At 38.3% G+C, this 121,896-nt stretch overlaps 2 protein-coding genes and 2 long non-coding RNA genes across 7 annotated transcripts; 1 reads left to right on the top strand and 3 right to left on the bottom strand.

Annotated features, from left to right (window-relative positions):
• Window positions 1-1,000: 1,000 nt before the first annotated feature.
• Window positions 1,001-23,609, bottom strand: MFAP3L (microfibril associated protein 3 like). 3 transcript variants are annotated; one of them, XM_083861824.1, is made up of 4 exons: window positions 23,474-23,609; window positions 22,570-22,759; window positions 11,811-12,200; window positions 1,001-8,189 (listed from the first exon to the last, which is right to left on the bottom strand). In XM_083861824.1, the coding sequence occupies exons 3-4, from the start codon at window positions 12,091-12,093 to the stop codon at window positions 7,327-7,329; spliced, it is 1,146 nt and encodes a 381-aa protein (XP_083717950.1). In that variant the 5' UTR covers window positions 12,094-12,200; window positions 22,570-22,759; window positions 23,474-23,609; the 3' UTR covers window positions 1,001-7,326. The 3 variants fall into 3 exon arrangements, with proteins under 3 accessions (XP_083717950.1, XP_083717951.1, XP_083717952.1); XM_083861825.1 differs by lacking the exon at window positions 22,570-22,759; XM_083861826.1 differs by lacking the exons at window positions 22,570-22,759; window positions 23,474-23,609 and adding an exon at window positions 16,082-16,104.
• Window positions 23,610-26,186: 2,577 nt separating this feature from the next.
• Window positions 26,187-47,787, bottom strand: LOC310909718. Its single transcript, XR_014590164.1, has 4 exons — window positions 47,734-47,787; window positions 38,449-38,546; window positions 32,802-32,885; window positions 26,187-28,035 (listed from the first exon to the last, which is right to left on the bottom strand). It is a non-coding gene; the product is annotated as an uncharacterized lncRNA (long non-coding RNA).
• On the top strand, window positions 35,762-70,983 carry LOC310909717. Of its 2 annotated transcripts, XR_014590162.1 has the most exons (5): window positions 35,762-35,883; window positions 37,264-37,449; window positions 38,316-38,394; window positions 68,979-69,025; window positions 70,714-70,983. It is a non-coding gene; the product is annotated as an uncharacterized lncRNA (long non-coding RNA). The 2 variants fall into 2 exon arrangements; XR_014590163.1 differs by lacking the exons at window positions 68,979-69,025; window positions 70,714-70,983 and adding an exon at window positions 38,608-39,564.
• Window positions 55,924-70,305, bottom strand: AADAT (aminoadipate aminotransferase). The gene is made up of 13 exons (XM_083861823.1): window positions 70,217-70,305; window positions 68,413-68,581; window positions 67,279-67,411; window positions 66,515-66,589; window positions 65,007-65,216; window positions 64,394-64,459; window positions 63,179-63,261; window positions 61,815-61,911; window positions 60,929-60,990; window positions 58,714-58,778; window positions 58,128-58,234; window positions 57,402-57,503; window positions 55,924-56,248 (listed from the first exon to the last, which is right to left on the bottom strand). The coding sequence occupies exons 1-13, from the start codon at window positions 70,281-70,283 to the stop codon at window positions 56,207-56,209; spliced, it is 1,278 nt and encodes a 425-aa protein (XP_083717949.1). The 5' UTR covers window positions 70,284-70,305; the 3' UTR covers window positions 55,924-56,206.
• Window positions 70,984-121,896: the final 50,913 nt, after the last annotated feature.

Raw genomic sequence — 121,896 nt, 5'->3', positions numbered from 1 at the left:
CAGTGACCTCTTCTCTTGGGTGACTGGGTGGTATTTTAGCTCCTGCATCAATTTTACAAGGTCTCCAGTAATTTTCTACAGTTTTGGGGGGGGGGGGTTTCTTCACTGAAAAACATGTGAAATGTTAAGTCCTTCAGAGGCTTTCATTCCCTGCTTCCCTACTGAGAAGAGATGGATTTTTCTGAAGGTGTTTTTCTGGAATTGGTGTAGAGTAGAACATAGTTCTCAGTGGTGGTGTATCATGTGACATTTAGCTAATTCTCTGGGGCTATTTCCGGTAACGGCAACAGGAGTTACAGTGTCAGGGTAGGTCTATTATATATTCTGACAAAATAACTAGTAGTCTGATGCAGTCCAGATGAATAACAGAGATTTGGATCCTTTCACCTCATTTAGGACACATATATGAAAGAATGAGCTCTGTGCTTAAGAGAGATTACATGGGGATTATGAAATGTAGAAACTGTAGTTGCAAAAAGCAGTTTTATTCAGCAGCAGATTACTGTCATTTTACTGCATGCTTATGAAAAATGGAGTTTCTAGTTAAACCCAGACTCTAACCTATGTAGAAATACAACATTTCAATTTTAAAAAAAAAGTGGAAAAGCATTTACCAATTCATTTGAAATTCATATAATTTACATAGTGTCCTGAAGCTGTCTGCAGTCTCTTCAGAAATACCAACTTTGAGCGGCCCTTGCACTTGGCCAGCTCTCTGATGAATAAGATAAACCAATCAAGATAGTGGATAACTGATGTATGGAGGATGCAAATGTGCTATTCCATCCATAATGGGAAAAGAAATGTCTTAAGGCAGAGGTATATTAACATTACTTTTTTCAAATAAAGACACAGAAGAACAACACGGCAACAGACTCACAAATGAATGATGACATTTATTCCACTCATCTCTTGGGAATTATGGATTTACGTGTTCTCTTGATGCTGTTCAGCAAAAAATCTGATGGATTCTATTCATCCTGCACCAACTTGAGAGTAGTTAATTGTATGTCTGCATAATTAAAATTGAATGATACAGATAGGTGTGAGCAATCCTGCCCCAAAACAGGCAACTGAAAAAAAAAAAAAAATCACTAGAATCCTCTGATTTATTTTAAAATGTGAAGAATTTTAGGGCAAACAAACAAACAAACAAATAAATCCAAGCAGTAAAACAAAACACAAAATAAGATTTTGGACTGGGAAAATGAATCAAGAAGATAAATCTTCAATGGAATATTGATTTATTTTTTGATCTCACAAAAGGAGATTACACAGGGTAGGGAATATTTAACCAAGAAGACAACAGAAAAGAAATGCACATCCACTAAATTTGTAAAGAAGCCACATTGACCTAGGCAGAATCATAAAAATGACTGAAAATATCTTCCCTGATAAAAGGCATTCTAAGAGATGGACTGGGAAATATGTTTCATGGTTTTGTGATAATTTATTTTGATATTTGGAGTGAAAATGTCATTGTTTTTAGGAATCTCCTTTTTCTTCACCTGAATATGTTTACAGTAAAACAAGTTAAAATTTAATATATTTTGAAGATAAATCACCTCTGGGTCTTTTCAGGGAGTAAAAAAAATTTCCACCTTAATCTTCTTAAATTTCTCTCTATTTTTTCCTGCCTTTTCCTGAGGCTGTTTACTCCACACATATTAGAGAGAAGGATAACAAAGAATTTTATATAGGCAAAATCTATGCATGTTTCCTTAGAAGGCAGCTTCTTTTTTTGGCTTTTTTTTACTTTTTTTTATTCTCTTTTCTGACTATGGCAGTGTTCACCAGCAGAAAGGAGTTAAACAATCCCCAAACAACTCAGGAGCTGTCTGTCAGTCAGGGCTAATCTTGAGGCAGAAACAATAAGATGCTTCAGAATGAGGGAAGTCTTTCTGGCATTTATTTTGCTTCTCTGTATTTATCAATTGAGAATGACTGGGCCTGAATTATTAATAAATATGAATGGTTTATTGTGTGGTAAAATCAAAACCTATACAAAAGAAGGCAAATATATTTCAGAAGGTCCAGCTTCTGCATCTTCAACATGAGATCTCAAATGCTGTGGCTCCACAACAGGACAGGATGGTAGTCTGTGAGTGGCATTTGATACAAAGCTAAAAAATCCTGAAAATAATTTTTTAAATGGCAGATAAAGGAAAAGGAAAAGGAGTTTTGATAACTCTGGTACTATTGTCATGCCTAAGGTCCTTAGCCACATAGGAAAGGTTCTGGTTAGAGTAGATGTAACAGGAATCTGTTCTCAAAATAGAAACTGGCTATAGAATGGCAAAATGATTTGATAGTGATGCTGAATTTCTACTCAATCACAAGCAAAGTTTTACATGTATTCTTTCTGCTATACAAGTCTGGCTTTTCTTTTCTCATTTTTGCCTTGTCTTGTGGTATGAAATATCTTCTCGTAACATAACCCGAGTGTCCTAAGTCTGCCAGGTTTATCATTTGCTGACGTACATTCTGATTTTGACTAAGAAATTGGTAACTTAGCTTCAGTTTACATTACTGTTTTTTGCCCAATTTACCGACTTACACATGATATCATAGACTCAAAAGTCAGCCTTTACTGGAAGACTAAAATGACTCCGTTTGGGCCTGGGAGCCAGAGAGCTAAATATAGTACACAGCATTAGAGCCTGGTACAGCTGGGGAAAAAAAATCCATTTGGCGACTTATAAAAGGTCAGTTTGGAACAGAGGTGCCTGGGGTGCAGAAACACTTGCACTGACAACTAACTTAATTCTGTTCTTATTTGAGAAGTGGTGCAGCAGAGCTGCTGGAGACAGAGGAAAGTATAGGAAGGTAAGACAAGGAGAGAAAACAATAGACACAGAGAAGGTTTGAACTGGTTATTCCAAAAATGAGTGCAGGATGTAGGCTATCAAGTATCCATTTCTGTGGGAAAGTGGTGTTGTGGCACTGGAAATATCTTGTTGAATGTGTACAAACGCAGCATACTCTGTGCAAATTCTTTATTGAAACAATGATCAATGTACAAGCTACATCACATTTCATTTTGCCACTTCAGCATGAACTTTTCTCTTTGTGGTTTACGGCCGTGAGCTATAAAATCATAACAGTTATTTAAATCAAAATACAGCAACTGCTTCTCAAAAGAAAACATTCATATTTGTCTTACATTTCTTGTAAAATCAAAAAGGATTTCATAATAAATGAAATATAACTTACGATACTTTAGTGCAAGCATTTCCTTTGCATCTAAGAAGCTTTCAGTTGTCCCACTACATATGGCATACTTAAGAGGCCAACTCTTAAAATAGCATGCTGCCAAGATATCCCATGAGAACATTGAAAAACTGACACTGTTAACACTTTCTAGAATTAGTTAATCTGACCAAACTGAAAGTCAGAAAGCCCTGGTTACGTGTTACAGTACTTTTGTCAAAAGGTAACTGCAAATCAAGGAACTGACATAGTATCTACATTAGAAGAAAACAGGCACTGATTTAAAAAATCAACATCTGCTCGTATATGCCATTTTGCAAGTCTTATGATTATACAGTAATTTTTAAGCACAGGAGTGTACTTCTGTGCCTTACCAAGTACCAACAAACCTGCACAAAAATGCTGGTCTATGGGTTCTTTTAATTTTTTTTTAATATGACAGACAAAACGTGAAGGGTAGGTTTCATCACAAACATGCTCAAATCAGAGAACAAAAAAAAAAGATCAGCAGTAAACAAGTACTGCTCAAAAAGAAAATGTTGAGAAAATAGTGAATACTATGTTTAAGTGGTCTGATTAGTATGGTCTTACATTTACCAAAAAAAAGAATGTGTAAAATTCAAATCCAAAACTGACTTCTTCTGCTGCAGAAATCTAGTCATCTTTCATGAAGTTTGGCAAAAATGTTTGAAAATGGTGTAAATATATTGTGCAAATTTCTTTTCCTTATTAAACCTGGCTTGGTGTTCCTTAGCTTTTGGAATGCAATTTCAGTTAGACTTGATTTTCCAGATTCTGAGTGTTTTAAAATAAATAGAAAAATGTAATGAAAAGTGTGCATAGTCCAATGACAGGAACAGATTAATGCCCCTGAAGTGCTTAAGGTGCATGAAAATATATAACAATGCAAACGTTAATGTTTTCTTAGAGCCATTATTAATTTTATGTTTGTTAATTGTGGTTTTGGACCATAAAGTAGCCATTTGCTAAGAAATACTGCAAGACATAATTGCATAATTTATAATAGCACAGCCAGAAAGTTTGGAACAGGAAAGACAGGTTTGGGTCTTGCTTCCCATCTGTTTTCCACTAAGGAAGTTCCCGAAAGTGTATGAAAAGCTTTAGGCTTAGAAGTGTCATATAATGGATGCATAGGACATTGAGCAGCAGACACAAAACCACCAAAAAAAATTACATAAACCAGAACCATTGGTTCTGTATAAAATCTGTATTTTCTTCACCTACATTGCTGTTTAGTTTTTAGTCCAATAATAACACAAAGCTAAATGTCCAGACTGGTTGGAGCAGTTCTACCTGTGAACTCTCAGTTCTGAGTGACTCCAGCTCTAGAAAATTCAGGGTTCCCTTTGACCTTGCAACAGCAGGAATCCAGCACTCCACGTATTGCATGTATCTCATCCAAGTACCTGCTGCTTATATATGGTTTGTAATGTGCATTTGTGTGTACTTCAAGTGTGCCCTTTGTGGGCAACCTCTAGGGAAAAACATCATTTGTATCTTCAAGGAAGTTTACACAGCGATGGTGAAGAAATCTATGGGGATTGTTTGCTCTCAAATGTTTCTCAATAAATAAATAATAAAGAGGCTGGAGGACATCCTGAGAGAAGCAGCCAGGGTCAGAACACCATAGAAATACATGAAGCGGTCTGATCTCTATTGTAAAAACTTCATTGTTTAAAAAGATTAAAATTAAAATACTGTAATAAATATTTTTACAACTTAAAAAAAAATAAAAGTGTAATTTAAATGTTATTTTTATGCTTTCAAGGAGAACATCCTTGCTTACTTGTGCAATCTTAGTTGGGTACCAGGAAGGTAACTTTAGAATGCATGGGCATTGTTTGTAAATGCTGGACAGGCAGAAACATCATTGTATCTCTTCTCAGGAGGTTAAGCTGAATTAAAGGAGTGTAGTGCAAGTTCTTGCTTTTGTTTCTGCCCTTGTCTTTTTTCATATCAGAAGCAAATCAAGTAACTTGAAAAAATGATGTGGACACGAAACAGAAAAGTCCTTTGGATTCAGACAAAAGTTACCAATTTGCATCATGCTATTGTCAATCACACTGGTCAGAAGTGAGGTTCTTCATGGTATTCTCTTCAGCTAACTCCCGTTTTACATTTATATTGCTTCACTGGAACTCAAATGTTTCCAGTCACATTCCTAAAAGGGACTTTGCCCTTGCATGTTTCCTTTTGGGCATGTGCAAATGCAGTTTGTATAGAAACCTGCCACTGTGGTGAGCACAAAAAAAAAAAAAAAAAAAGAGATGCCTGAATGCTGCCATTTCTCACAAGTTGGTCATAAAATCTAAAGACTATTATTAAACATGTAATTTTTTTTTAATAACCACAGAAAGATAAATATGGAGCCTTCTCTGCATCACTTATGTAAGTCATGGGGTATTCCTGTATTGCACTGCTGGTGAGGCTCTGCATTTTAACACGAGGAAGTTGACATAAAACCTCAGTTTATTATCAAAGGTTTTTTAATGTACCTGGAACATCAACTTTCTGTAGTCTTGATTACCCGTGCAGTTAATATAACTGATTGCCTCCAACAGACACCTTAAGGAGATGTGGCTGCTTCATTAAAATATCCAGAGAGCCATCCATGCATCATCTCTCCACAGACCTAAGAGACTTTTTTTTTTTCTACAATATACTTGAATCCAGATTTATTTTAAGTATCTATATTTATACTACAATCCTTCTTAAACACTATAAGGTCATAGATTGTTCATTAGTTCCAAACTAAATGAGTCAGGTAATTAAGTAATATGCTATTAACCCTACACAAACTCCTTCTAAGTGCTTTCTTTCCAGACTCACTGCAGAGAAGGTACTTTTTATTGTCTACTTGCAAGACAAATAATCACTTCCCTTCCACTCCTGGCATTTCCTGGCAGAAATGTTGATTCTTTTTAATGCCACAATTGCTGTGATCATTAAAGCTTTACTAGGGTAGAGTCACATGTACTCGAGCAGTGAACATCCTATATGTAGGAGGTTCCCAAAATCTCAATGCAATTATATCACATTTAACAGTTTGCATGACTGTCTTTGTAATTTTATAGGACACTTGGTTATTTATTTTTTTCAATTTGGATACAAGACTCTCAAAGTGATGCTTATATATGAATTTAGGCTTGATATTCAGAATATATGAATTTGCTCAAAAATAAGAAGCCGTATAAAAGGGTGTTTTGCCATTTCAGCCTTATCATCAACTGATGACTGGCATTTGCAAGACTTTTATGGAACCTGTATATCTTCTGGTAAGGTGGTACATAGTTACTGCTTCCAAATTACTTCAAAACAAAACATCTTACATATTTGCAGCTGTTTTGCATATAAAATTCTGGCAACATAGAAAATGCTCAAATGTATGCAAAAAAACCCTGCAGAGCTGTTGGACTGCAACTTTCTGTAAGATGTTTACAGGCTTTCCCTCTGTAATATACACCTCAAACTTGTTTCTTCATGCAAAACAAATGATTGTTGGCATCTTCATTCCATAAAAAAGGGAAAACTATTTCCCATGTGGCTAAGCAGCGTGGTCTCAAATGAAATGAAAACATTTTAACTTTCTTTAATAGCCCTCTAAATCACAATGCAGCTGAGCAAACAGGCCTTGTAAATGGGATCTATTAGGATTTTATTTGGCTACTGGAGTGCTGCCTCTTGGGCAATATTTCAAATTCTGAAGTTAATATTTGCAAAAATGCAATAGATGGAAATAACGAGAGTGAAGGAGGAAAATGGAAACCAGTTTTATGTTTAGTAAGCTCAAGTGTCCTACATCAAACCAGTGACTTCCAGGAGGGCACTACAGGTGACTCCAACCTAGAAAATGCTGAGGTAAATGTTTCCTGGAAATACTCCTAATCAAAAAGAGCAATTAATATTAATGTAATAGCAATCACTCTGCCATACATCATGGTAAACTAAACTCAAACTGAGAAGAAAGTGCCAAATAATCCACTTACATGCTTTTGCTATGATAGTCTCCAGGTAAGGCTTAGCGGCAAGTACAATATGTATTTTTAAAAGAGCTCCACCTGATTTTCCTGCAATGCATAGATTCAGGAGTTACTGTCATACATGGCTTTCATATATAACACATGTATTTTTGTCATTTGCCAATGCTGTGTCATCAGAACTGAGTTCAGCAGAAGGCTCAGGAGGGGGCTCTGCAGGAAGTGCTGGTGTTTGAGGAGTGTCTTCTTCCTTGGTGTCCAACTGCACGCCTTCCTGTGACTGACCATCCATGCAGTCCTTTTTGGACAGTGGGTGAACTGACACTTTTATTGCAATCTGTTGAGGTGGCTCATGCAATGATGATGCATCTGAGTCAGCTGTGGGAGATTCACTGCGTGTCAAAGCATTTGGGATCATATAAAGCTCATCTGTTTCAGTGGTTTCCTGGCCTTCTGCTGCCTGCCGTACAAAATTCTGCCCTTGCTCCTCCAAACCAACAACCTCCATGATTTCTTCCATTATAGTCCTGCAGTTCATGATGAGAGGTGGCAAAGGCACGCTCCGAGCAAGCTCTTCAATGTAGCGAGCAAATTCCATGGTCTTGAACTGGGTTACTTTGGCAAGCTCGAGCGTTTTGGCGGATGTGATAATTGGGATACGCTTTGCAATCTCAAAGGCCTTCTGAAGTTTCTCTGCCCCTTCTGTTCTGAAGAATTCATTGATTGCTTTCTCGGTTTTCTTCAGATGACTGCTCATCATACATAACCGAGTAATGTTCAGTATCATAACAACGGTAAAAGCCACGAGGCAGACAATCATGTAATAGATTCCCATATCTCCAGAGGTGAAAACAACCCTCAGTGTCACAGTATTGTTAACACTGCCATACGTATTAGATGCCACACACGTGTATTTACCTCTGTCTTCAAATGACACGCGGGTAATGTTTAGTAGCCCATTGTCAAGAAACCACCATTTTCCTGTTGAGAGGAAACAGAGTAACTTAGAAGTATTTTGTCACACGATCAGCATAGTCTTAAACGTCAGCTTTATTAAACTGGCTTCAGGTTTTTGAAGAAGGAAATAATGTTCACAAGAAGGGAAAGAATTTACCATCGTAAAGGCCTGAGATCCTAGCTGTGTTACTATCAAATCCTTGACATCAACTCTGGATAGTCAGAGCATGCCCTAAAAGGGTGTCATAAAAAATGCTAATATGCATCACATCTATCTCAATCTTGTGGTCAGTTAAGTTACAAAGATAGGACTACTCCAGAGAGCCTCCCAAACACAGGTCACACTTCCTCAAAGAACAGGATCAATGGGATTGTGAGGCAGAAAAACCTACTAAGCCCTCCTTGTTTTGTTCCCTGTCAATGCATTTGCTTACAAATGAGTTATTTTTGGTGCTATGTTACAGTATCTCATATAATTCTGTTAATGTAAACTTTAAAAACCCTAACATTTTAGACATAATATATTACATTGCCTGTCCTCTGAGGTGTTGAGAAACTGATTTTGAAATATAATTTTAAAGAGAAGGAAGTAGGATAGGAGGAGAAAAATAGATGGGAAGGAGAAGAGCTATGACAGGGTTTTGGTTTTACCTTGTTTGTCAGGAAGAACCACTACACACCACAAAAGAACTTCTTTTACCTTTAAAAGTAATTTCTATCAATGTAATATAATTGATAACTTTGTCCTCTGCATGGCCATATACATTTCATATACATGAATGTTTCATATTCTTTGAACCTGGCACAGCAGAAGGATTTAGGTATGAAACTGCATTTGAAACATGTTAAAAGCCATCACTCTTGTCACTGATTCAAGAATCACCTATTTATGTATTTGCCACTATATATTGGTAATTAATTAAGATTTTTAGTTCCTCAAGTAAGCTTCATTTTTATTCAAATATAGCTACATTATTTAAGAGCTGAGGATGTATTTTTTTTTCTTTAATTGGTGTGATATAACTTCTTAAATTGCAACTTTACTATAAAAAAAACATAAGTCAACTCCAACAGGAAAGCCTGGTGCCAATTATTTCCTTCATGTAAACCCAGTCTTGGAAGTGTTCATATGGTGGGGAACAGCCAAAAAGTGGAACGCCTCTGTGCCTTCTGAATGCTTCATACAGGAAGATGTCAGATGATTTCATTTTGAAGCAATAACCAAGGCTGATACAAGCCAACAAGATCAGCTAGTACATACTGCTGCTCAGGGGAAGACTCAACTGTTTTCAATCTCTGTAACTCAATCCCAAGCCATTCCTGACAGATATGTGCTGTAGAGGAATTTCAATAACCTTCCACAAAAACCAATGTCAAGTGTTCACCTGTCTTTACCATCAGTCTTTTTTTCCTTAAACCTAACCTAACCAATTGCTATTCAAATCTATTAAGGCAGCTGAAAAAGACACAGAACCAGTGATCAGAGAACTAACCTGCACAAAATCCCTGTGCAATCATTTAAATCACAAGGTAAGATTGCAGTCCTGCCACAGGTCGGTGCATACTTTGCTTCTACATTTATTTTATCCTTTTCACAGTAGTTCTTTCATTGTTAGAAAGATTTTTCTATTTTTTCCCCCTTATTTCTTTCAAGGAAGGATCTGTGGGCAATTCTGAAACTCATTAGTCAAAACCCCCTTTAATTCAGAGTAGTTATGGGCTTTTACCATATTCAAAGTTTTTTTAATTAAACATGGCTTACCCAAATTGGTTTTTTACATTATCTCCCGTAGTAGCCAATGTAGAAAGTATTCCCACAAGATCCCTGCCTTAGTTCATGTGTACAGGCAGCTCTTAATTACATCTTTTTATCCTCTTACTTAGAAGTTTTAACTTAAATGAAACAATATTTTTTACCCTAGCATAATTCTTGAAAACAGCTGAATCATTTTGCCTGCAATTAAAAATGCAGAATAAATAAAAGCTCAGTATAAATCAGATCTTCACATTAAAAAAAATAAATCAGCCCAACCTGCTAAAGTAAGGCAAATCCAGAGGAAAACTCCTTTAAAGAGGAAATGTTAGCATCCTTAACAGATGACACTTCTTCCTCCATCTCCAGCATAACAAAAAATGCAGAGTATTTGCTGCTCAGTATTTCTTTGAATTGCAATGCTGGTCCTTTCTGCAAAGTAGGTTTCTGTTAATTGTGAAACAACAAGATGCCTTGTGATGTATCCTGGCTCCAGGTGTTCTAAATGACACAATGCCATTTAACTGTGACTCAGTGAATGGGTCTATGCCAGTGGATCCTGACAGACATATTGACCCACATAAGAGAACAATGATTAGAAAAGGTATCATTGCTGGGTTTTGATAACAATTCAATGTCATATTTAACACCACATAGAAAGGTCTCAAGCTAGGAAACATTTCTTACAGAAAGACAGTCTCTTAAAGGATGTATTGCACTGTTGAAATTCTAAATTAAAGTGATGTTTCCTTAATACTACATCTGCACTTTTTACTGATTTGGTCCAAGTTTTTTGCTTACCTACCTAAATGTTTGTTTTAGCTACTTCTCTCAGCTGACTACACAAAGACCTAAATTTAGATGCCTAACTAAAGGGGAAATTTTCTATTAGTGAACCTTAGCAAAACACTCCAGCACACTAATTGCTGTATGTTGCCACAACCACACAAATCATGTTTGAAAGTCTGCTTGGTAGCTCAATTAGTTCCTTTCTCTAGCTTTACCCAGAAAATGATAGCATGCTGTACTGTAAAACATAACCAGTTATGCAGTAAGCTCTTACAGATACACACTGCTCTTTGACATCAAGCTGGGTCAATCATTACACCCGTCACAGCAGAGTTCTCTGTCAGGTCAGCCATTAGTTAGGCATGCTGTCTTACAACTAAGAGTTTATTTCATCATGCAGTGAACAAAGCAGTCACTATGGAAGGATTACATGAGGAAAACACCTTTCATATACCCACACTCCCCTCAAACACTCCCTAGAAGTATAACTAGGATTATCACCCAAACCTTCCATTTAAGGAAAATAAGCTCATGTGTAATTATGGTCTCTGGCAAATGCCACTGAAGAGTCTTAACTAAGGCCAGGAAGGCCTGTCCTTCTGACTGCTGCCCTATATAGGTTTTGCACTTGGTTGTTCAGGGCATCTCCTGTTTCTCACACTACCATGGCTCTGCACATAAAGACAGCAAGCATATCAGGGAGTTAGTTGTGTTGAGCTCACACCAACAAATTATTCTCATATGTCATGAGAATCCTCCTTTGAGTTGGGAAACAGGTTTTTAATCTTTTTGTGGTGCCAGAGAGGAAGAAAGGAGGACAGAATGAGAAACAGGATCAGACCCAAAGTCTTACAATGAAAAGAGGCTTGTCTACCCCTTCTATTAATTGCTTCAGCTTCTTGCTATGCGTTGCTATAAATAACACATAAAAAGTTACTGTTTTTTCCCAGGTGCATAAAAAATTTATAACTGCCACCAGGCTTTCATTTTCACACAGGAAAATACCACAGCAGTCAGGCCATTAAATTCAGGTTATTTGTCAACATGCTGAAATCAGAAGTGTCTCTGGACAGGCTACATCAGTGCTATCGCTAAGCTCTTACCTTTATTCTCCTCCTCTTGGAGCAGGCGGCCGTTGGAATTGTACCACCTGTAACGTGGGCTGGGACTCCCCAGGACATTGCAGTCCATCAAGGCACTGTGGCCCTCCTTGACTATGATGTGGTCGATGCGGGAGATGACCACAGGGGCAGCCCCGCTGTGTGTGTCAGTGCGGTTCAAAGTGCTGTTACTCACATCCTCAGCAGTGCTCAAAGCTGCTAATAAGATGACAAGGCGTGTGGTAGGCAGAAAGTACAAAAAGTGGCGGCTGTTCAGTATGTCCATTTTCCTTCAGTGGTGTACACGACTGGCAGGGAACTGGTTCTGTTGAATGCAGGTCCTTGAGGTGGGCAGGTCTACTTTGATCTGTGCAATTTTATGTTTAAAATATCCTATAAAATAAATAAATAAGTACAGTGAGACGGCATATATAAACAATCCATTAGATATGCTCTTTTAAAATAGTGACACATCCATTAATGCATTTCACAATCATCAGCACAGTGTCTTGTCTAAATGCTAATGTTATCACAGCACTTATCCTTACTGGAAAAAGATGCATACGTTTTCCTGACAATGGTGTTGCTCAAAGTGACAGGCGTAGGAGAAGCTTTTATCACCTAGACACTTAGCAGCAGTTTAGCTACAGTAGCAGGTACCGTTTTATGCCAAAAGTTCAACAGATTTTTTAGATTTTTTTTAAAATTTTTTTTTAAACATTTGCAAAATCAACAGGAATATAGAGGTGCAGCACATTAAAAGCTGTCACTACCAGTTTGGTGCTGCAACTCTATCAACATGCAGGGTCTTAGATGAACTGTAAAACATGGTGTAAGAAAGAACAATTCCAGGAAGGGTTTTTGGATCTAATGTGGAAATTCTTGATATACACATTTTTTCCCAAACACAGCAGCACACAGAGCAAAACATACCAGACCATTCACTTTTCCTAAGCTACTGCTATCTAAGATAAAACATAGCATGGAAGACTATTCTTAAAAGAGGGTATTTCATGTTTGATAAAATAATTTCAGTGTTGTTATTTTTAGGGCAGATTTGTTAAGAAGAGTACTTGCTAGTAACATAATTATGGTTAATGTTCCTTTGAGATACAAATGAAGTTAGGACTTTTCCATTTCTTATATGGCATTAAGTATTTTGCCTGTGTACTTTTTGCAGACTCTCCCTCAGTATTTTCCCTCAACTAATCACCCACAATGAGGCCTTTCTGAGGCAGTGATTTCAGTTTCTGGACAGAGGCGGGGGGGGGGGGGGGGGGGGGGGGGGGGGGTTACAAATGTGCTTTCTATTGGCCTCATTATGCTCCCAGTGAACACAATTGGCATTCAGTACTGACTGAGGGCACAGTGTGGGCCTCAAAATGAGCACCTTGGAAAATTTCACTCAAGAGCCTAAAGGCCACAAATCATGTTAAAATCACAGAGCGTCCAACTATACTGTATCTACTCATGTGTTCCTAAGGTAAATAACTGAGCCTTAGTGAAATTTATTAGATAGAGGAATCTATCTGGAATCCAAATACAGGATTTGATGAATTAATTTGATGAACGAATGAACTTTCCCCAAATGAACATTTCCATTTCAGAAAAGTTTATGTTTTCTTAAATATACATTTGACCCATTGTAACTCATCTGCTTCAGCACACAAAATAACTGCTGACAAGATCAGTTCTCTAGATCAGTTTTATATATAAAGGAGACACTAAAATAAAAAGAAGCAAATGAAAAATCCCCTTATTTTTCTCTGTATTCAGAAAGGAAAGAAAGCAACATTACTGTCTTTCACTGGCAATATTTGATTTTGGTTGTTCTGTTATGCATCTTCTCTTCTCTGTAAAGCAATGAACTTGCTTTCATACAAATAGATACAGGTGTTATTGAAAAAGCAAAATAATTCTTCCATTCTACAGGATGAATCATTACTAGAAATGAAAACCTATGTTTTCTTAAATAAACCGGTGGCATGATGTAGAGGTCTCTTTCAGCTTCAAGCCTGTTCTTGTTTTTTCTCTGCTTTTATTATTACTGTGGAAGTACTTTTGTCTTCAAGACAGAATAATTTTAAACTTTAAATTAATATGCAAATCTCATTTGTCATATAGAGCTATATAAACAATGACTTCAGAAATCTATTTCCAATTATGCAAAGCATGTAGAGTCTGTGCTTTTGAAGGTACACTCTGTCTGAGTCAGCAGTTTGGGGAAAAAACCTTTAGTTCTGCCTATTCACTTCAGTAACTATTTACATCTCATTTCTACTACTCCATTAACCTTGGAGACTGACATTCTTCACGATTACACCTATTCAGTCTATAAAATGTTTCTGTACAGTGTCACAGATCTGCATTGCGCCATACAGAAAAGCCAAAATCACACTTCCTGGCAAAGAAGCAGGAACAGACTGCCTGGATTAAGACAATGGGAAGGGCAAAAGGTAACAATATAAACTGATTAAGCTTTGTGTTCTAATTACTGTCTGGGGCTTGTTATTACTGTATTTGGGTCTATCATATATTTTTACAGCAGAAAAGTCAGTAGCAATCAAAAAAAGGTGTTTATTGTAGAGAGCAATTTGCATTTCAGAAGGAAATGAAATAGCATCTTCCCAGTGGAAAGAAAACCTGTAAGGAAGGGACCACAGTGTATTAGGAAGCTCAAGGTGGCTGAGGGCCCCCACTGATTGCACACAGCACAGGAATGTGGGTGGAGGTTTGGAAGGTGTGGTGGCAGTAAGGTGTTGCCTATTCCGTGTGTTTACCTGTTTTGAACACAGAGCATATGGAAGCAGAAACTGTACCTTTGGGAAGTGATAGCAAATGTGACAGGTCCACAATATGGCCAAAGGGTCAATTGCTTGTCTGAAGGTAACAGTGACTCCCTCATTCCGGCCCAGAATGGAACCATAAATAGCAGCAGTAAATAGAGATGAATAATTTATGTCTACTGTGTAAGATTCTTACCTACTCCTTCTTCTTACTCCTGGGAATGTACTTTCTCATATATGTCCCCGGAATGTAGAATATTAAGAAAACACTAAATACTTCTGTAGATACATTTTTATTTGAATTAACTACAGTTTGATGGCTAATATGAGGAATAATCAGGCAGTAGGTTTAAAGTAGAATGTTTGGAAATGAAAGTTACTGCTTCCATATGCCATCCAGGGAAGTGCTTGAGTATGTTTGAGGAGACAGGGAGAGATCTCTTTGAAGAATGGTGCTTCAGGATACAAGTTTAGACAAATGTTCCCAGGGCAGCTAGGAAGCAGTGGACAATCTTTCCTTCGGTGTGCATCCGGTCCAATGTTATCAGGAATCAAAAAGAGATGGAAGAAAGCAAAGAAGGTTTTTTTAGCCCCAGCTGACACAAGAAAGTTACGTGGTGGCCATGCTGGGACCTGAATGTCCAGGACCTCTGCAAACCTGCTGGGCATGACCCAGAATGCTAGATCAGGTTAGGAAAGCAGGAAGAAGCAGAGAGAGAATTGAAAGGGTAGAAAATGTGCTCACACCAGCCGCTGATGCAAAGGAAGATTTGCTGAGAGTTCCTGTCCTCCTGCTTTGCCATAGGCACAAGAGCAGCCTGGGGATATCAGGGAACACAGATCTGGGAGCCAGCTGCTTTGCTAAACGTAAGTGATGTAATGAGTTATGGTTTAATCACACAACTAAAGGGGGAGAAGACTGAGACCAAAACAGAACTGCTAGTGATATCTGGCAAAGCAGGAAGAGAATCCAGAGTATTGGAGAAGTGGGTACAATGCTATCACCCAGGATCTTGGCCATGGGAGGCAGCAATTAGCTGTGACCCATGATAAACTTGATGAAGGCAGCCAAAACTGTAACCTTTTAATCTGACCTAAGGCAGAGAAAACTGGATTGACTAGACTAAAACAAAGATTCCTGTAATGACTCCTCGAGACTGAGAGTAACACAGTACTCCAAAGAAGGAATCCCGAGACTCGCTTTGTAGGAACAGATTGAGTCTCAGAGAATTTTTGCCATGAAAAGGTCAAACAAAAACAAAGAGCTAATTTCTGGTCATGGAAAGAATATAACTGCCAAAGCATATGAACTACCTGTAAAATACCTACAAAAAATAAAACTCTATATAATAATGTGGTTACATATACTTTTTTTTTTTTTTTTTTTTTTTACTTTTAAATTTGTGGTAAATGAAATGGAAAAAGAACACCCCTGGCTATTCTGAGCTATGTTTTCCACCCAAAGCTGTGGGACAGGGACAAGCTTACCTCTGAAGATGGAGTGAAAGGAATCCCCAAAAAAGTGCTTGCCAGTGGTCCATAGATTAAATAGTTCTGGTTTTTAATTCCCCAACCCAAATGTTGCAAATTGAAAATAATAAAGTAACAGATTTACTGATTGTGATTTTAACTTCCAAGGAAAGACTGGAGCCACATGAGAAGCTTTTCTTTTATGACAGCCAGCTCTAGCATGCTCTCTATGCATTTCTATCCAGAGAAGCCCCCTGGAATGTACTCCAGAAAAAGCAGAGCTGCAGCACAATAGTTTTACTCCTAATTAATGTAAAACTTGGACAAAAAGCTGCAGTTACAACTTCTCTGTCTAAAATCAGGCAACAATCTAAACAGAAGACACATCTAGGACTGACTAGGAACATTAATCAGAGACGTGTTCTGACTGACCACTTATTTTTTCACATCACAGATGTATTTGCTTCCCATACTACTGCCACCAAAGAAAATGGGTGCAGGGTCATGGTTGTAAGTGTTGCATTTGTGCAGAACAACATGAGGACAGAGCACAAAAGAACAGAAAAGGAGGGCAATGATGCGTACCTTTTCCTGGCTTGCTCACATCTGTAAAACTGGCCTGTTCTTGTTCTTGGAATAATGTGTAATCCTATTAACTGTGAGGTTATTCAATTCATAAGTGAAGCACAAGAAGCCAGCTTACTCCATAATGCATAAATTGTTTTCCTATAGCTTTAACATCCCAGTGCTCTCTTCCTTGGCTTGTAAGTGACTGAGAAAATTAAATTACTTTAATTCTGGTTCTCACTTGTCTAAAAGAAGTATAAAGGCTGATGCTACAAAACAAAATCAAGGCTAGTTTTTTATTATTCAAAGACTACTTACTACTTTTCCTAGTTTCCCTAGGCAATATCTTTTAAGAGTGGGCAAAAGTTAACAGGTGTTAGTGAAACAAAAATGCAAATGAAGGAACTTATGCCACACAGGTGAGAAGCTCACTGCCAGTTCATAGGCTTATGAGTGAGAACCACCTGCTGAAAAGGTCTAATTATTACAATCCACACATGCAGATGAAAAGAAATGTCACTCATTTACAACTAGCAGAAAATTTCTGACTTATTTTTCTATTCATTTGTCAGCTGATAAAATATTAATGCTTGGTTCCAGAAGAGCTGCTCTGTTCATTCTCCTGGAGTGGGGGATTTCAGTCCTTCGTAGCTTCATGGCTTTCTGTTTCCCTGGCTATGTCAAACAGGTGACCTGCTGGTGATGTTTGTAAGATGAAGAGCTTCCTTTTGCACATCTAGACTGGGGACCAGCCCCCAGTTATATGCTTATTTAGTCTGTTCAGCAGCCTTTAGCTGCCTGGGAACTTCAGGAAAGCTCCTAACAGGGCTGAGCCCTGGCCATGTGTGCTCAGTTACCTGGTGTCACACTTGCTGCCTTCAGCCACCTGATGGGAGGCTATAGAGAAGACATGGGCCCCTCAGAGATGTGCTATGACAGGACATGAGACAAGGGACACATGCTGCAACAACAGAAATGATGAATATTTATGAAAAAACTTTTATGCAGGAAGTCAGTCAAGCCCTGCAATAGGTTGCCCAGATGGCAATCCCCATCCTTTAAGAAGTTCAAAACTTCACTGAGCTGGCCCTGCTTCATAAAGCTGTTGAATCAGATGGTCTGCAGAGCCCCACCCTCAACCTAAAGAAACTCTAATACTGCAGAAACACAAATGCAAGTGTTCTCTTGGGGATGATAATGTGAAAAAATATGTCTGATCTTAAAAATTGCTACATGGGATGCTGGGAAATTTTCTTCATGATCTCCTTCATAATTTTTTGAGTAGCAGCATTTTAGAATAATAAGACAGGCTGAGAGTGTTGACTACAGCCTGAAAAAAAAAAAGTATTCGGCCTTCTGCATTGTATTTACATGATACAAAACAGTACATCTCCTCTTTACTATATAGAGAAGACCTATTTCAAGCCAAGGTAACTCTGAGCATCTTTGTTGCCCTTCACCCTGCCCACACCTTTCTTGTGCTGAGGACCCCAGACCTGGATGCAGTACTTTAGGTGGGGTCTCACACGGGTAGAAGAGAGGGGGAGAGTCATCTCCCTCAAGGTGATTGTCTCCATTTCTTGACACAGGATAAAATAAGGGCTGGGAATCTATGAAGATTCAAGAGAGACTGTATATAATTTACAAGTACAGATTCATAGATTATGACAGCCTATGATGAATGTGAAGACTTAACTTCTGTATATGCATTATCCTCTGAGTGTACAACCTGGGGCAGTGAACAGGAAGGGCTGTCAGTATTGCAACCTGGAGACCTTTTCTAGCACTCCTATCTTAAAAAAAATATAACAAAGGAGCCTATAAATTAATTGTATAATTGTATGGTTTGCAGGCATTGGTCAGTTCTTACAGGCAAAAATTTGTCAATCTGTTCTGTAAGGTGACAAATGATAAATAACAAAAAAAAAAAAAAAAAAAAAAAAAAAAAAAAAAAAAAAAAAAAATCAAGGGATATAGCTTATTCCACCATTAATGGCAGAATCTGATCAAAACTTAGTCATTATCAGTTTTTGTCTTCTAAAATTATTTTGGTCTGAATGCACACGACACTGTAGGGGGGTAACAAAGGAAAGAAGCATCATAAAGATAAAATAGTCTTAGTTTCAGGGTTCCATAGTGTAAGAAGGCCCTGCAGCAAAAGAGCAGCAAGCAATAAGGTGATTACATATTTTAGATGCACAACTAAAAATTAATGTTATATCCAGACTTTTCATTCAGGGAGAGAAGCACATGCCTTTCTATTTGGCAGCTGTACAATGGAAGAGTTTTCATGTTGCCTTTATTAGTGTGTAAATCTTTTAGATGTTTTTGACTGTAAATTTCTCCTCAGTTTCTCTTTATCTACTTCATGTCTCTCTTTATTCTCTTTATCCAACTTCATGTCTCAATATTGCAAAACTAGCAAGCACATGGCACCCTAGAGCTTCACTTTCAATATTTGAATGGACCCATTGATTTAACCATCTTTGAATGGTTTGATGTGCACTCTCCTGATGTCAATGAACACTCAAGAGATGCTAATCCATTAACCTAAAAAAGAATCAAGACTGTTGGTGGGTAATTATTGGAGAGGTTATTTAAAAGAATGCCAAACCTCTGGAAAATCTCCTTTTGATACCACAATTCTGTAATTCCAGCATCTCTGCCGTATCAAATGAGCTTTTTGCAAAATACACTGAAACACAAAAAGCACTCAGGCAACTTGGATAATTAACTTCTCATTAAAAAGTTGTCATTCAGATGTGCACTCTTACATGGACTGAGAAGTCTCAGTTTTCTTTCCACGCAGTATTTAATGACTGCAGCAAAAGCAAAGCTCTATATTTAGTGGAGAAGTTGGTTGTTTTTCATCAAGGCAGGCACTGTCAGGAAAATGTCCTACCGAGTTGTAGGTTACCCAGATCATAAAGCAAATTCAACACTATTGATAGTGGAGATTTTTCAAAGCCCAGCTTATGTTTGATTAGGCATAAATTATTTGAAGAATTTTATTCGTAGAAATAAAAACTTTGTTTATATAGATTATCTAATTTTACTCGGTGTTTATTTATTTGGAGCTTGTACAATTACCATTCAATATAGTTTTGTATACAAAGCTCTTATTCCAGAAATATTTGTATGGCTGTAAGAGTCCCTTGCTTAAGTCCTTGCAAACTTTCAGCATAGAGTAAATTTGTTGCAGTAAATGCAAAGGCATCAATGCTTAAGAGTTCCCTCTGTTGAGAAAGGAGACGCACAGAGAATCCCTCCCACACTTCCATGTACACCTGAGCTCTGCCTGGCCTCACCGACTTTTACATCTCTTTCATTTTCTTTATGTACCTTGTATCTTTTATTTATTCTAGCACTCTGTAAGCTTTATTCTGCCAACGGTTTAAATAAGCAAAGTCAGCAAATGCAACAGATCTCATAGGCTCTTGGCAAGGTTCATGAGACTCTGCTAAGAACATAGAGAACATAGCAATGCAGAATGTGGCCCAGTTCACTCCCTTCCACTTCCTCCTTTGAGTTCTGCATGTCAAAGCTAACCATCCCTTAAGCACATCTAGTGGGTTTCTTTTTCCAAAGGAAGGAAAATTCCAGATGTAGGACATTTAAATATAACACAAAATTAAAAATTAGGTTTTGCTAAACAAAAAATATGAAGGACTTTGCAGGCTAAAAATTCTATTTTTACTCTAAATTTTGAACAACTGAATGTTTTCAATGCATTCATACAGCTTATATCATGCTATTTTAACAAAAGTCTCCCATATTATTTGGAACATATAAGAAAAAAGAATAGGATAAAACAGATTTGAATATGACTAATTCTTCCCTATCCCTATAGAACTGTAAGAGGGATCTAATTTTTAATGATTGGCTCTCACGTTTATTGGTTGCTGGGATACAGGGCAAAGAGGTTACACATAGATGCCATGATTAGGACAGGATTAACCTTGTCAGAGGGGGAATTTAAAGGAATCTAAGTGCTCATGACTGATTGCAATTGAAAGTGATTATTTCAGATTAAAGGTGTCTGCGCCTCTTTCCTCCACAAGTAACAAAGGGGACAGAAGATGAATTCAAACAAGTTTGCCCCGCACCACACAGCAGCTTAAGTCTTGCTTGTACCCAAACGTGCTCAATTCAAGCATGACTGATACTGCCATGTGTATGCAATAATTTAGCTGAAGGCCCTCAAAAGTTTACTAAAGAACCTCTAGAATTTCAGACCTGTGTGTCAGTTAGATGTACGCCACATTGGAAAGCGTAACAGTAAAGGCACATAACTTTCTCAGCATCCACTGCTGTGTGTGTACTGCACAGTCACACACATAGGACTGGGAATAACAGGCACACACTCCCAGCTGCAGTGCCCTGGCCCCTGTGTGAATTAGAAATAGCAAGAAGCTTTTCTTGGAATAAAACTCTCAGTGTGGCAGACCCATGTCAATTAAATATTAGGTCTGGTTGTTCTTAATGCAATAAGAAATTCCTTCACATACAGTGGACCTTTTCCAAAATAAAGTTATTTACATACATCTGTATAGAGGTTGTTATTGATGACAAATGCTCTAAAATGCTGCTATGGATGACTTTAATCACAGTAACTTGTGAAAAGTGATCACTTCTTCATTGTCTTGGAAATTATGTTTCTTAGGTGGGTTTCTATATGGGCAGAAATGCCATTGTTTTAATGGTCAAAACTAAATAACAAAATTAAGGATACAGAGAGATATTTGCAAAAGCCCACAAGTCTGGATAAATGGATGGCAGCTCAAACTTGCAGGAATGAAAAATTCCAGGAAGTACTGAAGACCTTCTGGTGACATTAAAACACAATCCAGGACATCTCAAAGTAGGACCATAAGCCATTTGTGCCTGCAAAGACTTCTAGTAAAGATGCAATTTGCTGAGAGAGAAAGAAGACCTTGCTAGCAGAGCTTGGTACAGCTTGCTTTAGCTGCTGGCAAGCTCACTCTCCCTGTTGTAAATTGCATCCACATCTCACTGGTGCCTTACACTGGGCAAGAAGCTTAAACTGTAAAAGAAATACCAGCCCCACATTCCAAACTCTGTAAACAAGAACTGAAATGGAGATTGTTTTTTGTTTTTTTTCCATTTAAATCATTCCCCAGAAGCCCCTGTCATTGTGTCACAAATGTGACCCTCTGTTGGCTGGGTTTGGGTTTTGTTCCCCTGGTTAAAGCAATGAATGTGCTTTAGGCAGGTTCTGTGCCAACTCCATCCTCCTCCAAATTCGTGCAGGACCTGTCTAATTGCAGGGAGGCAAAGGGGACGGGGCAGGAAGGCAACTGGAATTGTATGACATAGATCACTTCAGAACTCACTACCATACTCCCACCATGTGCTAAATGTTTTAAGAGTAACAGATTTTATCTCTGAACTTTATGAACCTTCAAGACAGGAAATACTCAGTGGACACAAAACTTTTTTTTTGTTTGTTTGTTGTGGATGTTCTGCTGTTTGTCCTTGCCTCTGAAAACTCCAAATTTTTCAGAAAAAAAAAAAAGAGTGCACAATGTGCACTCCAGCTGTATAAGCTGCACTCAGCATCAACTGATGTTGATATGCTGCAGTCTGAATGAGACAGATTTCTAAAAAAAAAAAGGATTTCAAGTACAGCAACCACAAGTATCTCAATGGTGCTGTTGCTAACTGTACACACTAAGCCAGACAAAGGATTCCTGCCTTGCAAAACATTGTCTCCACTGGAAAAAGATCTGCTGTATTTTGTCCTACTGCAGGGAAAAAAGGAACTCTTTTACAATACAACCTCTCTAAAGAACTAAAATGCTGCATTCCCCGCCCCCCCCTTAAATTCTTTGTGTACTTCCTTTTGAAATAATTTTACAGTCCTTCAGACAAACATGCACCAGCTGAGGTGGCATATAGGATCTTGCCACAGTTGGTACTTTTATTTCCCCAAGCAGGGTTATCAGGGCAGCTCCATATGAGATGCTCCAATGTGACAAATGAAAGAGGGCTGTTTTAGGAAGTGCAGTCTCTTACAAGACTCTCCAGACAAATGCACTAGGAAAGTGCCTGCTCAGTAGCACTCTGTGTTCTCCGAAGCTCCCTTGCCTGACACTGCTCGAATTGGCCCTGTTAGGAAACAGCATTCGAAAGATTATTTCAAGACAACTCTCAAGCGTTTGATTCTTGTTCCCTCCAGTCACTTATGAAATTGAATTTTATCTTATGAGGCTATCCTGTGAAGTAAATGGGTAATTAAAACAAAATATCAGGAGGCATCCTTTATTTTAGATTGAAGGCAGCACAAGTTACCCTCTATTGAAGACAAGTTCCCCTCTATGTGAAGGCAGCTCTATGGCAGAGTCTCTGCACAAGATGTCCCCAGGCATCCCCTCCCGGGGCGGGACAGCAGCGAGCATCCCGCACGCCGGGCTGGGGAGCTCCTCGGCTTCATCGCCCTTATTTTTGCTTAACGAAACCCACTTTCCCTCAAGGCTCGGTGCTGATTTGGAATAATCTGCTGAACTTCCATGCCGAACAGAGCAGCACGGCCGCGCTCCCGTTGCTGGGGGCGATACCCGCTCCAGCGGGGCCGGCCGCGGGAGAGGGGCTGTGCCCGGCGGGCCAGGCTGCGGCAGGGCTCCCGGCAGGGCTCCCGGCAGGGCTCTCCGGCAGGGCTCCCGGCAGGGCTCCCCGGCAGGGCTCCCCGGCACGGCCCCGGCCCCGCTCCGGGCTCCCCCGGGGCTCCGCAGCTGGCCGGTGACAGGTGCCGGCAGCGCGGGGATGGAGAGCCGCCCGCTGCCCGAGGAACCGCGGCCCGCGCCCCCGCTCGCTGCCGCTCACCTGCCCGCCCGCTGCTCCTGCTGTGCCACTGCCGCCGCTGTGCCACTGCCGTGCCGCCGCCGCCCCGCGCCGCCCCTCAGCGCAGCGCCATGCCGGGCCGGGCCCTCAGCGCGCCCCTCAGCGCAGCACCATGCCGGGCCGGGCCGGGCCGGGCCGGGCGGGCGGAGCGCGGCGCTGCCGCAGTGCCGTGCCCAGCCGTGCCCGTGCCCAGCCGGGCGCTCCGCCGCCGCCGGCTCCGCTCCGCCGGGGAAACTAGGTCAGGGCGGCACTGAGCATGCTCGGGGCCCGGCCGGGGGGCGGCCCCGGGGCCCGCGGGGGGCGGCACAGCCCTCGGCCCTGCGGGGGAGACGGGCCGGGGTCGTGCGGCGGGGCCTGGGGGCGGCGGGGCCTGGGGGCGGCGGGGCCGCTGTGGGCAAGGCGAGGCTGCGAGCCCCTGTGCCCGCACCGGGCCGGCGGTGCTGAACAGCCCTCACCAGGCCGGTGGTCCCGGGCAGCCCTCACCGGCCGTCGCAGCCCTTGGCAGAGACCCCTGCAGGAGCGAGTGCTGCCGGACAGGGGTAACAGCCCAGCACGCTTAGATAGCCTTAAGAACCAAAATGCTGCACTTCAGAGAAGTAGCACACGTGTTCTCTCCCCCAAGGGTTTTATTCCTAGCGGGATTGCGGCACCCGGCTCCGGTGTAAGCTCAGTGTGAGGAGGTCCCAGCCCGCGGGAAGATGAGGCCGCCTGTAGGTGTCTGAGTGCTCTGTCTGCAGAGGGTAAAGCTGTCCTTTAACTTGAGCAAAACGGTTTGAGTTTGGTTGGTGCTGTTTGGTTGGTGCTGTTTGAGTTTGGCTGCTGCCGAAATGGGGATTAGGATATGTGTGGCTAGCTGCAGGCAGGATCTGGCAGTGTTTGCCTGGCGATGCTGTCCTGTGCCACTCTCCCGGGCTTCCTCCCTGACCTTGTGCCATCACTAGAGGAGGATTGCAGAGCGACCTTCAGCTGAGTGCGAGGCCAGTGGCTAAACCATGGAGACCTGCATTTCCAGATGTTTGTAGTACTTTTATAGCCAGGCTTGGACCTTAATGTCCTTTTCTGATTGCTTCCAGGGAGTGGTAGCTGAAGCTCCTCTGCCCATGGAGGAGTAATCAGATGAGAGAGCGTGTGCTGCTGAAACTGCCAGAAAAGTTTGGGTGATGACTGCATTTCATTGCAGAGGGAGGTGTATGTGAAGTACACTGTGCTATACATCAAAGCTAATCTCTGGTCTGCCCAGGGGAAACTGAAGAGGAATAGCAACAAAGGATTCGAAGGACGGAGGCAGACCCACTGCAGGGAGCTGGGCTTGCTGTGTCAAGGACCTGGGCTCCTGGTTCCACCACCTTGCAGCTGAGACTGGATGCATCCAGTGCTTGGGAGTGGTGCAGGCACTGCTGAGATCAGGCTGTTGACAGCCAGGGCTTCTTGTGTTCGGTATCTCCAGAATGGAGAAAAATAAAAACAGTGGGGGAGATGCTTTTGGTGTTGTCAAACTTGGCAGCTGAGGGCGTAGGTCAAGGAGTGCTCTTGATGCCTTAAGCTTTAGCTTTCATATTTGCAGATTCTGTGCTGCCCAGGGATGTAGTTCTGAGCCTCGTATTAAGGCTCTCTTCACAGAGTAGGCAGACAAAACAAATCCTTTTCCTGCTGAGAACCAAGGACAACTTTCTGGCCAAAAATCATAAACAAGGGATGAACAAGAGGGATGAAGCTTCACAATCTGAAGCTATGACTGGACAATTAAACCTCGATATGCAAATGGACCAAAACTTATAAAAATGTAAGATCTCATGACTGATCAGCCATTTTCATGACTATTCATAGTGGGCCCTGGGTGCAGCTTTGGCCAGTCTCCTGTCCTGCCCAAGGTGGATCCTGAAAGCCTTTCAATAAATACCTACTTTACTCTCTAGCTCTGTCCAGTCTCTTTCAGGTCAGCCTTCCAAGGCATCACTCTTCTTACCAACTCTTCCAGCAAAGCATTTACTTGGTGGAAGGAGCTGTTAAGTCATAGGTCCTTGTTGGCCACTGACTTGTGATTTGTGCTAGCTTGACCATTCTAATTATGCACTTGTTTTTCCTTCTTCCTATCTTGAAGTACTGGTTTTGAACACAGTTGAGTGGAATTTATTTATCAGTTAATGATAGAGCAGTTAGATAGTTGAGTCCCAGTCTTACAAACTCCTTTAAGTCAGGTAACACTCTGCCACTGTCTGGATGCCTGCCAGATCTGTGTGTGGTACGAGGCTGGATTTTTGTATTTGGAAAAGTCACACATCTTTCCTTCTGAAAGGGTCTATCCTTTCAGGCTGCTCAGGTTTCAGTGAACATAAGCCTGTGTTGCTGGAGCCAGCCACCACATTACTTGCTCCATGCCCTTTCCTGGGAGATCACTATCACCTGGCAAGTGAGCGTGTGGACTTAGTGAGGCATTTTTCCATCCCACCTTCCAACTGTACTTGCACCAGCTGCATGCAGTGGACTGGCCCACTGATTTGAGCAGGAACTACAAAAGCTCTTCTGGATGTGTACCCTAGCTCTGGTTAAGCTATAAAAGTCCCCCTAATTTACCTGAGATTAAAGATTTATATAATATTATTATACCTACATGAAAGTGCATGGATGATAAAATTGGCGATGCTGTTTTGTTTTATGTAAGTGCATGGATGATAAAATTGGCAATGTTGTTTTGTTTTTTATTTATAATACTTGCTGTAGATAAACCCTGACATTTTATACTTAGTGCTACAGCGGCCAGATTCTATTTCTGTAAAACTATAACATTGTTTGATTAAAGGCAGCCTTTTACCTTAGAGCAAACACAACTTTGATATTGCTAATAGTTTTATCTGAACAGTGTAATCAGGGAAGCCTTGTAATCATGCAGTTAAAAATCAAAGATAAGATTAAATTGTACATTTTGTGCAGTTACAGTCCCTCCATCCACTAGGTGGAGCGGTGTACAGGAATGGCTGAGACAAGCTTGTGTGCCACACAATGTCAGGTAACAGCAGAGAAACTAAAGGAAAAAGGAAGGTTTTGAATAGTATTGAGTAAACTAGCTGTATTAATATGCCACTCAACATAGATACACGAGGGGATATTCCATTTAGAAATTAATTCTAATAAAGTAAAAAGGAAATTTTGAGTATGAGAAATATCTTGTTTCGGTATGGTGATGTTACTCTTTTGTTTCTTTTTAAAAAATTTAGACCCAAGTATAATTAGATCTCACATGAATACTGATGAGAAAATAATAGCTTTATTTATTAGGATACAAATCTTCAGCATGCTACTGTACATGATTTAAATTATTTTCTAAAATACCAACAGTGTTTTAGCTTTAGGTATATCTCATACCCAAGATTGTTACTTTAGTCACTATAATCTGTAATCACATTATTCCCATCTGAAAGACTGAAATTCCAAGCCAGACCAGCACTGCTTTCTTTTTTGAGCAGCATCTCATTTTTTTGGGAAAGATGTGGACAACTAAAAGGCTTGCAAGTGATCTTGGGGTGGAGATGGAGAGATCATATGGTCCTGGGAACTCCTGGCCTGCCCCAAACATGCCAGAATGGTGTGGGAGGAGGTGTTCCATAAGGGGATAGGTGTTCCTACCTTGAATGAAACAGCTTGGGTGTTAGTTCAAAGCACTTGAGTTACTAATTTATTTTATTTTAACCAGCATTCATTCTTGCAGCATTCTTTTGGTACCTAGCTTTGTATTTGTCCTTTCAGTAATATCTTAGTCTGATGTGTCCCAGAGCACTGTGACTTGTGTTTTGTTCTTGTTTCTCCTCCCTACATTTTGAAACAACTCAAAATAAATTAAAAAATACTCATGAAGCTCATGAATTTTTGGTGCGTTTTATTTGTACCTCATAATAACGTGTAGTGCTATTTCTCTTCTGCATTTCTGGATTTGTTATTTTCCTGTGGTGGTTTCTTTTTTATCCCCTACAAGTGGACAGGAATGACCAATTACATTTTATTCCTCCTTATGCTTTATGCTTTAGGACATGGGGTTACAAAAGTAACTTGTGACTTGTCACTTTACTGTGACTCCCTCTGCTCCTTGCAGAGAAGGAAAAATTCTCAGCTTGTTTGAGGATGACATTTTCTGCAGTGATCCACTTTTGTCACTTGTTTTGGGGAGAAATTCTTTTCTGAAATGCGTCATAGACGGTCCGTAAATGAAACAAACCCACTGATTATTGGGTCACTATAACATTATTTCATATAAACGCATATATGACTCTTCTTGAAACTAACAGCTTATTGTGGTTGAATTTCCTTTTTGAGGTTCTCCTGGCTTTGCAGTGTATTCTCTTGATGGAAATGTCCCTCCCTGTCACACAGCTTGTGTGTGGACAGTTTCTGTACGCACTTGTGGCTGTGTTGAAAGTGTTGTTGCTCAGGCTCTTCAGTGATGTGTGCTGCAGAAAGTTTAGGTGTACTGATGTGCTGAGGCAAGGGCAGATATGTCTGCATAAATTATTGGCAGCTGAGGAAAGGGTAAAATCCACACCTCTTGTAATCTGAAGGGAAAATTCTATAATGATGTTATGGAAAACTGGATTCTGAGGTTTTTTTGGCACCACTGTTAAAAGGCTACCAAACTTTTTAGGACATGAAGAAATAAAAGAAAGTCTGGTAAGGACCTCTCTATCCCCATCCCTCCCCTGGCACAAAACTTTCCATGTATAAGCTGAGGCTAACCGAGAATACTTCATACAGATAAAAGAGTTTTGGTTCCTTTCTTTTTCTGTGTTCTTTACCACTTCCCTGCCCCATCATTTCCTGTACATTTCCTTGTAGCCACAGAAAACTGGAGACAGTATTGCTTCAGAGACCACTGGTGAGATGGAAATGAAGTCATTGAGCCAGACATAGAAGAATTTCAGTTGTCTGTCAAACCTGAGAGAGCTTTTGTCTTTAGACAGATATATTGGATGGCAAATGGATTAGTGGGGATGCTGGATGAGCTAAAGGCCTAAGAACTGTTACCTTAATAATGTCAGACGCATCAAACTCTTTCAATCTTTTCTTACCAAATAATCTTATTTAATTCAACTTTCTGTTGTATGAAACAGAGATCATTTCTGTAATCGCCTTTGCTGAGCTCACTTGGCCCATGGCTTTCCAGCTGAATAAACAGAGATAGGGCAATAAAAAACAAATCTGCACCACTAATTAGCTTTTGAAACACCAGTGTTTACCATTCACTGCATGAACCGACTATCAGGCATTACACCACCATGAAAACAATCTACAAGTGCATGTCATGAGTGTAAAATAATACAGGGCACAGAGTGTAGTGCTGAACTGCGACTGAATGGAAAAGATACCGGACATGTTGCATGACCTTCAGCAAGATTCAATGTTTATGTCAGGGAGAAAGATGAGCCAAATTATTCATGAGGCTGAAAGGGGGAGAAAGGACATGCGATCTTGGAACAGTTAGAGTTATGTTATTCTTGGGGGAAAAGATCAAGATGATTGTGTTAATATTACCATTTATGTTACACTCTCACCAGAGTGAGAGTTTCAGGAATGAGGCAAGCTCTGTGTGTTTTATCCAACTGCAAAAATACAATAGGATTTTAGAGCATCAGTCAATACTGGGTTTATTTCTTTTTTGTTTTGTATTTTTTTATGAAGCAAATGCTTTCAAAAACAAGGTGAATCAATAGGTGTGAATCATCAGTAAGGTGACTATAAGATGAAACTTTTTAAAGAATATTATATAATCAGGCTTTAATATGTAAAAGCAAAAAAAAAAAAAAAGACAACAAGCTGTTAAGGACTTTATAAAATAAAAACAAAACTCAAAACTTTTTTCAGTGATGTAGCTATGTTCTTTAGAGATGCTATACCCTTAGCAGAGGAAGTTGAGTATATTATTATAGGAAATAATAGGAAATGTGTCTTTAAAGATACTGTTTATCATTAGAAATGAGAATTCTGCTTTTCAGCATGGTCTGCAGTTGAGTAGCACTGCTCAGAGGCGCTGGTGTAATAAATGCAGAATATGTCCTGACAGAGATGGTGTGCCAGGCTGGGCCTTTTTACTCTCAGAAACCATGTGTTACCAGCCCCTCCATTTTCTTATTAGATATTCACAAAAGTAACTTCTTTTTATGAATAAATGGAGTATTTCAACTAATCTTATAATTCCACAGCAGAATAGTGAAATTAAATACGTGAGTAATTTCAGTGAGTTAAGCCAAAACTGGAGTACACCGAATAAGAAGTAAAAGTATTGTGTGTCTAATGTCTGAATATGTTCTGCTAGAGAAAACACATAGAAAGTAGGGTGGTATTTGTTCACTGCAGCCATTTCACTTTGCTTGCAGTGTACAGAGGTTTGACATTAGCAGTTGCCCACAGATGTTCTCAGACCAGTGTTGACACAAACAGAGTGACCACATTTATATCCATCTACTTCATGTAAATCATCCATCCTTCAGAAGGATAAAACCATATAATCTTGGGACACATACAAGGGAAGTCACTCACTAGCATCATTGTGTTTGAAATTCAGTGGGGCACATCTTACAGCCCTGCCTGGAAAAGTAAATTCAGATAATTGTAGTTTTAAGAAACTGAAACCTTATGTATTTGCAGCCAGTCATCCTGGGCTAAGTGTTTTGGTTCCTGACAAGTAAAAAACCATTTCTGAGATCCTCAGGGTGGATGAGGCTTTTCTCCTGGCTGTTTCTGAGGGAAGTCCCAACCTGGGAAGCTGTTCTCTACCCTGCTGAGGTCATGATTTCTCAAATTGACAAAAGCAGTACTGAATTCCCCTAATGGAGTGTTCATTTTTGCACAATCCCCGGAAAAGACAAACACTACACTGCCCAGCTGAATTGGTTTTGGTCCTGAAAACCACTTTTGCTGATAATTTTCAGTAATATTTTCAAGGGCTTTTTGCTTTTCTCCTCACTGTATTCTACATCTAATAACTTCAGTGGATTCTCACTTTAAATACTCTGGTTTGTGTCATGTCAGCCGTGTGGTATAAATGGTTATCTCAATGAAGCTCATTTTTAACAAAGTTCATTTTTAATACTATGTTGAGCTTTAATCTTTCACTACTTTAGAATATAACTTCTACATTTCCAGCATCACATTCTATCAGTTAATCCAATGTGTATTTATGTCTTTTCACCTATGAGTTCATTCTTCTAATTAAATTTACTTAACCAGTACTTGAACTTTATCCAGAAGCGCTTTCAACTTCAGACTTTCAGCATGTCACAACGTAACCCTGCCATCTACTGGAAAGTATTTAGTAATGTTTTTTTGTTGTCAAAATTGTGGTGGGGATGTCTACAAATTTTATACTCAGAAAAGACCACTTCTACTCTGAAACACACAGGCTGATTCCCTGTTGTTCAGTGGAAACATGCATCTGAAATGCACAGATTTACATGGAAAGGGATCAAATATATAGTAAACAAGTGCTTTTCACTCTCAGTCAACATTTTTGCCATCAAAAGTTATCAAACTTCTCATCCTCCCCTCCCCATTTTTTGGATGGTGTCCCAGGACTAGGAAAGTTGGCTGGGTAGTCCCCTGGCCTCACAGTTCTCTGCATGATTGGAAAGCTTGGGAGTCAGCAGTCAGGGGGTCCACAGCTTTGGTGGCTCAGAGATTTCATATGTGTCAGTCTGATTTCTAGTTGAGCATGCAGTTGTACCCTCAAGATCACCAGGTTTTCATCCGGAGGGACAAAAGAAGCAAGCATTTGGAGAGGTCAAGTGTACTAGACCAGCTGTGCTAGAGGAGATGTGTAAGTGTTGCCAATCTCTGCTTGCAGGTGATGCAGTGGAATAGGTTCCGGGGCTACTTGGTCCTATTTTGTCTTCTCTAAGTTACTAGTAGACTGCTGGCATCTGGAAATACTGGGTTTAGTAAAAGACAAAGGCTCTTCTTGGTTTGCACAACTCCTGTTTTTCTTGCCTTGTGCATTTGTGTAGCTGAGAGGTGCAAAGAAGTTCTTGTAATGTGGTCAGACGTACATTGTTGTTCTGGGAGCCTCTTGCCTCAAAGGCATCAGAGCTGATATCTCTAAGGATCTCTAATTATCACTTCATGTCATGCTCTTTCTTTACCCTTCCTTCCTATACCCTTCCTATGCCTCTTTTTGGATGAGTTTTGCTTTAGTTGTTCTACAAGACATTATCTGCTCTGAAACACAGGGAAAGAAAACCCAATGCAAAACAGTAAAGCAAATTTTGCTTCATAAAAGAGTTAAAGGAATTCAATAAGTTATCTTGCATTGGTTTCCAAGGACTGGAAGCTACATCCCTGTTTAGTGAAGTGCTGTGCATTGATTCACAGCCAAAGCTGTCTATCCAGGGGTCTGTACCCCTTAGCACAATACAGACAACTTTGCCAGCTCAGCTGGAGCTGTATGTGTCACATAACACGTGTTAACACATGTTAACAACACATTTTCAGTCCCAGCAAATAAACTCAACAGCAACTTCAGCTGTGCTGAGCAGGACACAGTGCTTGGTCAGACTTATTCCCAGACATCTGGGTTTGTGTCACTGCATGTGGCTCCCTGCAGAAGGAACTAGGTTCAGTGTGCCAGCAATGCAATATGCCTAGTGACAAATAGTATAGCAACTGTGACAGCTCCCATTAGCAAGCAGAAGTTTCTCCAGAATGGCTTTTCAGTGGAAACAGCTTTGCAAATGAAGTATATTAAGTATCTGATTCAGTTTTCATTTTAAGAATAGATTAAAAAGCAAGATACAACAGGTGAGTAATTTTAAAGATTATCACATAATAGCAATAGCAGAGATTTTTGCAATCAAAGTCTCATTAATGCTTTCTTTCCTTTATGTACTAGTTTTCAAAGGAAATGGTATTTGTAAGTAGAAGACCTTTCTATTATGGAGGAAATTATGTAACTTTCTCTATGATGTGAGAAAAGACCAAAATTGTTATCTACTCTCTGTTAAAATTGTCATTTTACAGCTCACCTCCCCACAGAAAGACCTTGAATAGGGTTCACATTACCTCCAGATATCAAAAGAAAAAAAGTAATTGGTACCAGCACATTGTCTGGATGTTAATAATATTTCAGTTTTACCTGGCTGAAAAAGTAATTTATTCCCACCATATATTAGGAGGGAGGAGATTTGGCACATTCATAGGCTTACTGTGATTATGTATGATACTTGCATTTAAGCTCAAAACCATTTCAGGTTATTTAGTTTTATGGAGGATTGTCTCCTACACTATAATAGATGGCAAGGTTTTAGAGCCCCAGACACAGGATATCACTTACCTAGACTGAAATAAGAAGAGCTGCAGAAGGTACTGCACCACAGATGGGACTGGTGGGGTCAGGCTCTGGTCTTGGAAGAAGAATCTACACTAGGCATAAACAGGGGTAGTTTTAGAGGGAGAGGCCACAGGAACTGCTTGAGCTGTTCATGATCAGAAGACAAGAAAGAAGGATATTTTGGGTGACTGCCAAGGAAATAAGTTCTAATTTTCTGCTCCAGCACTGAACTAGAACTGCTTGTCCTTGGGCTGAGAGATGGGTGGGACAGTGGGACAAGTTGCTGTGATGTTGCTCTACCCTCCTGTGAACACCATCTTGCAGTCAACCAAAAGCTATGTGTTGGATTTTTTTTTCCCTCCAGCTACAATATATCTCTGCATATTAAATAGAAGTATTTCTTGAACAAAAGAAGGACAATTTCAGTCATGGCTGAATCCTAAAGGAAACCAAAAAGATTCTGGTTTAGCTTTTGTCACATCATCATAGTGTATGTGGCAGTAGTAGGAAAAGTCTCTTCCACCTACCCTGCATTTCATATCCTGAAAGAGCAGCTACTGTCTACCCTCTCAGAACATGTTATTTTTTCTCATGTATACCTCCTTTTTTCTTCTGGTAGGTGTTAAGAGCTCATTAAAACTGCTTATTCCCTTTCACAGGACTCAGGTATTTATGCATTATAAAACTTCCCTTTTGTCTACAACACAGGTTGATTTTACTGCCTACTTTCATTGTTCTCAAGCCTGCATTAATGAGACACTCTAGGAGAAATCTAAACAGATGGATTGCCTAGAAGTTAGAAAGTGGTATCATGTACTAGAATGAATAAACTTGCAAGAAATTCTAATACTCATAGACTGCCAAAATACTAATTTTTGCAGAATTAAATAGGATTATTCTTGTTTGCAGAAAGCTGTCCATGGACTTTTCAGAATTGATAGACTTACTAAACATATTTGTAAAACAGGCAGAACAAAGCAGAGTATCCGTCTGCCCAGCCTCCCACCCAGTAACCCTTCCTGCTCTGAAGTGGGAATGGCTGCTGTGAATACATTGAGATGGTCAGGAAAGGGTGACCACAGTAACTTTAACTGGCAGAACAAACAGTGTGTATTTGCTATTTCTTATGTGTCCTGTTGAATTTTATTATGTCTCTTACTTTCACTGGCACCAAATACCCATCACCTTTAGCACTTGTGCTGAGTAGCAATGAGTTGTCCCTCCACTCTGAACAGGGGGATGGTGTCAGTTCTTGCTTACTAGAGAGATGACAAATGCCATGGCAGGGGCAGTTCACCCTGAGATGCTCTTTCCCCCATTCCTCATGCACTTAGAAGCCAGGAGTCATCTTAGGTAAACCCAGCTGGTGTGAGGCACATCCAGCTACCTCACAGGTAGGTCCAGTCAGGTAAATATATTCAAGATATCCACATCAGATATTTGGTGGAAGATGTAACTGTGCATTTCAAGGACATAGGTAATTCAAGACAATTGAAACAGCAACAGGAGCACGTGGCTTTCTCTTCACTGCACTTGATATGTGGGTAATTGGTTTTTCTTTGCATGATATATATATAGTGCATGTACTGATGACAAATAGTTGTTCGAAATATTTGCAGCTCTGGAAAGATAAAGTGCTTCCACTGTGGATGTTTATTGTCTGATGAAAAATACATCGCTTTGTTTGAGGAGTTTATTTCTGGAGTCCAGAGAACAGCTTAATCACTTTAGAAGACTAACTTATGAAACTGCTGTAAAATATCATAGTATGTTGTGTAACTTAACATATGTACAACATGACTCATAAAATAAAACAGTTTTTAAGGATAAAAAGGTGAGATAATTATTTGATAGAATACCTATTATTAATATATATAGAAAGGAAATGAAAATGTATTAGAAATCAACAGTGTTCTTATTTTATTTGGAAAAGATAAATTGGTGATAAAGTGAATTAGATGTAAAATCTATTGATTTTAAAGTCCACTGAGACTTTTAAAATATAAAAATAAAATGATTATCACTCAAATGCCATTCATTCTCATAAAGCAAACTCAGTTTATCTGAATGGGTTTCCTATTACTTGTTTGATTTGTAAATAGATTATGAAGACGTTTTCAAAACTACATTTGGTTTTGAAGCACCTTCTGTGCTGTGAAGGAGATTTAACTTTGTCAGCAATTCTTTATGGAAGGGAAGGCTAATGCATCAAACTTGCTTAGGTCCTCCTGTGTGGAGTTATGTAGAGGTGCTGCTGGATGGCTTCAGGCTGCTTTCAGATTTTAAATGGAGAAGAAAGAATTCACCATTTTGGGTCTACTTTTGTATTTCAGGATCTCAGAGTTATGTAAAAAGGATATGAAGCCATTGGGTTTATGCAGCCATGTTCTTATGGTGTGACAAACATTACAGCTGACAAGGACGTGACACTGCTGAGCAGACTATGTATCTTCTTGGGCCATTTGTCAATGAGCATAAACAAATTTATTAAAAAGGAAAAAAAAAATCATTGTGCACTTGGTCACACAGAGAGCCAATAATAGTCTTAAATTATATGTCCAAGAGGCTGGATGTTCTCAATTCTGGGCTCTCAGGAGGACATGTGTATCCTTCACCAAATTGCTTAAAGTGTTTGCTGTGAGGTACAGCTTGCACACCTCCAACAGGGGTGTTTGTATACTCATAATTTGGTTACAGGGGTACTTTCAGGAGATCTTTGCTGGATGTTCTATTGTTTGCATGTTATGTGCAAAGTAGTATTATTCAGAGTTACTGTTCAATTCTTGATAGCTACTGAAGGCAAGATTGTTACTTTTTTTTTGGTGTCTGAGTAAAGTTAGACACAAAATTTCTATGCGTCAATGAATTCAGGTTTCAAAAAGTGCCAGTTTGCAAAATAATTTTGGTTTGATCACTTCATACAATTTCTCCCTCAATTTCTCATAGTGTCCTAAAATCCTGCTGTTCAAAATATAGGAAAAAACCAGATAAAACAAGTGTCCTAAAAGAGAAGCTGGAGTTGACTTAATCCGAATACCAACAACTAACACACTGACTGCTAATATCAAGCTGGAATACTGTGCTGGTAAGAAACCTCAGGCAGTAGAGTCATTATACATTTTAAAACCCCTGGCAAATATTCTGTCTTGCTCACCTCCATGCTGTTCCACTTGACTTTGAGCCTTCATTCTCTCAAGTCACAATTGACTTGACTCACTGGTTTAGGATGGCACACAGACTGGTGCCTTAGGCTTCACAATTAATACTTTAATGTAGGAACATGTCAGTGTTGGAAATAAGTCTGCTCTGAAATTAACCAAATGGGAATGGGGGAAAAATGGGCAGCACTTCTACTTGCCTGGGACAGTCTCCCAACGTCTGCAATGAGGAAACACAACAACAGTGTCTCTGAAAGCTGTCTGATATACACCAATCATACATGAGTGAGAGATAGATAGTTTAGCTCTGGAGAAAAGTGTATGGAAACTCTGAACTGTATCAGAAAACTGCACTGATTTGTCATGTTGCATTTGCTCACTTCCCTTGGGCAGATGCAGGGTTTTGCTCTGCACCTTCTGGGCAATGGAGCTTGGCACTTCAGACACCCCGTGCTCATTCTGTCTTGCTCTTCTCACCTGCACTGTATGCTTTGCACCAAAACAGCTCAGAGAACTTTGTAATTATAATCTGTATAGGTCAAAGCCTCCAGACATTAACAATTATGAATTTACCAGTATAATAAAAAATGATTTTGACTGCTTAAAGATAATGAAAATAATGGCACATTAGTGGGGGGTTAAAGATGTATGGCTTTTTGTATGGGTCCATTAGGTAGAGAGAAATCTAACCTGTCCTGGGTTGCAGTGTAGGATGTACACAAAGTATTTATTCTATCACCATCTTCATGAACTGTTGAAACCAGGTGGGCTAGTGTTTTCCCAAGCCCCTGCCTCTTCTGCTAATGGCCTTTGGAGTGTCTTCTGCTAATGTTCCATTAACGCCTTTGGGGGTGTCTTCTGCTAATGGCCCATGAGTCACAGGTAACTCCCTCCAGGGGTTATCTCTGTTAATGGGCCATCAAGGACCCATTTCACACTTCTCATGCTATTGTGAGATGCTCTGCCCAGGGGGAGGAGCCAAGCATTCTCACCTGGATATAAGCTGGTATGTGGGACAGTGCAGGTGGCACTTACCCACTGGATTCCCAGAGGACCAGAGCTACCAGACCTTTCTACAGGATCACTGCTTCAGGAAGAGCCCCTCACCTGGACTGCTCCCACCACCCTGCTCAGGTTGTATTCTGACCTTGTCAGTGATCCTTTGTGTTATTGCATTTATTTTATTTTGTTTTTACCTTTTTACCTTTCTTTTTATTAAATTATATCTCTGACTTGGAGCCTCTCACTCGTTTTGCTTTCAAACCACAACATAACCATATGTTGTTACCTTGCTTTTTGGTACTCAGGCTGGTGTTGGTGAGTGTAGACAAATCCCTTGTCTGCCTGAGCTGGCTGACTGTGAATGTCCATGGTCCACTGCTACCACAGCTGGAACTGCTGACATCTCCAGTGCCTTAACTTGGCTACTACTGACCACTTTGCTTCTCACACCCTAACATTCCATGGGCATTCTTACAACAGGCTGGAGGCCAGTAAGTATTTTCAGAGTATTTCTTTGACAATGAAAAGGAGGGTATGTGTTCATGTGGTCTGTAACAATTGCCTGAACACTCTTGAAAACGATTCCTGGTCAGTAATGGAAAGAATGTTTGGTATTGCTTTGGTTATTGCATGGATCTCTCTTGCCAGTACTCTGATATACTGCAGACCTAGAAAACTCCTCTGAAGTCAGTGACTGTAGGACTGGGAATGTGTTGTGTTCTGGAAAAATAAGTAAGTCAGTGGCTTGATAACCAGTATAATTGATGTTAGAACAAAAATTAAAGATAGAAAGAAAACTAAGACTGTCACTAGAATATTTGCTAGCCTTTAGAACATCTGGGTTTTTCTCCACTCTAGAGAGATATTTCTTAGTTTCCTTTTTTTAAAATAATGGTTCTAAATTGCATAATGTGCACAATTATTCATAAAGAAAAAGCAAAAAGTAAATTAATTTTGGGGATTACAAAAGCCCCCAAGATCACACCACTTAAAACTCTCTGTGGTTTGGGTAAATACATTTCTTATACTTATGGCTCAGGTGCAGGCCAGGTTTCACTGGGGCTCTGTTAATTCAGGCTTCTTCTAGAGTTTCACATATTTCAGTATAGAAACTGTAAAACTGCTAAAAGATCACACCCTAGTCTTGCTAATCTTGAAGTTGAAAGATACTGATACAAAGATTCAGCCATGCTGGCAATGAAACATTCTGGGGAGACAAGCATTTCTCTTTATGGATGTTTTCCATGTGCATCACATTTAATGGAATTTTATTATATTACATTTCAAAGGGAAATGGCATGCAAATAATGGATCAGATCCAAATCATCATAGTAACCATGTGATTTCCCCTTCACAGCCCCTGAAATTTTATTGTCTTCTGAAAGAAAATGTCAATTGACTAAGCATATTCAGAACATCAAAAATTCACAAGACAGGTAAAACTACTTGAAGAATAATTTTTTCCCCCTGAGTGGACAGTTTTTACTCACTCCTGTCTCTGTGGCTTCTTCCATGATCAGCTGTTGTGTTTTGAACATTTTCTTAATTGTAATCCTTGAAACCATTCCAATGGAAGGACAGTTTTTCTCTGCCAAGAAAGAAAAAATATAAAGAAAAGTTATAAAATCAATATTTTATTGATCCTGCAGGTCTCTAACAGTGTCATACTGAAAGTAGCTTCAAGATGGGCAAGATCTCCTCTGCAATACCATGAGTATATTACTACACAATTTTTTTACACTAATGCTTTATAAGATGACCAAGCAATTCTCTTTTTCTGGACCCTGGGCTAGGTTTCCTTTTGTCAGTCAATGATATTCCAAAGTAGTGATGTATGCAGTTCAGCATAACTAAATCAGTGCTTGCTTTAAAGTAAATGTTTTAAAAGAACTGAAAAAGCATATTTATCCTCCATTACTACCAGATGTATACTGGCAGAAAACACAGGGAAATGCAGTAATGCTCTCTTCATTTGATCTAGTATTAGTCATGCTAATTGGACCTTTTCTCCACAGCATGTGTGTGTGTATGTGTGTGCAAGGGAGCATGTGTAGACCTCTGCACACACACTCAGAGTCCAGCAGATTGGTACATTGGCTCTTTCCATCGCTGCATGATGTGATCAGTGCCTGCTGCTAAGTCATTATATTTGCAGCAAATCATGGTACTGCTTTGCCTTGTATTTCACTGTGAAAGCTGTAATCCTCTTGAAACTCTCATCCTTCCCAACATCCAGACAGCCTAATTGCAGCTGGCACTTTGCGGTGGGGACCTGCTAACTTCATTTGCTATTGTTGGCTTTCACAGAAGTGGTGGACTGTTGGCTCATTTACAGATCAATCTTTTCATTATCAGCATATGCAGCTGTTTGAATACTTACTATTCCCTCACTCTTGTCCATTTTCTGCTTATTGTCAAAGAAGCTAAAATGTTTTGTGGAAAGCCCAGCTTCCCAGTCAATTTGACATTGCAATTACCGTTTAAATAAAACAGCATCACAAAAAAACTTCCTGGGAACATACATGTCTTGTATAATTACCTCTGACTAAAATTATGCTGTGAACATAAATCTGAACTGCAGAGCTGTTCAATGCTGTTAGAAATCTTTCTAAATTGCTTTACTATTTATTGCAGTTCTTAAAAAGGCAAGTCCAGCAGTTTTAGCAACAAATACCTTGCATAACTTTTTTACTCCACAGTTAGTGACCACCTCTACAGCTTATCAGGTGAAAAGATATTTCCCTAAAGGAAATAAACTCACTGTAGCCTTTACTACTATGCAAGCTCATAGTCTGCAAGCCAGACAACTATTGCCTTAGCTGTGCACTTGAGACACTGCTTATCACACAGAACAACTCTGAGTCAAGCAGCTGTTGGCCCCAAGGCAGCAGGATAGGCACAAAACTTCACTGCATGAGCTGCTAGGGTTTTGAGCTACTGATGGTTTTCTCTGCCAAAATCCATAATCTGGATTTGACAAGAAAATAAAGGTCTAATTAGCTCATGTTTTATGCTTTATCTGAAAGCCATGACTTACCTACAGAAAAGTGAATGTAGCAGGGCACAGCCACTTCCCATCACCTGAGTGACTCTGACTTTGGTCCCTTCAGTTGCTGTTTTCTCTGTGGGGCTCCTGCTGTTTGCAGTGTTTTACTTACTCACTAAGGTAAGAGACAGCAGGACAACCCTTGGCAGAGCCGAGGTGATTTGCCTTCAGATCCCCGTGACGTTCCTGCTGCTGATGAGTTGCCAGCTTTGTGAGCACTGCAGACTGATTTTACATGCCTAGGTTTACATGCCTGCCTCCTGCCTGCAGAATTCTCTGCAGGTATCACTTACAATCTATGACAACCTGGGTGACTGAGGTACTCTGCTCTTTGCCTCTGACCAGCCCACGTTTTCCTGTGAGGAGTTTACTGAAAATGCATGGCAGAGTGTCTCTTTCAGGACAGGTGTCTCCCAGCTGAAATGTCCCTAACTGCCATGTTCAGAAAGGTGTGAAAATTGTCCTGGAGTTCATCTGTGCATAGTCCATAGTGTCTGCCTCTTCTGTAGTGTCCTGTTCTTCTGGAGTGACCTTGTGCTCCAGGTGAAGAGGGGCTTCTCTGTCAGGCTGATTTCTGGGAGCCTGGTGAGGTGTTACTGTGAGTGTGACATATAAGTTTAAATCCAGAGATGATCATGCTGATTTAAACCTTTTCAGTTTGGCTCCATGTGTGTCTAAGTGATCATATGCAAACTCTCATTTCCAAAGACAGGCAGAGGCTGCCTTACCTCTTTCCCTCATTTGATTATGTGGCTAACTGCTGCTGCTAACAGATTACATTTTCAGCTATTATCAATTGCTCTTAGATATAATTTAGTCTTGTTAGATGTAGGAAGAAAATAAAACAAAATAGGTCAATTTGTCATTAGCTCATAATAGTCTTGCTACATAAAACCTTTCTGATTATTACTTTTTATGTTAGTCAATAATGCCTTATGAGGCTATAATGTAAGTGGAAATGTGGCATCCAGAGTAATATGAGACAGTCCATGTGCATGGCAGACATTGTCTCATGTCTAAATCATTACTGTATCCCTACTGCAAGAAAAATAAGTCAATTTTTGTAGAAAGTCAAATAAAATCTCTGGTTCCTGTCAAGCTCTGAGCATTTTAACGTGTTTGAAGTTCTCTTGGCACTGCTTCTGCCTTAATAAAAGACAGTTTTCAGCAAGATAGGCAGATATGAAAGGCTGGTGCTCATGGCTGTAAATTTGCTTCCTAATTAAGGTTATGTAGCCTTCTGGAAGTGAACAGTTATGCATAGAATTAGAGGTGGTTTGTGTAAATTTATAAAGTCATAGCAATTAATAGGGCTGGTTAAACTAAGCTGAGAGTTGGTGTGAGCCAGTGTTATTGGGAAATAAGCTCTGAGATGGATCACTGGGTAACATGGTGGATAAAGTAGGGTCAGACCTCTAGACATAAAAGAAAAAAAGGCAAAGGTTGTGTTCATCACAGGTTACTGAGGAAGCTTTTCAGAGTACAGACAAAAAGCTGATCCTAAAGCAGTTTTTAGGTTATGAACAGCTTTGGCTGGGATGAAGGTGAGAAGCTACACTGAGTAAAACCATGATTTATGCAAACCTACAAAGTAATCCAAACTTCACCATAAACCTAATTTCTATCTGGGCTGGAAGAAAAATGGGGCAAAACTCTCTCTGGGGAAAAGAAGTGGGGTGCAAATGCTGCAGTTCCAGTTGGTGCTTGAATTCTCAGAGCTCCAGGGCAAAGGAGAGTGTCTGCAAGGGAGACAAACAATCTCTTCTGTCAGGTCAGTGGCAGGCTAGGATATCCCACTGTGAAAGAGTGGAGGTTACATTGGGATATATGTTCAGTCAATGCTAAGGCCATGACTTGTTTCAGATTGACTTAAGAAATTTTTCCACATTTGGTTTCTGAAGCCACTTTTTGCTCTGGGGCTTAACTGCAAGGCTGGGGAAAAGATCAGTCACTGTTGGGGTACAAGCTGGGATTTGCCATTTCCAGTGCCAGTAAATGCTGCTGACAGTCTGGTTATGCTGACCCAGACTGTGTTGGGTGTCAGTGCCAGTTTGTGCTCCTGTGATGTTCATCCATGTGGATCTGGATGGTCTCAGTAACTTAGGGAAAAAGCTACACTTGTACTTGAGTGATTTTGGTTAAGTAAGTGCAGAAAAACTCAGATGAAAACCTGTTTTAACTTGTGTCGACTGTCTGTGCACAGATATATAAATAAAAGTTAGAAATTATGGGTATTTTTCAGGAGGCTGAAAAACTTCAAATAAGATGCTCTTCAAATATAATTTTCTTCTTTGAATTTGCTTGGATCTTGGCAAATACAGCAGCAGCACAGATGATACCAATGTGTACTGAGCACACTGACCTTTCAGCAACTTCCCTGTGTGTCAAGCATTGTATCTTTCTGGGCCCTTGGGAATTGCAGGATGCTGGAAGCAAACCCAAGTAAAACTATAAAAAAATCAATGCTTGTGATCTCAAAGAACAGCAAAATACATGAGTCACTCACAGAGACATAATCCCTTACTAACCTCCTTGTCATGCCCAGCCGTGATTTCATTGGAAATCAATTTAAAGTGCTATCCTAGAAGGGTCTTCTTCTGACTACGTTTTTCACAAGTCCTTCGATTTTTTTTTTCATGAAAGATTAAAAAAAAAAAAAAAAAAAAAAAAAAAAAAAAAAAAAAAAAAAAAAAAAAAAGAAAGGGGCTGACTAGTGGTAGCTGATGAGTTAATTGAATGCCTGGCTTTGAGGGGAAGTAAAAAAGTGTAGCTAACTATTACCTGGTCACTGAAGAAATTGTCCAGCCTGTTTGCATTTGGTGACAGAGCTGCACATCTCTGGGTAATAGCTGTTTCTCACAGTGTTATCTAAATAAGATAAGTAAAATAAATGGCAATGTAAAATTCTGTTGTACATTACATGTGCTCTATAAATGTAACTCATGGTAGACTTGGGTCTGTAAAGCACCACTCCTATTATATGGCAAAGGAAAGTCATGGCAAAGAAAGTCAGATGGTCTAGGTTTTCATCTTTATTGTAGGATTCCTCAGGAACTTTGGATAACTCAGGAACTTTGGACAAAGTGTAAATATTTCTATTCTGTAGTTTGGACAACATTGAGACACAATATCTGTGTCCCAACGTTGCAAGCTACAGAGTAGAAATATTTAGACTTTTACATAAATATTCAATTTTTTTTTAAGAGGATCTTAGAATAAAATTTTTTTTCTGGGTCACTGACATGTTGCATCCATCTGGGCTTGTGGGCTGTGACATGGGATAGTTCACTTTCTTACCTGAAAACAGACACTTTTACCTACTTTTGCTCTGATGTTGTGCTTAGACATAAAGAAAAAGCATCAAAACCAATATGTGTAAACTGCAGCAGTTTACATTAGGCTGTGATTTTGCTTCATTAGTATCTGTTATCTAGATTTCATCATGATTTTGGGAAGCTGATGAGTCATTGCACTTGTGATAAGTGGACCTTTGTGGGTGAAATTATTGTCTCCTATTTCAACATATGCACATTGCACATAATGTGAAGTAGCTCTGCCTTAATTTGCTTTATCATTAATCATTACAAGTAAAAATTCAGGAAGAAGTTCAGAAGGAGTTTTCATGCATATTGAGTGTAAGACTGAGAGGGGATGTTGGTTCAATGTTTGCTTTTGCTAAATAATATAAAGCCAGCTTGCCAAGGACAAGCCCTGAAGGTATCACAAATCTAAGATTTTCTTTTTTAAAGTACAATCAGTAAGAGACCATTCTGTGGTCACTCGTAGGCGAATTGAGAAAGAATTGCTTGGTTCCCTAAGGACTTGTAAAGGAGAGGGACTGTTGTAATCAGCCACTGTACTTTGAAGCCTCACAAAGAGCAAACTGCTCAGGAGCACCGTGTCAGGGAGAGAAGGAAGATGTTCTGTGACCTGAGTAATGAAGCACTGCTTCTCCACTGATCTCAACTGTGTAATTAGAGGTTTGCTTTATACAGCACATGAGATTCCAGCTTTTAAACAATTTTTCAATAAGACTAGTGAAGACTTGAGGCTCTTTGCTCATTTGAATAGTAAAGAAGTCTTGAGCATATTCTGGAATTTGATAGTACAAAAAAACATTTTTAAGTTGTGCTTGTCCAGCAGAGATGATTTTGGAAAAAGAATTAAATACAACTTCTTTACCATTAATGAATCACAGAGGGAAAAGAGAGCATCTTAGGCTTTTAATATTCCTTTAAAAATTGCCCAGATGGCACAAAAATAGCCTGGACAGCTTTTCTGGGATGGTGTTAAGAGACAGTGTGTTTGACTTTGTATCTTTATGAATGGTCAGTTGAAGCATTGAAGAACTTCACTATGCTGAGCTAATTTTTGTGGAAACAGGACTCCAGAGAAACTGAATTTTAAGGTGAGGAGCTGGTCAGAGGCTGGAATGCCTGTCCTGTGAAGAAAGGCTCAGAGCATTGATGCTGTTCAGCCTGGAGAAGACAAGCCTCCAGGGAGACCTTTAAAGCAGCCTTCCAGTACCTGAAGGGGGCCTCCAAGAGAGCTGGATAGGACATTTTACAAAGGCATGGAGTGACAGGACATGGGGGAAAAGCTTCAAACTGAAAGAGAGTAGGTTTAGAAATAAAATTAGGAAAAAAAATCTTTACTGTGAGAGTGGTGAGGCACTGGGGACAGGTTGCCCAGAGAAGTTGAGGCTCCTCCCATCCCTGGAAGTGTTCAAAGCCAGGTTGGATGGGGCTCTGAACACCTTGGTCCAGTGGGAGTTCTCCCTGCCAAGGCAGGGGGGTGGAAGTAAATGGTTTTGAAGGTCCCTTCCAACCGAATAGCATTCAATGGTTCTATGGTATATATAATTGAATACATTTCATTCTTGCTTTAGTATAAGTGGGTTTTTTAAGCTCAGATTTGATCAATGGTCAATGATAGCTTGGGTCATTCACCTCTAACTACCAAAATATATTTAAAGCAAAGGATTCTTTCAATATGCTTTACTATCTGCATGTTTTAACTGGGGCAGATGAAAATGCATAACTCATTTTGAAAGAAAAATTGTATGTGACAGGAATACTAAAAACCAGAAGCAAGTACTTACCCATTCCTACTGAAGAATACAATTTGGGTCACCCTCTGTCATAAGGAAATCAAAGTCATGCAAGCAAAAGGAAAATGTATTTATAAAGTAGCTATAGTCTACATTTTCTTTGTTCCACCAAAGTGTACTGACAGTGTGTGACCTGTGACCGTGCAACAAGGACAAGTGGAATTAAATTGTATTATTCCTGGAGCTGTTTTATTTCTTTCATCATACACACACTAGGGAAACTAAGGAATGGTTATGAGCCAGGTGAACTGGAGGCTTTTCAAATAACTTCACATGCAGAACGTGTATTTTTCTCTCTAAGTTATATTTTGATTATATTCCCCTGTAGGAGGGACAGAAAATAAACTTAAGTCTGGTCAAAGTTACATTACCAAGTTGTCTTTGACAAAAGGTGCCTTTCATTTACACAGATTTATCACTGTGAGTTTTCTGTGACTCAGCAAACTGTGGGGTTTGGCTGTCAGAATTAAATAGTCTCTTGTGGCACAAAGCCAGAGTTCAGTGTGCTTTCATTTAGTGTTATCAGAAACTGAAAGTCAATAAAATTTTATAGAAGCAAAATTTTCCAGCATGTCCATGACCTTGCTGGAGAAAGTTGTGCATTCAGCAGTGCCAGCTACTGTCGCTCAGCGTTCAGAGGTTGTCTTCACTGTGGTTTGTGTCTAGAGTTTTGTACAGGAGGAAAAAGATGACTTTTCATGATGTTTTAAATTCTAGTCTTATGATGTGGTACAATTTAAGATAGATTATGCATTATAGACCCACCATGTACTGAATTGGTCTCTCCATCTTGCTTTATCAAGAACTGTGAGGCAATAGCTCTCCATAAGAACTTCAAAAATGGATAATTTTCATTTCTGCAACACTCATGGGGTGCAGAAATCTGGCTTATTTTTCTGAACATCCTGTGTATTTCTCTCTAGCTGGAATAAGTTTCATTATGTTATTATGAGCCCAGCCCTTAAGTTCATGAAGGCATTTGCTAAATTTTCTGAAAATATTCTGGAGAATTAAACCTGGAACTTCAATTTGTATTTATTGGTTTCACAGCCCAGAGAGTGTGTATCTTTTCACTTCAACAGTCTAATGAAATAGATCCCATATGGCCTCACTTCAGGCTTCATGACATTAGCTATGTCTCACAGATGGGGTTTCTAAAGCTTCCCATTGCCTGGATGCTCTGTGCTCTCACTGGTCTGTTCTTTTTCTTTCTAAGTAGGATAATTCCTCTCTTGTTAACAGGACGACTGCTCCTTTGTTTTCAATAAACCTGATACATCATTCACAAATCAATTGGCAAAAAACATCCAATCTGTTTCTGCTGTAGAAATACTGCAGTGGATGCTAGTGTTCTGCTTGGTGTTTTGGAACCTTTCCCATAAAGCATTTAATTATGTTTTCTCTTTTCATGATTACCTTCACTCTTATCTCAATCATTTTTCTTGGCTGCTTCACCTGTCTGTATAAACTAGATAGCAAAGTGGCCTAATCCTTGGGCTGGAAACAGAGATATGTGCTGATAAAGGACCATTTCTTTTGTAAATATTGAACCTGAGTCCTGAAATGCATGCTGGTTAGAAACCCATACTGTTAGATATTAACAGATGATACTTACCAGAGCTTAGCATCGAAAATCAGACAAAGACAAGAATAAAAAAAGGTGGCAGCTGCCTGCATATTCACTTGAAAAGCCTCTGGGATAAGGTGGTCCTTCAAGTAGGTCAACACATAACTTCAGTGAAGAATAAAGGCAATAAATACACATGTTTAAAACCACCTTCCTGAAGTCATAGCTGTTTCAGCAATTGACTCATTACTACCTCAAACCAAAGCAAACCAGACCTGGTTTGATACTATCTGATGGAGAAAATAAAATCTTGTTTTGCTGATAAGACTGAGTAGAGAAATAGGGCTCTGGAATACAATATAAATCCAAACTCCTTCTCCTGATAAACATTATAAGATGCATGTGTTCACCCAGGGCAGTTCATAGTCAGCAGCACTATGCAATGTTTATTGTTACTTTGACTTTTATGTACCTATGCTGGCTGTGGCAATGGAAAATCAAAATTTTATGTAACAATAGAAACCCATCACCCACCTACATGCTTCAGGAAGCGTCTTTTCATGTATGAAAAGGGTGGAATAATGGTACCCAAGCAAGAAACATCATTATAACTGCTTAATAATTTGAATGCTGCAGTCAGTTAGTGATCTTGTCTACAGTTTGAGAGGCAGGCCAGCAGTTCCACAGGCTCCACCTAAGTATTATCACCTGGAGACTTGCTAAAATATTTTATCTTTTCACTTCTTCAATGGAGGGGTGAAGGACACTCTAGTTTGAGACCACTCATTGCTTTCTAGCCTGTTTTTTCTTTTCATATGAGCACACCAAGGTTCTACATATTCATGATCTTCTAACATAGCCATGTGGACCATATTCTTGATGTTGATAAGACTTAACATAAAAACTTTTTCTCCTTTAAAATTTTCCTTTGCTAGCAAAATATCATTTCTGCATTTTCTGCTTTTGACAGCACTGTAACCCTGCTGCTGTTTAATATCATGCAAGAAAGTGAAGCTGGAATATGTCTAAAGGAAGGGCACATTGGTACTCACCTGTGTGAAAGGGCCAAGATATTTTCTGAGATCTGCATTCATAGAACTGTGCTGATAATCAGAATGTTGAGATAAGCTAAAAGACCCAATTTTATTTTTAATAAATCTCAGTTAAGTAGAAAAGTGAACTCTAGGCCTGCTGTTAAAAGGTACCCTTGGTTACAAAGATGACAGGTTGAGTGTATGAGCCTAACAATGTGACTAGAATACAGTTGTACCATGAGAAGGATATTAGAGAGTGCTGGGAACCACAGTTGTCTGCACACTGTGGAATTATTTCCTCATCACTATTCTGGAGCACTGCTTATCCAGGAGGAAAATAGCAGATGTATCAGGCCCTCAGCTTCCACTAACAGAAATATTGGTGCTTAAGGCATGAAGGATAAAATAAAGTTCTAAATGAGTTGTATTAACACCAAACCTACTATTATGAGCTGTCATTAATGAAGAAAAAAAATTGCATGAATTTCTAAAAACTCCCACTAGGCTGCCACTAACACACATTTCTAGCAGGAGATTCAGCATGACATGAAACAACAAGAATGTAAGGTCATGAAAAGAACTTTAAAAGACGAGATTCTTCTCACAGAGCTTTTGGTAACTAAAATAAAGTCCTCTGTACTGAAGTGAGTCACTGGCTACAGAAGGAAAAAGAAACCTTAGTAATACAATTCATCTGACCCAATTTTAAACCTCAGCTAGAGAAAAGATTAATTGTATCAACCAATGTGAATAATTCAGATGAAGATATGTACATTGTGGCCTTAATAAATCGACATTTTTGTAGATGAGTTCCTAGAGCCACATCTAGTAAATAAGACAGTTTAAAAAGCTTTGTAAATATTAATAACTCCTCATAATTGCTGTTATGAGGGGTACCATATTGATGGGTTTTCCCCATTTCCTGCCCTATGCTTCAAATAAAATTGAAATGAAAACACAGGACCAGTTCTTGCAATAGCTCCAGTCTGGGAGATGTTTTCAAGAAGCGCTTATGGAGGGATCTACAAATGACAGGCACTGTGATTCAGTGACAACTCTGATGCTCTGTCAGAGTAAGGCAAATGCCACTTCAAAGTCAGTCTGCTGAAGCATGTGAGAACCACTGTGGCAGGTTAGAAGGCATGCAGTACCCAGCTGCCTTATTTCACACAGGAACACCTAAATGCATGCCACAGTTTCTGCATTCAGAAGTGCAGCACAGGAAGCTGGGGCAGTGTGGGAGCCTGGCTCAGCAGGTTGTCCCCCCAGGCCTGTCCCCTTGCTGGGGAGAGATGGGGCATTTGCCTTGAGTGCAGCTAGAGTGACCCAGAGCAATGAAGCCTCCTGATCCAGATGCACCTCTCTTTCACCACTGTCCTCAGAGTGACTGGAGAGATAATCCTCCTAGCATGGAAGTGATACAGGGGCTACTAGTTTAGATTCTTAAAGACAGGATGTATACTCTTATCTTCTGTCTCTCCTTCCCCTCCCCCAAATACTAGGAAATTCAGAAAATAATTTTTACGTCTTTGAATCAGAAATGATGAAATGGATAATATTCCTCTTTGCATCCATGAAAAAGAAAATCTCAAACGAATTTGCATTCTTTGTCACACTCTACTATGTAATTTGATGATGTAAATACCTGGAAATGTCACTAGCATCATTGTATAACAAAGTCCTTTACAAAGGATGTAAGCTACTGTTATCGCCATGGGGATACAGAGTCTAAAGGGACTCATTTGAAGTTACTCAAAAAGGAGCAGGAAATCCAGGTAAAACCCTTTTAGAATCCTCTGCCCTTGTGGTGACACCGTCAGGATTTTTTTCTCTTTGGTACATAACCAATATGTTGTTCCAATGCAGCTGTTTGGTGCATCTGTATTCAACTGCAGTTACAAGGGGGAAATGAGATATTGTATATAGACCCTGCATGATAATGTAGCCACTGCCTTGAGCTGAGCACAAGACTAGAAAAACAATGTGACCTTAAGAAAAGCTTAGCAGTAAACTGACTCAGTGTCTATGCATGAATTGTGGATTGCTCTATAGCTTGGCCCCAGATTTCAATTCTCACTGTTACTCACTTCCTACACAATAATATGTCTTAGCTGAACAGTCCTTGCTAAATCAGAGACAAGCTAACATAAACATCTGTATTTTCGTATTAGTTAAGACCAATTTTCTTTTGTCCAGTGTGTCTGTCACTGGCCAAAGCAAGAGCATAAAAAATGGGGAACTATTTAGTGATCCCTTGATATTCTTTTCCATTCAGGCAATCATTAGATTAGGAAATCCTGGTATGGACCACACAGATCATTGTGTTCAAAAGTCTTTTATGGTTCTGTTCCAAATCATTGTGTTTAATCCCTTTTTCAAATCCATTTATATATTTGGCCTGCACAAAATCCTGTGTAATGTTAAGGTGCAGGAGCAAGGCTTTGTTGTGAGTTTCAGTTTTTGGCAGGGGCAAAAGATTTGTGTAGCTCATTTATCACAGCAATTGTATTTTCTGTGGTCTGTAAAGCTGCTACTGGAAGCAAGCTGTGACAGCTATTGAATGCCTAGTTTGGAGGAAAAGATGTTAGGAAAGCTATTAGAAGAATTCTGTTATAGCCTGGGGAACAAACAGACTAAGCCAAAATTTTTATGAGATTCTTCAAAGTGCCCATAGTTACATAGTGATATATGGTTGTTTTAGCCTGGTGTTTATCATCCTTAATATACAGTTTGATACAAATTTTAGAGAAGTAAAATATTTTTTCCCTTGACAAAGAAGGCCATTTCACAATGTAAAAGTGTGGTTAGAACTGTGAATGAGTATTAGAACCATTTCTAACAGAGATCAACAATTCAACAATTCAAGATCAACAACATCTCAATTTGTGTCTGGCTCTGGGGAAGATTTCTACTTGTCTTTTGTCACTAGACTTTTCTTTCCTACTCTCCTTTCCTCCTCTGCTTATTAGCTCCAGTGTTATCCTTCTTACTTCTGTTGTCCTAAGAATCACTGATATTTTATTTTTATTTTTATTTTTATTTTTATTTTTATTTTTATTTTTATTTTTATTTTCAGAACTAATCTGAAAGGGAGGTCAGTGCACACTATCAATCAGTTTGTAAATCAAACCCTTATTAGACCACAGATGTAATGTGTAGGTGTATGTGTAGCCACAGCATTGCAATATTTCATTCAGGAAACTTACAAGAATGTTGCAAAGATTTCCTCTTGCCGTTACAGTTTTGAATCATGAAACTTCTTATATGGGATTTATCAAAACCATGTAATGGTCTTAAGAATTTTAGTTCTGTTTTAAAAATTAACTTGGTCATTCAGGAATCTAATATAAAAAAAAAATATCAGTAGGCCTTTACCTCCCTAAATACTTTACCCACTTTGAAAGCCAGTTTTACTTTTAGAAACAGTGAGTATGAACGTTTTATGCTGTCCCACCTTCATGGCTTTGGTACTACAGATAAGGAACTCCAAATTAGTTTCCTGAATGGCACTTTTACAAAGTAGCCCAAGACCTGAATTGCCAGAATTCAAAACAAGGCGAATCCAATGGCTTTTTAAAATATAATGCTCCTGACATCAGATGTCTATGCTGTTTATGATAATATAATAATCATAAAAGGCTAAAATGTGATTTCCTTATTTTAGACACCAGACAGCAAACAGTGATTTGCCAATATAGAGACTATTTCCACTATCCACTGTTTTCTCTACTTTACAAAACCTTCCTGTCTTAAAGGGAAATATCTTCACCCTGATTAGAGTGGATTTTGAGGAGATTTTGGAAAATCTTTTGAAAACTCATTAATTAGGAGTCCAGCTCCAGACTTTTGAAATATATCCTTTTTATCTTTTACTTTTGACTTTAGGGAAATAGCTGAATTAAAACGAGTGACATAACAGGAGAGAATATCATGTAATGAAGGGCTTTTTAATCCAACATTATTCTGGTTGGTCTTCCATCATTTCAAGTCTTAAAACCAAGATAGGATATCCTTCTCAGAGGTAATGAGAATGCATGGCCTTTCTTATAAAGCTGATTTCCTTTGGCTTTGAAACTCATGAGTCCCTGGGATTTTTGTTCACAGTAAACACCACTTGCCAGCATGACTGATATCCACGGAGTTTGAACCATCTGTGCATGTTGCTTTCTCAAAGTCCTCTCTTCACATCTATTATGTGGGAACTAATCTGACATCTATGGCTTATCACAGACTTGCTAGGGTAATAAGCAAGAATAGCTAAATAAAAAGAAGTAAAAAGATAAAAATGAGAAACATTATCCCAATTAGGAGGCAGAAAGAAGTAACACATTTATTCATTTGGCATAACTGCTGTTATTTGAAGATATAGGCAATATTATATTCCAGACAGTTACCCTTCTGAGTTACATCTCCCTAAAGTTCGAGCCGGTCTCATAAAGTGATGCTTTAACTGAGAAAGTGTTTGGGTCAGACTTTGCCACCAGCCAGAGAGAAGTTAATGGGATTATGTATCATGCAACCTACAACAAATGCAGAGTATAAGGTAATAGCATATCTGTAAGGGATAAAAAATGATATGGTGACAATTGTAAGAAAATAATTGGCTTTACTGAAAATTTATGTCACCTGGGCCTCCTGTGGATTAGAAACAGCCTTAAAAAGAACTGAACAAAGAAATCCAGAAAAAAAAAAAATGCAGATTTGCATATGTGGGTTATTGCAGTATCTGTAAAAATCAAGGCTGTTCTCTATTAGTTTGGGTTTGGGATAAAGCATCTTCTTTCGTCGGCATTACTGAAAAACTTCAGCTGTTTGCTTTCATGTTAGTGGGTTGCCTAAAATGTTTACAATTTACCTGGCTAGGCTTGTACAAAGACAGTAACTCTTGCTAGTCTTCCTCACAGATGCAGAAACTAGCTTATTTTCTTATTAAGTAACACCTTCCAAGTTCTTGGAACCGTGTTGAAAATAAGATTTCATGTAATCCACCAAGAAATCCGAAGCGGTCTTTCCATCCCTTTGCTTTATTAGTAGTTTTTTTGTGGAGAGGTGGACAATCAGAGAGTGTATTAAAGTATACATTCCATAAAAGGTAATAAAATAGTTTAATATTGTCAGAAGAACTTTATCTACCTCTGTTAATGCTTGATTTATTGAATGAAACTGCAAGAAAGCATCTTAAGTTCATTATTAGCCAAATGTAGAAAAAGGTCAAAGTTCTGTGTACATCAAAGAACAGAAAGAATTTCATGTTAATTTTTTCCAGACCAAATTACAGCATATCCACTTGTTATGTCAATCCAGATCTGATATAATTTGAAAATAAAAAGAAAATATAATTCTGAAGGTATTCTCCACATTCTGTACAGCTATAGGGAACCTTCTAGCTGTAGCCAGATTTGTGAACATGTTTCTGGGATATGAATTCTCACATCAGCAAGAGCCTTATACTTCTCCCCTTGTGACTTTTGTGCTCTGCAGGGTTGCACAATAGTTTCCATAATCATTAGGAAAAAAGTAAGGTACAGCATGGTATTCCTGGGAACAGTATTAGAAGAATGAAAATGCATGTTTCTTCACATTCAGAGTGATTACAGTTCAAACACTGCCACTGCTCTGTTCCCACATAAGACTGTTGAGAGTGGGCTGCTCAAAACCTGTTATCAAACAATGAAGAAAACAAGACAGATCAGGACATGCAAAGTGCAGCTCAATAGAGTTCTTCCACATATTTGCCTCAGTGGATCACAGTCCAGATTCCAAAGGCAGAACTGAAAGAACTGTGAATCTGTAGGTCACAAGATTTAAAAATACAAGTAGAACTGAAATACAAATAGATTTTTTTAAAATGCAAATAGAATTTTTAAGCGTTCAGAGTTTGTCCAGAATTTCTAGGTGGTTTTCATCTGCCAAAAGCATGAAAATGCAGTGGAACCAGAGTGCAGGTACAAGAGAATGGGCAGGTAAATGCTCACTCAGAAGTAAGACCCAGGCTGTGGGGAGCTGCCGGTGCCAGGCAACTCTCCAGCACTGCAGCAACTTCCTCCTCAAGTGTCCCCACCAGGCAGCACTGGGGCTGCTCTCAGCACACCCAGACCTGCCCTGCTCTTCCCATGTCCTCTTTTCCCCAGTGGCAGATTGTGTCACTTGCATCAGATGGCTTCAACACAGCTACGAATGAGAGAGGTTATTTGCTCGTGGATGGATGAAATGCAAAGGGAAAGCCCAAACTGTCATTTCTTCCTATGTGAACATGTTGCCCACCCTTTTCCTTTTGTCTCAAGTGACTTCCTCCATGAACATTTAATAATGGTGAAAGCTCTCTCCCAGGAGACCAGAAAATGTGCATTAAGAAGTTCAGAGGAACAACATGTGCATATAGGATTTCACTGCCATTGTTCAATTTGCATTGTTCAGGATATTAATTTAATTATAGACGCTTCACTACAGTTGGGAATAAAAACCCCTCTCTCTAAATTAAATCAGCTGATAGCAAAGCCAGGTAATATGACACAAATAGAATTGCATTTAGCTTACATTCAACCAAATTAACATTTAAATTTCTGAAAATTAAGGTGGTTTATTCAACACATCACCAATTTAAGGCTTACTTAATAATGGTATTTTGATTATGTTTATCTAATTCAGGTGTGGATGAATGACAATATGACAAAAATATTTGACAATGACAATAGCATTTATCTGAGAACTCAAATCACTCTTAAAAGATGTTTACATTTAATCTTCTATAAAAATATTATTTTAATTAACCAGACACATCAATTTGTTGTATAAAATATTTTTTGCAGTTAAGATAAAAATTGCCTGATAGCAGCATCAGAGCTATCATAATTTCTACACATGCTTATGAAAGTGAGTTGAGATGTGAATACTTTCTGTTGAGTGGCACAGCACAGGAGGCACTGCTGGTTTGGATCCCCAATTAGCACCATCAAACCATGTAAAATGGGACAAGTTTGTCTTCAAAGACAATGTTGGCACCCTGAGAGCAGATTTGGGACTGCAGGCTAAAGACTGGATTAACCTAAAAGCTGCAGTAATGTGGGAATTGAGAAGAGGATTGATCTTAGATGTGCTGTTCAAGATGGCATGGATGTGTGACTAAATTGAAAGGCTTGGGACAGACACGAAAATTGATGCTGGGCTGGAGGCACTGGAATGATCCTGCGAATGGGAAGGATGCTGGGAAAGGCATACATCTGTGCTAGGTTTGTGTTGTGACACATGCTATTTATAACTAGGAGGAAAAGAGGGAATGAAAATTATAGTAAGTATTAAAATCATACCTGTTGTGAAACTTCCAGTGAAGCAAGCTTGTGCCTAGCTGTTATTTGCTTGGGTTGCCTGGGCTGCTGAATGGCTAACTAGATCCTTGAACAATGTTTTACTTTGAAATTCTGAACAGTTGCACATAAAGAAACAGCCATCTGATATAGGTGGAAAACCACAGTGCTTTCATCCAAATAGTAAATAAAACTGAAGTCACTAATCCAAGTGAGAAGCCTCAAATCAGTTCAGCTAAAACTTTCTGAAGGTTTTGTACCTGTTGCTGAGTATCAAATGTCATTTTGTCATTTGGGATGACAATAACCAAGGGATAAGAGACTGAAACATTTCTTTATATTTTCATTTTGTTTGCATCTGGTACTTATTCCACCATGCCCCCTGTTCAGTTACACTCTCCATTCAAAATCACATCTGATAGAATAACCAAGAGTGGTTCCCTTAGCATATCCACATGCCTTGGCAAACCAGAGATTTTCTAACACAGGCCCAGAGTAATTATTCACAGACTGAAGTAAAAACCAGCAATCAGAATACCTTTTACAAAGAGAATGAACTGCAATGCCCTTGTAAATTGCAAGGGACCTCAGTTTTTTTGTAATCATAACCTCATTTTGCTGGACCAGATTCAATTTTTTAAACACACTTACATCAGTTTTATCTGACAAAACATTAGTAAAAGTAAATACTGATCCTCAAATCATTAAAACCAGATGCCATACAGTAGGACAAGAATGTAAGTGACACATGAGACAATTCCAACATAAGATTTTGGAGGAATGTATCAGTTGAGATTAATAGTGAGAAGTAACAGTGGCTTAGACCACCTCAAGTGCAGCTTTCTAAGTAAATGATTTTTGTTTCCCAACTCAAATGGAAAATGAAAGTCAGAACAAAAATCAATTCAAATCTAACAAAACTATGGATTTTACAGGAAATAGAACATTTTGGTTTTGAGTATTTTTAATGTTTCTGAATTGAATAAATTTTGTAATGCAATGTCCTGTTAAAAAACATTAGGCAAATTGTTTTTCACTTTCATTTTCTGTCCTTTTTTTAGCTGAGAAGATCTAAGGAAACATCTACTGTATTGTGCTTGCTTATAAAGTGTTCTGATAAAATCCAAATGTTGCTAAATATTTTCTGGAGATGATTTTTATTACTGCAAGAGCTCTATTTAGCTTTTTCACAAGGATTCTTTTATAAGTTCAGCCAGTCTCTGGAAGGCCTGCAATGACAAACATGGTTTACATTTATATTTCAGCATTACATGAATAGGGAACACATCAAACCTGTAAAGCTACTAAAACTGCCCTAACCATATAGAATCAATATTTTATAATGCAAAGTTTTGCTGATATTCTCTCTTTTCCTTTTATAAAATCATGTATGGGCTTTGCACATGCACAAAGCTTCCAATTCTCTGATAGAAAATAAAAGGCAGAGATTTCTGAAACAGAAAAATGCATATATTGATGTTCAAAGGTTATTTGGAGATCAGATGTAACTTCTAACAAATTAGTGATCTCTGGAAGAGTATCTCTTTTAATTTAATATTACAGCCCGGAGACTCCAAAAGTGAAAAAAAGAAAGAAGAGTTGAGTGAGGATTTTTATATGTAAAAATACAGCTTGACTGTCAATAGTATGGTTATGGACTACTTTACCAAAGAAAAAGGAAAAGTTAGAAGAAATGCAGAAGAACTAAAAAGGCAATAGAAGCATTTATCTATTACAAACCTTCACAATTGCATGAAAGTACAAATACAAATACTGAATTCTTTCAAGCACCTAAATCAAACCAGTATTAAATCTGCACAAATAAATGTCTCTTATCTTTTCTCCCACTGATTTTATAGATAGGGCCCAATAACATCAAAAATGCTCCCAAAACAAGATTAGTTCCCAAGTAATAAAATAAAGCATGTATATAAATTGTATGAAAGAAAAACAATATTTTTTCTTACAAAAAATTCCCAAAACAACACAGATAATTCAGTCTCAGAATTTCAGGAATGCAAAGTCTGAAAGATACATGATGCCTGCTAATGCTTAGCAAACAACAGGTCTTACTATTTACTCTGCTTTCAGTAAAGCTTTTATAAATAATGTCTGGGAGATTTAAGTGTGAGACACTGTATGTATGAGATACACAGAAAAATTCTAAGTGGTGTTAAAACTTTGGTATCTTGCAGGCCATTTGGATGAGTATCTTGCTTAATTAAGGAACAGCTAATAGTGCTGCAGAAGTCCTGCTTAATCACCTACAGACTAAAACCTCTAACAGTCAAGAAAAAAATATAAGGAGACAGATGTAAAAATAAAAGAGCATTACTGTGTGAGAAACTGTCTTGATAAAAATGTGAAAAAAAAAAATCTCACCAGATCCATCTGGGCAGAAGAAGGCAGAGAGAAGGAGGCTCTGACATAAGAACTAGGCTGTGAACTATCAATATTGAATGCTCCTCCAGGAACCAGTAATACCTACAAAAAATTGATTAACCACACAGTTATTACCACTTTTACATTTTTAAAACACTATGTTAAATTAAATTTGAGAAAGCTCAATGCTTACACACTTGTATCAGAACATGGTGCAGTATATCCTTTTTTCAAAATGAGGAGACAAAAATATGCAACCTGTAACCAGGTTTTTCATAATAAAACCAAAGGGTCTTAGGTTTTGGTTACCAGTTCTCATTTATATCATCACAATGCTTAGAAGCACCTGGGGTGTAGCTTACTCAGTACACACTGCTGGGTCTTATAAATGGGAGAAATAAAAACAAACTTAATTTCTCTCATTAAAAAATTTGCTCAACAGCCATCATACATATAGTTATATATATTAGTTATATATATATGTCATATACCATATGTTATCTTGGTTTCAATTTAAGTAAATTGATAAAATATCAACATCTGAATAGAGTAATGAAAATATTCTGTTTATCAATAACTATGCCATAGTGCCTGACTTGGAGACTTATTGATGATGCACAGCAAGTTTCCCTGCTTGTTTATGTGCACACATGTGGATAGATACTGATATTTTATCTCTTCCTTTTTTAATTTTAAGATCATAAATCATTAAATCACATGTCATACTTCTTTCTTCAAGGCCTTTTCCATTATCAGCTGCTGTGTATCTGAAATACCCTTAATTTTGATCCATAAGAACATGCCAGCAGCAGGAGGGTACCATTCTGCCAAGTCTAGAGAAAGAGAGAGAGAAAATGGAATCAAAGAGGAAACTTATGCCCTTCTTTCAATGGATACATCATAGATTCAGTGATGTATTGGATTTGCTGATACAAACATTATTATCACTACTGCTATAATGATTTTTTGTATCTTCTTTTAAATTAAGATCATTATTTCAGAGATTTTTAAAGACAGATTTTAAACATCAAAAGTATAAGAACCTAATGAACTGAAATACAGGCTTTTTGTAAAATTGCTTCAAATAGTAATGTGGTGAGCTTTTTGTCATCACCATCTATCTCCCTGTCCTACCAGAAAGCATAAAAACACAGCAATAGAGAATTTGTCCTAAGCTTAATATTTAATGGAATTGATTTGCTTACAGTGCTTATCTGTCACTTCAGTCAAGAGATGAACTTAAGTGATTTTTCTTGAGCACAAAGATGATAAATAGCAAAAATATAAGTGATTATCTGTGTTGCACTCTGACCTTTTAACCACTTGTCAGCAGCAGTGAGCATTGCATCCCGCTGGATCCTGTAGAAGTCCACCACTCTGAAAGCAAATAATCAATTGAAAGTTATGAACTTGTATCATTTCAGAGTTCATTTGTTTCTGAAGGCAGAAAAAAAGCTTTTCTACTTGAACAACTCAAGTGCACATTTAATAGAAATATAAGCTTATCCTAGGTGAGCACAACACAGTATACTGTGTGTATAAAATTTTGTTTTTGTATCCAAGAAGTCTTTACTGCTTCACTGCATCTCCAACAAAGTACTGATCAACCAGACAGAGGAAGTCCCTGTGTGGCTGCTTCTTCAGCTTTACACTTATCATAGAAACCTTTTCTATATTACATCCATTCTGTCTACTACAGCAGTAGATACAAGTCCTGTTAACAGTGTTTACCACACGAAGCACACACACTGAAGAAAATTAGGGACATAAACATATGCAAAAGCACAGACTTAATATTTGTGCATTTGGGTTGAATTTGTGTAACAGGTACACATGGAAATGACATTTGACAAGGTAAAAAACAAATCATATGATAAACCTGTCATAACTATTTCACAGCTTCCCCTTTTCTAAACTTTTGAACTTATCTCCTTCATACTTTAAGTAACAGTTTCAAATAATTCAATCTCCTACTGGGAAAAATGATCCTAACCCAGGTTTCACCACGGATCATGTGCAGTGGATTTTGTTGACATAAAATGACACAGCTGTGCAGTGGAAGACACAAGAGAAATGCCTGATACTGAGTTCATAATTCAAATGCAAATGTGTTCCCATGTCTTGAGAAAACATCCTTAGTAATTTGCATAATTTACATAATTTTACATTTGTATTTTTTAAAATACTTTCTGAACCATTAGCTTTGATTTCTGGATGTATTTTATTACATCTGATATAAAAACACCAATACATCCAGACACTTAAACAGCTTTGGGGCTCAGCCATATCTATTATTACATTCTATATGAAAGACTAAATCTCCTTTGTGCAATTTTTACCAGAATTACAAATTCTGCTACAAAGTTTTTACCTGTTACCACTTTAATTACATATTGAAATCATAATAATTAGTAAGATGAAACTTCCCCAAAAATGTAGCTGCTCCAAAAAACAGACAATCTTCAACTCCAAAGCCTGATCTATCACCTCACCCCTTGTACAAATGAAATCAGCTGGAAGAGATTGCAGTCAGCTGTGGGACTGCAGTCAGCTGATGCATTTGGGATTTATTTTTTGGGAACTACTGAAAGTTGAGCTAAAGTACACTCCAAGTTTCCCTGTGAGACTTTTCTTTATGTTCCTAAATCTTAAAACAAAGCAAAGCTAAGGCTGGTGTGTCTGGTTTGGTGTTTTTTTTCAAATATTGCTGCTTACAGCATGAACATCAGGGGGATGCAAGTGGCTGTTATAGCGAGATATAAGAATTTTTTGCATGTTTTGCTCATGTTGCTGTTACAGGCCTTTGCAGAGTGTAGCACACTCCTACTGAAGTGAAAAACTTGGGGCTCTAATGGTATCCACGTAGAGCATATAAAATGAGACACTGAGAGTCAAGAGAAATTATGGTTCTCCTGCATAATAAATGAAAGCTAAATGTGTGTCAGTCAGTATGCAAGAAATGCCATGTCACTTACATGGTAGCCCAGTGCTCTCTCTCTAAGTGAGAGGCAATGTTTAGTGTGTGTAAATGAACCTCACTGTTTTTCTACCAGTATCCACAATCAGGGGATCAAAGATGGCAAGAGTGTAAATTCCTGCTAACTAAGTGAGGCAAGAACTCCCTTTATACAGGCTATGCTGACTCCTTCTCAATGGATTCTGTGCTCAGTGATCTCAGCTTTTGCTCTAGACCCTAACACTTTAGCAGGGATCAAAAGTTTATTCACTGGCTTGAAGCTTCCAGAATCCTCTCGAGTTTCCTTCAGGTGGGAGCTGCATGATGGACTGGTGGATTGTCTGCCTGGAGTGGTAGATGACATACCCTGACTTGCCTGTCTGCAACTTCACTCTGTGTCTCCTCAGGGCTCTTGTGTGAACCCAACAGTCACAGTCTTGGTGACCTGCCTTGCCTAGTTGGTCTTATACTGGTGCACCTCCTCTGACTTGTTTACTACAAAGAATATTTGATGTAGGTGACAAGTAGCAGAATGACAGATGATGGGATTCAGCATATGACATAACCATACCTGTCTACATGCTCCAAGAAACCCTTTTGTCCCCATTGTTGAAGCAGCTGTGATATCATAATCTAAGGAAATAAAACACATCATCAATACCGTGTTTTAAACAGGACTGCTCCACAATCATCAAAAGATCCATAGCCAGATGCATTATTCAACATTCCCTAGACATGAAATCGCATGAGGTGTCTCTTGGAGACCTTTATAAACAGAGGTGCCAAGGCCAATACACCCTGTGTTACTGGTATCTCTAAGGATCTTGGCAGTATTTGGAAATTGGGCTGGGGGGAGGGAAAAATGGATGAAGAGCTAAATGTGATAACTGAGGAGAAAGAGGAAGGCAATGTATATTGCTTTATCTTCCTGTCCACATTGGCCTCTCTGCTTTAGTCGTGCCTCTGTGATGAATTACTGGAGATGGAAGACCAAAGCTGTATTTAGATGTGTCTCTTTATTACTAACCATGAAGGGGATGTAGTTGTCAGCTTGCTTTGAAATGTCTTTGTGGGTTGCTAGTAATGTTTTAATTGGAAAGTAGAATAAAAAAAATAATATATGAAGGTTTCTTCCATGCTGTGCTTTACATTGAGGTTTTTCAAATGAACCTGCCAGGAAGAGATAAAGTATTTCAAATCTTGATTCTTGAAATCTGAGGGTTAGGGGATATCAGCTGTACTATCCATGCACTGAGAAAACCCTCTAGCTCTGGTTCTGAGTTATATGGAGAGAGACCACTCTCTTCCTTTGGCAGAATTGACAATGAATGTGCATAAACAAAGATGCAAAAGTGCAGAGCAACTGTGAAAGTACAAAGCTGTTTGCTTCTGGTTTCTTATAACTTGGAATATGTTGTATTCTCTAAATACAATTCATTTGGTGGCTTGGTACTTGCCTGTGTGAAAGTGCTGGTGTGCATTGTTGACACCTGAATGTGTAGAACAATTCTGTCGATGAGAGGCTTGGGACCCGTCAGAAAACCTATTCTTAAACTGGAAACCAACCAAACAAAAAGTTATTACAGAAATGCAACATGCTAATACTTTGAGTTATATGTGAGAAAACATGCAGCCATTTTATTGATAGTGTAAGGATCTCATGCATTCAAACTTATCTATAGCTTCATAGTGCTGTCAGGTTATACAATTTTTAGAAGCTGAGTGTCAAAAAAAATAAAAACATTTAAGGGGTTTTAATGCTTATAAGTAGCTTCTTAGTTATGAGGCTTCAGAACAAAATCTGTATTTGGGAGATGTCCTCTACAACCAAAAATATTACATGAATCAAAGGGAAGTAAAGATAGGTTTTCCCATAATGGAAAGAAACTCAAGAATGCTCAGGCTTTATGACAAACAGATAAATGGCAAATGGCTTTACTCTTTCACTCCTTTTCAGTACTGCAGAAGAAATGGAATTTAGATTGATAAACTAGATGGTTACTTTTGCTTCAAATTCTTATTACCCATCTTTACAGATTGGCTGATTTTTTTTTATTTGAAGAAAAATGGAACCAGTAAACTCATTTGTGTCTTTGGAAAAGATAGTACCATGTCATGCCATTTTGTGGTGTCACTTTTGAAAATGCAATCACACTTAGCATTACGTTGTCTCCTCACTTTCTCTAGGACGAGTTATAATCCACCGGCTGCCAATGCAGAATTCACAATAATTTTTTATAACTATTAGATTAACAGACAAAAGCAAACTAAAAATCAAATACATTGACTTGTGTGAAATGGAAAACAGGCAAATTAGTTTTTTTCTGGCAGGTGGAAACAACCTGAAAGAACTGGAAGGCTAGATATCAGTACAACCCTATGAACAGTTTGTGAAGAATGATTGTTTCTTGTCTATTACAAGTTCAGGGAGCTTGCAGGAATAGTAAGAGAGAGAGAGAGAGAGAGAGAGAGATAAAAAGGGAAATGGAAAAAAGAAGAGAGAAAAGCTCCTAAGAGTTCCAGAAACAGAGCTGGAATCCAGCATCTGTCTTTCTGCCTAGGCAGTGCCTGCAAGAATGGGCTGCTTGGGGGGAAGAGGCTTAACTATCTGCAACAGAAGAGAAACAGAACCTGGAGTAAAATGACTGCCAAGAGATGACATGAAAAGTGAGTAGACTGTGAAAAGCTGTTGATTCCAAAGTTCATTCCAGAAGTGGATAGTTATTAAATGAGAAAACACTATGGCATGTCTCATCACTTCGTATGAAGTCTTGTGTTTTAACTGAATAGGCAATGCTAAGTGGTCTGCAGCTGGCCTTACCCAGAGGAGAGAATTTTAGAGAAAGAGTCGGTCCTGATAACTCGGCCATCCACATCCATTGAAAGGAAAGTTGGAGCCCATGGCTTGGAATAAAAAACAAAAAATAAAATTCAAGGTGCTAGTAAGGATTATAATGGGATTATTTTCTTTACTATGAAGAATTCGTTTCTCAAACATGTATTCCAAGGAAAACATGGCAGTAACTTGCTGACAAGTGATTATTTAGCCTAGCTTTCTGAGATGTGATTACAATATTCTGTGAATATCTTCAAGAAACCAGATTTGTTATTTTTTTGATGATTGCTTAGCCCACTGTTCAGCATATAAATGTTCAGTTTATGTATTGATATGATGCCATAAGAAGGAGAGAGAAATAATGATTTTTCTGCCAAGATTTCTTGTGGAATAAAAAGGTACTGCAATTTCTAAAATGGAGCCTTGTAGCATTTTGCTTTGCTATATTAAAAAATGAAATCAGAAGATATGACCAAATTGTGAAGATCTGAGTCCAGCATACTTTTTCCTTATCAAGAATTCTGTTTTTTACATCTTCTCCCCTACATTTTCTTACAAAGCTTCACAATACTATTCAATGAGTAAATGAAGCAGTTTTACTGCCTCCTTCCATAAAAAGGTACTTCAAAAGAGAAAATGCTGACCTTTATCTTCTACCAATGTTTTATTGCTTTGTAAGACCTGTTTTGATTTCTGAAGTTAGGTATTTTTAAAGACTGAGTAACTGTAGAGTCAAGTATGAAATTTGCAGAAAATTTACATGAAGAAGGGAAGCTGCTATCTGTGGTACTGGGAGAATTCCCAGACCCTCCAAAAGGCAAAGGGATAAAAATGGGGTACAGTAGATGCAGAGTAGGCAGTCTTCTGCTGAATGAAAGAAGAGACAGGGAGAAAGGAACATTAAGGGGCTGCAAATTTCAAGTACTTTGCTCTGCAAAGTCTTTGTGATTTTTTGATTACTGAAAAATTCTATCCTGTATGAGGCTTGAGAAATTTGAACCACTAATTAACAGGATATAAAATACCACAAAGGGGAAAATGACTGAAAGGACCACAGACTGTGAGGCCTACGACTGCCTTGCTAGGACATGAAGAAGAGGCATGCAGGAAGGTCCAGGGCTCAAACCTTACTTCTCTCCTGAAACCTTAACTTCTCTTCAGGAAATAAGGTGTTACTAAAGATTATCAAAGACAAATTACCTTTTCAAATTGAAGAAAGTAGTAAGGATCATCTTCTATTATGAGAAAATCATATTTTCTTGCAAGCTAAATAAATTAGTAAAAAGTAACAAAAGGAATAAAAGTTAAAGACAGTGCAAATTCAGTCAGGTTTTTTTTTTTGTTTGTTTGGTTTTTTTTGTTTTTTTTTTTTTTTTTTAACCAGCATCATATCATGCTTCTATTGATTGGTCATTCATTATATAGAAGCCCCTATGATGAGAAGCCTTCCAGTGCCCAATTTAGATATCAAAAAATAAGAGTAATCATGGTACCTGTAGTACACAGACCCTTGTATGCAACTGAACCTCTTTTCCATGTGGCGTGGCATTCAAACTGGGCAGGCAACATGCAGTAAATCCAGTTAGATGCCCATGCCAAAGGTACCAGCTGCCATTGAAAACCAGTTTATCTAAGGCATAGTGTACCTCTGAAGAGCTGTTGTGAAAGAGATTCTGCTAGAAACAAGTTCTAGGAGGAATGTCTACTGGACCAGTAATGGGGCAAAATACCACACATAGGATACCTTCAACTGAAACAAGACTGATATTTATCTATCTCCACCTACAATGTTCACAAGACCACAGCTCCATACCTGGTAAATGTCCTTTTTGCGCTCTGTGGTCAGCGAGTTGCCAGTTGGGTTGCATCCATTTGGAATAGTGTACAGGAATTTGGGGAGGTGATTGCTACAATTTTTTACATCCTCTGGGCTCCAAGCAGACAGAATTTCTTCTAAAGCTTTTGGAATAATGCCATGTTGGTCACTAGGAATATTAATTATATTACAACCCAAGGGTCTCAGCTGTTGATAGAAGGAACAAAACTGTCATAATTGTGTGATTCAAAGGCCTTCCTTTTTGTCATTGGCATTGTAAAATTTCATCAATGCAAAGTTGGGTTTTTTTGATTTTACAGATATCTCAAGCTCCATGAATCAAATAAAAGTTTGCCTGAATTTGCTGTTAAGGCTTGTCAAACTTATCATATTAGTTTTTATCTGTCCTACTAAGCCAACTCAGAAGAAGTGGGTAACTCCTATGTTCAACTGCTGCTCTTCTCTAGGAAATCAGATTTGTTTTTTCAAGCAGAAAGGGAGTTTGTAAACCTGAACTGTTCTCTCAGGACTTCTTATACTCTCACCACAGACAGTTAAGGTCACAGAACCTTTGTTTCCTACTGACAATTTACACTCTACTTTGGTGGAAATGTCAGAGCTTTAAGCTACTCTTCACTGACAAAGGGCAAAGAATCTGTTCTCAATAGATATATTCAGCAATACAAAGAAGAATGAAATGATGCTACTGCAGTGACATGTTGACAGCAGCATGAAAAAATATAGGTGAAATACCAATGAAAAAGCTTGCTGTCTCTCCTCTGTGGAATTTCAATCTGTACCACGTAGTGCTCTGCATTTTTAAGCAAAATTGCAAGCTGCTGTATTGTCAAAATACATTCCTTAAAAAGTACAGCTGATTAGACTATATATTCAAATTTAGGACAGCAAGCAATAACAATTTATTTTGATGCAATGAGGGACAACTGAATTTGTGGTGTATTTGTTCTAACCCTTCATGCAGCTTTTAGGCATTTTGAGTTGACATTTAATTTTATACTGATTAAACTACTTTTCAGAAGTAAATTTTGCTGCTTTTGTAGAGTTGTCACTAATTCATATCTTCATACTCATATATGGGTGTTTCAGGCCTATCCCAATATTATACTATGTATAGCTATCGTATACGTTGATCATGAAATACTTCAGGTAAACATGCTGACATGTTAACACACCCACTTATTATAAATTTAATTCAACCAAACTAGGTCCTGATGGCTTTCTTTCCAGCCCCATATGTGATCTTAGCCCTTGAATGAACTAGTGTTTGGAAGAGGAACTTCAAATAGCTTTCATAGAACTTTCAGTAGAAAACCTTCTGTGAGTTAATATTTATGAACTTAACTGGTTGGACATGAAAATCTTGAGTCTTAGATACATTTTTATGGCAAATACAGACAATATTTATAAGAGTGCAGATCAGGCACTAAACTGCAGTTTAGTTCAACCATAACATTCACAATGTTTTGTAGCTAAGGAATACTTACAGCTGCTAGTGTCCCAGAGTATGTGGGTGCATCCAAAAGGATGTTGTCTCCAGGATTAATGAGCATTTCAAATACCTGCAAAAGAAAAGATTCTGTTTTAAAGATTGTTTGGGTTTTGTACATGTGCTTCATAGTTTTGACTTCTTAGTGGGATTAAGTATCTTGATTATATTTTGGTAATTCCCTGACCATATAATTATCCTGTCTGTAAGAAAGGCAACAAACAGATTAAAAATTGGCTTTAGAGCCAAATTAAGATAGGCCACCAATTTGACATGGAAAGACAGTGCTCTGAAGCACCCTTTCTACTGTATAAGTTATAGAAAGACTAAACTAAACAGCAGTGAGAGTGGAGTGGAAAGGGTAACTATTTCAGGAAGTAAAAACCCCAAAAACTCAGGAAGTTAAGAAAAAGAAGAAACATATTTAGAATAGAGTTATGGTAAAGCATCTATGCACTTATTATTGCACTACTTGAGTAACATGAAATATTACCTTATAGCATATTTTCTACACAGGCTCTTTGGTTGCCTGAACTTTCATGCAGTCCTGACAGTCTAGAATGCCACTCCAATTTTATTGCATTTCCCTTATCTTGTACATGAACCTAGAGTAATTCATATCTATGGAGAAAGAGTACATGAAACTGTACCCTGCATGTAGTAACAGAAGGCACTTAATGCTGAATATAGCTGAACTGATGATGGAAGAATAAACATCTCTCTGAATGAAATGCTTCTAACATTTGAATCTTTTGGTCTTACTTTACACAGGCCTTCCTGGCTGCCGGTTGTGACACACACTTCCATCTGTCCTTGCTCAGGACTGTACTTGGCTGTGGGGGGATCGTGTAAATTCTGCTGGAAATCTTTTAGCCAAGACAAGAGCTCTGGAATCCTGAAATGTGAATAAGAAGGCATATCTAAGACTTTATATAGGCCAAAGCTAGCCTGTTCCTCTAAATCCCTGCCAAATCTAGCATGCAGTCCTGAGAGTTTGATTTCAACTGTCACACAGATACACTTAAATGCAATTGTTATGACTGCTTTGTCAAATTAGGAAAATGAGATGGGCATCTGTGGTCCATACACCACATTATCATAGTGAAATCTGGGCAGAAATTATTTGCCAAGGGTGGAGGCTGAAAAATACCCACTCCCAGAAATTACCAGTCTGTACTTGAATATGGCAGTGTGACAAAGTTCTTAATGCTGCTTGTAACCTACTGCAGATTACAAGAATTTCTAAAACACACTTTCCAAAAAACGTCTTAGGATCTTGTAGGGTGTTCACAAATGGCTGGGTTCATTTAAATATTAAGAAAAGTCTTAACTGAGGCTCCATGTGTCTCTTTAGGTACCCAAGTATTTTTGCAAACCTGTTCTCACCTGACTCAGTGCCGTCTGCTGAGGAGTTTACATGAGCACTAAAGTAATGTAATGATATGCAATTTTTGTACCAAAAACGACAATTCTATAAATACATCCACTCAAGTACCACAAGTTCTACATACTGACTTTAGTATATGGTGCCAAATGAAAAGAAATACTCAGAAACATAGAAACTATGTGTTGTAATGCAGTATCTTTAAAATAATGTCTGATTTGGCAGTCTGGATTCTCAAATACTAACAGGAAATACTCTGGCTTGAGAACAACTAGGATCAGGGTTTTAAGTGATTAAAGTGATTTTTTTTCTTTTTACATACCTCATTGCAAAATTTTTCACTTGAACTCAAATGTAAATAGTGAGGCAAATTGAAAAAAGACCCATGGGTTTTGGGAAGAACCTATTTTTTGAAAAAAGGGTTTTAAAAACACAGGTGACAATGCACTAATAAAGGATATTATGATCCTTAGCTTCTGGTGTCTTGAAATGCAAGCAACTATGACAGATACCCTGCTGAGGCTGAGTACTGGAGAGCTCTCTTCATCAGATCTTCCCCAATCTCAATTGGATTTCCATGTCCAATGTCAACAGTTGCTTTCTTAAATGGAAAAAGATTAGGATTTGGTGCCCCTCCAGCCAGAGAGATGAGAGATGGAGGAGACTTCTGCATCAACTCAGCTGGAGTAAAAGGAAAACACCTTGGTTACAATTTGATTGTTACAAGGGTGATCATATCCTTTATTCAATATTTAATAATGACCCAGAAAACTTGTTCTGTTTTTCAATTTACTTATTTAATTCAAAAGGATAACTCTTCTTAAACTCACTTTTCTGCTTGGATTAAATAGGTGTCTAGGGGCCCAGGGAGGGAGAGACAGGTAAGGACAGACTAGAACAAAAAATAATTTTAAGTTAAAAAAGCTATTTGTAATTTATTTTGAAGCAATCTGGACAGTTCTATTATTATAAAAACTGTCATGAGTGAGCTTTTGAGCTTCAAGACTTTTAAATCTTAATGATCTTCTATTTAGACTGCCTTGAAATGAATGGCTTTGTTTTCTGTTCTGTTTTTCAGCTGATCTGGCAGGTACACTTGACAGATGATTGTAACTTTTCTATAAAGTAATAGAAATGTTTCTGGCAGCCCAGTTTTAGTGGCAGAGGCACTGTGTAAGTAATTTGTGATGAAGAAAATCTTAATTCTTGCTTTTAAGTCAGTTGTACAATCATTCAGATCCAATCTATGCAGTGCAGACTGGACCTTAATCCAGCGAGAGCACTTGATTGCATTAAATCCAAGCACTCACAATGTGGCATTCATGCTGCCTTGACAGTTCTACATCAGATATGAAGGAGAGGTGACACCAGATCTGCCTTAAAAGTGGCCTGTTATTGAGTTTATTTTCCAGTACTTATTAGCAGACTTGAACACGGCGAGTTAATTCTTATCAGTTATTTCATCAGTTTGTGTTATGCCTTTGACTTTTGGCCTGGTAAAGAGAGATTTACTTTGTCATCAAAACTGCAGGCTCAGTATGTCTTTCTACAGGAACCGTGCTACTTTAATACCTTTGTTATGATGCATATTAACCTATCATTTGAAAAAGAGGCTGCCTAGAGTGAATTAGCTGTACCTGTATGAAGCATTTTAAGCAGAACAGCAAATGCCAGCCCCTTACCAAGAGGGGAAATTGACCCCTGAAGGCTTAACTAGTGATGAATGTCTCATGCTTGGATTCTGTCAGGTCTCTGTAGGTTTCAACTGAGTAAACAAGCGGGCAGTTAAGCTCTTCCATCTGTCACATGGAAGACAATGTAATGTGGTAGCCCAAAGATAGATGGATGTGGAAAAGGAAAGTGTACTAATACTGAGGTGGTGGGGCTGCTGAGGCATTTATGGACATGAACAGGATACAGGAAAACAAGGTGGAAAGAAACATGCTGGGACTGAATTTCAAGTAATTAGCAGTTGCTTGTTCCTGGATACACAGCATAAACTCGGTTGCAAACTGTGCCTAAAGCCAGGGTTCAGATACAGTAGCAGGGACTTTTCAGACACTTGTTAAAGTAATGATACTAATTTATCTGTCTTGGATGGGTTTCTGAAATGGTTCAAGGCTATTCACTTTATTTTGCTTTATACCTGCTTGCCATCTCTGCTTGACAAAAGTCAAGTTATCTGGTCTTGCTTTGTCAGTTTACAGCATGGTTTTCTTTCAAACCCTTTCAAGCCCTAAGCCACGATACCCCAGCACAGCCCAGAACCTAGAATGATACTTTCAGAGAAACTGGGAAGAAGAGACGTGTACTCACTCAGCAGTCTTATTGGAGATGCTTTTCTTGCTGCACTCACACTGGTGATGAACCTAGAGTAATTCATATCTATGGAGAAGGAGTAATTAGATGGACATGAAGCTAGAAAAGGGAATAAGAACTGCAGTGTGCTTTTAGTGTGTGCATCTCCCCCAAGTAATGTTTTGGTCTGGGTAATTTGTGGTATGCCAGTGAGCAGGAAATAAACCCTTTCCCCTCCCTTTACTGTCAGCTCTGGAGTTCTAAAGGCAAACTACAAATCTGAAGATTTGATGGATCTTAAACAACCATCAACTCTTTCTTATTTAATGAGAATCCAGCTTTATTTAGCTGTATTAAGCACTGCATTTGAAGTGCTTTTAGCATTGCAAGCCATCATTATAAGTCACAACACTTTTCAAGTTAGAGGTTTGTTTGTTTGTTTGTTTGTTTAAAGGATAATTAAGAACATCTTTTAAATGTATCTGACGATGTTTTCTTCTCCCTGATGCCCACAGAGATTTAGTAGATAGTGAACTACAGTCCGGCAGGACGTCAGAAGGCTGGATAGGCCACAGGAAGGCACCTCCTTCGGAGGGAAAGCAAGCACAGAAATGAAACGGAAGGGCAAAGAGCAACCACAGCAACACGCATGTGCCGCCAGCTACTAGAAACAAACTGCCGAGCCGGGCCGCTTTGAATAAAACATCCCTTGCTTTCTAAAAACACCTCCCGGCCTTCGCTCTCCCTGCAGCCCGGCACCGGCCGGGGCTGCCCGTACACCAGGAGCCGCGTTTTAAGGGGTAGCCGAGCACGGCCTCCCCGGGGCGACTGCGAGACACCCCTGCTGCCCACCCTCAGCTCCCCCGGGGGGGCACGGAGCCCTGGGGGCCATCCCGAGCTCCGACCGGCGCCGTCCCGCGCTCCGGAGGGCTCGGTGCGGGCCGCGGGCTCCTACCGGCGGGGCGGGCTCCTACCGGCGGGGCGGGCACCTACCGGCGGGGCGGGCACCTACCGGCGGCCGGGCAGGGCGGGCAGCGGGCCCCGCTGTGGGCAGTGCCGGGCTGACCCCGCTGTGGGATGTGCCGGTGGGCCGGGCCCCGCTGTGGCCCCGCTGTGGGCAGTGCCGGGCTGACCCCGCTGTGGGCAGTGCCGGGCTGACCCCGCTGTGGGCAGTGCTGACCCCGCTGTGGCCCCGCTGTGGGCAGTGCCGGGCCCGCTGTGGGCAGTGCCGGGCCCCTCTGTGGGCAGTGCCGGGCTGTGGGATGTGCCGGTGGGCCGGGCCCCGCTGTGGCCCCGCTGTGGGCAGTGCCGGGCTGGCCCCGCTGTGGGCAGTGCTGGCCCCGCTGTGGGCAGTGCTGGCCCCGCTGTGGGCAGTGCTGATCCCGCTGTGGGCAGTGCCGGGCTGGCCCCGCTGTGGGCAGTGCTGATCCCGCTGTGGGCAGTGCCGGGCTGGCCCCGCTGTGGGCAGTGCTGGCCCCGCTGTGGGCAGTGCTGGCCCCGCTGTGGGCGGTGAGCGGACACGGGGCCCGGGCCGGCGCTGCCCACAGCGCTGCGGGAGCTCGGCAGGAGCCCTGCGGCTCCGTGCGAAAGCTCTAAGACCAGCGGTTTTCTCTCTCAGCCGTTCTGTCTGTGCAGGGCCAGCCAAGCCGGGGCTCAGCCCGATGGTGCGGGAACACCGCCGGGGCTGTGCCCAGTGAGGCCAGGGCCCGCCCCAGGCTGGGGCTGGCGGTGGGGAAAACGGAGAGGAATCACAGAATGGTTTGCCTTTGCAAGGACCTCCAAGGTGATCTAGTTCCAACCCTATACCATAGGCAGGGACGCCTTCCCCCAGACCACATTGCTCAGGGGTCCGTGTAGCTTGGCACTGAACACTTTCAGGGATAGGGCATCCACAACTTCTCTTGGAAACCTGTGGCAGTGCTTCATCACCCTCTCAGTTAAGAATTTCCCCTTATTATCCAATCTAAACCTACTCTTTTCCAATTTGAAGCCATTCCCACTTGTAAAGGATCCCTCTCCAGCACTCTTGTATCTCTCCCTGGGGCAGTGGAAGGTGCTCTTAGTCTCCCTGGAGTCTTCAGGGGAACAATCCCAATTCTTTCAGGCTGTTTTCAAAGAAGAGGTGCTCCAGCCTTCATGGCCCTCCTCTGCACTTGCTCCAACAGCTCAATATTGATTTATTAAAAAACTATGGATATTGATCTAATACCAATATCCAACTATGAGGGACAAAGACTCTCTAACAGTGTAAAGTCAGAAAGTGTATGTTTATTACGACGCCAGGATCGCTCCCAAATACACACCACAATTTACAGATGGTCACAGGGGCTTTTATGTACAGGAGTATTGAATACCCAAAACACAAATGCACATTCATAACTCTGGTACATCCCATTCCCCGCTTTGTGTGGTAATTAGCCCAAAAAGACATTAAGCATGTGTGGTTTGTACTTTGAAATGGGTCAGTGGTCTTTTTTATGGGATAGAGTCCCAAAATGATGAAGTAAGATGGGTCTTCCTCTCTTTGACTTTTTAACCTTTAGTGTTAGTGACAGCTTAACCCTGTTTTTTTCCAGGACTGTTTGATTTATGATTGTATTGTATTCATGGGGTCTATTGATTATTCAGGATGCAAAAGCCTAGTTTGACAGCTTCCATGATTTATCAGTTCCTTCAGTCTGGCTTCTGTTAACAAAAGGGAAGTCCTAGCTACATTATCTCAGCACTATCTATTTTGACTAAAGCCTTTAATTCATCTAAATCAATGCTTCAATATCTTTCCTGTGCTGGGAGCACTCGGGATGGGAGCTCTCATAAGAGTGGAGTAGGGGGGCAGAATCACCTCCCTCATAATGGTCACACTTTAATCAACTTCATGATGTTTCCACTAAAGATTTTGCTCATAAAAGGAAGTAAAGTTTGAAGTTTGACTTCCATAAGTAATTTTTTCCCCTGCAGATGAGTAGGATCAGTGGAAGGAAAAGCAGGATTGGTGATGTGACCTGTCCCTCCTTGCTGGGTAACCGGTGTTGTAGCTGCTGCTGCTTAGGAAGGTACAGAGGGAGACACAGTGTTACTTTCTAGTCATGGCTTTGGACTTCACTCTGGGGTTGCCAAGGCCCTTGCTCCGGAGTGCAAAATGCTAGAAAGGGGTCTAGGTAAAAAGTACTCTGAAAAAAAAACTCAGTGTAAGAACATGCAAGATCAACTGTGCTGTGCAGCATTTGGTCTTTGTAGTTAACTTGGAGACAGGAGAGTAAAAATACTGGATGGCATGAGCATTGAAGCATTTTTAGGCTTTAATTCAGGAAATCACCAGGCTTTATGGTGCTCAATACTCAAAGCATGTTTTAATTGGAACCTTCCAAAACCTGCTGAAGACAAAGCTGAGGTATGAGACCAAAATGTCTCTACAAAAAAGATGGCTTGTGTTAACAAGTTACCTTTTTCTTCTGCCCCCTTCTTTAATTTGGGTGACTTTATGCAGTATTTGATCTACTGAAAGGCTTCATAAGTAGATAGAGTAGATTGAAATAAAAATGGAGTTCCTGTCAAGTTTGGGATGCAGTCAGGAAGGATTGTTTGCTTGGTTGGTTTTGTGAATGCTCTTACACAGAAAATGAAATTTTATTAATAGCTTTAATGATCTGAAGAATTTATAATTTAGGCAATTGCCTTCTAATTATGTGATGTACAGACAAAAAAAAAAAAAAAAAAAAAAAAAAAAAAAAAAAAAAAAAAAAAGAAGATGGCTATATAAATGTGAAATAGCAAGTGGAGAGATATTGAATTTCTGTGGGGTTCTGGCTGTGAAAGACTGATTGAATTTGAACTGCTTTTTGTGTAATTCTGTTTTTTCATTTCCTGGCTGTCACTGTTGCAGTTTGTGACACAGACCAAAGCCAGAGAACTCAAGGGAAAGTTTTCCATTTTCCATTGATTTTTGTGGGCTTTGTCTGGTCTCTTAGCCAATTACGGTGTCATTCTATTGAAAGAAATAAAAAAAAAAAATAAAAAAAGTGTAAAATTGTTTGGATGCTTATCCCAGCTGGATTTATCTGGCAGCTCTCTGCATTGCTGTTTATATTCTGTAGCAACCACAAGTTGAGTGCTCTGTTTTACTACTGTGTAAGAAGTTCTGTGTTTGCTGTCTTTATTACATGCACACTTAGAACAATAATGATTTGGTGCAAGTCTTGCATAATTCATGAAGCATCTGTAAGGTCTACATATGGTTGTTAATGTCTCCTGTCATTTGAAACTGCACTAACTCTTTCTAAACTTGCTGTGTGCTATGTCCATTTATGTGTTAAGAAGCCCAAACAACAAGCAGAACAAAACAAAAACAACAACAACAACAACAAAAAAAAAAAACCTAAAGCAATTTGATTTAAGAAAAACAAGGAGATCAGGAAAATATTGTTACTTCGCTGTTCTCTTCTCCCCTAAGGACTTCAGGGTATTTCTTTTAAGAGGAGGACAGAGGATTGAGACAGTAAATACAAAAATTTAACTGGGTTTCTGTTTTTGCAACTGTATCAACAAAGTGTAAATATCTCCAAGACACCGCACTATAGCCCGGGATACTATAGATTTACTATTTTTATAGCATGTGTTCTGTAACGTTTGAGTGCCCTATTTGCAGCGATCATTTCACAGGATGGAATGTGAATCCCGGCGGGATCCAAGCGGGTGATCCAAGCGCTGTCCTTGGCGGAGCCGGGCCCGCACCGGCGCTCGGCGGCCGCGGGGGGGCGCCTGTGCACCGCGTGTGCGGCCAGCGCGCTCGGGCTCCGGAATTCCAGCTAAAATCATACTGGATTAAAAAGATAAAATCTTTTATTTGCCTGGAATTTGTACTTGTGATTAAGAGTCCTGCCTGAACACCTTGGCTGCCCGCGTTTCAGTCAATGGGTTAAGTTTCTGCCGGTAATGCTTCTTGCGGGTTGGGGACGACAGAACTGGCGAGTGGCGCTGTCAAAATACCCTTACCGTGTGAAGGTGGGAATTTTATAGTGACGAATTGGAATGGCTGCCCATGAGAAAATCGCGTAAGACTGGAAAATGGAGAAGTGTGAGATCAGCCATTTTAAACATTAGGAGCAAATTGTTTCTGCCAAGGGCTGCCTTCCCCAGGAAAAATGCTGACTTTGGCAGCACCTTTGTTTGGAGAGGACCCTGTGTGCAGCAAGCCACTGAGATTAGGAAGATCTCAGCAATACAGAACAGTTTTATTCTAGTGTGTGAACATCCACTGACACAATTACTGCAGAGATCAGAAGTATCTGGTTTTCCTGTGGGAAGCTAAAACTGCTAGGAGTGTGTCGGCTCTGGCTCTGGAGACAATTAGTGGAAGAGATGTGCAGTTAGTTGTTCTTCGGCTTGCAGATTACTTGAGTGATTTCCTGACTTCTGTCTGTCTTTACTATAAGCTCTTGGGAAAGTAACATTTCTATTCTTCCTTTATGTTGAGCCTTTTTCAGTGGGACCCTGATCTTGCTGGACCTAATCAGAGCTGTTGTAAAAGAAGTAGAAAAGAAGCTGCCATTTGCTCCTCTCACACTCTAAGGCAACTGCATAGTAAAACATAGTATAGTATCTTTTATAGTATCTTTTATAGTATCTTTTTTCCAGGGTTTTAAAACTCGATGCATTCCTAGAATGGGAGAGAGCTTAGGGAAGAGTGAAGATTGATTCTCAGTTACAAATCCTGCTGCCTATCCAAATAAAATTAAACCACATCCTAGTTGGCTTGCTGACCATCTTGGCATTAGAAGGACATCCTGATGTGCTTTCTGCTGCTGTTCATGTTATTACATACATACCCTTTTTTTTTTTTTTTTTTAATAGCTAGCTCCCTATGCTTCAGAGACTGTCAGATGAAAATAACAGGACACCCAAGAAATTCATAATATTTGTAGCAGCTGTCAAATGATACTGTCTTAGAGTGGAAGACGTGCGGTTCTGTAGAGTGACAGCTGTGGCTTGTATATGTCTGAAGCAGCTCTCCCTGCCTGAAGGATGGTGGCACCCAGACATATAGCACTCTAACTCTGATTGACAACCTTTTTTAGTCTCTTTTCTTGGGTTTTTTTTTGAGTGTACAAAGACTGTCATCATTGCTTCATCATTACCTTTTTATCCAATCTAGCAAAGGGGACAGTACAGTATCTAGAACAATAGTTTTCCAGATATTCTAAGAAAAACTCTAGAAAACCTGACTTTCACACTGACATATTCGACAAAAGCAGTTGCTTGTTCCAGAATGTGTTTCTTTGACAAGATCTCTAATACAATGAGATGTTTGCCATAGGTATTCATCAGACATTCCTGTGCTTCAAAAAACAAAGGAGAACTGCTATTTTTTGGATCACTTTGTCCATGCTATAGAAGCTGAAATTGGATGGAGAGAAGATCAATAATGTATCCAGTTAATACACTAACGTATAAATGAAATGAATCATAAGAAATGAAATGCCTTCTCTTGACAATCTTGAGATAAATGCTGTTCCATAATACCTCAGTCTTGTCAATTTGAATTTATATTATAGGCAAACAGTTGCTGATGTGTGAACTCTATTGTGTAAATCTCCCAGGAAGCAGGTACTCACTATTATTTGTGACATATGTTATTCCTGGGGCTCAACCTTTGTTATCTATTTTCATTTAGTGGAGGCAAAAGTGTTTTTCTCTCCTGGCCTTGCATGTTCCTCTGTTCCTAGCAAGGTCACGTAGGCAAATGAGATAATGGAAAAAGGCAAAATGAGATAATGGAAAAGTGAGATTGTTGCTTCATTCTTGTCATGGCCTGGAGAAAATATACTTCTCAGGTGTGGTGACAGCTGGTACTAGAGATATGTTGTTTCTTTCTGTATTTTGAAGTTTGTCTATTCAAGATGAAAGAATTTTCTGGTTATGTATCTAGTTGCCTTCAAACTGATGAAGAGACATTTTTGTTGTTAATTCTTGATTAAAATTTGGCCTTTTATCATGTGAGTAAGTTGGTGCTTCTTTGAGCTATTAAATTTTAATTTCTGGGCCTTGCTTTTATAAATATAAAATATAGTTCAGACTATTCTTCTGTATCTTACTGCAAGCCAAATTTTACGTTCAGCAGTTGCAATAGAATTATGTTTCTGTTCAATTAGGTTTTGTTCTTAAGGGCTATGTTTCTTCATGTTCAAATCAAATCCGTAGTAAAAAGAAAATTATCGCTTCTGAGAACAGATGTCTACATGTGTTATCAGAGCAGGAGTGGATAAGCATGACCCTCATATCAATCAGTCTTACAGTACTTATCTGCCTTCAGTCATTACATGGCTCCAGAGATGATACAGAATTCCTAAAACAGCCTGAAGGGGCTTCTGTCACTTTGAATAGACAGGGAATCTGGGGAGATTGCCTGATGTAGCCTTTGCCTTTGAAGAATGAAATATTTCTCCTGTGTTATGTGTCCCATAATATGCAGACTTAGCTTGATATTCTTTATAATTGTTGCATGTAACTAGGAAATTTAAAAATTTTGGAAAACTTGTTGAAAAAGCATAGTTCTTATTTGTGGAGATGTATTAAATGGACCAACTCAATCTCCTGCCTAACTTCTCTAGTGGTTTTTCCCTAGTTCTAATATGTTTGTTTTGTCATACTGTGTTCAGGATATCACACTTCCCTTGTTGGCCAATGCCTTTGAGATTCAAACCTTAGATAGATCAGAAGCTCCAGAAACTGCAGTCTGTCCTTTAATGTAAAGAATCTCTGTAATGTTGACAAGAAGTTTATCTCTAGAAAAGGTTAAATGTTCAGTGTCCCTGAAGAAAGATAAAACCCTGACTAGGCAGGCATGGGGAGAACTGAGAGGGTGAGTGCCATTTATTTACAGGGTACTCCAGGGGTATTTTTCCCTCAGACCAACTCTCTTTTTTTTTTTCCTCCTTTTCTCTCTCAAATGAGAATATTCTCAGAATATGCTTAAAACCAGAGTTTCTCTTCTTGATAATTTCTACATGTGGCTGCTCTTTCCTAATAAAATTTCTAAATCTGCTCTTGTTCTGATAAAGCTCATTTGTTAATTCAGGTTGAAGTAAAGTCTGTTTTAATTATGGCATCTTTTTCTACTCTGTAATCATTATTCAAACAAATGTTGAGCCCTGTAATTCCAAGAGTGAAAAATAACCATTGTGCAGATTCTTGGGCTTTTTTCCATGCAGGTGGTCAAGGTGATCCTTCCTCACGAAGTATATTCTTGTCTGCCTGAATAGCTGTGAGATCTTTGGGCATCATATCAAATTTTTTTTCTTTTTCATCTTTATTCCTCAGACCCCTGTTTCTCTGTTGTGCTTTCCTCTTGTACCTACAGCTCTGTCATTGGTTCCTTGAAATAGTCTCATTTTGCTTCCATTTGTGTCATCTTCTTTCATATTACATGGAGCAGCTTCTTAGTTAAAGGAACCAAATTTCTCCTCTCCTTTCAGAGGAGATCCTTAATCAAAATAATTGGGTCATAAGCAGGGTACATTTTATTGTCTACATGAAGCTTTTTGCAAAATGTCATGGAGTTTTTCTTTATTTTTTTTTAAATTAACTCTTCCTTAGGCAATGACAAAGTATTTTGCTGCTGCTATGTCTAATGCTGTAATACATAATGTAACTTTTATAGGACAATAAGAATGATGTATTATCTGTTGGAATAACAAGACAGATGAAAGCAAAATCAAGAGTTCTACAGGTCTGGTAACCTTGGAAAATTCTCTTTTAAAGATAACAGATTATGATTGAGTAAAGTTATATTAATGTATCATCAAGTAATAAAAGTTCTAGGAGAGATAATTTTGTATTGTTTTTAAATAGTATATCCAGTTTCTTCTGATGTTGAACTCCTCACTTTCACTTTGTAAAATAGCTTTTTTCCTGTGTCAGGTGAGTCTTGATTGTGCTATTGTTGTTCAACGTATTTTGTACCTCAGTGTTTTTGTTCCAGACAAGTTCCTCATCCCTTTTCCTTGTGGTTTATCGGGGCCATGATTCAAAATCCTCAAAGAGACAGCCTCAGCCAAGTTAATTTTTATGATCTCAGTTTGTAAGTCACACTTGTTTTCTGTCTTTTTTTCATACACCACTAAACGTAAAAATGATAGGCAGTTCTTCAAGCACCAACAACCTGTGGACTTGTACCTCACTGTCAACACATTCAATGGAAATAATTGCAATCACAGAAAGAATGATAAAATTGACTGTGTCATACAGACTATGGAACAGCATTTTAATGGTCTTTTATCATTCACCAAAAGCCCTTAGCTCTTAGTTGCTTTTGTTTCATCTTTTGTTTTCCTTGCATTAATGCTATAAATCACTGTTTTTAAAATGGGTTTAGAAAGTGCTTTTTTCTAAAGCTGTCAGCAATTAAACTGCAGAAGTTAACTTCTCAGCAATTAAGTTATATAAATTAGTCCAATTAATTACTAAAACTGAGGCAGAAATTGGTTCAAGTAAGATAAACTGTGGAATGATGGAATTAAATCTAGAAAACAAGAACATTTATAAGCCAAATTCAATAGATGACATAATAAAATAGTTAATCTTCATCATAGAATATGTCTGAATGTCCTTTATTTCACTGAGGCATTGAAGTAACTGTTTATACAACCAGGCCATATTTTTAGAGTAATTGTGGCTAATGCCATGTCTTTATCATAGAACTGGGAGTAAGACAGAGGAATAGTCTGTTGTCAATGCTTATAGATAGATCTTGTAGGGCAGTATTGCCTATGAATGATGATCTGTGTTTGTGAGAGTTTCCTTGGGATTCTAGGAATTGTGAATCAAAATTCTCATTTTTCATCTGAATTTAGGGACATTCTTTGTTTCTGTAGTGTGCAGGAATTCTTGAGAGTGATTATCACATAGGTGAGACAAGTAGTTGTTTAGAAAGATTGATGCATGTTCTGTGCTTTCCTGAAGTAGCTGGAATTAGGATCTAAATGAATGTACTTTTGCTTTTAGGAAAGCCAGATATTTCCCATGCTGAAACTTGCAGTAATATTTTAGAAAACTTCACTTGTGTTAAGCACAAGACAAGCATGCTAACTTCAACAGATAACAGCTCTGCTCTGACTACATCTACCACAGACAGAGAGCAAATGGTGATACACACATATAAAAGTATTATTTAGAAAACTAATCACCTTCCTGAGTGTTCTTGGGATGTTCTTGACATCTATCATGCTCCACAGTATAGTGTATTATCCATGGGTCTCAGGGATTTATGATTGTTTTTCAAGTCACTAGAAAACTAAATTTGCCAGACTGAAGGAGCTTTGAAGTTTTCTCTACTTCATGCTGCAAACCCCCCATGATTCCAAGAAGGAAGCACATCTCTGATTCCTGCCTATCTATTTCTGGAGGACTGTTAAGGTGCTGTGCTGGGTATCTGCTGTTGGACCTCAGACTTGCCAAGCTTGGTAAAATATCAGGATTTTTAATCTCTGTTATTTTGATGGACAGTGTTGCACCTTCTGAGGCTTGCAGGGCTGTGGTGTGTTATACACACTTTAAGAATTTCCTGTGGCATGGCTCGAGCCTTCCCCAGCTGTTCATCTGCTTGGCAGTTCTGACTTCTGTGACATGTAGTCTTGGCACTACAGCATCTAGAGGTGGGGAAATACTCTAGAGAAAGTTTGGTAGCTGAGCTTTACTTTTTTGGGGGGTGGAGGGAGGAAGGTGAATACTGCATATACCAGGCTGTGAGCCTGTAAGAATGGAGGGAGTGAGGGTTATAGGTGAGAAACTGTAAACATTTCCATTTAGACATCTGGATTGTGGCCAACAGTGAAAAAAAAAGTGACTGCTGGAGGTGAGAGGAATATAATATGTGAGATACTTTTACATTTGTTTATGAAATGAATTTCATTGTCAATGCTTTCCAATATTTTTCTCACTCAGAAAGAAAATTAAAAACAGCTTCAAAATATAAATGTTACCATACATTGATCTGTTTAAGATAAAACCTCCTATGCCCTACCTTCATACTTATTTAGGGGTTGCTGGAGCTTTCTAAAAGTTTTGTGAATTACCTTCTTGAGACATAATTTTCATAATTTTCCTCTTAATCTATTGGTAATGTGTCAAATTAAGTCTTTGATTTGGATAAAGCTGCATCAAAATTTTGAACTTAGCTTCATGTCAAACTTAAAATATTAACATCCCTCACTCCACCCTCCCAAATCTGTTTTGGTGGCTGTTTATTTCATTTAGTATTAGATAGTTACAGATTTTGATATATTTTGGCTTGTTTGCTCTTAGTAGGTAAAGGGAGAGATTTGGTTACATAATATTTCAATATGCTTCACCATGAAATTTACAGATATAACTGAATATCACTGAGAGAAACTGAAAGCCTGACCAGTTCTCCTAATCATTCTTTGTCTCTTGCAGGAGCAGTGAGCATACTTTATAATTCTAGGACTGAAAATTGAGTGAATCTTGCAGAAAGCAGCAGAAAGGCTTTGAAATCCATGGGATATTAAAGTTGATGGGGGCTTAATAAGAGATTTTAAAACCTGAATGTGTGCTGTGAAGTGCTGGATGGTTCAGAGGGAAGCTGTCCAACTGAATGCTCCTGCTTACTTAGCAAAAGCTATTGTATTGAAGCAGAAGTGGGAAAACCATGTCACTGGCATGTTTTTCAGATCCCTGTGCATCTTTGATAATTTCCCTATTTACAGAATATCTGGAAGAATGCAGTATTGCAAAATAACCTGTCATTTAAAAAGGTTTTTTGCATAACTGGTTACTTCAGATTTTTTTTTCAGCTTCAAAGGATACCTTTTGAAGCTCTGAAAGGCATAAACCAACTAATAGGATTTTCACCCCTGCTTCAAGGGGCTGATAGGACTAGCCTTGGTGGAAGCAGTTTTTAGATACAATTGCCTTTCCTTAGGGGAATTTTCTTACAGTTTAAGGCAGAAGCTTCTTTCCCCTGCAAATAATAGTTTCAAGGCAGAGAATGTTATGGTGCTAAATATTCAGATCTGAGGTCTAATCTAGTAATTTTCTCCCTGTAATTTGCATCTACAGCATTTCATCCCATGACCATCTCTTCCATGAGAAGAAATTGCAGAAAGTGTAAATTCAAGTCTCTTGCCTATCTATATTTCCTATATGAGTGCATAGCTGGAAAAGAGTGCTGAGATTTGCACTGGAAACTAAATCTCAAGTAAAAAATCAGTTATCATTTGAAAAAGCTGCTGTGAAAATTTGATCTTGATAGCTCATGAAGATTGTAGGTTGCTGAATAGTGTGCATACAGATTGTGGGAATAGTATGTTTTTCTCTATTAGAGAATTACTTGTAAACTGATTATGGATCACTTGTGCCAGGCTGAATTAATTTAGAAGCTGATTGTATTTTGAACATTTTAAAGAAGACTTTCACAACAGGACAGAAAGTGCTTGTCTGCTATTCTCCTGTCAGTTTATTTTATTTCTCTATTTTTCATTATCCCTAGAAGATGAGCCAGCTATGGTCCTATAGATATTATCAGCCATGTTAGTCTTGCTTTCCACAGAGAAGGTCTCCTTTGCCTGATTGTCAATTGATTTTTCTCTGTCTAGGTATGATCTTAGTTTTACAGGCTCCTGCAAAACTGGCAGTAGAGTTTTAATAAATAAAATTGTTAAAATGCTGGCTTACTTAATGGCTATTGCTATGTGAAAAATCCAGTATTATATGAAAGACTTTGATATTTAAGTGACGTATAAGAGTATTTTGAAAATTTCCAAAAGAAAAGAGGATAAATTCCATCATCTTAATAGAACTATTGTTTATACCTGATTTTGCAAATTCTTCTTCTTTCATTCTGGACATATTCTATACCTTTCTCCTCAAAAATATGCCTTTGGCTTATTTTGCTATTTATCTATGTTGTATTTGTCTACCTTGCGGGCTGACTTTGTACCAATGTCTTGTGTTAGGAAAAGTCACCTAGAAACACTTCTATTATGGTCAAGTCTTGGAATTTTCTGAAGGGTTTTCTCTCCTTTTAAGCTTGTATGAACTTTATCTGGTAGTTTAAATTTAAAACAGTTTTTAGTAACACGTCTTTTCATACCTTTGAACTGGTTTATATTGCTTTCATTCATCAGACAATTTTATCATGATCAACTCTCAGCCTAGACTGACCTGGAAGTGATGAGTTTTCAGGTTTGAAGTGCTTTCACTGTTTTATAAATTGATTGCACTGTAGTACATTCAAGAATAACTTTTAAAGATCTTGTAATCATTTCCAGTGTTTTAGTAACATGTTAAAGATGGGAAATGGTGGCTTTAGGTCACTTCTCTGCCTAGGAGAGAACAGTGTCTGCAGTGGCTAGAACAGTGTATACAGCACCAAATATTAGTTGTAGTGCATACACTGCCTTCTTGTTTTGCATTTGTTGTGGTATCTGAAGTACCAAGCAGTAATTACTATTGATGGCACTATGCCAGAGGCTGGATGTCAGTCCTTGTGTTCAAGGTATGCTTTGTAGTTCAATTTTCTGTCTAAATTCCTGAGGCTTCCTCCTGCACTTGAGAGCTTTTGTATAAGACATGAGTAATAATCCTACAACAATAATTAAAATATGCCTAAGCTGCAAAGACTGAGTTTCATAGTTTGTACTCCAGTGTTTTTCTTCCAATTATAAAACATAAAATGAGAAGGCTCAGTTTTTAGACTCATGAAATCAGAGTAATTTAACACTGAGCTCTCTTATCCCCAAATTCAGGGAAGCAGTGTGCTTCAGTGAACAGAAAACGACTCATTTTTTTAGACAATCTTTGAAACAGGTTAACACATGCCCTAGATGCACATAAAATGGCTTTGTCCCCTAGCATCCTATTTTCTTTTGGTAAAACTTTCTGTAAAATTTCTGAAGTAAAACTTGCAGAAAAATAGTAGATGTACAATAAAAGACTGTTTTACCCTCGTTTGCATCCAGATCACGCTTTTCTTTATGTCATCTGAAGATGCAGCTGTTCTTTCACACAGTTGATTCATGTCATCCACAATTAAAATGTCCTTGCTATTTAAAATCTTCTCAGCATGTCTAAAAAGGTTGTCAAAACAATGGCTTGTTCACAGTGAGAGAAAAGCTCTTGATGCTTTACAAAAGATTGATGCAATGACTTGACTAGAAAAATTCTGGTTTTATCTGATTTTAGATCAAGTCATATATTTTCTTGTACCTTGGTGGTTAGTTTAAAACCAGATCTTCCTGATTAGGAGCCAAAGATGGTAAGATGCACCTTATTTGTGATTCTTGGGTGATAGAACTTATTTACAAGTACATTCATACTGATATCATTCAACATTGCCATTTCTATCAAATGCTGCTTCTTTTTCCACCAAATGCATAACTTCACTTATGTGAATTATGTGAAGTTATAAGTACTGTAGGATATGCATTCTAAGTTCCAGACATTTGATTATTGATAAAGAAAGTGGTTTTTTTTCTGTTCTTACTGAATCCTTTGAGGAAAACAACATCATGAGGCTGGTTCTTGGTTACCTGGTAATATTTGGGCATTTTTAAAATATTGGAAAAAAAAAGAAAAGAAAAGCTTTGTTCAACTTTGAGAAGAATGAATTGTCACAACCATTATCATTGTAAAGTATTAGTAATGTAATTTAAAACGTCTCGCTTCCCTCTGGAATTCACTATCTCAGACTGGACACGCAGGTATCCTGTATAACATGTGGGGAGAGTTCTGCCTATGAGTATGGGCTCCTGGTCTACAAACTTCTGACTAAATGACTAGCACCTGTCTTTATGTCCTATATTACTTAATAGGAATAACTTGTGCTTACCTTGTAGGGCTGCCCAGCTCCAGATTGTGGCAGGGTGGTTTTTGCTGTGGTTCAGAATCCAGGCTTCTCTGTGAAGCTGCCTGGCAAGCAGTGGTTAGACTACTTTTTGGAATATGGGAGGACAGAATCTCATTCCCTTTGTCAGTGAAAGTTCCTAATTGTGAAGTTATAGATGGTTTCTGATTTGGGGTGCTTTGGTGTATTTTTTTAATTTGAAGCTCCTCCTCTCTAGATAGTATAATTTGCTGTCCACAGACTGGATATCTGTTACTGCTTGTGGATGGAAGGTTATACAGATCCTTGTTAGTGAATCACAGGCATGCACTGAAGCAGTAACTGGAATCCAGCTTGTTGCCCTTATTAGTAGGACTGGGCTATGCATTTCTAGGTTTAGTCCTGTAGAAGCTATTATTTCCTTCTAAACTGGAACAGCTTCAACTGAAGAGTTTTGCATTTTGTAGCAATTGATGGGTAAGAAGAATCCCCTAAACTATACTTCTGTAGCAATTGAGTAGCTATACCACCTGCCAGCTGTACTGCAAATGAAGAGAGTTGCATGGATTTTTTTTTTGTTTGAACTGTTTCAAAGCATTATTCACAGTTAAAGATTGTGAATTTGAAATGGGAGAGTCCACTTTTTTCTAGCAATGTGAAAGCAGGATGTCTGAATTGCACTCCCAAGTGGGTTTGGGGTAAAAGCATCTATTTTGCTTTTTCAAAGGTCTGGTATATGTGAGGAGATTTGCTAATCCTCTCTATACATTTGTAATTGCCACCTGTGTTATTAAGGGACAGAAAACCCCCTCAGGGCTCATGTAATTTATTGTACTTTCAAGATGCTTAAAAACTGAGTATTACAGTTGAAAGCATTTCTATGTGCAGGCCCTTGAAAAGACCAAAGTACCTAAATTCAATTAATATTTGATCTGGTGCACCTGTGCATCTTAAGCCTGAAGACTTTTTTCTGCTTCTAAGGGTGAAAGCATTCATCCCTCTCCCATTATCTCTTCTGTGCACAGATGTGCTCAGTGTGATTGTCATCGTATTCCTTGGAGATGGCTGCAAGTCAGTGTGGCAAAGGGTTTATGACATTGATGTAAGTTTCACATGAGGACTCTGAACATTTGAGTGCTCTTGCTGCTCTTTGAATCCCAGTGACTCTACCATTTTCGTGTTGCACATGGGTGGAAGTTTATTGCTACAAACACTGCTAAATGGACACTGTTTCTTTCTCCTTTCCTTCTCAATCTTCTGCTTGATAAATACATGATACACATATTGACCATTTTTTGAGGCAGGCATCATGGTGATAAAAGCCCTATGCAAATGGAACTGATAGGAATAGGCTTACGATGACGCATTTAGCCCAAAATATGTTCTGAATAATATCTGTTATATCTTTGGAAGAATATGCATCTTATGTAGGAACACCTGTTTACATGCTAATTGCATTTTTCACAGCTATTTTTTCACCTTACTTGAAGGCAAGATGCTCATAGTCTCATTGTGTTAGATATCTGTATTGGTCACTTGTCTGTGATAAGTGATGTTAATTTGTAATGTTCAATACCAAAAAAATGTAACTCTGTTCATGGACGAGGCATAGTACAGGTGGCTGCAGTCAAAAGGAATTTGCACTTTTGAGTTACAAATGTAGTATTGTCATGAAAACAGTGGAGATGTTTCTCCTCCTTCATGGTAGTGCTTTCTATAGCATATAAAATAAACCAGGCTAAATTTATATTCTAGGTGGCACCATATTTTAGGGTGGCAGTTTCCTGTGCTTCATGTCTGTCACAAGATTAGGGAAGAAATGAAGAATCACAGGAGAAATATAAAATCAATGTCTACTAGGACAATTAGCAATCTATTCAGAGCTCATCACTGCACAAATTAAGATCGATTGCATTTTGCTACTGACTTTAATTTAATGAGGGTAGCAGCTGCTCAGCTACTTACAGGAGACGCAGTGTTACAACACTGTGCAGAGGGGCTTTGTTCATTTTTATCAGCACAGCAGGTAGTATATTCAGCAAGTAGTATTTCAGGGGAAAAACCTGCTTCTACTAAGAGACCCTTCAATTACTCTCGTAGCTCCATATGACTTCCTCTATTATGTCTTCACTAGTCTTCATTATTCAAAACCTCAATTTGCTCATTATAAGAAAACATTTTTCCACAGATAATGGAATTAAAGAGAAGTCAGGGACAAGTCAATAAACCATTATGAGAATCACAAACATAATATTTTCACAAAAATGATACCTGGCCTGTTCAGAACTACAGTTGTGTTGCTTTTTGAGAGGAGAATAATGATAGCAGTTATCCTATTTTTCGTTTCAGGGGACAATATTGTAACATTTCTAGTTGATTTTTAAGTCCTTCAGAAGAGGTTCACTTTGGTCAAATTGAGTCTGAAGTGTCTAGTCTTGGTTAATTCAAAATTGCTAGTTCCTTCTGGTAATGAGTTAATGTGTTTAAATGCAAATTTTGTTTTGAATTGACTCCCATGGAAGGACACTCTCTCCATATGCAGAGGCATTGTGAGCATTTGTAAATTTTCCATGAGTGAGTTTTGAATGTCACAGGCTCATGTAGCTTGTTCTGAGATTCCTAACTTTGACACAAAGAATATCTGTGTTACCAGAGAACTAACACTAACACAGTATAACCGGGTGAATAATTGGGTTTTAAGGTTCTGATAAGGTCAGAAAATTTGTAGCAAAACATGCTATTGAGTGAATCTCTTCTGTGCCTGAAATTAAAATGTTGGCATACTCTAAGCCCTTTTCTCCTACTTAAATTTAAAGTGCTTGATTCTTCAATCTGTCCTTTCTCTTTGGAAATATTTGGATTTTCAAATGTGGCTTTAGGTTGTGGGACTGCACCTCCTGAAAATTAGCATCAAACTTGAGGCATATCCTGACAGTTCTCAGGGCAAGTCGTTTACAAAACATAGAACAGAGCAACCTTTTCTTTGTAAAAAAGTGTACAATAAGTTTTGCATTGGTATAATTTTATTTGCCTGTATAATATATTCAGTTCAATTTACATACCTCATATTGTGATCATACCTACTTGGAGAGGAAGTATAGACTTCACGCATAGATTTTGCAAGTCGTACAGGTTTCATCTGATTTTTTAACTCTCCAAAAATAGGAATGTCATGTATCAAATGTATTCGATGTGACCTAAATAATAATATCACACATGGTTTCCCTTTAAATACTTCCAATGATATGCAGGGATCTGCATGTTATCCCTTGTTAGTTTTGGTTGTAAGAGAAATAAATCATTAAAAATAGTGTACTTTGCACTACACCACTGAAGTTAATTGCAGGTTGGTGGTTTTTAGTCAAGGACTTGCAGGATCAGTGTTCACCTCACCTTTCACATACTTTTAGCCATACCCTTTTAAACAAAATTATGATTTCAGAAAGAAACATATTGACTATATATAGAAACCTCAAACCCTGCTGGAGTAGAATCTTTGTGCCTCTTCATTTTGCTAGATAAACATTATAGAGTGTTTGGATTGGAAGGAACATTCAAGACCATCTAGTTGGGGGGTGCCATGGGCAGGGCCACCTTCTACTAGACCAGGTTGTTTAAAGCCCTGTCTAATGCATCCAGGGATAGGGCCTCTACAACCTCTCTGGGCAAGCTGTTCCACTGCCTCATCAACTTCACAATAAAGAATTTTTTCCTAATATTTAAATGCCAGTTTGAAGCCATTTCCCCTCATGTCATCACTGCATGACCTTGTAAAAAGTATCTCTCCAGCTCTCCTGTGGGCAACCTTTAGGAACAAGAAGACTGCTAAAATATCCACCTGGAGGTTTCTCCTGGCAAAACAATCCCAGCTCTCTCAGCCTGTCTTCATAGGAGAGATGCTCCAGCAGCTCTCTAATAATTTTTGTGGTCTTTCTCTGGACTTGCTTGGACATAAGTCCATGTTCTTATTTTGTGGGCTCCAGAGTTGGGTGCAGAACTCCAGGTGGAGACCCACAGGAGCAAAGCAGAGGGGGAGAATCACCTCTCTTGAGCTGCTGGCCATGCTGCTTTTGATGTGGCTCAGGACACAGTTGGCTTTCTGGGCTGAAGACACATATTGCTGTTTCATGTCAAGATTCTTGTCATCCAGTACCCCAAGTCCTTCTCCCTAGGGCTCAACGCTTTCTCCACCCAACCTGTATTTATGCTTAGGATTGCCCCAGTGCAGGGCCTTGTAGTTGGCCTTGTAGAACTTCATGGGCTCACGTTTAAGTGTGCCCAGGACCCTCTGGATGCCATCCCTACCCTTCAGCATGTCAGCTGCAGCACACAGCTTGTTGCTGTTGGCAAAGTTGCTGAGGGTGCACTCAATCCCACTGTGTGTGTCAGTGACAGCAATGTTAAAATGGCACCTGTGTCAATACTGACCCCTGAGGGCATCACCTCTCACTGGTCACTACTTGCACATTGAGTCATTGACTGCAACTTCTTTTGTACAACCATCCAGTCAATTTCTTATCCACTGAATGGTCCATTTGTCAAATCCATGTCCCTCCAGTTTAGAGACATCCTGCTACCCTGTCATCTCATATCAGAATAATAATAGCATTGCAGAGAGGTCTTGCATTTCTGGCCAGTAAAATTCCCCAGGGAGTGTCAGTAATTTTCAAACAATTATATTGAGGACAAATTTTACTAAAGAAGAAGCTGTTAAAGCACTTTTTCTTGAGTGGCAAGTATGAGGACATTAGCTTCAGGCACTCTCTGCGCCATTCTCTGAAGCCTGCTTATCTGTACCATGTCTATTTCCAGGAGCTGTGAAGAAAATCTCTTTCACAGAGTTTGTAACCTAGTGCCCTAAACCTGCATGGGAATTCAAGGAGCAGAGGGCTGCAGACTTGTTCCTTATTACTTTGGTATTTGTCTGCATAGATGCTTATATAGACCATGCTTTCCAAAGTGATTACAGTTTGGAAGTGGGAAATGGAAGAAATATTGCTGCATTTAAATGTGATTTTTTATCTTTTTTTAATACCTTAAGAAGTGGTGTGTCTTCTTTCTTCCTGGTGGTTTTTTTTTTTTTTTTTTTTTTTTTTTTTTTTTTTTTTTTTTTTTCCAGCAGAGAGCTGATGATTTTGATTTGCAGTTGCCCCTGAAGGTGTAATGGTCAAAAATTAGATAAATGGATGTAAAATTTGTGACAAAATCCATATCATTGTCTGAAGACAGGGGAACTGAGTCTAGACTCAGAGGTATGCTTATATTGCAGTTCTTGGAAATAGTGGTGCTCCAAGAAGGATGTACCTGTTTCAGGTGACTGTGTGAAGGTTTTGTGGTTTAGATCAGTTTTACTAAGCAGCTGACATTTGGTATTCCTCAGAATGACTACTCAGGAAAGGCTGTGTTGTGTGCTTTAAACCAAAAATCCATCGTGTGACCTGCTGTCAAAGACTTGCAGCAAAAATGGCTTGTCATTTCATTTATTGACATTATGAAGTGTCAGTTGTTAATTGTTAGAGAAAACAGAAGTTTTCTTCCAGTTACAGGAAATGAGAGCTGTGATCACAGTGGAAAGAAATAGTTGAACAAATTAATCAAAGTTCTTAAAACAAGAATTGCACTTGACTGACATACCAGTGGGAGATGTATTTGGTTCTTCACTTTGGACTTAGTATTTTCCTGACTTTAGGTGGTGAATGAGGGGAAAAAAATTCTACTATATGGCACTGGTCTATAATTTTCTCATCTAGTTGGAAAGAAATTTTAACTGAAAAAGAAGTAATCAGCTAAAGAACTTTGGGGAATGTACTTTTTTTACTGTTCAATGTCATTACTTATTCATGCAAGTAGGTCCCTTTCTGCTGAAGAATCTTTCTTGCAATGAAATTGGGTAGAAGAGCTGTGCTTTTAAAAATAGAACTTAGTTAATTAGATGACATTAAAAATGCTAATCCTGTTATGACTATGATTTCAATGATGCCACTGTGACACTAGTGAGTCCCTAGGCAGTTTTGAGTAATGCTGTTAACACAAATGTTGACTGAGCATTTGATTATGACATGTAAAGTACTGTAACATATATGGTGAAACTGTGTATATCCATTATTTGATTTATAACTTGTCTCCCATATATTGGTAACTTTGGCCTTGGAAAGCAAAGTCTGTTTGGCAAGGAGTGGGAAAAGTCGTCAGTTTCCCTGTACTACCTAGAGAAAGTGCTGCTTTTAGGCTGTTGTGAAACAGCATGGATCTTTATACTTAATGTGGAATTATGTGCCAATGTTACTTAGTTTTCAGATACCTGACATTCAAGGAAGATCGTAAAGCATGTCTGTTATATTTCAATACACCTCCTGACCTGCTGCTCTCCAACCATTAGATTTACCCAAGGGTATGCTTGCTACTGCTACTCTTCTGTTTCTCCTGCATGAACAGATTGGCACAATGTATGAATAACCTCAGCCAAGCAGAACTAAAGATAAAATCTCGCTTTGCTCGTCACTTTCTTCCCTGGGGCAAAACAGATACCGAGATCCTGATCATAATTTTTATATACCTGTAGGGAAAATGCATGAAGAAATCCTGCTAGAGGGAGAACAATACAGGCATGATAAACCATTGGAAACCAAACAATTATCTTCCAGTGATACCTCTTTCCTCTCTTCATTTTCATTTCTGAAAAAGGTAAATTATGAAAGGACTATATTCTCCCCCTTCCAATATCACATTGATATTGGGGAAAGACAGTGTCTTGGCTTCCAGTGTTCATTGTAAAACAACTATAAAGAGTAAGTCCATCAGGAAAGAAAGAAACTCCCCTTTTATGGTGGACTGTGTTTCACAATTGTTTAGTATAGGAGATTTTGAGGAAAGTGTGTTTACCAGTAATTATTAATTTAATATTCTGGTTCTTATAATGCAGCTTATAAGGAAAAAAACATGGATTTCCTGAGAAGTTTTAGATATGAGACTTAAAGCATCTGACTTAATAATTCTTGTAACTTCTATTGACTATGAGTAGGCTGAATATGTTATTCTTTCACAAGTTTTGTACAGTGTCTCTGTAAACATTGAATCATATTCATATCCATTTTTCTTGAAGTTTACTGAAATATTTACTTCACTGAACTATTGTGACAGTAAGTCTCAAATTTATTTTGCAGTACATGAAAATACAGTTTTTTATATGTCTAGTATACATCACAGGTTTCTTCACTAACTGAGTTTGTACAGCACCCTAGCTGGCCACCCAGTGAGGGATGAGAGGCAATTGGCTTTCTAGTATTTTCTGTCTGTTGTTGTAGAGTCACTTTCTGGTGTCACTATGGAGCTTAACAATTTTGAAGTAGGCACATTTTTCAGATTGAAGTCTCTTTCCTCTTTAGTAAGCCAGAATTTTGAATTGTTATGACTTTTTTTTTGCTTTCAAAATTTTAATTTTTTTTTTTTTTTTTTTTTTTTTTTTTTTTTTTTTTTTTTTTTTTTTTGTTATAATTACTTTCTAAAGATCTCTATTCAATAGATCTTCATAGTGCATATTACTGAAATGGATGCTATGGTAGCACGCATTAATCACACAGTAAAAATTCTATCCTAACAGGATTATGGTGTCTATTTTGTAAGCTTACAGAGCTGGGAACACCATGATATCTACTTGATATGTGCATGAGGAGTGGTAAGATTAAACTAGAAAACCCTGTAACACCAGGGAATTGTCTTGATTTCAGAGGCTTACATCTCAATACCTGAATTATGAGTGAATTCCAATCCTTCCGTATTGGATATCTACATATGTATATTTGATATCTATACATCGGATATCTGTGGATCAGCATATATTCAGGTAGCTATGTGCCAAAACATACATTGGCTTTAAAATGTTGTTTTTGAGGAAATGGTCATCACCATCCGGAGTTGAGTTGAACAGTGTTATATCTCTAACTGTTTTGCCCTTTAAATTGCTTAATTTTTAGGTGTCTGACCACTTGCTTAGATTAATCTTTGTTGTAGTGGAAAAAACCCCACCAAAATATTTTGTACATAGATTAGGGAAGACAGGCTTTTAAGGGGGACACTTTGGGTAAGTCATTTTAGAAGTCTTAATTCTTTAATAAGGCAGTTGGAGTATTTTTTTAGAAAAAGTATGCATACTTTAATATTGATTTTAAGTTAGCCCTTATTTTTCTGTTCATTATTATCAGTCACTTTGCGTGATGCAGGAAACAAGTTGAAAGAAATTTCTCTTAAGAGTCTCTGTGCAACCAGGATGTTTTTGGAAGGTTTACTATATATCATTACCCTGACATTGTACATATCAGGAGCGACAAGGCCAGCATGTTATTTGAACAAATAATCTTATTTGACAGTGAACTTGTGCCTTCCTCAAGAGCTATCTTTTCCCAAGATTGATTTCAATGCACACTTGCCTAAGAATTATGAGGGTTGCTATGGTTGCGATTGGGGTAAAAAGGCTCTGTTGTTAGAAGGATGTGTCCATGAACACCAAATGTGGTATCTGCAACTTACCTGTGCTTGGCTTGTGACATACCCAGTATTACCAACTGTGTCCATCATTAGTGATACAAGTATCAAGAGTGACACAAGTTCTGCTCTACATTTGGAATCCAGCTCATGCAGAAATGCACGTGGAGGCATCAAAAGCCTAGAAAAGGTGCATTAATATGACACTGCTAGTCCTGTTGATGGGCTCCTTGCAGTCAATGCTTATGGCTCACAGTCATTGTGTGTAGATTTTTTTCTTCACTCCTGGTTTGCAAGCCTCTGTCATTGCTATGAAGTGGTTTATGCATTGATGTGCATTGATTTGTTCTGCAGATGGACTCATACATGTGCTGTTGTTCAACATATCACTGGCGATGTCTGAGTCCATTTTTAAAAGATCAGGGTAGAAGCAGCAGCTGTGTATGCACGTGCGTATAAAAGGAGTTGGCATGATCAGCAACTGGGGCAGTTAGATGCATATGAAAGGAAAATTAAGAAGACAGTAGAATAGGTCATGGCTCAATTGCCTTTGACCCATCAGCTGTAGCTTGTCCTATCAAACTTATGCAGAGTTATCCATGGGCTTAGGAGAAATGGCTGTATTATCCAGTCTGTATCCCTGCCAAAGTGAAAATGCTCATTGCAGCCCACTTTTGAAATTTTTATCTGTGATAGCCTGAAGCAATATCACAGTACAATTATTTCATGGAGGGAAGATCCCCATAAGGAAGTTATTTCAAAATTTTCTCTTCTGGTCTTCATCATTTTACTTCTATTTCTTGTGTGTCACACTAGATAGATTTCCTTCTCCTTAGAAGTTCCATCTATCAAACATTCATGGATGCTCATGCTCACTCTTCACCATTAGATAGTAAAATTCTATGTGTTTAACTCCTAATCTTTCCCCATAAATCAGCTTCTCAGTCTTATTATTCATGCTATTCTTTGCAGCCTGGTGGTGAATATTACCAGAGCTGCACACAGCCTTTCAAGTGGAATCACAGCTAATAGAAGTAATGGTTATTGTTTTTCTGCAGTGTGGTTTCACCTTCTGTGATCACTAGGAAGGCCTTATAAACCACCAGTAATGCATCCTCAGGTCTTCTTACATTCCTTCTTTGTCTGATTTCATTATTTGGGTGTGTTTCTATTTCATTTAAGTTTAATCTCCTGCATCTCAGCAAGATGCATATGTGATGTTGCTAATAGTGGTCCCTGGTGTATGGCTCCAAGGTGGCACATTGTTCCTTACAGCAAGGAAGAAGCAGCACTTTTAATGTTAAAAATAACGTTAAATACCCTCGAAATCAAAGTATTCCATATCTGGTTTAATAAGACAGTGCTATTGCTATCAGTGGAGAAAACTTTCCTGTAGATTTTGCAGCTTATGAATGAAAAATACTAGATGACTGTGTGTTGATTTTATTACAGTAAGGAATTGGAGTAATTTATAGTTAGAAGAAACTCAGGATTTCAGTGTCCTGTCTTTAACTCTGTTTCTTCACTTTATTTTAAATGGGTCACTTTCCTCCTTTGAAGTTTAATATTAAAATGTTTTTAATCTTGGTTTCCATAATGGACCTGGTTTTTGTCAATGTATATCTAAAAATGTTAAGAAATAAGCAACCTAGGTTTTTCTGAGTTTTTTCCTGTTATTTTTTTCTGTATGCCAAAGATGACAACCACTTCAGTAGTAATTTTAATGTGTTCCAGGTGTTTAAAGCTGTTGTGACTGTGATAATTTTACATGGCATTATGCTGATGCAACCATCCTTGAATCACTCCCACTTTTGGTTTATACAAATACTGATATTTGTAGATATAAATCTTAAAAGCAGTCATTCCTGCTTGAGTAGCATTTCAGAACAAGTAAGAATGACTCCAATGCATTGTCAATTTGCTTTGTGTGTTTTTTGCAGTTCTCTGTACTTTTAACCTTGTCATTGCAATGGATAGAACTTCAGGCTGTATTCACTGCTACTCTCTCAGTCATGGAATAAATCAGTTAAGATACATCTTCCTCTTTGCACACTTCCTTTCATTTGAAATGCTCAACATTTAAAATATTTACTGTTAAATATTCCTATAATTTAAAATCTATCCTATCAGATAATTTCCTGTCATTTAAAATATTTACTATTTTTCTTTTAAAGCTCTCCAGTGCACTAAAACTTGTCTTGGTAGTAATTTCTAGTTTTCTGTAAGTGTTTTGATATGTTTGTCACTAACCTCGAGATTTTAACAGGGCAAGGAGTAAAGCAAGAGCAGGGGCAGAGTGAGTTTGAGAACTTGTTTCTGGCTTGAACAAAAAAGAAAAAAAGGGTGAACAGAATTGTTATTTGAAATACTGAGAAGAAGAGTGAACAGAATTGTTACTTGGTCAAGGAAGAATAAGTGAGAATTAAGAAGAGAATGAATGAGGATAAGATAAATGACTGTTGTAATAAAATGCATGTCTTTCTGCAGACCTTGTTTTCAGGAGGGAAAGCTATTCCTTTTCAGAAATGTCATAAATTGTGTGTATTAGCAAAGATAGCATGCCACTAAGGAAAGATGAAATACTCAAAGGAAAGCCATGGTGATGCAGAATGCTGAGTGCTGCTGCTTCATTAATAATGCCTTAGAAATTGTTGGAACTGTCAAGAGTACAATTGTTTAGTGTTGAGAAGAACTCTTTGAGAGAATTTAATAGAGGAAGGAGTTTTTTTCTTGGTGTTCAAGCCTTACACATACCATATAGTGAGAAATTTGATGAGAAACTGCTTTCTAGTGTAAACCACTTTGTAACTACGGGAATGGTATATAGAAATATACCAGTTTTGGTGTCTGGACCATATCAAATAGGCATGATGCCTTTGGGAACTCTATTTTTCATCCAGTATGCAGTGTTTTTTGGAGCTCCACACTGGTGACTGAATGATGCAATTTGCTGCTCTATCTTCTGTAGTTTAAATTGAAGGGCTTGGGACTGACCTTTGAGAGCAATTGTCTTGTCATCTGATGAGTAGGATTGTTGAAGAGAGATTCCTTTCAGTAACAAAAAGGAAAATATGATAGACAGGGGATTATCAGTGTTATGGAATTCTGTGCTTGCCATTTGTGTGAAGCTCTGACCTTTCTGTCATGCAGGTAAAGGGTGGAGTGTGTTTTGTTGTTATTCAGATATTCACTCCTTAGCTCACACATTTATTCCACAGCAGAAATATCCATTGAGGTGTTTTTGTGAGTGCTGCTTCAGTCAGTTCCTTTGAACTGTTTAAATTCTCAGTTCTGGTTCTTTGCTTCACTGCAGCTCACAAATACAATAATAAATTCCTGATCATCTGTATGCTGAAATAAATTGGTGGAAGTTGCATCTATCAAAGTTTTGACATTTAGTCTATAGCAAATCTTTATCTTCAAAGAGCACAAATGATGGAGACAAAAGCTATGTGTTTGTCTTAGTGGACTGCTACTCTATTATTCCAAGCCTTGGCTGCAGATCATGTGTGTATCCAATTTTTGGCATGGGGAAATCACTTGAGCTTCAGCAGTGAATGCATTGTTTCAGTTGAGATAAAAAGTTTTACCCATTCAGACAGGATTGCAGACTTTGACCCAAGTACTTAAAATATGTGCAGAGTTATAACCAACTGAAAAAAACTCATATGGTTAAGGTAAAGGAAGATTTAGATATTGTCTGCAGAAGTCTGCTCTGTATGTGAACACAAACCTCAGCAATAATCAAGGAGGCTATTACCTTGGAAACTGGCAGAGCTTTACCAGAAGCTGAGAGCTTGACAACATGAATGTGCGTTGCTGGTACCTTTCTCTTATGAGATGCTCACAAAAATGCTGATAAGCAGTGCCACTGATGAGAGAGGGGTAGAAGAAATCTTATGTATTGGTGTAAGGGTGGTGATCTAACTTTCTTTGCTTTCTTATTTCAAAATAACCCCAAGCTATAAGGGGATATAAGGGGAATAACCTACTCTGTGTAAATATCAAAGGAGGTGACAGTTGCTGAAATTAAAAGTTACTGACTGTTGACTGTATAGCAATGCCTAAATATTGCATCTGTTTCTCTTTTCAAACCTTGAGCCTCTGTAGGAAAATTTTGACTCTTCAGCAGTGTGTGGTGAGGATAAGTAGGAGTTCATCTAGCTGTCTAAACATGGAAAAACATGCTGGCCTGCTCATTCTTCTTCATCTAGGCTTAGCATCAAAGGAAATTTACTTTGCATTATGAAGCTTGCTGATGTCAGAAGGAAAAAAAAATTAGGCCCAGATGGCATGATGCTAAATAGAGCTGAATACAAAGTGTGTGTGTAGAAAGGCCAATCAGTTTTTGCTGATCCTGTACAAGTGTGAGGAGGAAGAAAAATACTTGCTTTTCAATTCATCTTCTGTAAAGAGACCCAAACTATGTATATGTTATAGCTGAGCAGAAACCTACATGAAAAAAACCCTCACTTATTTTAGCAGGATGGTCCTGTTGTTCTCATAATTTCCATCTCCATCATGTTTTATTATTGACTGTTATCTGGAACCTTAATTTCATGAGTGAACATGGATCAACCCTCTGCGGATGGGAAAAAAGATTAATTAATTGCAATTGTAGGAATTGTTATTGATTTGTTAAAAACTTCAAATGAGCAAAAGTTTTTTTTACATTTGAGTAGGTTGGCTATTCATTTCTTTAGAAAAGACAGATTTAGCCACATTTGTAGGTGTGTATTTTTTAAGTTAGGTTACTAGTAGAAGATTTGGTTTTGAATAAAAAAGTTTTGATGCCCATAAAATGACACTTGTAAAATATGCAAGGAATAAAAGCCTTAATATTATTTACTTCTCACATTTAAAGCAGGAATACCAAAACAAAAACTTGGGCAACCTAAAATGTCTTGTAAGGAGCTAAGTTTGATTTTTTAAAATACGATTTACATTTATGCCAAGAAAACTCTGGGTTAGATTCTTGTTTCTTTACATATAGATTAAAAAAAAATAAAATCAAGCTCGCATTCTTTATTTTGCATGATTTTACATGCAGTAGTGCTTTGCATCAGTACTCTCATTCTTTGGTGTGAATTTACAATGTTACATGCACACACCAAGAGCTGTGCTTGTTCTGTTAATTTAGATAAGATGAAAATTCAGACCTCACTTTTATTCTTCTTCAGGAAAGTTATAGTGTTGACTACCAGGATTTTTGCTATATGAACTTTCAGTTACTGTGCTAGTTAGTATTGCTCTGAAATATTTTGTAGATTAGGCCACTGCTTGTGAAGGTCATTACTTGGTAATAAAAGGTGTTTCATTTTTATCAGGCGTAAAAGACTCATGCACACATTTTCACTGGTTCATCAGAATATTCTTATTGTGTGTCTTTTTTTTTGCTCTTTTTATCACCTTGGTTTGATAGGGATCTTTCTGGTGATACATATGTATGTCCTCTATGCATAGCCTTATATACGTGCTCTTTCTGTGTAGAGTTCCTGATACCATGGTGCTTGTGGTCTGAGATTTCCCCTGCCCACATTTCAAAGAAAGTGCTGAACCATAATCCATGTCAAACAGATTTATTTTAAAGGTTGAGAGGAGGAAGAAGACATTACACAAATGAAGAGGACAAAAGATCTTTCACATAATATATTGGGTTTTTGTCTTTATTTAGTGTCTTATAGTATATCTGGAACTAGGAAGTAAACAGAACAAAAAGGTGAGTTTTACAGGATGTCTGTAAACTGGAAGGATTCAAAGAATCAAAGATGTTCTCCATCCATTTCCTTGTCTACAATCTAGGTGTTACCCCTTTTATTCAGAATACTAAGCTGCATTGTTACAACATTCTGTGGATGGCAACCTTTTCAAAATGAAAGAAAAAGATGGGAATAAGATTTACCCCATGGCCCCCTGTTTGGCATCCATAACTAGTATCATTGCTCACCAAGTTTCCTTCAGGCAATAAAGGTCTATGATACCCCTCAGTCAGTAGAAAGCCTTTAAAATACCCAATTTCTAGTAATTCTCCTCTTGACTCAACCTCTAGCTCAGAGCTGATTGCAAAGGAACAAAATCAAAACAAAAGGAATAGGCTGAACAAAATACTCCAATGCTCTTTCAGTTGAGAAGACAAGCAAAAAAAAAAAAAAATTCTGCGTGGTGTGGCATCTGAAAATTATGTTTAGGCCTGGAAGCAGATTATGCTTTTTATAACTACTTTTATAACTATTGATAACTTTTTATTAGAAGTAGACCAATCAGGAATATGTGAGTTTCTTCCCTAAAGCTTTTAAAGTCATGATATATGATTTTGACAGGTGTTGATTTGGTTTGCTATGATATTTAGCTTCCTTAAATATTCTGGCACTTTTCCATCAAAATTTTATTTGAGTAGTGAATTTTAGTGTCCTTCCCTACCCTCATTGGAAAAGAGACAGAGGTGACAGTGTCGTAGTGTCTAGAAAACAGCATGTACGATGTGTTACCTACATTCATTTTGAAATCTGTTCACTCTGCTTTAGCATGGAATATGACTCTAAGGAAATATTCTGTATAATAATGCAGTGAAGAAAAATAGATTTTGTTGTGACCTTTAAGCTGAGCTTTTCTGTTCTGAACCACGTTATTTTGTTAAATACAAGGGAAGTGGAGCCAGCCTGTGACCTTTTGTTACCATGCAGCTTTGAGAAATGGCAAAAGTCATTCTGGGTGCTCAAAAGTTCCATTACAGAGATAGTATTTTTTTTTTTTTTTTTTTAAGGGGGAAAAACCCCCACCAGCTAACCTTGAAAAGACTTAGAATTTAGTAGTCATTTACCAGAAAAATTGAACTATTTCCCATATTGGCATAAATTAAAGCTGCTTCTACAGAGAGTAATACCTGAAATTAATTACAATCCATGTTTTCCTCAACCCTTTTTGATACCACAGGTACTTAATACCTCTGAGGAATGGATTTTCACATCATCAGTCCTTTTAAGTAAGGAAGTTCTAGCAGAGAACTTCTTAAATTATTATCGTAATTTTCAGGACTTTTGTGAATCTGCATTTGTAGCTCTCTATTTTTGCTGCAATGGAGTAGCTAATTTTCAGCTGCTGTATCACTCTTATCGTACTAATTGAGAGATACAATGTCCAGAGGAAGCAAAGGTGGGCTTTGTTTTAAATATTGATGTTGCAATTTAATCTTCTTCCTTAAAACTTTTTCCCACTCTGCTGCTCAGTGCTGGGTTACCATGGAATGGTGATGACCTTCCCTGGGGTGCCAGATCCTGTAAATGAGGACCAGCTTAGGATCGATCCTTCCTCAGGACTGGAGGCATGCATGCTACTCAATAGTGCTTTGCAAACCTCTTCTCATTAACTATATATTGGGATAGATTTAGAGCACTAAAAATATTATGTGCAGAAGCTACTTGTGCAATGTGAGTCAGGATTAACTCTGAAGTGTTCTTTTCATTTGTTTCTGCTAACAGCCTGCTAAATGAAGCTGATCCCAGGTTTTTTCCCGTGGTTCTTCAGAGATATACATCTTCTGGACAGTCTTGAACCTTAAGTGTGTTTTCCTAAAATTTATCTTGAAGATGGTTCATGTAGATATTTGCCTTATCTCCTTTACCAGAGAGGATTTCACCTTTGTGCTTCTGACATTCTTCAGTTCTGATCATTGACCTTGTTCTGAACATTTCTATTGTGGCAAGTGAAGTTGCATTGTAATAAATAGATGAAAATAATGCTTTGGAAATGTGCTCCCAAGCAGGCAGACCTCAGCTAGCCTTGTATCTCTGGAGTGTGAAACCACAATGTACTCATCCTGTGCCAGACCCTTCTTTTTTGGATGGCTTGTATACTTCCAGATCATGCACAGATTTGGAATTGGACAAGCCTGTTAATGAGAGCAGGCAATCAAGTCAAGTTTTTTAAAAAACCTAGATTTTTAAAATTACACCAAATGAAAAAAATCTAATGTTTTAATGATACTCTTAGAATTGGAACTGTGGAGTTATATTAGTGATGGATGCTCTGAGCAGTATGTTTCAAGTTGCATTCAGATGATGAGAGAGACTGCTTTATTTTGATCAATGTGAGTGTATTTTGCAGAAGGAAAGGACTTCAGAAATGCTCCTTTCTTTAAGCACTATCTAAAGACTACAGTCTTCTGGATTGACAAGTGGTACTAAGAAGCATGGATCTGAATCCAGTTTTCCGCTTGGATCCATGTTATGTTTCTGGCAGATGGGCTGAGAGAATTTATAGATGATGATGATCAATAATGTGCACGTAGTGTGTCACTGACAACTGATGCTGTTCTGTTTTTAAGCCTCAGTTCCCCCCATTTAGCGCTGCAGCTCTCTTCCTCTGCCTTGGGCTTTCAGCAGGAGTGAAACATTGGAAACCATTAGCCAGATACAAGAGACACATCTGAGTTGTTAATCAAGGATGAGGTGGATTGAGGGTTGGAGGGAAAAAACCCTAGGCTGCCAAGTTTCCTGATACAATCCTGAATGAGCAAAATCTGAAACAGCTTGACCAGCTGTCACAGCCTGGAAGTGGGCATGATGTTTGTTGTAAATTTGTGTTCAGCTGAATAAAGACACTGTTCCGTGTGTCAGGGAACTCTTGTGCTTGATTGTGTAATTGCCTTTATTACAGCAACTACTTGGTCATAGAAGTGTTGGCTAGCAAGCTCTCAACTTTCATAACTGTTTTTTACAAACTCCCAACTCCTGCAACAAACTTTTGGTTTGAGGGGTAGTGAAGGGTAGAATACAATTACTGTACTTGCCAGGATAAAATGGGAGGAGAGAAATCAAGATGGAAGAAAGAGAAAGAAAAAGGTCACCAGTTGTTAGATCTCATGTCCTTCCTGCTGCTGTGGATGGTCCAGATCTGAAGTCACCAAAAGAGAGGGAATTGAGTATGGGACCTATCCCTTTCCTTGTATATTTTACCTGGTGCAGACCTCTTGTGTAAAATAGATTTTTCACACCATTTGCCCCATGTAATTCCTGCATGTGTATTCAACCCATTGGAGCCCTTCAGGAAATGGAGGATTTGGGGATCTGTGGTGGTTATAGAGCTCCCTAGTGAGCTGTCCAGGACTCAACCCTTTCTAGACAGAGGTGCACTGAGCACAAGTGTCAAGGCAGCAAAGGAAGTTGACTCAGAACAGCACTGCCCCATCTCTGCAGGACCCTCTTTTGCAATCTAACTTTCCTATTGCAACAATCAGAAGGTTTGAGACAAAACATGCTTATGAGCTTATGCCTGATCTTCTCCACCAGCCAGTTGTCCCAGCTGAGGTACACACAATACTCAAGTCATGCTTGCCTTATATAGCTGTATCCTGAAGGTGCCTCAGAGATGATGGGGCAAGGCAGCTTCATAAGTAATTGCGAAAGGATTGTGTTTTCAGTTAATGAAGTGGCTTTACAGTGCTTTTGTTCACTTTTAGGAAAGTAAAATGGGCAGGAAAGAATCAGCACTAGTAGATTTGGGAGACCCTTTATGTGATAGCATGGTAGTTAGAGGCAGGTGAGGAATAATTTTTAATGATTACCAACTAATACAGATGTATAAAGGCAATGAAAAAAAGGATCTCATAAGGGAGAGTAGTATTGATGTAGCAACTGTGCATGGTGGCTTGGTAATAAAGGAAAATAGAAGGGAATATGGCAGAGATGCAAACTCAGGTCTGTTAGAGTTTTTTAGTTTGTTGCTTAAGGATCAATACCTTATCCGAGAATGTATCTGAACTACATGGATGTGGGAATACTTTCTGAGCAGGGAAACTGCAGAGATTTTCTGGCAAGATCTGTCATCTAATGAAAGAAGCAGGATCTTTGGTGTGCTCTGGAGCTTGGATCTCCCTATTCGTATTGTTTTGGAGTTAGTGGTAGCAGTTATGATGTGTGGCACTCACACTGGTGTAAAACCTACCAGGTTTCAGGTTGAGCTTTTAGTTTGTCAGTTAGTGGAGCTGCTTCAGTCTGCACTCATTTACCAGTTAATTCAATTGAAATTTATCATGATGTGAGGTACCTGTCTACTGATCTGCTTGAATCCAGCTGATGTCTGATGTAGGGAGGAAGTCCAATTGTACTTGCTACTGACAGCTCTAAATGTGTCGATAAAAAAATCGTGTGTAATGTCTGTAGTCCTGAAACACATGTGAAGACATTCTTTTTAGTCTGCTTGCTTGCTTTCTTGATAATCATCTTTCCTGTGATGACAGGAAAAAAACCCTATTAATCTTTTCACGGTGCTTCCTTTGGTTTTGTGTAACATGTATTATTGGAAGGTTAAGTGAGACCCAGAATTGTCATACTGAAAACTTAAGATCTCTTTGCCTAACTGAATTCTTGTCCATGATTTGGAATTTTCATACCATTTAGTGAGATCCCTGGAGGACCAATGCGGTCCTGTTTCTACTGAGGAGGTACATAAATTCCCTTTGGCAGAAGAACACTTGCTAAAATAATCATACAGTAGTTTGTTTTTGTAGTTGAAGTAAAAATCCAAGAGCTGCAGCTCACATTTTACATAATATAATGCCTCACTTTGTTCTTCTTTGTTTGTTTTAATTCTGTTTTAACATTCAACAGGAAATTGAACCCCGAATTATTTGTTTAATTTGTGTGAAACAGGTGAGGCAAGAAGTCCTGTGTTCACTGAAGGCTAGTTAAAGTGCTCATAAATTGACTATATAAGTTCCACTGCACCTAAACCAAAATGTAATCTTTGGAATATTTTTAGGAGGGAAGTACAGTGGCTTAGTTCTAAGATTTCCAGTCCTGTTTGAGAAACTTGGAGAAAAATTTTTCACTTACTTCATTATTAGAGAGTGGGCACTGGACAAACAATGATGTTGCTTTTTAGCTTTCTGCTGAAATTCTCTCTACGTTGCTGTATGTTTTCTGGATATACACAGCTGCTGTTTTCCTTTCAGCCCTAAGTATCAATTCAGGTTCATTGCTATTTTTGCCTTGATTTTTTTTTTTTTTTCATTCTCTATTAATACTTTTTTGTTTCTTTCAAGGCTGTTTTCCTTATTTGTGTGATCTGGCAGGAGGGTCTTTACATTTATCCCAAATTCTGCGGCTGATAGTTAAATGTAAAACATGAAAAGATAAAAGGAAAGTTCTTTCTCATCTCACTTTGCTACACAAGATATTCTAGGGAGAAACCTCTCTATTTGCTGCTGTGAATTGTTTGCTTAGTTGTATTAAAAATCATGTTGATATATTTCACGTATTTCTTCTTTGAATGATTGTGCTGCAGTGTCCCCATTTTTCTGTCCTTGTGCCTTAGAGACAAACTTATTCTCATGGACTGCAGTAATGAAGATTAGGCAGAGTCTGTTTGAGAGTTTAAAGTTTTAGATTTTGTTTCCAAAGTAAATAACCACCTGGCACTGAAAGGGTTTGCCCATTTTATCAGCACAGGCAGTTAATCACTCATGGGCTACAGGGGCTGCTTTTGCTGTTTGTTTTTTCCTGGGCCACTTCTTGTTGCTTGGGTTGTTTCAGCATATTGCATCATCCTGTCCAGAGCTCATGCAGAAATGTTAGTAATTCATCTTAGCATTTTCCTGTGGCAGCTGAGGTTGCAAAGCAAACTAACGTCATTTTTCAAAATGCCACTTTAGGTGGCAAAGAATGGAATCCTGTAGTCCTTACTCAGCCAAAAAAAAACCCTCAAAAATCATGTTTGCTGATTTAACACTATTGAATCAGATTCAACTGTCTATAGAATTAGAGTGTTCTGTAGCTTACAACTGGTTTCTGTTACTTTAGTTACTTTCTTCCAATATTAAGAATGAACTGCACTACGCTGTAGATTGTTTTTACATTCTTGTAATATCTGAATGGAAATTTGAGATGTGAAATTTTATTTGCTTAGGTACGGATTCTATTATATAATTGACTTGGAAATCTTTCAAGGACTAAGAGATCCACTCTTGAATACTTTTCCCTGTCTGGGGTTTGCATGAGATTTTCTTTGACCTGCAGTCTCAAAGTAGCTGAATATTGATTGATTTGTTTGCCAGGGTGAGGAGCTAGAAGATAATGATAGCCTTCAAATTTCATTAAATAAAGTAGCACAGCATGGAAAACATCCCTTTAATGTTACAGAGACCTGAGAGTTCACAGTCAACTCAGCCCTATTGTCAACTATAGAATTAATAAATACAAATTATTAATAATGACCTACAATTTTTACATCATGCTATATTAAAAGTTAGAGAATGTAATCTCCGTACCCTTCTCTTTGGATTCTACATTGTTGAAAAAGTTTTGTTTGCTCAAAACTGTTCTTCTCTTTTAGTGGTGTCTGTTGATGTAATAAGGTATTCCTGTTCTGTATAAACCTTGCCTTGCTTTGTTAGAATACAGTTAAAAATATCAGTCAGTCATGAAACATAAATCTGTAGAAGATCATAAGTTTCTTTCTCCAGGGAGAAAAGAACCCGAGTTGTTTTTAAAAGGAGTTATAACAGAGTTGCTATTAAAACTGTAATTGATACAACTGAAACCATCACACTTATTGTAAAACATAGCAACTTTTTAATTTAGAGCAAAGGTTATGAAAATGCAGGAAATGCCCCCATATCTATGAGTAAAAGAAATGTCTTCCAAGAGTTATTTGTTTTGAACTTCCATAATGTCACAGCCATTAATAAATCTTTCCTCACTCAATTGGCAGAATGATGACCTCTATTTTATAGACAGGTAAAAATTAAAAGGTTAAAAAATGTAGGAGCTAATTCTGGCAGGCTGCATTACAGTATCATTTTTATTTAGAGAGAGTGGTTTTGAGTCATTCCACTGACTGTTTCCCACTTGCTCTTGTGGATTTACTTTGAAAGACTGTTTTGGGGTGCATAATGGTACTCTCCAGTACAGCCTGCTCTGAGAGGAGCTGTTTGACTGTCTTGGCAAGATCATAGATCACTGTGTGACTGAAGAATTCATTAAAATGAGTTATGGAAACAGCCAGATCCTTAGATGTATTTGGTCAGAATATTTTCTCAGCTGCCCTCTTATCCTGTAGGTTCTTGTGTTTCTACTGTCAGTCATGTGTTCAGAGGGCAGATTTAACTCCCTGGGTCTTGCACCACTATAGCTCATCCTGAAAGCTGAGGCTCTGTAAAATAGGATTCTTGAACTCTTAGTTAATTTTGGCCAAGTCATCTATCGTAAGGTAGTTTAAAAAGTAACATTTGCGTTTGACATGTGAGCCTGTGGTTTTATGGACAGTCAAAACCATCTATGGAAGATGTGAAACAGAAACTTGCTCTAGATTTCCTGTGTTCCAAACAATTAAAGCAAGTGCAACACTAATGCAAGACATGTTCTGAGACATTTTCTCATTATCTTCTGTCACCTGTGTTTTAAAAACATATTTAGGACAGGGTCTTGAGCCTGTGTTTGTGTCTCAGAGAGTTGCTGGTTATGAAACTAGGGTGAGGGAGTCCCCTTGGCCGCTGTAAATAGATCAAAGGCTATATTTTACTGCGCCCAATTTTGAAATATTTGTGGGTTTTTTTGGTTTTTGTTTTAGTCCTTGGGCAAGTTGATTACTTTTAATATTCATAAGGTGGTAAAATTGAGCCCCTTAACTCATTGGTTGCAACAGATGAAAAACCTTTCCTCATTTTGTTTGTTCTCCAAGCAAAGCTGAATGGACTAACTTGCTTTTTAAAAAGTGCAAAATGAAAGAAATTATCTGCCTTTGCACTGAAAGCAGAATATAAGATGAAATCAAGGCTTTTTGTCAGAAAAGCAATTTGGAGGTTTTAATTCTTTACTTTGATGGGTCTGCTATTCTAAGGACATCAAACAAAAGCAGCCCTTCTTTTCCACAGACACTAAAAGAGTATGCAGTATTCTGAAGGTGTATAAAATGCTGGAAAATATGAGTTTCATTTACTGCATACTTTAGCCAAGGCATATTAATGTCTCATTAAATGTGTGAACTGAAAATGTAATATATGGAGTCTACAGAGTGGAATCTCTTAGTAGATGGTCCCAATCAGCTGCAGGTAGTGAGCCATGGGAAAACACCTTATGAATGAAACTATCCACATATGTGATACTCTCTCTATCTGTTGTATTTAAGATAATTTTGAGAAAAAAATTGCTCGGCTCAGTAATGCTTAAATTACGAAATATATACCTAAGGTGGGAAAAAAAAGTATGTTTTCTACAAAACCTTTGTAATGTATCTCTAAGTGCTATATATAAGGGAGGTTTCAAAGTATATAATTTCTATTTTCTACTACAGCTTGTGCAGAAATGGAAGCTGAACAGTTTTTTCCATTTGGGAATGAGATCCAAAAGTCCTAATGTTTCAGAGTATTCTAATCAATTAATAAATGGACATGAAACATTATCTCTGTCCTACCCAAGACATCTAGACTTATAACAGCATAATTGCTTCGACTGTAAGAACATGTAACATTAGAGTATTTTAGGGAAGTGTATTTGGTCCTGCAGGTGTTTTACTGAAAACTTCAAGAGCAGAACTGAGTCAAAATATGTGAATTTGTGTCCTGAAAGTGAGTGTGTGTTCTCAGCGCTTACGAGAGTTTTATAAATTAGTAGTACTGTGGAAATAGTGTAAATGTTATCTAAGTATGTGAAAACTGGTGTGGGAAACAGGAGATTTTTGGGTTTTTCTAAAGTAGGGAGTAGATAGAGCTTTTCTGCTGCACTAAAATAAACATTCAAAGGTGGTTTAAAATCCCTGTACTCAATCAGTGTTCTCCAGTTTAGGGACAAGGGATGGTTAGCCAACCTTTCTTGAGCTTTATTGTCATATATGCTGTAATTCTTTTGATAGTACCTCTGGGGAAAAGCACACATTTGAGAATCATAAACAACTGATTCCAGTTATATAGTGGTGACATTATGAAATTGTGACAGCTAGAATAACTTGATATCTGTTGCTGACCTTTTCCAAAGATATTTAGTGTTAGAATGCTATTGGAATAATTCTTTGATTAATACCATGTGGGATTTGAAATTGCTTGGTGAATCAGGGCCTAAGGCAAAAAAATTAGAAACTGATGCAAGTGTGCATCAGCCTCAAGAAGTTCAGTTTGGAAATTGGTTTAGATTATTATTTCTTGTCAGAAAAACAGAGGATTAGCTAGAAGCAAGACAGGTCTCCTCATGTGGAGTGCTGTTCTGGTTTGTTTATGTTGTTTATGTTTACTGCCCTCTGTTATTGCTGTTCTTGTTCTTCTGTGCCTCTGTCTCAGATCCTTGTAGTTCTCCAAAGCAGAGACTTTGTTCCAGTAACCTGAATAGTATTTAACACAGCTTGATATTCTAGGACAGTTAAATAGTAAAAATTTATAAAAATGACACGGGTGTTTTATTTGCATTGTTAAACACAGAAATATTTTACTGTTCTTACCTGTGTTTTATTGTTTCTTTACCTTGGAATTGTGTGTATGGGGTAAATGAAAGGATAAAGACTATTTATATTTGGGGATGCTAATTCAAGTTACAAAGATATTACTTTCTGCCTTTCATTCTGCCTTTGGAATAGGGAAATCTGATTTTCTGCTCACTCCCTCCACAGGAATGTGCAGGACAGATTATCCATGCTGGCCTTGTACGAATCCAAGTGATGTAGCTTTTAGCTACCACCATTGAAGTTGCTCTTGGCTTTCTTCCAGCTCCAGGTCTCTTGATATTTAATTTCATACTGAAAGGAAGAATAGAACAAAGAGTAATGATAATCTGTCATGCTTTAGGATGGCTGTTGCTTTCAGGTATGCTTAGAAAAATTTTGGCTGTTTGAATTGCAGCAGTTGTTTCCTTTGGTGCCTTATAATGATTTGAACTATTTGCCTGAAGATATTGTCCCAGGTACCCCTCTGACATGGGGTCATATTCAGTGTTCTGATTCTTCTCTTCAAAGCATCTAGGAGCAATGTGTCCAAGGAGGCACTGCTTTGATATGGTATCCAACTGACATAAAATTCTGCAATAAATCATGACAAAAAACATCAAATCTCATAAGAGGACAGCTGATGGGCTTTATTGCTGATGTGATTGTGGACAGCTGCAGATCCACTGCCTCTAAGATCCTGGTATAAACCTCATTTCTCTTTAAAATAATTTTCTGGTGTCGATGTCTAAAATTCTAAATGTGCACTCTTGTCTTCTAAAAAAAAAAAAAAATAGCCAGATGTCAACAATACTCATAGTATGTGAGGTGCCCTAATGATAAATCTGCTATCATACCTGAATAGACAAACTAAAATGCCCAGAAATCATCTAAGGTATAAACAAAAAAAAAAAGGTGCAGATAAAACCTCAATGTCTTCTGTAAGTGTTGCAAGACTGAGCACTCCAATAGTTTGTTATAAAAATGTAATCTCAAGAACTTGTGGAATTTGAGACTAAATCAACAATCTTTCATCAGATAACCTACTGCAATTTGCTGATTCCCTGCTCTCTACAGCCAAAGTGGTCTGTGTTGCAACTTGTGGTTCAGTTCTTGCAGTTCTGTTTTGGTGGCTTTTGGACGCACAACTTGGTGCTATCTCTGGATACAAACTGAGATGGGCTCTGAAACACTGTGCAGCTTTGTGCTCCTCCTGCATGGCAATGGGGAGGGAGAACCCTCACAGGGATCAAGTGCTGATATTCAAATGGAATTTCAGTGAAAGCAGAACTGTTAAATATTTTCACAGTATAAAAATTGCTAAACAGAACTTACCAAGGAAATTGAAAGTATCCTTCCCTCCCACTGGTTAGCAATGAAGTCAAATTGACACGCAAATAGTTCTCAATTTTTTTGTTTGCTTGTTTGCTATTTAGGTGTTGTGGTCTTTGCACAGGAGTTAAAATGTGAAGTGTAGGGTCATATACTATTAAAAGTATCTATGGAATATTTTCTGCCTCAGAGCTTGAGGGCGAAGTAAATATTTGGAGAAGGTTGAGGTAATTCTGTGGTATTTTTTCTGCCCTAACTTAGCATCTGAAAGCTTAGAAATTTTTCTTGGAAGATTAGTCCTTTTCTTTTACAGTTGTGTTTTGGTTTTTTATTATTTTTTTTTTTTCTTTCTTGACTTTTTCTGGTGGATTAGTTCTGTGGGGATAGTTTTTCCTAGCTATCGTCTGCATTCCTTCCCTTTTACTTGTTTTCTTTTATTTTTATTCATTTATGCATATCTGACACTACATGCCACAGCACCTTTTATGTTCCACAGCTGACTTAATTTTAATTTGTGAAAGATGCTAAGCCCTACAAAAGGACCAAGATGTGAAATATAGATGGATAGGTGGGCAACAAGACAGGGCAGTCAGCTTACAAAAAATTACCAAACAAATGTTGTCAGCAAACAAATCACAACTCCCAACACATGTTACTTTTATAGAATTTCTTTATTTTCACGTGTTGGTCAATATTTATCAGTTTCCCTAACCTTTAAATGGAAACAATTACTTTGAAAAATGGATTCAGATAATTTAGTTTCACTCTACTCTCTAAGTAGCAAAATGTCTTCTGCTAAAAATGCTATTTTGTAACTTCAAGGGGGATCCTTAGCAAATTATGACCTATACCCTCTATGTCCCATCAAACAGTGGAAGTGCCTGCTTTTTAGCAAACCAATACTTTCCAAAATATAGCAGTGTCAAGGGTTTCCTTCATTAGAGGAACATGGGAGTCAAAATTGTAACTGCTTTGGTCTTTAGTATAATCTTGACTGCATTTGGTAGAAATTATAGTTTGAGTCAAAGCTATCAGGCATAAATAAATACTTTGTTCATAACCACTTACCTTATGTCCTTCCTGTGTGTGGAAAAGGATTTGTTGAGGGGTTTGTGGCATGGCTATGGCATATAAACCCCACTTGTTCTGTGTAGTATGGATGAACACTAAAAAAGGAAGAAAAAAAGCTGGTATGAGGACTGTCACAGACTATGGCATATCTAGTGAAATGCTCATTGTGTTCATTCTACAGCAACCATTTAGGCAGACAATTTATTAGATATTCAGCTTACCCTGAGTATTCTCATCTATGTGCTCTGAGTCTGCAATATGCTGAGGCTGAATGAGCTTACATTGAACGTGTGCTTAAGGAATACCACACAGCCCAATGTTTTAGTCTGTTAGAGTTACTGACTGTCAGTTAAATGCAATTAGCAGCTTTGACTGGGCTTGATGGGCAGGCTTTGTGAAAGAAACTTCATATTTGGGAGGTAACTTGGAGCCATGCCACTGATACCTTCAAACCCTACTCAAACATCCGCTTGTGCCCTCTCCGCCTTGGTAAATCTCAACCTTTTCTTTACCTGCCATGTTTTATATGAAGCACTCTATACATCCTTTTTTTCATTCCCCCCCTCCCCCCTTTTTTTTTTGTTTTAGTTTTTCCATTGATTGGCAATAAAATGCACTAAGATCAGGACTTTAGTGTTTAGTTTTTCAGTTCTTCTAGGAAGCAAGATTTTGCACAAGAGGCATGCCATCATATGAACAAACAGTAATAAAAAATGTTTACTTCTGATAAAGTGAACTTGAGCCTTGATCCAGTTTTTGACACTTATCAGCAATGCCTTTGCAGACTAGCAGTGTGCAGGATTGTTTTTGAATTTAGGTGACAAAGGATATATTTTCAAGTCTGCATTCTTGTTGGGATCCTAAATGTTAGAAATGTAAATTATCTGGAAATTTAAAAAAAAAGTAACTGTGATGGAGTGGAAGAATGTGATATTGAATATATTCTGGATATTTGTGATATTGTTTGTAAACATGACTAATCCCATTTATCATTCAAATGAAACATGTCTAAATCTGCAGGGATTGGATTTCCTTCTTTTTTTTTTATTGGAAGCTGCACACACTTGTTTTATTTTGTTCCCTTTTTTACTATTTCTCTTGAGTAGCTCTCTAATGACAGCAGAAATCTTACTGTTCTCTTTCCTTAGTCTGGGGGTCTACCTACCCTTTCAATCCACTTTTATGTTATGAAATATTGAAGTTTGGATTTAAATTTATCATCCTTTAGCTGAAGGAAGAAAATTCATTGCTGGAAATAAATGGATGCAGCGATACTGCTACTGTTGAAAACATCTGCTTAAGGGACACACAGAGATCATGACTTCGATCCAACATTTTTTTTCCCCCTACATCAGTAGGATTACATTGGGAATCATAACTTTTTTTTTTGTTCTACATAATACTGCTAAATATTCTCAGCAGTTCAAATCAGTAACATTTTATAAATTAACATATAATATAAACTCAAATACATATTCCTTTGGACTGTTAAATCCTGCTTTCAGCATAAAGACAGATTGTTGGTGTAGTAAATTAAAGCTGCCTTACTGCAGCTATTTTGTCCAATGTTCTATCACAAACCCATATTAATATTTTATCCCCTTTAATATCATTACATGATGCAGGCTTAATTTAAATAGATTTGACGGGGCTCTTGGTTGGCTTGACAACCAGAGGGAAAAATTAATGTTCTGCATTTAATCTCAGCTCAAGGCACTAAATTATTTTGGAGGTCGAAGCTGTCATGCACATCATGCTAAATTATTGAATGTAATAACTATTAGCCTGATGTCTATTTATAGATTTCTTTTTTTTAAATCATTGTTTATTTCATGTGACTTCAGCTAATTTTGAAGGGAGTATCTTAAATTTTTCCCATGCAATACAGTACTACTCTGTCTTTTACAGATGCAGTATTGGAGGTTGTTTAATCAGCAACCAAAAAAGAGATGATGCAGTTGGAAGTCTTTAAAGGTATGGAAACAGAAGAGCTTTTCTGCTGATGAATTGTGTGTTGTACAGAGACTGTGTAACATACTCTTAATTACTTTAGTTCAAATATATTTAACTTTGACAGTTCATAAAGGAGGAAAGAAATGTTTTCTTGTTTTTACTATTATTGGAGAGACATAGATCCCAAGGAGGAACAGAATTGGTAAGCATAAAACTTAGAAACCCCAACACAGAGCTTAAGGGCTGTTACCTGAAGAGTTCTGTATACTTTAGGAAATATGTAATGCAGGATAGACTGAAACATAAAATGTTATTAGCAATTGTTTAAAGAGTGCTATAATAGGAGTCACATTAAAGCTTGAAATAATGTAATTTCTCTCACTGATGATGGTACATTTTTGCATAGTTTTGCATCTTCTCTGCTGTCCTAATTTGTCATGTTAAATAATGTCAAATAGTGTGATAATGCATGTATTCCTGAACAATGTTAGACTTGTAGGTCTGTGTTTTGGGAGGGCTCTGAGGAAAACTACTCTTTAGTGTGTATTACTGAATTGCCCATTTTCTCTCCCAGCACATGAATCAGTTTCTTTCTGATCCCACTGTCTGTGCTTTATTCTCATCTTTTAAAAATTAAAATAAGAAGCTCTTTATCAGTATCATTTAATAGCAATCGCTAGATTATGCTTTGTGGAGTAGAACTTCTCTGTTTCTCTGAAGTAGCATGAATTGTGACTAATGGATTATAAGGAACCATGAATATCTGGAAGACATTCCCTTGCCATGGGTGGTGATGGACCAAAAATATTTATGTGCTGCAAAACTCCATGCACTTATCACAAAGTGATACCACTGTACTGTTTGTATGAGTTGCCACATTTATTGTTTAGATGTGTAACAACAGAGAGGTGTCATCCCACAGGAGGATGTGATTGATTCAATATTAGAATATTTATCATAATAAACTGACTCTGTTAGACATTGGTATAACCAGAGTACAAGGCAGCATTCCCTTTTTATTCTGAAAAAAAAAAATGCATCCTTGTCCAGAAGCCCATATAAAAATTTTTTTTGAATTTATGTTACTTTGAACCAAGACAGGATGAACAAATGCCTTTTTTTTTTTAAATGTAGTTGTAATTTAAGTAGTTCTGCTGTTCTGTTTTGACTACAGTAAAATGATTTTTGTTTCCTTAGAGTTAAATTTTCCTTGTTTCATTTTGTTTTTAACAGCCTTCTAGACTCAAGCCCTTTATCTGTCTCACACCAACACTTCAACTGCTGCAAGTTCATTGTTGTAGCATAGGACTTGAAACTTTCCAATAGCAGTGTCTATTGAATAGCCTGAATTATAAATAGGAGTTGATAGATGAAATAATTGCCCTGGCATCCATCCACAAATATCTGTAGCAAAGCTGGGGATGAAGCCTTAGGCAGCTCAAGTCAGTGTGCCTTGACCAGTGTTTGTTGACTCTGGGGGAAAGGGTTGTGCCCCTTCACCTTAAGAGGCAGTTTGTCTTCTCTATGGATTTTCAGTTATTTGTTACAATTTCTCCTCTTTAAGATTGGAAAGGGAGATGGAAAGAAGGAAATATTTTCTTTTCTCTTGAACCCCTCCCCCTGCTTTTTAAAATCTTATTTTTAGCTGATATTTATAAGTAGAGAAAATAATCCTAAAGCTAACATTAATCCTTTATGGACTTGTTCTCACTTTTCTCTGAAAGATATTGGAAAAGGAGGGGAAAGACTGGAGTGGGATGCATTATTACATCCATAGTCCTTTAGTGTTCCTAATATCGTATCTCTGATGTTAATGAATGCTGAGAACTTCAGAAGGTTTTTTCTAAAAAAGCCTAGCAAAACTGCAACCATCCAAAACCCAACAAAATCCAAACCCTACCAAACACAAAACAACACCCCCATGAGGTTTGTTTTTCAGTAGCACTATAACTTCTCCTTTTTGTGGTTTTGCAGTTTTTCTACAGTTTTTTTTTCTCCTCCATGCATTCCAAAGGCATGCCCTTAGATTTCAGAAATACGGGAGAAACTGTTTTCCCTGGTTTTATGTGAGCCTTGTCTTTTTCAAAGAACCTTAAATTTGAACCTTAACTTCAATGTATCTTAAAATAAAGTAGGTGTTTTTTTGTTTTTTTTTTTTTAAACAAATGTGTTTGGTAGTCTTGGATGTTAAGAAGTTTAGGCTTTTTTTTTTTTTTTCCACCCTGTTTACCTCCCATAAAGGTTTATTTTCATGATATCCAGGCCTCTATGTGGATGGGTAAAGATAAAAACTTCTCACCACACACATTTCGCATCCATATGTATGTGGGCTTGTTACTGAGGTTTACATATGTTCCAACATGAGCTCAGTTTTGATCCCTGCCTCTTTTCCTTGGTGTGCCCTGACTCCTGCATCAGTGGAGAAATGAAGTGTTTTAATTGTTCAGGCTTCTAGGACCAGTGTTGGTCCTTTCCTGACAGTGTCTAAGTTACTGAAGCACGTACTTTTCCAGATCTTTTGCTTACTAATTTCGGTACTTCTTAGTGGACTAGAGAAAGTTGAAGATAAGTATTTCTGTCTTTTACAAAAGTGAGTACAGCTTTCTGAGTGAGTACAGCTTGTAGAGGACACACACAGATCTGGACAAACAGTAGGAGCCAGTATATACTTTGCTTTTTCACTATTTATTTATTTTTATTTTGTCTGATTCATTTAAAATACATCTTCCAGAAAAGATTTATTTTTTTCCTTACATGTGGTTTCTCCTCTAAATCAGGTAGGTTTTCCTGCAAAAATTGCTGGCTGTTTAACAGTAAATAGAAGATGGAATCTTGGTTTCCTGCTGGGGAATATTGCTGCTACTTATTTTACTACATTTCTTCTAATTTGTATCTTAAAATATTACTTTCTGGCATATTGCTACTCTTCAAATTCCTTATCCAAAATGGAGATATAAAGGTAGTCCATTAACACTGAGTGAAGTAATATCTGTAGTTTTAGAAGTGAAGGAAATTCAGTCTTTAACCAAGATTATAAATAACCCATAGACTCCTTTATTCATCACAGCCTGCCTTTTGCTGTGCACTGTGAAATGCTGATGAAAAAAAAAAAAAATCTATGGCTGTATAACAGGCTAGAATAGCTTTCTGGATGCAATATATAAGTAATAGCTTTCTGTGCTGTCTTCGTCACTCTTTTCCAGTGAATTAACATGACATGCCACTGTTAAACAGTTGGAGTATGTCTTCAGAAGCAGATAGGAGTCTGTCCTTCAATTTTGTGAGCAAAATTGAATGAACTGAATATGATTAAATAGTCTTCTCTTTAGTTTGGTCAGCTAATGTGGCTCTAGGTTTTCTAGCCTGCTCCTAAACAGTGTTTTTCAATCTAACCACATCCATTTAACTGAGAACATGACTATAAAAGTACATTGAGTTTTTGCCTCATTGAGATGTAGCCTTAAATAAGTTAGTTGGGAAAGGGCTTGAGGATGCCAAGTTCAACTTTATTTACTTTAAAGTCAATGGTATTTTTGCTCTTAACTTCCTCAAGATCACAAACATAGTATAGGAACATGATTTTTCCAAGCTATTTCCCTAATTAAAAATTGATTTTTGGCTTTGTGTGGATTAAAGTTGATACATACAAAGCTGGTGGTGGTTTTATGTTTCCACTCTGAAAGCTCAGTTGCCATACAGCTTGTACCAGAGCTGAGCTGGGTATAGTGGTAAATCTGATTCTGCTTTTAAAACAACATAAAATACTGCCAACAATTGTACAAGAACTGTGCACACAAATGTCTTGTTCCTGCAAGAATTTTACTGATTTTAGTATAAAACACTCAATAAAACTTTCAGAATCAGTGTTGGTTACATGTTTTTCCCCAGGCAAAATCCAAGTTCTGACTGCATATCAACTTCTTTTGTTGTTCTTTTTTTGGCTAAAATTCTTAAGTTCTTTTTGGGCTGCCAGTTTGCACTGTCCAAGACGATTTAAGTTATTTCTTCCCAAATGGAAGCAATAAACACCTTCTGGATTTGATAGTTTGTTCATTCTCACATGTAAAAACATGCTAGTTGTAAACAGAGTACTTTACAGAAACACTGGTGCAGGATGTCTCTCCCAGCATCTGTTCAGCAACATTTGGAGTCTAAGAAGATTTGATTTTGAGCTGTTGTAGTAAAAATTTATAAGTGAAGAATCTTTTTTGTGACCTATTTTCAGTTTCAACAATGCATTGAAGTTCATAGTGAGCTGAGAGGAAGTTCTGTCTGGACCATAAGCTTACAGTGCTCTTTCACTATTGAACAATTCTAATTATTTCTTTGGTAGATTCTCAGGAATTGATTATCTTAATAATTTTTTAAAAATTTTTTTTGTTTATTTTTCCAGGCAAGTGCAGGGTGGCAAGTATACAAGAAGCCTTCAAATCTGTAGTAAATGATGTATGGTGAATGTATGACTTGAATGTTGCAAACCTAAGACTGCCTAAATGACATCTCAGCTAAGCACTCACATTCAAAACTCATCCAACTCATTCAACATCCTACTCTTTTTTTCCTCACTGTGTCTTACATTGCAGTGGGGAGAGCACAAGTTAATCAACAGAGTGAGTTTCTGGTTGTAAGCTGTGAATCAGAGGGATGGACTGTCTGAGGAGGCTCTGGACACACAGGGGGGTGTAAGAGTTTAGACTTGCAACTCAGAAGGGTTCAGGTATTTTTGCTTCTGGTTTTGGACAAGGATATGGACTTAGATGCCTCATTTAAAGCACTGCCAAGGCTATTTCCTGATGACTCTGGCTTAGCCATGTTATACCTTGTGGTGAGCACATCAGTATGAGTAAGTGCAATACAACAGGGAAGAGAACTTGAACTTAATAGAATGTACTTCAACCAGTACAATGTATTTCTGTGTGTTGTTCAGAGGGTAGGACACCTGTGTGTTTTTTAGCTTTCTACTATTGTAGATACATATCGTGAGGTTGTGTTTGCTCAGGTTATAGCATTGAATTGAAAAAGGAAAACAATGGAAAAAGTACCATTGCCACCTTGTAATACATAAAAATGTGATGCAAAATACTTGGAGTTAATCAGCGAGGTTGTAGACCAGATGTGAACCAGTATCATTAAGTCAGTGACCACAAGGAAGATTTATTTACCTGCTTGTCTCCAGTGTAGCAAAAAAATATGTGGGTGTGCAGAAACATGTCACAGTTGTCCTGCCATTGTAGTGTTGTAAGACATGCTGTCCCTTTAAGCAGCTGGCTTTTAGCACTGTTTTTAATGATTAAGTGCTTAGTTACTTGATTCCTTGACTTAAATAATTGAAGTAGAATATGCAGATTAACTTGTTTGTAGGTGGAAGGTGATGAAAATCCTTCTCATTTTGCAATTTTTCATAGGGAAAATGACAATATTTTTGTATTTCCTAGAGCAGCTAGCCTCTTTTCTATGTTGTTCTTCAATAAGATGAACTAAGCTCTCTGAAATCAGCAAAAAAGATGTTTGAATGGCATAGACTATTAAAAAGGATTAAAAAAAGTAGCTAGCTACACATTTTAAAGGAATAGATATTTTGCTGGTGAAACATTTCTGTATAAGCAATTCTATTGCTTGAAGTTTACAAACTTTTAATGCTCCTTTCACTATTTTCTATAATTTCCCATCATATTTACATTTACCTAGAATTCCCAATGAATAAAATCTAGTTGGCTTTCATTTCTTAGTGGTGATCCTCCTATGCAGTCTTACCTTCTGTTGACCTACATTTGAAGTGCAGCTCTCTTCTGAAAAGCTGACACTGTCTGTTGAAAAGTATCATTTAAAATGAACTTACTGCTCAGCATGCCCTCTTAGAGTAAAAAGTCAGAAAAAAAATATTGTCTCTGCTTTTTCCTGTGCACAACTTGGAGATACTACTCTAAAAAAGAAATACAGGACATCTGCATTGTGTATTGTACAGGACTGGTTGTTGAGCTTCTGTAAGATCGTGGAAGGGTATAATTGTAGAAGGTATGGTGGTGGTTTCCCAGGCCCCAGCAAAATGGGGTGGTGGAGTTTGTACCATCACAAGCCCTCTCCTCACTTGATTAAGATCTGTTTGAAGGCAAATGAGAGACATATTCCATCCTTCATGCCGCATAAGCAGTGCTGGTGAGTAACATTGGAACAGGGCCTGAAAGATGTACCAGATTGTTTTAACTTTCCTGGATTGCTCACTTTTATTTGAAAGAAGCTTATTTGAAGGTGGCATTTATGCATGTGTTGACTGGCAAGGAACATTCTGGATGGAAACAGCTGTGGGGCCAGAGACATTAATTCCTTCTCTGAGTTTTTTTGACTGCTAGCTTCCCTGTAGATAGAATAATACTGATTTTGGTATCAGTTCTGACTGAATTTTCTTTAGCCATTATCAGGATTGGAAGTAGAAACAGTAGTAGGTAGGAAAGAGAGTGGAAAAAAACCCCACTTTTGTATATCTTAACCAAGAATCATTGGAGACAATTGGAGAGGGATCGAGAATAAAAGTAGTCTCAAGCCAGTGAAGTTATGGAAACTGATTTGTTTAATAGTAGAATGACACACAATCCATTTATCAAACTGTGGTGAAGGAATGGTAATGATGCTGCGTTTTGTGGAAATAATTTACTGAGAGAGATTTCAAAAAGAAATAAGTTGGATAAACTTTGAAAATATTTTGCAAGGTTTGAGACTTTCTCAAAGTTTAAGTTGGTTGAACATGTTACAATGGCACCACCATGGTAAGAAAAGACTGGCAGAACATCCTGGCAGGATGGGGAAAAAGCAGTGCAAATTCACATGCTGCAGAGGAAATCAGGCTGTAAACTGGGAAGGAAAATAGTACAATGGTATTTTTGAACCTAGGAAGGACCTTATAATTTAATGAAAAGAAGCTTGTAAGAAATAACGCATACATTTAACAAATCATGAAAGAACGACCTATCTTAATCTGTGTCCAGGCCTTGGAAAGATAACTGTGAGAAGTGAGAGAGGTGTACTGAAGCCTGAAAGTAAGAGTAGTACCTGAGGAGGAGGAAAATATATTTTGTGCAGCAAAGAATAGTGCTGTGAGAAGTTTTCCATGGACCTTTCTAGCTAGTTACCAAACTATCACCTTGAATACAAATGAAACTTAGATGCTTCTAACTCTGCCCAGTCATGCAGAAACCAATACTCTGTAATGAAAATTATGATAAATGATGTGTGACTCAGTCACATTGGATCCACGGTGGAGTTTGTGTCTTAAATTGTGCAGTGGGAGAACATGCTTACTAAATATGTCCGTGAGCTAAATGGGATTGCCTCAGGAAAAAACCCTATATATTCTGGGACTGAAAACAAGCCAAAAATTATTTTAGAAAGATATGCTATCATAGGATAACACTAACTGCAGTATATAAAGGGGAGAAAAAGGCCAAACTAAGTGAAAATATAGGAAATACCCTAGGACAGATCAGATTTTTAGAAAGGACACAAATTATGACATTAAGCAAAGGCTAAAGCTAATGCTTAGCATTGGTCAGTGTAAGAAAGAATTATTACATGTTAACATGTTTAAAGAAAGGTGAAGGACTTGGTCTAAAACTGCAGCATTTTTGCATCGAATAATTTATGATCTTTCATTTGGTTATTTCCATATTCTAGAAAAAACATGCCAGGCAGCCACACCTTGGCCTGTTGTTTGAGCCACAGATTCTGTGCTGAATACTAAAGGTGATAACTGCCCATGATAGATCCTTTTGATCCTTATGACTTGCCCTACCAAAATGCAGGGCATCCAGGGACTGTTCTAGTGTGTGCTGTCAGCTGAAATGCTGCTTCGTGCAAGACATCAGCAGCTTCTTGGTTGTGAGGTCACTCCTGTTATAACAGGAGAGACCTCAATCAGATCCTGTGCTACAGTGAGGGTTGATGTGACCTGAATCTGAGGACACCTGGTGACTTTTTGCCACTGGAGATGTTGGAGAAGTATGTGGAACTTCACTTACCTAAGAGGGCATTATCAATGGGGAACCACATGACAGGAGTGTGAAGGGCTGAACAAAACAGCAAAGATTAAATCTGTAGAGGTACATCTTTTAATATGGATGGTACTGTCACCAACTGTACGATGGCTTTGATTTACATGTTGTTTTATCAAGACTCCTTTCTTTCAAAGAAGGGAATGATTAGAGCTTGTTAGAGCCTGACAGATGGAGTTCCTTCCCTGCTTCTCATGTTTCTTTTTCAAAAGAGATTTTGGTTTATGTGTCCAATAAAAATATATAAAAATCATAGTCACAAGATTATTCCAAGTGCTTTGCTTGATTGCTTTCACCTAAAATACTGCAGATGTACTCTGTAAGGCTGGTATCTAATATTACAGTGCTAATTGGATGTGTTCTTTTCTCATTTGTGTTTCATCTTAAATATCAATGAAGTGCTTTGAAAATTTAATCAATGGTATCAAAATGATATTAAATCAACTCTTTTTCCATACTTTGTTTTTCTGTCATAAAAAGCAATAAATATGGCTTCATCCACTAGTTCTAAAGTGGCTGCTTCTGCTCCTATAAAAAGGAGTTATAGAAGACAGCTGTGAAATCTTTTCACCTCT

The sequence above is a fragment of the Zosterops lateralis genome (genome assembly GCF_965231275.1).
Source record: "Zosterops lateralis genome assembly, chromosome: 5".
Classification (NCBI taxonomy): Eukaryota; Metazoa; Chordata; class Aves; order Passeriformes; family Zosteropidae; genus Zosterops; species Zosterops lateralis.
The sequence above is the reverse complement of the archived record's forward strand: the minus strand, read 5'-3'. Positions and strand labels throughout refer to the sequence as shown.

What these genes read in the sequence shown, in the direction of transcription:
- MFAP3L (XM_083861824.1), bottom strand. Translation starts at nt 12,093, where the DNA reads ATGGACATACTGAACAGCCGCCACTTTTTGTACTTTCTGCCTACCACA. An exon ending in CCAAGAGGAGGAGAATAAAG is followed by an intron (nt 8,190 to 11,810) that starts GTAAGAGCTTAG and finishes TCCTCTCAACAG; the next exon opens with GAAAATGGTGGTTTCTTGAC.
- AADAT (XM_083861823.1), bottom strand. Translation starts at nt 70,283, where the DNA reads ATGAATTACTCTAGGTTCATCACCAGTGTGAGTGCAGCAAGAAAAGCA. An exon ending in ACACCAGCACTTTCACACAG is followed by an intron (nt 60,991 to 61,814) that starts GCAAGTACCAAG and finishes TTATTTCCTTAG; the next exon opens with ATTATGATATCACAGCTGCT. An exon ending in AAAAGGCCTTGAAGAAAGAA is followed by an intron (nt 57,504 to 58,127) that starts GTATGACATGTG and finishes AATTTTTTGTAG; the next exon opens with GTATTACTGGTTCCTGGAGG.